Source organism: Vanellus vanellus (genome assembly GCF_965231255.1).
Source record: "Vanellus vanellus genome assembly, chromosome: 12".
Lineage (NCBI taxonomy): Eukaryota > Metazoa > Chordata > Aves > Charadriiformes > Charadriidae > Vanellus > Vanellus vanellus.
The window spans coordinates 19,818,064-19,951,901 of record NC_138917.1 but is presented as its reverse complement, the minus strand read 5'-3'; the positions used below and the strand labels follow the sequence as shown (position 1 = coordinate 19,951,901).

The window sequence follows — 133,838 nt, the reverse complement described above, 5'->3', positions numbered from 1 at the left end:
CACAGGATAGTACCTAAATCATTGGTTTCAAAGGGAATAAGACACTGGAGCTACTCTTGGTATACTTAGAGTAAAACATAAACAGAAAACATGCACAGATAATCACTCAAGGATAAGGCTATTTAACCTTATCCTAGAAATTGTATGCATGTACTCTGTTCACATTGCACAGTTAAGGAGCTCTTAGGGGAAGTTACAAGCTGCAGTAAAATTATTTAATATGATAGAAAGCTTTCAGCTTTATAGAAATACAGTGGAAGAGTGATCCACTCGAAGACTGGCAACCTTTTTAAATTTTGGACCCATTTATTGCATGGACTAGTGGCTTCTCATCTGTAGTTGATTTAACTGCAAATCAGGCCATTTATGTGTCCACAAGCAGAAGCTTACTGTTGATGCATAGGAGTAGGGTAAATCCTTAAAAAGAAAACTGGGGACAATCTGTAGTATAAGTTAAAGAAAATCCTATTTCCAGTTGTTAATATGCATCTTACGTTGTATTAGGTCCTCTGAACTGCTGAGAAATAGCTTCCTTCAACTGTAGACAAACAGATTAATTTAAATGAAGTAAATTGTATTCAAGAAACTCTGAGTAAGAAATTTTAATATTTGCTTGCCTGCTTTGCCTAAGCAATTTCAGGCTGACTCCGTCTCAAGTGTCATATAATTTGACTCTGACATTTTTTCAAAGCTGTAGCACTTCACTCTATTAGCATAAATATTGAGTTTATACCTGATTCGTAGAGTGTCTGTCTTTCCTGAGGCAGCTGGTGATGATGGCCGTGCTTCCCCGTTCAACACACAAAGTTGCCCTTTTAAGTTTCTGAGGCAAAATTGTTGCTTGGGATCTCAGATGTCTGACTGCAAGTATTTGTGTTCTCATACAGCTGTTCTACAGGATTAAATCAATCAGTTGTTCAGGTTAAAATTTCATAACTGTTGCAGATACTGTGTACTGTAGTGCTTTGCTTTATTACCTACAGCTTCCAGCTAAATAATGCAACCAAATTAACCTAAGTTAAATGATGTCACATAAACAATAACTTCTGACACAAGATCCATGGTCAAACTATGAGGCAATGGTTGTTCATAATTAATGCGTCTGCTTAATTTGTATCAGTAACTAAGTTTCATTGGTGATGAGAGTAGTTTTTTTCTTGAGTTAAAATATGTGGAAGGAAAATGGGAGGAAGGTTGACTTCTGATAAATTAACCACATTACAAAAGGCAATGTGAGCATACTTCACACTGAGGTATATTTTAATATACCTGTAATTACTGTATATTTTAATAATCATGTTAAAAATGAATGATTGGTAGTATCACACATTACAGAAATGAGTTGTATGTGTTCTGATGGCTATAAAAAAAGACATTGAAGATGTTCTACAAGGTTATGTTTGGATATTTTTTTAACATTTTTTAGATGTATAATTTGTAGTTTAATTTCTGTAACTCACTTTTTAAAATTCTATGAATTTTAGACTTTTTAAAAGTCTATGAATCTGGAATCATGTTACAATGAATGCCATGACAGGTCAGTCTCGATTGCAGCGCACAAGATTATCAAATTAGACAACATAGTGAAAGTTCTGTCAGCCACATGCTTCTTAATTTTGAAGTAATATGCAACTTTACAAACAGTAACCTTGAACTTGTAACAAATGCTCTAAACTGATTGTTGCTAGGGTACCGTTGATCAAAAAACCCCAAATCAAAAACCTTTTTGACATTTATATACTAAAGTAGCCAATAGAAAGCTTTGGGTAGATATACTCAGAGAACACCACATTTACCAATAAAGCCTTTTGTAAACATTACTTTCAAACAAAACCACAGTTCTTTTAAATATATATTGAGAAATACAACTTTCCTACTGTTGCTCACAAAGACAGAGTTACTGGAGCCAGTGATTAACAGCGGTAATTACATTCAGGAACACACAGACATCCAAACCCTGGGTTGTATAAGCTGATACGGAGCCACCAAATGCAGACATCCACATCACTGACACGTCACGTGAAAGGTTTTATGACCCAATAGGTAAATACTATAGCAAAGCTTTCTAGGAGATTTAGAGACTCTATCACAGCTAGCAAGCTAAAAATAGATGTCGCTTGCACATGGTCAAACTTGTTTAAGAAACAAAGACATATTCAGAGACTTGTTAGTTTGAGCTTTCCCAAACTATTTTCAGTGCTCTCTAAATGTCACATCACTCATGTTCACATCCTTATGACTGTCTACACAGATAATTACCTGGTCTTTTTTCTGTCCGTATTCTACTTTCTGTGTAGCTCTTATTTTAGATTTTATGGGCATAACTACAACTGCATATGAGTTCTATCTTACGGGCACTACAAGGACATTGGGATACTTCTGTTGCACATAGCCCAGTGCCTAGCAAGGTATCCTAGGACAAGCTGTGTCAAGTGTCTTAACAGCCAAATGGACAAATGCCTCCTACCACTCTGGTAACCTGACAAAGTCCACATTTCTGCAGGCTGCACTGCTCCCTGAAATTCTCTTGTATACCTGCTCTCCCCAGACAGCACCCTTTTCCCTCCTCTTCCTCCTGAAATGTATTTACGAGCCAAATTTACATGTTGGTGGTCGAGTGCGTGGTAGAGAAGTTCTCCATGCGTATTCGGACCAATTTCTCCGTGGGAACTGGCCGCAGGAAGAACTTGCAGTTGAAGACTTGGCGGCAGGCCTTGCGGAAGTTTTCCGAGAGGAAAGCATAAATGATGGGGTTGATGCAAGAATTCCCGTAGGCTAAGCAGTGAGAGATGATGCGGAAGGTGAAGGAGATGTTGTTCAGGGGAAACTGCCCGAACTCTGCCCACATTGTGATGATGTGGTGTGGCAGCCAGGAGAGCAGGAACACGGCCACCACGAGAAGCACCGTCTGCGCTGTCTGGAAAAGGCAAGACCACGTATTAAATGGCAGCAGTGATCAAGTGAGTCTGTGGTACGAATGAGTTTGCCTTCCTCTGTCAGAAGTGAAGGCAGCATAACACAGGCAATACTGACAAATGCCAGGTGAGCAAATTATGGCAATATGAAAAAGGATGCTAAAAACCAGCCCTCCTCCCTGGAAGACAAGGATTGCCTGGTTTTGGGTCAAGCAAATAACTCTATAAGTAATGGAGATAGTGCTCATAAAACCTCAAACAATACAGAGGCTGCAACAGTAACGCTAACTATGTTACAGGGAAGAGTGGAAATAATATTGCCTAACCTTTGGAGTCTGAGGAACATTAAGGCTATTGAAAATAACTGTGAAGGAAAATAGCCTGGTTGCAAGGAAACAGGCCACTGACAGGAGCAACAAAGACTGACCCTGCGTGTTTCTGAGGAGAAAGATTTTTCAAGTAGCTTCCCTCATAGGGGAGAAACCAAGAAAAACAATGCACAGAGGATGATTTTTTTTAAATATGCAGTGCTCTTTGGTCAGAAATACTCCTAGCTAGACGATTACCTGAGGGAGGCTCACTGCCTGTGTGCTGGCTGGGTTAGAGGTGTGTCCCTGCAGCGCACTTAGGCTGGCCAGCCACCACCACCAGCTGCCATTTGTAAGCCCCAAAGCTTGAGCTGAGGTAAAGTTTTCCTGAAAACAGTGTTCTTCGAAGTCACCATCCAAAATGAAGGTTAATGTGAGGAGAGCTGCTGACTGCAGCTGTGGCAGCCCCACAGCTGCGGCTGGGGAAGGGGAATGAGGGCTGAGGTGGTGTCTTGGGAGGGCTGAGGAAGATGGCGGAGCAGTGTGAGGGGATGGCTGGGTGTTGCCAGTGTGGGGAGGGTGCAGGGAGAGTCAGCCTTGGACAAAGGTAGGTGGTATGATCTGCTTGAGCTATTTTGGTGTGAAATTTAGTAGGCTGTTTCTCTGGGGTTTGTTCCTTTTGTTGAGGGGAAATAGTAGCTTGAGGAGAGGGACTCTGGCTGAGAGGAACCTGGGCAGGGAGAGGACTGAAGATAAAGACTGGGGTGCCTGCGTTTTGGGGCTGTGAGTTCAGGCTGTCTGCCGACCCTGAAGTGGAGATCCTCACTGATGTCAGCAAAGTCCCTTGCCTTATAAATATTGCTGTGAAGTTAATGTTTAGGGGACATGCAGGATGCATACCAAAAAAGCTCTGTCTTTATTGGAAAGGTGTTTCCCCTCTTGAACAAAAACTCCTCAACCTGGTAGGTGTGTGTCACAACAAAAACACCCTTTCAAAAGTTATTAATCTACTAATTTATTTTCCTGGAAGCCTTTGAAGAGGATGAAAAATGACTTTTATTAAAGTTATTAAAGTAAGCTACAGTAAATAAAATTAAACTATAAGCCACTTCAACTTCCTTTTTGTAAGACCCTGAGGCCTGTGGGAGCAGGACCTTCTTTTCAAGTTTAACAAGGCTGAGGGTGTTGCTTTTCTCTTACTTCTAGCACACTCGGGGAATACCTAGAAAGGCTCAGAGGTTACTGACTTGGGGCCCCTGAGAGCCTTTCCTAATGTTTTTGCAGGACTAATTCCACCTGAATTCAGGAGTTTTCAGAAATACTAATGGTAATGGAAGGTGAGCATTTTTTTTACATATTTAATCACCCCTTTTTGGGGTACTGTAAAAGATGCACAGCTGGTGACTTCCTCATCTCCCCCCACCTGATTCTCAGCAAAATGTATGCTTTTCAACTTTAGTGTTTAGCATTTCTCGCTTGTATTTTGTCATTTTAGTAAATATAATAATGTGCAAATATGCAGATATCCTTCTCCTACGGAGAATTGTTGTACATGTAGCAGAAAAGCAACGGAGAAAAATGAAAACTGAGGCTTCATTTCAGCTTAAGGTTTACATCCTTTAGCCTTTACAGACCTACTAGTCTAGTTCAACGCTTCTGTCAATAATTCCTGTGCATGATTTCAAGTTAATACTGTGTAATTACTTTCCTAGAAGAGGGATAATTTTCTAGTGAACAAAAACTAATTTAATTAGCGGTTATAATGGCTACATCTAACAGTTGTTTTGTCTGCTAGAGAAGACCTGAAGGATTTTGTATCTCGTTTTAAAGCACTTTATAGCATTTTGTCACTGTACCTCTTATGCTAAAATGTATAACTAGAATTTACAAAGACTTGGGCTTACATATATCTAACACCAAAACATTTAAGCTGGAATGATCTTTCAGGAGAAGGGAAAACTTTTTCTCACCCCTGCCAAAATACTGCAAATGCAATAGATGCTGCAAAACCTCTGTATGTTCTCTGACTTTTTTGCAGCACTGCACAGTTGGCTTAACTTGCTAAATTAAGCATGTCTCCTAGGTAGTATTTCAGTGGTGGCTCAGGTGGCTGGGTAGAGCTGGTCCCAGGAAGGAGATTTTTTGGATTCCTGTTAAACTGGGAGGGGATTTAATGGGTTGTTTGCTCCTCTCTTGGTGTTCTCTGTCGCTGTGTGTTTTGGGTGCGATGAAAATGGCAGCATGTTTTAGTAGGTCTGCCCCTCTATGGCATACACTGGCCTGTTGGAAATGTAGTCTGAGTAGAACAAGGAAATTATGAGTACCAGAACTAATGGAGCAAGGTTTCCTTAGGAATTGTGTCTTAGATGGATTCTCTGGTGCCCTGAAAGACAGTAGTGGTGCAACTGCGATACTTCTCAGAGCATTTGCAGTCAGTGGCTCTCCAGGTGCTTGATAAAGTTTCACTCGTCTAGAGTCTACTTTAGTGATGGCTTTTTCTGTCCTCCTGTGTCAATGAGTTAGGTATTGTGTTCATTAATATATACTGGCTAACAGTATATTGCAGACTAACTACCAAGATTACGTTCTGTAGATGATGGCAGCATGGAGAAATGACAGCATGCTCCAGGGAAGAGTGGAATGCCGTTACTTCATAGCAGAGAGAATATATGGTGATTAGATCTGGGTGCATAACATCTGGGATTGTAACAACTGATTGCAGTCCCATACATGATAACAGTGGGAAACAGTGCTAAAATATTTACAAATGTCTTACCTTTGTAACCTGACTTGTTCAAAGGGGTTGGAGACATGGGGTGAAACTGGAGGAAATCTATTTGTTTTCCAGGTTCTTCTGTTTCACTTTAACTGCACTATAATGCTCTTGATGTGCCCTAAGATTATTTAAAACTTTAAAAAACAATTTAAAATTGTTTTGTGGGTTTTTTGGTTGTGTGGGTTTTTTTAAATGTCAAAATACTTCAAAAGGCACTTGCATCTCTAAGAAGGTGCTATGCTTATGTGTTCAGATATAGTTCTTTATTACATATCTGGCTAGGGCTTACTTTATCTAAACAATTGGAGTTGGATCAGGACATTCACATTATGCTGACCTTCCTAAGTAACAGTATTAAAACCTGCAGAAAATAAGGGCACACTAGAATTCTAATTATTGTTTATAACATATATTTAATCTGATCTTATGCCTGAGTGAGTCACACTCAAATGTTTAAAGTATATTCTGTTTGCTAGGACAGTAGTAATGTGGGGGAAGGCTAAAAGGTGCTTTATGTGGCAACTGCCTTTTCTTCTACTTGTTTAACCCTGCAGAAAAGTCAACCATGTGATAAAGAGGGGGTTTGTCTATGTTGGACAGGCAGCATCTGTTTACAGAGGGCCTGCAGCAATCATCTCCTGCAATTAAAACATATGATTATGGAAGTGGAAAAATGTGTTTGGATGTGAGCCAAAAGTACCACCTTCACTTGTCTTAACAGATTTAACTGGACTGTTAATGTAGCTAACCTCTCTAGGAAGATGTTACTGCATCAGATCAAGATTCCTGTGCAAATAAGAGAAAACGTTTGCCTACAAGTTAAAAAAAAAAAAAAAGGGGACTTCTGTCAAATAGGTCTCTCAAGTAAGTTTGTACTGTAGGTTAATCCTGTACCTGGCATACTTTAGGTGCTTCCTTGTTTTGCCTATTAAAGCACTGTCTGACATATGAGGTGGCAAAGTATGTTCCCAGGTGAGTGAACAACCTCAGCTCTCAAATGTCCTCAAACTGGCCACACTGGGAACCAGGTGCTCTCCTTAAAAATAATATACTGGTATGATTAGAAGTTGATGGAACTGAAAAACACAGACATAGTGGTCTTGTGGGGTCCAGATTGCTTACTGTGGTATGATGGATACTGAAGAAATTATTAATAAACAGGTCCCATCCTTAGCTTTCACCAGCAATAATGGTCCTACTTTTTTTACCCTCTATCAGTGTTAAGTAGCTTAGGCTTGTTACCGAGGCAACCTTTCATAGCATCCTTCTACTTAAATTAGGGGGCTACAAGCATTGAAATACTCTTGAATAAGGGATATGTACCTAGATTCTTTTTTCCTTGTATTGTGAAATAACAAACCACGCATTTAACATAGGGCTGGGTATTAAAAATGGGTTTGCAGTTGCTATGTATTAGCACAGAGCTGTTTCTGAGGTCCAGCTATTTGGGATTTTGCAGATGAAGAACACAGACAATACTAGAGAAATAATATACATAATTCATGACTCGAGAAACATGTTTTGGAAATGGAACTTGTGCCTGTTTTTTCAAGTTAGGGAATATCTAGTTAAGATAGAGGAAACTGAAACAAAACATTATGTTGGGTTTTTAATGCGATAACTTTGTTGTAGCTAAAACTAATGTTAATATAGACTGGCATCAGCTGCACAGTAGTGATCCAAATAGCTTGTGTACTGTTGAGTTTGTTTAGTGGACTGTGATAACTTGCACAATTAATGGATTACTGTTGGTCTAGCTGTGCCCACTTAATGCTAGCCTTCTGGTTCATCTCTGAAGGTTCCATGGGACCATAACAGACATGCACAATGGCCACTATTGGATTATCTAACTCTCTCTTAATACTCCCAGAAGTCTTTCAAGCAGCTCTGCAAAAGACAAAGAGTGCTTAAGCACTCTAGTTAATCAACAGCATGGTGGGAAATCGAGGCTAGGAGAGTCGTAAATATTTTTGTTTGTCAAATAAATAAACTTCTCTCATATTTCCACCTTTTATTGTTCCTGCTATGCAGATTGTCTAGAATTTACTTGTTTATTCTTTTGTTATCTTTATAGGTGATTTTACTCTCATTTATGTCTTCCTGCTTTTCTTTGTCTGTTTTCCCTTTGATTTGGTTTTGTGGGTTTTTTTTTTTTAGCCCTTGACAAGCTATTTCTTGCTTTTAGCCTTCCCCTGTCCTTCAAAAAGCAATGAGAAATGTGTTTAAAAACCCTTTTTGGGGGAGATTGAAAACTAGCTGACAGGTAGAGCTCAGAGTGTTGCGATTAGTGGCACAGAGTCTAGTTGGAGGTCTGTAACAAGTGGTGTTCTACTGTGACCCCAAAGACAGACTTATTCTAGGTAGTGCTGCTTTTTCACACCATACTATACTTCCTCAGCCTTTGTGTGTGGGCCAGGACTTTTCTCCTAACTTATGGGATTTACTGATAATTTTTTTTCTCCTGTTTTCCTCATGTCTAACTTGCATCTCCTTTTCCCTAGTTTGAGAGACAGTTGGTGCATGTTTTGATTGCCCCAGACTTGATTTGGGTAAGCTGTGGAATTTCAGACTTGGTTATATATTGTACTATTACTGTAGTGAAGGCCTGGCAGAAAAGTAGTGACCCATGAAGCTCTAAGCTTTTGCTTTTAGATACTGCAGGTACGCTTTGGCGGTGCCCTGGAAGGCCATGTGGCTTAGCACAATCTACTAGTGTATTGCTGGAGGTACTTACCAGCTTCTGAGGAAAACAATTTTTGTGGCTTTAGACTCTGAGATCCTCTGTTTTCTGAAGACAGAAATCAGTCAACAGCATCCCTTTGCTCCGAGTCCCTTTTTAAGCCATTGTGCAAAGTGAAAACTGTCAGTTTGTTCTCTCCTGGTGCCAGGTTCTCTCCTTTGTTCACAAATTCGAGTCCTCCTGATGCATTTGCAAATGTCCTTTTGCTTTCTGCCCTAGAGTTCTAACAGAAAGGTGCCAAAGCACAATATGATCTCCAGAAACATGCTTAGTGATAAACATAGCTTTGTGATAAACACACAATGTTTTCAGACAGCTGATTCAAAAAAAGGCCATACCTATCCTTAACTAACTTAAATGTTGGGTAGCAGCTTCCTCTGCTCCAGTGCAAACGCATCTGTTAATTACTTTCGAAGCACTTCTTACTGCTCTTTGGTCTTATTTATTACACTTGAGTTTAATACTACTCTTCAGTGGTCTGAAAACCACACTGAAAGTGTTCTTTTTCATTGTTCTGTATATTTCTTTCTTGCAATCAGAGGTGGCAGTTGGCTGTCATGAAGAAGAGAAGGGATATACAAATAGATTTTCAGCTGTTGTCAGTTCATTTTGGCAACTTGCGATGCACACTGGTGGACTCTTCATTTCCTAGCAACTTGCTTGCAGTGTTCTAACTGCTCATCTGCACATCTCTCATTCTGTGATTATGTCACTAATCTCTTCTGTTGATGCCCTTGATACTTACTCACTTTGTATTCACAAATGCCAATGAGCATTATGATATTCCTATTATCCACTAATTGGTAATGATGCTTTCAATTCCCACTGCACTAGGCTCTTGTTAGCAAGACAACTTGCAGGATTTCAATTCTGATTAATTTTTTTTTTTTTTTTTGCTGGATGGATGCCAGGATCTCCCATGCTCCTTTGCTGTACTTGGTGTTGTTCAAGTGCCAAGGCCTTGGACATTGCATTCATTAAGTCTATATGAATACCTTTCATTTGTGTGAACAGAAGACAAAGAAATAGTTCAGCATATAGGAAAGCAGTTACAGTGGAACTTTTGTCCGTTTCTCTTGGCCAAGATGTTCAGGAATACCTGTCTACCTTGAAGAAATTCTGTATATTTTGCCTTCAAGCTGTTCTATGACCTTCAAAATGCAGTGCTCCACGGAGTGTTCCACGTCAACTCTATTTGTATTTGCATCTGCTGAGCTCTGGGAGCAATGAACAGCTAATTTGCGTGTAGGTAAATGTAAGGTGGTGGATATATGAGCTGAGGAAGAAAAAATTCAGCTTCATAGAGAGAGATGTAGTTTGAACTGACCATTACAATTTTGGAGCAAGATCTTGGCCTTATGATAGTTTTGTGAACAGCTTGGTTCTCAAGTAGTGGCTAGAAGAGGGATTCTTTTTTTTTTTTTTTTTTTTTTTTTAAAAGTAATAAAGCAAGGCAAAATAAATTTTTGGAATTACTAGGAAAGGAGTAGAGAACAAAAAGGGATACTGCTCTCCCACCAGGTAAGTGTGGTTCACCTTTCTATTGTAGCTAAACAATAGAAAAGTGTAGTACAAATCTGTTAGCTTTAAATGGTTCAATTGGTTTGTTAATTGGAGCTTTTGCCCTCAAGTTTCTACAACTTCTACTCTCCTTTCAAGGGAGCCTGCAAAATAGCTGGGAAATTAATATTCCCAGAAACATGCTTAAACTTGAAAAAGCATTTCCAATTGTTCAGTTTGCAAGTCTTGTTATTGCTCTTTAACCATGTACAGGACGAAACTGAGTAAACATTGAGGAACCCTGGTGTGCTCCAGAGGCCAGTAAAACACCACAGGGTCATTTCATGATCAGAATAGGCCTTGGTTTGCATTAATTTCCATTGTTAAATCATCTTATTTACTGCAAATATACATTCAGAGTTCCTAGGGCTGGGCCTTTTATGAAACACTTTTCAACACTGTCAGACAGGGAATTGTTAACTTTCCTTGGAGTCAAATTATAGACTTGCTGTAGTCTGCGTGGTTCGGGAAGGAAATGACAGAACTGAAATATACTTTATTTGTGATAGAGAGGTGCACAGGACTTCTTAGCACGTGGTTTTGCTGGCTGGCCTCAAGAAATGATTATCCAAAACTGCAAAGGGGAATCCTGCAGCATCACACCATCTCAGTTTTAAGGCTGGCAAACTCATGCAGCTAGTATGGCATTAAATGGGGAAGCAGACAGTTGTGTGTCTCTTCTGCAAGCACTGTCTTAGTTCATCATGCAGAATTTCAGCCTAAGCTTGCAAAAAGTCCTAAACTTCTTCCTTGATCTAATGCACAAATATTACATATAAATGGAAAAGCATATTAAATTGAACATGGCCAACACTAACGTGTAATTGTCAAGCATATATAAAAATTTGCAAAGTAGGAATCTGAAATAAAGGCCAAACTCTTAATAATGGAATATGAAGTCAGGATGCAATAAACTTTGTGCAAAGGAAATTTTTGCAAAGTTTGAAGTATGCATAAATTGAAAAAGTTGCTCTAGTTTGAACATAATCATGCTGTAACTTAAAAGCTTATAAATCACAACCCAAGCATAAAACCCTTTTTTTCTTTTTCTCTGTGTGTGTGTGACGTATGAGCCTGGAAGATTGTATGTCATCTGTAGGATTCTGTTAAAGACAAACTTGTCATTTTCAGTGAGTGTTTGAACACTGACTTGGAGGGGGCAGCTGTCAGATCTCTCTGGGTTATTCATAAACCAGGCCATTCAAACAAAATGTGTTTGTAATTAACTTTACAATCATGTATCTAAATGTTGCCCACAGGTTGGCCTTAGAAAACAGGGCTTCCATATCTGTCCTTCTAGCCCCTACACATCTTCAAATAACAAAAAATTTCAGTAAAATATTGTGGCAAATGGGACAATAATAGCAGAAAGATCACAAATAATGGAAGAAAAGGGAAAGGTGACTTTGCAAACATCATGTGCAGAATGAAATCCACCCTGGAACCCCAGGTATATCTTATGGTAACGTTGTCTGGGAGACAACAGCAGAGTCTTCAGATCCTGCTGAAGTAAATCCTGGCATTTAAGACTTATTTAGTGAAGATGCTTCATTGTACCAGTGTGCACTGGGAACTTTTTGACAAGGCTCCCTTGAGGGGAAATTGGGGGGCAGTGTCACTGTTTCAGATGTGTCAGAGCTCCTCTTAATTGTGCAGACACCTAAAAAAGTGCAATTGTTTTGACTGTTAACTGGGTTTTTGTTTCAATACTCAGATGTAAGCATGTTTGTCTGTGTGTGCAGCTTGGCTCTGTCCCTGGGCAGCTGGTGCTCCTCAGCACACACTAGGTAAGCCTGTACAGAAGGCTGAGGACCGTGCTGTAGGGGCAAGCAAACTACCATGCTGTGTCAGAAAAAGGCAGAAAGAAGTGGTAGAAAAAACAAGAAAGTTCTTAAAATAACAAATTTCTAGTACTGTAGTTCAGTAAGCTTTGTTTCTGCAAGTTTGATTTATTTAAAAAAAAATAAACTTGTTTTTTTTTTTTTTTAAGGCATTGATACATGTTACTGTTACAACAGGATCTTTAAAGAGAGAGGTTGAGCTACATTACCAACTATCTGGGCTACAGTAACATACTTCACATGCTGAGATTCAGTGAAATCCAGTATTATTTTGCTTTCTTTGCTACAACAATGCAACAAGGAAAGTCAGGCATATACTTGCACAACACTGGAACTGTTCATTTGGCCATGCTATCATCATCTTTTTAGAAATTGCCCTAGGTCTGCATCTAGCAGTCTCTCTCGTTCTGTAAATGTTGGCACTATCCAAACTCGCATGTTATTTTGAGATTCACAGGATGTAGTAAAAACAGATAAAATACCAGCTCCTCTATGACCTTTCAGGTGTCTTGAATCTGGGTTTGTCCCTGTAATACTTCCTTACTGCATGCATTTCTGTGTTCTGTGGCTCAAACTATGTGAATTAGGATGATGTCTCTTCTGCCTGTTATCAGTGTTTACAGGATTTAGGGATGGAGGGAATGGAATTATACTAAGACTCCAACAAGGTCAATGAAAGCTATAGATTCAGAAATAAGTCATGACATTTTAAAAACCTTACCTGATATTACTGGAGTTTTTTTAGAAGCAGCCTATAATGGAGAATAATAGCATTGTGTTTTCAGCAAGCATGTGGAATGCTGTTTATGAAAAATCCTGTCCCTAAGCTCTATGGCATTTTCTTTGTTTCTTAACAATGTTTTGTCTTGAAAGTGTTCTATCTTGAGGAGTCTGTGTAGCGCGAAGCAGAAGAGATATTATAGTTTCTGGAATTCTGAATGGCAAAACAAACTGTTTGCAGTGGTAATGCAGGCAATCATTTCACTGGAAAATCTCGTTCAACAAGGACTCCGAGACTGCAGTTTGATTCTTTTGACACCTTTACTCATGTAGGTAGCCCAGATGAATGTAGTGAGATCTGAACAAATAGCTGTTTGCAAAATTTACTACTTATCTGTTTTCAAAAAACAAAAAAACAAAAAACCCTCAAACCCACAAACCAAACACACACACACACACACACAAAAAAATAAAAAGGGGGGGAGAAAAACCCAAACAAACGGAGCAAACCCAAAACCCCTTCTCCTGGGGATGAGAGGAGGATAATAGCTCAAGGGTCCTGCTTTCTTGAAGTTGTAGGAACGAAGTAGGAGCTGAGTGGTCATAGTTGCAGACTGTACTCTCTTGTAGCAGTCTGACACTTTGTTTTCCCTATAAGCGTGGTCAAGATACACACTGTGAATTAACAGATGTGAGTCAAGTAATTCTATCACCTCATGTTGTAAGACTTTGCTGTTATGTTACACTTTCTTTTGATAGATCGAGGCAATTAGGGTTTAGCTACTGAAGTCACACATGTATTTCAGAACAAGCTAGATGTTCTGTATATGCTAAACTAACCTTTCAAACATGGAGCAAGATTCATTTGTCAAACATCTTTGAGCAAAATAAGCAAAAGTTGTTCACTTAATCTCTGATGAAGTTTATGAATTAAAACCAAATGAAACTACTTGTCACTAATAGACGAATTAAGTACATATGAAGGAAGCTAATTTAACAGAACTGACACATACATACGAATTTCCTATTAGACTCTAATGTGAAGTGTTCTTAAGAAGATCTGCTTGAAATTATTGACACTCAATGTGTTTCAAGTATACTTTGAAAGCACATGCAGGAATTAAGTGTGTCTGCAACCTACCCAAGAAAGACTCCTTATAAAATGCTAAGAGAAGTGGTTGAAACAAAAAACATGCTTAAAATAGGTACACTAAAGATACTGTTTGGCCTGCAGAAAGGCTAGATGAGCAATTACTACACAGAAAGTGCTGGAAGGAGACAAATTGTGGACGATATGTGTGTGTATACAGGAATGCATTTGATTTTTTTTTTTTTTTTTTTTTTCTTTCATCTGAAAGGACCATCTATTTAATTAGGCCTAACCATGCCAAGTGGAACAAGCATTGCTACTGGGCATTCCAGAACTATGGCCAGGGGAATGCTTAAGGGGAGGGAGGAAGAAGTGATGTACCATTAACTTGTTTGAACGGACAAAGTCAAAGGTATTTTTTTAAGATTGATCCTCTCAGCCATATCTAATCATGAAACCCAAAGCTGAAGAAACAGTAGAGCTGTTTTTTCATCTAACTCTACAGGTCAAATCTGAAAACAATACAAAGGGATACATTTGAAAAAAATTAGTGTCATAAATGAGATTCTGTAACTTACTGCTTTATGGGAAAATGACAGTAGTAATTTTTGACTGTTGGTAGCATTCTTTACAAATATAGAAAAGAAACGAATAGTGTGCCTTTCATATGACCTTAAGGATCTTTTCCAACCTAAATGATTCTATGATTCTTCTATGAGTCTATATATAGGTAAGGAAAGACAGGAGGGGAATTTAAACCAACAGAACTGTTTAGGGATTTGTTGGTGATTTTTGAGACCTAAAACAACTTTTCAAACTTGTGAAGTCATGAAAGTATTCTGTGTAAAACAACGGTGCTTCTTAGCACTTTATTTGCTGTATTTTACATAAACAAAATCCTCAACAGATCTGGGTTGCCTTTTGTCATGGTACTTGTTAAGCACACAAGATTCTGCTTTCTGCTTCTAGTTTGTACTATCTGCCCAGAAAGTATAGTCTTGGTTCTCAAATTTTAATTCACAGTATATCTGTGGCAGCATCAGTGTTCAACAGAAAGTCACTAGGCAAAATAAGACGTGGTGTTCTTCAACATAGTCAGATTCATCTAGGTCTGCTGGTGTTCCTGTAGCAGGCAATACATAGCAGCTAATTCTTGCATAATTTGTTGCCTTAGAAAAGGTGATTAGAAGAATGTTTATCAGAACCTACTTGAAATTAGATGAGCTGGACTAATAACATTAATCTCGATGAAGTTCAGGAACAAGCAGATAAAAAAATAGTGCTATTTGTGAGGCTTTATGCTTACTTTGTGAATTCAGCAACTGAACACAGAAAAGATGATCAAAAACACTCTAAGGGAAATGGGAAGGTAACTCTCATCAAGTAAATACTGTGTGGTGTATTATAACTTCTATCGTTGCCTTGTATTGTGAGATAATATTGCAAATACCAGTGGAGTTCTATCCTTACAGGCTGTGTAGGTGCAAGACCAATTAGGAATTGATAAGCATAAGTGTATTACCAACAAAACTGAGTGTATGTTAGTGAATGTAATGAAGGAGTAGAAACCAATTATAATCTATAATTAAATTTGATTATCATTCAGAGGCGTAAAGGACTGGGAAAATCTCTAAGAGCTCTAAACCAACTAGAAGCAGCACAGACTAGACCATTAAAATGGTAGCACAATATTGCAGAGGATACACCTGAAAGATAATATTATTTTTGTATTAAAAACCCTTGAGTTTTGTTTCAAATGCTACTATACCTGCTAAATTGCACAGCTAACCTCCTAAAGTACCTCTGCTTTTTCCTGAATAGGTTAATAATGAAAACATCTATGTTGATGAGAACTGTACATTTTTCTGTGATACCTTAGCTGCATACAAAACATTAACTTGCTAAGATTGTTTCTTTCTGAGATGGAACAGATGGCTGTGTCATGTTTAAGGATATACCTTTTTGTTTCCATTACAGGAAGTCTCTTTGGCAAAAGAGAAATAAGTAGAGGTACCAGTTCAGGTTATTATGAGGTATAGCTGCAGCATGCTGAAAATCTAGTATCTTGAATTCCTCAACTTGTGAGTGATCTAGATTTACATTACAGGGAATCCTGTAATGCTAGTGAACAAATCACTGGATGCAACTTGTCATGCCCAGAAGTGATTCTGTGTTTCAAAATATCTGTAGCTTGCTGCAGCTGTGGTACTAGTGTCTGTCTTTTTTTTGCTGGAGTCATGTAAAAGCTCTCATTTCTGTGTCTTGCAGCATTTTCAATCAAATGGCCATGTTTGTTGATACGGCCCTCATTTTTGTCATAGACAGTAACATGGCAACATCTTGTAGGGCTGCTGTAATGTGGCAGGTAACAGATGAAACTGGCCAGTGCATTGGCTGAGAGCAAATCAAAGCATTCCCTAGTTGTCTCCACTGGCTGTTACATCTGCTCGGAGGTGCACACACTGCTCATTTGGGTTGTACAGTTGCTGTGCTGCTGGTACAGACTGTGACCTGACTGTCCTATCAGCAGCTAATGATAGTACTCCATTACTTGCTGCCTTTGACTAGCCAGATAATCTACAGTTTTGCTTATCGCTTCAGAGCCAACAATTATTTCTGCCTGAAATAGCATTTTCCCCTTTCACATCAGGCAAATCTGATGTTGCATCACTGACGTTGGTGAGTTTTGCTACCTGAAAACTTCTATTAGTTATGGCTTATTCACTCTAAGATTCTTAGACAGAAGAAAAGAAATTCTATCCTTAACGTTTTTCTCAGTAAATACTTGCAATTCTGCTTATTTCATACATTTTGAGCCAACGATAACCCTGTTCTTTGGCTTGCAAAGGGATCAAATTGGGATCTGAATCCACCACCTACTTAGATGCAAACCTTAAGAAAGACCTGGGAGGTATACAGAGGAATAGTTTGAGCAGCCAGGGATCGGGTTAGACAAGCTAAAGCCCAGATAGAACTAAATCTGGCCAGGGACATTAAGACAAACAAAAAATCCTTCTTTAAGTATGTCAGTGAGAAAAGAAAGACTAGGGAAACTGTGGGCCCTCTCTGGAAGGAAACTCAAGAACTGGTTACCTGGGACAGAGACAGAGCTGAGGTACTCAATGACTTTTTTGCCTCAGTCTTCACTGGCAAGGACAAAAGATGCAGCCACACTACCCTTGACGCAGAATGCAAAGATGAAGATTGGGAAAATGGAGAACCGCCCACTGTAGATGAAGATCAAGTACGAGACCACCTGAGGAATCTGAAGGTGCACAAGTCCATGGGACCTGATGAGATACATCCACGAGTCCCGAGGGAGCTAGCAGATGAGGTCACTAAGCCACTAGCCATCATATTTGAGAAGTCGTGGTGGTCTGGTGAGGTTCCTGCTGACTGGAAAAAGGGAAACATAATCCCTATTTTCAAAAAGGGAAACAAGGAAGACCCAGGGAACTACAGGCCAGTCAGTCTCACCTCTGTGCCTGGCAAGATCATGGAGCAGATCCTCCTGGAAACTCTGCTGAGGCACGTAGAAAACAAGGAGGTGATTGGTGACAGCCAGCATGGTTTCACCAAGGGCAAGTCATGCCTGACAATTTTGGTGGCCGTCTACGAAGGGGTTACAGGGGCAGTGGACAAGGGAAGACCAACTGATGTCATCTACTTGGATTTGTGCAAAGCGTTTGACACTGTCCCACACTATATCCTGGTCTCTAAACTGAAGAGACATGGATTCGACAAATGAACCGCTCGGTGGATAAAGAACTGGCTGGACGATCGCACTCAAAGAGTTGCAGTCAACAGCTCCATGTCCAAGTGGAGACCAGTGACGAGTGGCGTTCCTCAGGGGTCAGTACTGGGATCTGTACTGTTCAACATCTTTGTCAGTGACATGGACAGTGGGGTCAAGTGCACCCTCAGCAAGTTTGCCGATGATACCAAGCTGTTTGGTGAGGTAGAGACACTGGAGGGGAGGGATGCCATCCAGAGGGACCTGGCCCGGATGGAGAGGTGGGCCCAAGCCAACCTCATGCAGTTCAACAAGGCCAAGTGCAAGGTCTTACATCTGGGTTGGGGCAATCCCAAGCACAAATACAAGCTTGACGGGGAATGACTGGAGAGCAGCCCTGAGGAGAAGGACCTGGGTGTGCTGATTGACGAGAAGCTCAATATGAGCCAGCAATGTGCAATTGCAGCCCAGAAGGCCAACCGTATCCTGGGCTGCATCAAAAGAAGTGTGGCCAGCAGGTCAAAGGAAGTGATTCTGCCCCTCTACCCCACTCTCGTGAGACCCCACCTGGAGTACTGCATCCAGCTCTGGAGTCCCCAACATAAGGAGGACATGGACCTGCTGGAGCGTGTCCAGAGGAGAGCCACGAGAATGATCCAAGGGCTGGAGCACCTCTCCTACAAGGAGAGGCTGAAAGAGTTGGGGCTGTTCAGCCTGGAGAAGAGAAGGCTCTGGGGAGATCTCATTGCGGCCTTCCAGTACCTAAAGGGGGCCTTACAGAAGAGCTGGGGAAGGACTTTTTACTAGAGCATGTAGTGATAGGACAAGGGGGAATGGCTTTAAACTGGAAGAGGGTAGGTTCAGATTGAACATTAGGAAGAAGTTTTTCACTTTGAGGGTGGTAAGTCACTGTCCCAGGTTGCCCAGAGAGGTTGTTGAGGCCCCATCCCTGGAGGTGTTCAAGGCCAGGCTGGACGTGGCCTTAGGCAACCTGGTCTAGTGGGAGGTGTCCCTGCCTATGGCAGGGGGGTTGGAACTCGATGGTCTTCAAGGTTCTTTCCAACCTAAACCATTCTATGATCTTAAATGCAAACTGCAGCAAATCTGAAGTACTTCAGTTTCAGGATTCTACATGTATTTCCCTTTTAGCTTGCTGACGTGTACTCAAAACCCCTAGATATTTTTATAGTCTGAGTATCTTAATATCTTTTTACATCAGCAGCCAGTATTTGTGGGGTTCTATTATAGCACAATAAATCAAAATGCAGTTCAGCAGGCCTGTATATAGAGATCGATATAACATTTCTATAATGGCATCATTATGTACTGCGTCTATAAAGACATAACAAACTATCAACATGAATTCTGAACCTAAGCTGAAAGACTAGTACATGAATGACACTTCAGTATCTGGATGGAGCTTGAAAAGGCTATTGGTTATTTTCAAAACCCGATATATCTATTATATTATAGTCAGCGTACAGAGTAAACCGAAGATATTTACCTTCTTCTTTGATCTCTCTGACTTCTTGGAAATGTTCTTAACTTTTGTATGGAGATGATATAAAACCTTGGGGGGAAAAAAGGAACAATATATTGAATGGGAAATTCAATTGTGTATATTAGTATTTGAAATTCTTATACAAGCACCAAAAATTAATAGAATTGTTTTAGCATGACTTCAACCAAAGCTGAATTTGACACTTTGAGACTTCTAATTCTAAGCTCTCCGCAGTTCTTTCTCCTTCAAGAAACAAGGTTTGGAAAAAGCATTACAACTGCTATGCTTCCAGAAGATGTAGTTCTGCATATATTAAGAGCTCAGCTGGCACTATGCCGATATCCGCAGGAGTCTTTCCATGGATTTTGAATTTTAGGTTGTGCCTCAGATTATTTACATTTATTCTCTAGCTTGATTATATGCAAAAGCAGGGAGCGGGCTGCCAGTGCTGAACCCTGGTATGACTGTCCTGCCACTCCTGAACGCAGCACTAACAAATGGGGCAGTTGGAGTGGGTTCTTCTTTCAGAGGAAGAGTCATAAGGAATATTAGAGCACTGTAGAGAAATTCTCAGTTGACAACATCTAGGTCAAGCTTTTGAAACCCAATTACAGCACAGCAGTAACCTGGCCGTGCTTATACTTTGGCCTTTGGAGCCACCAGACTAAATTTTCTAGAGCAATTAATAAAAAAAAAAAAAAAAAAAACAAAACAAAAAAAACAAACCAAAAACAAACCCAAACTATTAAATGCAGCTCACCTTCCAGTTGCTGCTGTCTCACCTAGGGCAGTGAGGGTACAAACAGCTGGACCTACAGTGACAGGACTTAAGAGCTCTAGAGGCTTTTTCCTCTTGTGACAAGCAAGTCCTGAGGTTTAGAGATTTTTAGCTTACATCTAAGTGCATCATCCTGTCCTTAGCACTGCTGATAGCAGAACAGATTAGTATTGAAAGTTATGTATTTTTGATTAAACAAACATGAACTTAAACTCCAGGAAAACATTTTTTTCCAAGAGCGTAGGCCTGCAACTGACTAGGAAGTCCAGTCCCTGGCAGTCCCTGCACAATAGGGTTTTAATTCAAGATTTGCAGAAAACTTTTCTGCATGCTAGCACAGCTCTTAGACTTACTTTCAGTCTTAAGCGTGCTAAAGATCAGTAAAGGGAACCCAAAAATTTAAGTGTTAGCAATCCATGAGAAAAAAGGAAAAGATTTGCTGAATAAAACTCTGATCCTAAGATCTCTTTTTGCAGTCTTTGCAAGAAACAGTGTCTGAGCTTTTTGTCCAAAAGAAAAAAAAAAAAAAAAAAACAAAGAAAGAAATCGAGGTGATGTCTTTAATACTGTTTCTGTACACTCTCTGCATAGTTCCTCCCTCCATGTGTTTTCCCCTCTTGCCAGAATCAAACATTTATTATCAAGAGAGAATAAACTGAAAAATAGGAAAACCAGCAAGAATCTTTAGGGGATTTGGGTGTCAGGCTAGGTGTCAACTTGGTAGTTGTAATGCTTTTTGTGAGCTGGTGTAATTTCATTCTCAGTTTTCCTTCCCTCCCCCTGCTTCAGAGAAGTATTCTATACCAGGAGAGAATATGCAAAGGATTGGATTTACTATTTGTTCGCTAGGTATCTTGAGTGTACACATCCAAGCCACCAAGAGTCTGTGAGTGATCTTTCCCTCCATTTAAACATTACTCGCGTCCCTCTCACCCACCTTGGCATAGCAGCAGGTGATGAGCACCAGGGGCAGAAGGTATCCCACCATCAGGATGGTAATCTTGTACATCTGCTTGGCTGTTGAACCATCTGCCCAGTGCTCCCAGCAGAAGGAACTGTTGGGTGCTTGCTGGTGACCACTCATGAGGGCCTGGTGCTGGGCTACAGGAATGGCGATGAGTAGAGACAGCAGCCAAATGACAGCCACGCCGAGGGCAGCGTTGCGCTTGCTGCGAATGCAGGGTGAACGCTTGGCATGGACCACAGCAATGTATCTGTCCACAGACATAGCTACCAGAGTAAAGATGCTGACCAGCATTGTTGCCATGGCCAAGTAGTGAACCCACTTGCAAAAGAAGGCACCGAAGATCCACTCTGGCAGGGAGTAGATGGTGGCCTGGAAGGGGACGCAGAAGAGCAGAAAGGAGAAGTCTGCAATGCTCAAGTTGAGGATGAAGATGTTGGTAGCGCTGCGTGATGGGCGTCCCCCAGGGCGGAGGTGCCCCAAAACAACCAACACCAATGTGTTTCCCACCATTCCCAGGAGGAAAATCAACCCAAAAAGCACTGGTACAATCACCACTTCCGGGCCACCTCTGGTTGCTCCTGACCAGCACGTTGGGGCCCGTGTTTGGTTAGTCTCAAGGCTGTACTTGCTGGTGTTGGCTCTGAGAGAACGCACAAAGTTGTCTTCCTGCTCCTCCATGGAGCCAGGCTGCTTGGAAGCCAGGGAGCAGTCGCTGTAGCCCTGACTGCAATCGGACTGGTCTGTGTTTGTTAGTTGGGGCCAGAGGCTGAATGCTTGGGTTTTCCAATGCTCTATGTCTTTCCTTTGGGGAGCAATTTTCTTCAAAAGATTCTTCCAAGCTCTGTCTGTCTCTGGTGCAGATTCTTCTACAAACTGACAAAAAAGGGGGTTGAGGAGCAGTTGCTGCCAGAGAAGCTCTTGTGGCAGAGGAAAAGTCTGTGCCAGAAGGGCTGAGGATGAAGCTGCTCTGGGAGCTTGGAGCAGAGGCAAAGCGGCTGCAGCTCAGCTTCCTCACGCCCCTCCTCTTCTGCTTCCCTCCCACGCTAGTCCCTGGATCTGCGGCTGTCGTACCTGCTCTCCCAGCTCCGCTCAGAGCTGTTGCAGTGAGAACAAATGCTGTCTGTGACCTGAGCCCTTCAGAAAATAACCCCTGATCAGCTCTGTCACCATACATTGCCATTCACGAGGAGGGGAAGAGCAGAGCAAAAGCAAGTTGTCATCCAAAGGGATGGGTCGAGCAGCAGCTGTTGAGCAATAGCGTGCACAGTTCTGTGAGGAGCAGCATTGGAACTGTCTTCACGAGGAGAAAAAAGGCTAAAATATTTTTTTGTATCAACAGAGCGGGATTTTTTGTTTGTTTGTTTCGTAGTCTTGAATGTGCTCACATTAGAGCATAAAGCAATCTGGATAGTTGTGTTTTCAGCAAAAAAAAAAACCTGGGCGAGCCTTAGATTCAGCAGCTGGGTCCTGCCACTTCTTGGAGATCTGCCCAAATTCCTTAGTGCCTGAATATTCATAGATCTTTTTGATCCAGCTGTAAAGAAGTTTCACATTCAGCCCAGTAGTGTCAAGAGCACCTGCACTGGGAAAGGAAAGGTTCAGTCTTGGTAGCTGTAAGCAGCTGTAATATTCCCTGCCAGGGAACAGCAATCTGGATTAAAAAAAAAAAAAAAAAAAGTTTTATTAATGATTAATGGCTTAGTTATTGGGGTTTTGATGCTTACTTACAGAAACAGTATGTATGTTTTAGAAGGCAGTAAGTAACTTGGGTTTAACGGTCTGTTTCCTCATATTTCTTAAGGGATTCTGTGAACCCTACAGGCAGTAAGTGGGGAAACAAAGTTTAGTCAAACATTAACAGTATCTGCACAGTGATTTATGCATGTAGGACAGCTTCTTGCATAGAACAGCACACACCTTGATTTTCAGTTGTTACAAGTCTAGGCACTTGGTCAGAGTGGCCTGCCACTGGCTTCTGTGGATGCGGGGGTTAGACTGGAGGCAGCTCCTTAACTTTTGAAACAAAGTTCAGTGACAGAATTGCCCTGCCTTGGGACTTACCTCTAAGATCTTATTGAGAGAGGTGATAATGCTGCCTTCCTTAGCCTGCTCTGATATGTTCGTTTAAAATCCATTATGAAGCTAGATTCCTTATTTCTGCCCACAGTTTTGAGGCTAGTTATAGGGTGAGGTGGGGAGTAGCCAGGGAGTGAAAGTTGCAGTGGAAAATACATCTGCCTTTGTTGCATGCCAGTGCACAGATCACTGTGGCTGGACCAGCTACCTGGATGCCACCTGCAGCTCTTTTAGTCTTCTGTGGCCTGGCTGCCTCGTGTGCAGTGGCACAGCCCTTCATACACCATTAAGTCTTCCAGTCCCCCAAATCTTCTGTCTGTTTACTGGGATGGCTGCCCTCATCTTGCAGACAGCTGCTTGCAATGCACCACTTCCAGGGACGCTGCAAGCTCTGGAGTTGTGCTGCAGATTTGAGTGCCATCTACTGGAATTTCATCTTCTTTGCTGCTTTCAGACAGCTCCTGTGGTGGTCCTTGGCCTTTCTTTCCCTCAAACATACAGTCCCACCGTTCAGTAATTAACTGTCTGCTGTTGTTTTCCTCTCATCCTTGTGCACGTACATACCCTTAAATTATGACACTTAAATATGCTTGCTTTTCCTTTTGTGATAGTGTGTGATCACTGTAAGGTTACTTCTTATAATGCTGTCCGTTGAACTTCATATAACATTTTAGAGAAGGCTGTTGAAAGTGATTTCAGTAGCTATTTCTGTATTTTAGATCTGTCTGGGTTTGGTTTTTTTTTTTCCCTTTTTCTTTAGTGGGCGGTCATACCAGAAAATATGATTTAAGAAGCACCTGTAGCAATCACAGCAAATGACAGTGTGCATTTTTTTTCTTTTAGTGGGTTTGGGCAAAATAATAAAAACTACAGTAGGCGTGGTTTCTACTGCAGGTTATTTGAGACAATGCGTGCAGGAATTTGAGACTTGCATGCATGTGTCAGCTGCAGAACAAACACAGCTTTGCAGATCTAAAAGATTTCATGGCACACTAAGCAAAAAATGGGCAGAAAACAGCACGGTTCTAGCTGGAGGAGGGACAGATCAGGGACAGATCATAAGATTGTTTAGATTTGTAAAAAAAAAAAATTTCAAATATCTCTGCATTCTTACAGAAGTGGCATTACCAGCTTTCCTGTCTATCTTCAGAATCCTATTCAAATTTAAAAAAAAAAAAAAAAACAACACCAAAACTGGACTACTCCAGGTTTGGTTTTGTTTTGTTTTTTTTTTTTTTTTTCAGATTTCAGTGAGAGTATTATAACTGGGGGAGTGGGAGGAAATGTGAATATTCTGGATGGAAAGTGGCAGTGACTTGCTGAATTAGACATCCAGTAAACTAGGTGCAAAAACTTAGCTTGCTTCCACTAGGGAACTGAGATGTTGCAAATCTGACTTCAAATGGAAGCTCGCTGGTGTGGGAATATTCCTGGCTGGTCTTACTTGGGAGGAAATAATTTCCAGCAGTAATGTACATGCTTTGCTGAAAACTTATTCCGAAACTGTGCTTACCATGGCATTCAAGAGTTCCAAAAAAGGTAAAGATTTCTTCTGTTTCTCTCTTTCTGGCACTTCTCAACTGCTATAAATGGTGTGGTTTTGACAGGGAGAAATCCCCTGTCCTTGAGAATTCACAGCCCAAATGCAGTGGGAAGGGAACTGATAATGCTGAGACAAAGTACTTGCCATAAGTCATATTCATTAGTCCAACTAGAAGATCAAGTCACTTTACTGAGCGCAGGAACACAATGTAGCAAGTGAACCTGTAATACCTGATTTGCTGGGAGCACCCACACTGTGTGTTGCACTTCAAAATACACGGTGTTTCACCTGAAAACTAGAAACAGTTAATGCACTGTGGATTGAGCTGCATGAAATAGCTGAGCTCTGCAAATTCTGCTGTTCTTTAGAAACTCTGTTGCTTCCTGGATGAAGACGACAAACATTTAAACATGAGTAAGAGGGTGTAGGAAAAGGAACCTGAATATCCTCTGTGGGAGGATAAAGGGTAGAAGTCGGACAGACATCAGCTCAGACTGAACTGGAAGCCAGACGCTGTTGCCTTTGTCCAAGTTGATGTTGGGCTAAATGAAAGCATTTGACTCGCATGCTGAGTCCCTGACTAAACAGTCATCAGAGGTGTCATGTTGGGAGAGGACAGCACTTGACCTCTATGGATAAATAGGCAGTCCCACAGTAAGGAGAAAAGAGGGAGAATGTCAGCCCTAGGAACAAGGGTAGAGGTGGAAAAAAACCCAAACATTAGATGATAGTATTTAAATGGTAACATTTTTAGCCTGTGCAGGTACGAACTAATTTGTCCATTTTCTGATTGCTAATGGGTGCTTCAGCTCCTAATTACACTGAATATCAGGTATGTTGCAAATCACTCTTACTTTCTTGATAGTTGTGGTTCAGCTTTTTGATACCTGTGCGTTAGCTCTCGAAGCCTCTTGACTTTTGAGTGGAAGGAGGGCACTCAAGTGTAACAGTGAGCAAGAATCTTACTGTCACACTTCTGTCTCTGGAGGATGTTGGTTACATCTCAGATGCAGATCCATTTAAAGGAAAACAAACAGGCATCCAGCCCCAAAAGTCCAGTTTGTGGCTTTGAGTTTGGCATCTGTCTTTGTATACCGTGCTCTTCAGAAGGCTGACTTGGGCTGAAAAGCCCTTTAGGCTGAGTAACGAGCTACTGATGTGCAGCTACTAGGAAACAAGCAACAGTAGGTCCGAAATATCTGCACTTGGATTGTAACAACCCTCTCCAATTGTGATCTGGAGCTTGGTTACTCCCTGGTGAGAGAAGGTGCAGTGTCCATTCCTCTTGAAGTATGACCTCACGAGGGAGAGGAGGTCCTGCTGCCTGCTCTGCATATATTGGCCCCCAAAATGGGAGCCCAGATTCAATTCCTTCCCAACCCTGCAAAATGCCTTTCCTAAAGGAACCAAAACCTTAATCCTCTAGACACTAAGTTACTTGTCCACCAGGCCACAAGCCAAGCTGTACGGGGTAGTCTTGCTTGTGTAGGATCTATGATGAAGTGCTGCAGAGAGTACAAACATCACAGGGCCAGAAGAAAAAAATAATTGACTGTTCAAGCTGTTGGTGGAGGAAAGAGGGGGTTCTGAAGTGTGACTTCTCTGCTTCATGAATTGTAGGGTTAAAGAGTCAATATAATGAATAAGTGAATCCTTTCAACTTTTGTGACCTGTAAGGTTTGAGTATCTTGGGTGGAAGATTGGAATCTACTGACAATGAAATGTCAAACATTGTATGATATGAAAAGACAGAAACATCTTTTATCAGGAGTCTGAAATTGTTACTGTGATGTGTCATTATGTGAACTAAACTGGAACCTCAGGGGTGATAGAGCCATTCCCTCTCACTCGTGGATCTTGGAGGGCTGGACAGGAGTTTGGTAAATAGCTGCCCATTTGGCACAAGCCTGTGCGTGTGTGTGCACAAGGGAGAGCCTTCAAAGCACAGAAGGGGTTGGTTGAATCAAGCAGCTGGCTGAAAGGGTACTCTGCTGCATATGGGTAACTAAAGTCATAATTACCAAAGATCAATCACTAGGTCTCTTTTGAAGAGTTTCAACTTCATCTGAACAGTTTATTAGGCTGTAAAACTCTTTCCTGGTGAAAGGGGTTTAGGTTGAGCATAACTGAGAAGAGAGTCCTTCCGTTTTAATTGATGCTAGCTTCTAGCACAGCTGCTCTGAGCCCTGTGATGTTACTATTGAGATGGTACAGTCAGGATTTAAAGCAGATAGAGGTTTATAGATTGATTCTTAATCTCTTAGATCAGTTTGTACTATTTTTCTCTTTAATAAGACTTAATCAGGCTACTGTTTGAGTAGGCTATTGGCTGGGTCTGTGGATTTACTTTGTATTGCTTAAGTGTTGGCTGATTTAAGAGCTCATGGAGCATACAGCCATGTAACAATGGCTAAACAAAGCGTATTCTTAAATGTAAATATAGAGTAAGTACTGAAATTGTGACAACCAAGCAGAAGTGTTCTGTGCTCTCCATCCCCAGTAAGGACAGGAAGATCATAAGGGTGTATCTACACAAATCTGCATCAAAAGTGCACTTCTGAACTGAGACTGCTAATTGTCCCTGCTTCTGGTGGCTTGTACCACAGTGACTCTGCAAATGGGCTTCTATTGGCCTACACTACTTCTTGGCAAACACATAACCTAAAATATGACAAGCTAAACTCTGGAAATGTTCTGATCTGACAGAGTGAAATGTAACATGAAGTTCTGAAGTTAATTCTGATCCAAAGTTAATGTTCTTCTCTCAAATGATTAGACCGTTAAACTGTTTCCACAAGTTAAATAATTTTATCTAAAATTCTAACTTATTTTTGACTGTTAATCAAAGAAATGGCTGATTTAGTAGAAGGTACTTTGAACTAAGAAAAGTCCTTTTGGTTCGAAGTGCTTCAGTGCTGTATCTGTACTGCTCTCAGGAGTACGCTCCTTTCAAGGAGTGTCAGCTCTTGCAAATTCCAGCTTTCTTTCATCTGTTTTAATGGGTTGGGAGGGAGAGCTGAAGTATACCATCGGTTTACCTTCTCATAGATTTATGGAGCAGTCTTAGTTTTTCAGAGAAACTATTTTGTTTTTCTCAGTACTTGAGTGAAGGTATTGCTGAATTGTTTTCTGTTCTATATGTTGCAACGTCTTCAGATTATTCACTAGAAATGACCTGCAGGTAGTTTATCTGTTTTGCAGGCCTCTTAGGAGGCTCTATAGGAGATTCAGGCCACAGAACTGAATATGTAGTCTGCATGCTGACTGCCTGACTTGCTTTTATGCAGTCATTGAGCGCAGGCAGTGCATTTCAGAAGAAAACGCAACTCGCTCCTTGAATAATGTAGGCTATGTGCAAATAGTTACCTGTAGTGTTGAGGAGACAAATCCAATGTTACAGGACATTCTTGGATGTGTGAGGAAAAAACTAAGGTAGTAATAAAAATCCCCAAACAACTAAAGAATTACTACTTCAGTGTGTACGTAATTTGGCATCACCTAAACAATAGACGTATGTGGCTCATGTTTAAACAATTGTCTTTAAGAGTGTGTCTGTAGAAAGCTTCAAAACAAGTCAGAGATTTGCCTTTCTCATCCCTGAAGAGCTGTTTTATAACGACGTGTAAAATCAGTCTCCAAGATAGAAGATGATGTTGGTAATAAACAGATCACATTAAACCTGGTGCAGATCAAGGGAGCAGAAACATTTTGTCCAAGTCTTCCTCTGAGCAGTCTACCACATAGTTACTAAAACAACTTTAGGAGCATGGTCGAGAGTGTCCCTTGGGAGGCAGTTTTGAAGAGCAAAGGTGCCCAGGAAGGCTGGGCATACTTCAAGCAGGTGCTCTTAAAAGCTCAGGAGAAGGCCATCCCCTTGTCTCGAAAAACGAGCAGACAGGGAAGACGACCAGCCTGGCTAAATAGAGAACTTTGGCTGGACCTCAGGAAAAAAAGAAAAGTTTACATTCTCTGGAAAAGGGGGTTGGCAACTTATGAGGATTATCAAGATATAACAAAGCTATGTAGGGGGAAAATGAGAAGGGCCAAAGCTCAATCGGAACTCAGCTTGGCCACTGCAGTCAAAGACAATAAGAAAAGGTTCTTTGAATATATCAATAGAAAAAGGAAGACTAGGGAAAATGTAGGCCCGCTGGTGAACGAGACAGGTGCCCTAGTGGTGGAGGATGCAGAGAAGGCAGAGTTACTGAATGCCTTCTTTTCTTCGGTCTTCACTGCTAAAGCTGTCCCTCATGAATCCCACCCTCTGAAGGCAAAGGGGGAGGTCTGGAGGGTGGAAGATTTTCCCTCAGTTGAGGAGGACCGGGTCAGAGACCACTTGGCCAAGCTGGACATTCACAAGTCCATGGGCCCTGATGGCATGCATCCGCGAGTGCTGAGAGAGCTGGCGGATGTTATTGCTAGACCACTCTCCATCGTCTTTGAACGGTCATGGAGAACAGGAGAGGTGCCTGAGGACTGGAGGAAGGCCGACATCACTCCAATCTTCAAAAAAGGCAAGAAGGAGGACCCAGGGAACTACAGACCGGTTAGTCTCACCTCTGTCCCTGGGAAGGTATTGGAGCGACTCATTCTGGATGTCATCTCCAATCACGTTGAGGAACAGGAAGTTATTGGAAGTGGTCAACATGGATTTACCAAGGGTAAATCGTGCTTGACCAATCTGATAGCTTTCTATGATGTTATAACTGGTTGGCTGGATGAGGGGAAAGTCGTGGATGTCATCTACCTTGACTTTAGCAAGGCTTTTGACACTGTCTCCCATGACATCCTCATTAGGAAGCTGAGGAAGTATGGGCTAGATGAGGTGACAGTGAGGTGGATTGAGAGTTGGCTGCGGGACAGGACTCAGAGGGTTGTGATCAGCGGCACAGAGTCTAGTTGGAGGCCTGTAACCAGTGGTGTCCCCCAGGGGTCAATACTTGGTCCTATTTTGTTTAATATATTCATTAATGACCTGGATGAGGGGACAGAGTGTATCCTCAGCAAGTTTGCTGATGATACCAAACTGGGTGGGGTGGCTGACACCCCAGAGGGCCGTGCTGCCATCCAGCGTGACCTGGACAGGCTGGAGAGCTGGGCAGAGAAGAACCTAATGAGGTTCAACAAAACCAAGTGCAAGGTCCTGCACCTGGGGAGGAAGAATGCTAGGCACCAGTACAGGTTAGGGGCTGACCTGCTGGGAGATAGCTTGGAGGAGAAGGATCTGGGGGTTGTGGTAGACAGTAAATTATCCATGGCCCAGCAATGTGCCCTTGTCGCCAAAAAGGCCAATGGAATCCTGGGCTGCATAGGGAAGAGTGTGGCCAGTAGGTCGAGGGAGGTCATTCTCCCCCTCTACTCGGCACTGGTGAGGCCACAACTGGAATACTGTGTCCAGTTTTGGGCTCCCCAGTTCAAGAGGGACAGGGAACTGCTGGAGCGAGTCCAGCGAAGGGCAACTAAGATGATTAAGGGCTTGGAGCACCTCCCTTATGAGGAAAGGCTGAGAGAGCTGGGACTCTTTAGCCTGGAGAAGAGAAGGCTGAGGGGAGACCTTATTATGGCGTACAAGTATCTAAAGGGTGGGTTGAAGAAGGATGGAGCCAGGCTCTTTTCATTGGTTCCAAGTGACAGGACGAGGGGCAATGGGCACAAGTTAGAACACAGGAAGTTCCGTTCAAATACACGGAAACAGTTCTTTACGGTGAGGGTGACAGAGCACTGGCACAGGCTGCCCAGGGAGGTTGTGGAGTCCCCTTCCCTGGAGATTTTCAAGACCCGCCTGGATGCAGTCCTGAGTAATGTGCTCTGGGCAATCCTGCTTTAGCAGGAGAGTTGGACTAGATGATCTCTAGAGGTCCCTTCCAACTCTGATAATTCTGTGATTCTGTGATTCTGTGAACTGATAAGAATCTCTTTTCCAAGCTCTTTTATCTCTTGAAGCATTGTTTCATATTGTATGCTAAGATAAAGACTTTCTTTCTCAATGCCAGAACCTACCTAAAGAAGGAAAGAAGGAAAGAAGGAAACTTAAAAACACATTCTGGTAAAAGGCTTAAGGCTCTCAATAATTCTAACACACTTGATATGCTCTGCTAAAGTAGCTTATCTACTGTTTTTTTAAAAAAATCTTATTTTCTGTATAGTGGGCTGGGACTATTTTTTGAAAAAACAGAATGTCTTTTGCTCCCTGTCTTCTGTGACTTTAATGTTCAGTGTTCAAAATGCTTTTTTACAGTTCAACTTCATGCTGTGTTCAGCTTGTTCTAATTTAACTTCTTCACAAGGAATAGAAAGTAAGTCATGTGAAACTTGCACTAATTTATAGTATAGGTTTTAGATTCAGTATGCAGTATATGCTTAGGTCAGAGAAGGTTGTAATATGCCTAAACTGATTCAGTCTTTCGTTATTAGATACTCTGTAAAGTTACATGGGAGAGCTCATAACCATGAGCTCCATGTTGTTATAGACAAACAATGATGTAATTCAAAACTATCCGTGAATAACAAATAACCTGCATTCATATCTGTGTTGCAGGAACTTTAGGTAACATGAAGGGTAATTTGTCAAAATCCATTTTAATTTGACCTGTATTTGAAATCATTCAACTCCCACAGTGTATGACCCAGTAATCCAAGACCTGATTCTTTTGTTTAACTTTCTTTGAGATTATCTAGGTTAACTATACATACATCACACGAACTCTTGAGTACATTTTTCTGTGAACTCCAGCGAGAGTCTCTTCAAAGTGAGGTGCAGCTCAGCACTAATGGCAGAAATATATTGAAGCTGAATAACTGACTAGGAAGACTGAAGTTGAGCTCTTCAGCCATCTTTGATTTGTTAGGCTCAAACCTTTTAGTGAAACATTTTCCTTTCAGTAAAGAATCAGTAGCAATACTTTCCAATTACTTGAGAATATGCTTAAAATATCCACAGAGATCTTTTGCCATTCTGATGAATTAGACTGCTAAGAAATGAAATTAGTACTTCAGTGGAAGTTTTTCAGCTTTAGCTAGATACTTAGTCAATAGTCTATGTCCCATCAGCTCCACTCTTGAAGCAATAGCAAATTGAAAACTGTAAGAATTCAAAATTCAGACAGTGACTTTTCTCTGTGTAACAGGTATCAGGGTTGCACATATTAATAAAAGCAGCAGTGTAGAAATATTGGACTATCTTTATGTAAACTGAAGTGTGTGATGCCATTGAATTTGCTTTAGGCACTTTGGCAGCCTCTTTTGAAGCAGTTAAGTGAATTAAGAACTGGTGAGTTCCCTGTCTCTCCTAAACTGGCTCTGTCACAGGCATGATGTGGCAGGTCTGGTTAAACACACAGCAGGTTAGATGCTCCTTGGTGTGAGGATAAATCATTCACATGACTTTTTTCATGTCTTTCTTACTGGACAGCTAGATGCATGGCAGCTCTTCCTGATTATAAATACCCTACACATTACTTTTGTCTTACCTAGAATTTATAATAAAAATAAAAGTACTCCATTTGAACAGCCAAAAGCATTGTATCCACACTTTGTTTGCAAACTTTCTTCTGCAGTTTAATTTTTGATAAGGCAGGTAGAGTTGTTTAACAAAGCTTGTTATTCATTTATAACCAACCAACGGAGTAACAAATTATGATCTTGGCTCTAATAGAAATTATATTTGAATAAATATATGGAAAGACAAGACTGGGCATACAGTGTTGGCAGGTATATATAAAACTAGGACAAGAAGATGCCAAAACCGTAATAAACCTCAAAACAGGATGCTTGTTGATTCTTGTTGCTTATTCTATAGAGAATAAGGAACGTGTCCTGGCTTGTACCATCAGATTCAAGACAACGTATCTCTTCCTGTGTGCTCCTGTGGTTTTGTTCACAGCTTGTTTTTGAACTGAGTGTGGTCAAAGAGATGTGAGTGGTGTCTCACATTTTGGCCTTACACAGAAGAACAAGATGTCTTGATTTGGGTCCTTATATGTGATATAATTGGTAAACACATGTATAACTCTATGCAAAGGGTAATCAAATCCCAGTGGAGAGCCCGAGGAGGCATACTTGTGTTGTGAAAGCTAGAAGCAGAACATCACCCTAGAGAAGGGCTACTGCCCTTGTTAAATATCAGACTTGCTGGTGTTTAGATGAAGAAAGGTGAGAAGATATTACAACTTCACTGGAGTTTACGAGCTTGGTCCATCCTGATTTGAAAAACAGATCATTTTATGACAGCATGAAAACAGTTAGCATGGCAATAAACTAGTTTAAGGCCAGTTTTTTTCCTGCGTGTTTATCAACTTGATTTTCCCTTGCTGGTTGGGTAAGATCACTTGTTTGGTTCATTTCCTAATACTCCTCTTTCTGTAATAATATATGTTGTCAACTAGCTAGCTCTGGAGCATAACAAAATTCTGCAATAATTCTCCTGAGTAAGTACTGGTCTCTAACTGTGCAAATAACCCTTTTACTCAGTCAGTCCAGACTGTATTACAAAATGCTTCTTATTATAAAAGGAGAGAAGTGTACATGCTGCTCTTTAATATCATCTTAGCAAAAAGTTTCCATGGTGATTTTCTCTCATAGCTGGAAGGGAACTCTCCAGTAGAACCACGGCAATTTTCTATCTACTGCCTTAATCAGATCACTGCCAAATTCCTCAATTAAAGGAAAGCTATTCTTAAACATCACAATATGTTGTATAGATGATAAAGTACCTCAGAAACAATGGATCCTACATTGGCAAATTTTCTGATCTAACAAAGACATCCCAAGACAACAGTATGTTGGAGTCTCTTAACAACACTTCTGTAAATAAAAAAATAAAAATGAATATTTTATGTAGGAACTCTTATTTGCTCACAGCTCTGGATGTTTAAGAGCACGTACTTGTGCTGCATGTCAGATTCTGAGGCAGCTAACTTAAAAAAACCTTGCAGCAAATTTAATTTTTTTTTAGATTTGAGTTAATAATGTCTCTGAAAGCCTTTGCCAGACTTTGAATGAGCAATTTTACTTAGTTTCCAGTTTGTTCAGTGTGATCTGGACAAGACGGCACAACTTGTCAATTTATTTCCATGCTACATTTAGGTTCATAATACTTCCGAAGTAGGAAAATAACCTCTACTCATGTGTGTGCCCAGTACATTTGGTTGCAAATACATAGCAAAGAAAAACCATTGCATAAGACTTTAGGAATTGCTAATGAAGTGACAAGCACACAATTGATTCTTTATAAACTTAGTATAAGAATATGAATGTGTTTCAGTGTAAATACAGTGGAAATCTACCATATAATGGATGTCTGTTGTATTTGTAGCTCTGTTGTGGGTATAGTAAGGTATAAAAGTCAATATTAGACCTTCAGTAGCCCTTCTCATACTTAGCTTGCTGTTCTGCTCCTTAGTCCTGTAACCCGTGCTTAGGTATGTGACTTGGTACATACATTACTATGGTAGAATCCAAAGGTCTTGTTTTGGATTGGGACCACTTCAAAAAGCATAGGTTAGTAATAATCCCTGGACCATTGCAGGGGCTTGAAACAGACTCTGTGCAGGAGAGGAGGAGGTAAAACACATCTGCTTTCACCGTCTGTCAGGGGTGAAAACCAGTTGTGAAATTCAGAATATTGGTAAGGAATTGTCTCCTGAAAATGAAAGAAAACAGCTTATTACTTTTCGTCTATATCCCTTGCTGATATTTTGCTCACATTAATCCTGAGTCTTGTTAAGAAAGACATATGTGAGGCCTCTTTAATGGCTCTCAAAAGTTTGAGGTCTTTCTGGTAAATCCAGAAATTGAGACCCCCCAAGTCATTTGAAGGCAGTTCTTGCTTTTCCAATACACATGTGTGACCACAGTCTGAGAGATGCTCTGTGGGATCCCCTGGGAGGAAGAGGAGAGAAGGAGGCAGGGCAGGAAGGCTGATGTCTGAGCTAATGCATTTTTGCGTCTACCAAAAAGGCAAGCCAGAGCTGACTTGAAGTGGTTTGGCATGGCTGGAATGAAGAGAAGGAGCAGTGGGACAGAGTATGATTCCTCCTAAGAAGTCTGGGAAGGTGGATGTGGATTCACTTAATGAGAATTTTCCTCCAAATGATTACTTCTAGTCTTTACTTTGTGTATCTGTGTGTATAAATGCAAAAGCTATTGTTTTGTTGGGAATATTAATTTTAGGACTGACACGTGAAACGGGAAAGATTTTTAGAAAACCTTGGCTGCCTCAATATATTTTGTTAAATTGGAGGGGAAAAAAGCCCAACCCTAAGTTTCTTGATTTACTGTCCAGCTCACTAGCATATTACAGAATTACTGACACTGCTTCTTCCATGGAATTGCATTTTACATTGACATTTAAAAAAAAAATGTGTGCATGTGTGCTTAAGTGTTATACAGAGGACACTAAAATTAAAATTAGTAGAGCCTAGACTCTTCCAATATCCTAGAGAGTGCTGGCAATCTTGCAGTTAAAGGTGGTTGGGAGCTTCTACTTGTAATGATTTTCTGGTGGAAGCACCTGTTTCCCAAAACTGAAAAATTTTGTCAAAAATAGCAGGCTCGCTGCTTGGGACGAAAGGGGAAAGAGAAGGGCAATATCCTCAGCTCTAACTTAAAATGGAATTTGTCAAGAACTAAATATAATCATTCTTGTTAAGAAAATGTTGTAATCTACATATAATACTATGGAAAACGTCAATGATGTTTATACAGAAACATCTTCGAGATTTTGTTATGTCTTGAGAGCACAATTTATAATAATTATATTTTAGCAGAATAAGTAGCAAACAATAAAAACTCTAAAGCAAAGATATGTAGGAAAAAAGTTTAATGTTAGTGGAAGACAGAATACTTGAAACTTTTCTCATACTCTTCTACTATATTAGAAAAAAATTACAAACAATTCAGAAGATCCATCCTCTTTGCCACCATAATCTGGCTGTTATGTGACAATAGATTTGAAGCATTCTGTGGAGACAGCCTTAAGCGCCAGTGAACACTGTAACCTGAAGTAACTGTCTTGCTGCTGATAGCCCAGTGTGGGTGACTTCAGTGAATGAAAGTGGATGTCCTTCCTGAGCTGTATGATCTTCCATTTTCCAAGAATAATCCTGAGAGTAAACACAAGTGGGGGAAAAAAAATCAGTAAAAATGCAAATATTACTTGGGCCAAGGCAAAAAAGTGTAATTTGCAATGCTGCTTTCATGAGCGTTGGTCAGTTTATATCACTGAAAGATTTAGGCTAGGTCTATACTTAAATTTATACCAGCAGACCTGTCAGCAGTGAGTGCCAGGGTAAAACGTCTCCAAAACTAGCTACTACACTTCAGGGCATGAGCTCCAGTGAAGGAAGAAAGGAAGGAATAAGGAGGACTTAGGCCTGAGTCGAGGATTATCTGGACATCATCCGTAGATCAGAGACGATGATGACTTTTAAGCATCCCCTCAAAACTCAAAGCAAGGTCTTTGAAACTCAAAGGAAAAAAACAACCTATTATTAGGTGGTAGAAATGAAGCTGACTAAGTAGACTTGCTCTAAATTGGGTTTTTCTCATTGATACCAAAAGGATTGTCTTTTCTCAGAAATCTGTGCTGAGCGGAAAACACATCATACAGTGGACCTTGCTGTCCTGCATGGCTGTGGGTGCCTAATATCACAAGGGCAACTGCTACTTTAAATAGGTATGAATGGCTTTGTTCTTGCTGAAAAATTGGAGTGGTAGAAATAGAGCTTTAAGAATTCTGCTTTTAAACAGGAAAGACTGCTTATATAGGAATCAATCCAGAGTGGGCAAACAATTTTTCTAAGTACTTTTTTTTTTTTTTTTTTTTAACCTGTTTCTGGAAGCCTTTTTAGTTATAATGCCTGAACTGAGTAGGCAACAACTGCTGCTGTCCACAAGGCTTTTGGGATCTCTTCTATTGCTTTTTTAAAAGATTTTTCTTTATATTTTTTTGGTTTGGGGGTGGGGGGGTGGGGGGGTTGGGGGCAACAACCAAAATCCTACCTGTGTGAAGCAAGCTAGTTTGCATCCTGGTTCATAGAAATGGTCTATAGTGCTGACAATTAGTAATCTGTCATTACATCACAAACTAAGTATGATTTTAATTGGCAAGCTTCTGCCACCTTGTGGCAAGAACTTTCACCTTGAATTGAAAGAATTAAAATGGATATCTAATACTTTTGTAGAAGAAATGTATAGCTAAACAAACAGAAAGCAGGGAGACCAGATGCTTTGTTTGGTTTGCTTCCTTATTTGGGCGTTATCACTTGTAAATATTGGTAGTATTTTAAAATAAGCATAATTTAAATGAATTAGATAACTTTATTGCAACTTTTTTCCTGCAGCTGCTTCCTCCCTCTTTCTTTCCAACGCACTATGGAAATTAATTCTGTGGAAGTAGAGTATTGAGCCAGGAGAACCCACAACAACTTTGGTATTTGTATAAAAAGTTGTTGACAAGAGTCATTGATGGTGCCAGCGTAGTATTCGTTTGCGTTCACCCTGCAAGGTATCTGCTTTCATTATGGCACTATTTGCTTTCAACTGTAGGAAACATTCAGCTATAGCTTCCTTCCTGGTGACTACAAAGCTTTTGTGACATCTTGATGTGCTTCATGAAGCCTTTTCTCTGTTCAGAACATGGGAAAATAAAACTGGCATCTGTGAAGAGTAACATTCATCTTTGTATTCCTTCCTGTTTCTTTTGCATTTGGTAATCATGTCAACTGATGTGGTTCTGTATGTACATATCCTGAGAGTATATGGAATCACCTGGACTGTTTTCACAGCTGCTGGTCAAACTAGGGTTGTGAAACTGTGGCAGCTTTAACACCCCCAAGAAAGAGTAACATAGGAAAAAGTAGTTTTTTACTGACTTGTTCATATCTTGATTTCCCAAGCTTAGATTAATATTTCTTACAAGGTCTTATCTGAGGAAATATGTTACAAACATGCTGATTTAAATAGATTAAGACAGCCAATGAACTTCCCATCACTACCACCCCCCAAGTGCGAACTCGCTCCATTTTAGGACCTGAAACTAATACTGAGATCAGTAGAAGAAACAGATGGCATTTAATTTGCAATAGTTAAGACTGACTGCATTGCTATTTTTATGCAAACAGAAATCTTGATACATGGGATTTCCTCTTCCTAACGTGTTGTAACAGTTTCTAATTAGAAACACTGAGGCCTCTGCTTGGGAAATGCTCAACTGACAGTCTTGGAGATTGCAATCTTTACATGGAAATAAGATACCAAGTTTGGATACTTGATAAGCAGCATTTATAATACTATGTTAATGTGGCTTGTCCCTAAGCCGTTTCACTGTATGTGGTTTTAAAACATATTCCCACACAGAACTATATCCATGCCAAATGCTGGAGTGCTATTACATAGGGTAGATCATGCCACAAGCTGGTAGAGTTATAAAGATTTTATGGAGAAACCAAGTTGTAGTTACAAATGGCTGCCACAGCAGGCATCTGCATTTGCAAAGCCCTACTTTCCCAGCTGTAGTAGTCTACAGCTTAATCTGTGCTGGTAGTAAATACACTAGCACTTCGGACGTGTAAGTATTGAAATTAGTGAACCTGCTCTGTGCCTGGAACAAGCCTTCCTAGTTCCAACACATAATGTTAACCCTCTGTGTCCTGACAGCAGCTGGTATGACTGAGTGCTGCAGTTGTTTTATAGCTTCTCAGCTTGCTCCAAAATATATCTGAGGTGAATACAAGATGATATAATCATATAGGGATAGCTATTATCAGGGAGAGACAGCTGTGTAACAACATTCTGCACAATAAAGATAGCTCTCAGGATATTTATTAAGAGAACAGCCCAGCTAGATGGACTCTGCAGGAAGGACATAGATCACAAATGCCATATTATAAGAATTATTATACACAAACAGCTAAGGCTCATCCAGGGCTATTGGAATAAAAAGACAGAAGAAACCTGACTGTGAACCAAAGGAAGAATTTGGCTTTTTGCAGCTTTAAAATTCAGTTACATTCTGAATCTGCAAAGAGGTTAGCTGTTAAAACTCCAAGCAGGAGCTTAGTGGCTCAGCAAAAATTGTTCTTGAACAAGGAGTTGGAGGTATGTGGTAGAAATCAGATTCCAGATGAAACTTCACTTTACAAGGACAGAAAACTGAGAAAATAGGAAAAACAAAATGCAAGCAATGATAGTTATGCGATATTGCTTACCTTGGAAGAAGAGGATGAAAATTTGAAAAGTTGAAAATTAACGAGGAAACATGAGCTAGAACTAGACCACAAGAGGGAAAATGAATCTGAGCTTGTTATTTGTTGCTTTAAATTAAATTTGGGAGATAGTTTCCTGTCATAGGCATAAAAATGGACCTGGCCTGGATCAAACATCAGATTAGGTAGAGGATAACTAAAGAAAATATTTGGGTTTTCTCTTGATACTGAATTCATATGTTTAGGTTCTTTAGTCCACTTGAGTTGATGGTAAATGTTTATAAGTGAAGGTCACCAAATTAGAAATGTGCATCAGAATTCCAGGTGATGTGGGGGTTTCTGTTTAAGTTTTCCAATTACTGGGAACTTGAAGATTGATGACATGTGTTCCAGATAAGACGTGACTTGCACAACAGCTCTGTAGGAGTTTTGATTGTGAGACTTGGTTATTTCTCTGCAATGGAATCATAAACAAAAGCATGATGCCCTTTTGGCTTTCTGTACAAAGTATAAAGTAAAATAAAAATTATGATAAGTAAACCTTACTTCTTGTGAAACTGCAGAATCATGTTTTTGCACATATTTCTTTGCTCCCCACAAAGGGAGTGAAAAGTCCCTGTAGGTTCAGAGGCATAAGTATCTTTGAAAAGGTTATCTGTAACTTGTGAGCATTTTGAACTTTATAAATATCACACAATGGCACTGTAAGTCGTGATTAAAATCGAGCAGGTAGAGTAACAGGGGGCAGATGTTTACTGGCATAGGTGTAGTCAATGTCGTAAAATTAGGTCAGCAGTCAGGTGCGTACCTCTACCTGTGTTTAATGTAATTTCAAATCTAACAGACTCTTCTCGGAGCAGGTCAGCAGGAGGATGACTGCAGAAGGGGAGATTTCAGTTGAATATAAGGAAAAAAAATAATAATCACAATACGATTAAGCAAGCACTGGAACAGGAGCCTGGAAAGGTTATATAATCCTTTTCCTTGAAGACATCAAAACCTCCACAGGATGAGGGCCTGGGCAATCTGATCTGACATTGAAATTATGTTAGCTGGGATCAGGTGACTGGACTAAATGGCATTCCACTAGAAATCCCTTCCAACATAAATTATTCTGTGATGAGGGGCACCTATTTCTAAAACAATATAAACAGAGCAGTGTTAAACCCATCACACGTTAGCTAGCAGATGAGTGATGGACTGCACAACCAGACTGCCACAAGAGGGAGAAAATGCCGGATTTTGAACACGGCACTGCACAAGGCTTGTGGGTTCCCGGGTGGGCGGTAGCTGAACTGAAAGCTCTCTCACAGACCTTATATCTCTGAAAGGGGCAATCTTCAAATGCCTGTTGAGTGTGAAGCCCGTGACATGTGAGCTAAAGAAACAGAGGACTTTTCTTGGTTGCTGCTCTGATGCCAGGAGGACCTGGTGCCAAGCTTTAGCTGTTGTATCTAACACTGTGGAATGTGGATTTCAACTCCGCTGCATTTTCCTAAGAAGGTAAACTGCTCCAAGGATCCTTTAGACAAACAAGAAAAAGCTATAAATCTCATGTCAACTTCCACTTTTCAACTCTGCTCAATCAGCATGGAAAAAAGCTGTATGTTTTGTATTTTAAATGTTGTTTGCATAGGGGTGTCTAATATACCATGTTCTTAATTTTGTGTAGTGCTTGCAATACTTCGGTTTTCAAGAACTGATTTCTGAATGATGATATACTTATGTGTCTTTTCTTACCTAAACAGTTTCAAAAGCAAATGAGTCTTACTGCTTAACTCTAAAGAATATTTTGCATGAAACCCAGAAGGTATTTTTATGTAGCAAATCTATAGGAAATGTATTCTTTGTAGCTACAAAGAATAGCCTTTCTGTACAAATACACAGAATGGAGATTCGGTAATGTATGAATAAATATAATTTCTGTTAGCAGTCCACCCGCTTGAAGAACATGTAGGTACAATTTCTGCTTAAAAATCTTCTGGAAAACCTCTATGGACTTAATAGTAAATGTTGGTACCAAAATTTACAATGTGTAGCCGTTTTTATAGCATCAGAATGGTGTTATTGTGAGAACAAGGCTTTCTACTTTCTCATTAAGCATTTTGAACTGACAAATTATGTGGCTTTCTGAAATGGCAGTTATACTGTACTATGCCACAGAGTACCTAAGCAGCTATAAAATCTTAGCATTACTTTTGGAGTCATTTTGTCAGGATCTGGCAGAGTTCTAGAGATACAGGTTGCAGATCTGATCTATATTTTGGTTTGAGGAATTTGACACCAAAGAATGCCTGCACAAACTAATTTGCCTTTTTGATGCCACCTTGCCAGAATTCTGATGCTTGGGCAATTTTTTTGACCTTTCCTTTTTAACCTTTTTGCGTGCTGAGCTGCCACAAACAAATTTAACATTTTCTAAAATTTAACGTTTTCTAGATTAGAGATACAAGGATTTTTTTTCACTGTGGTAACAAAGTCTGCATTTGTGGTAAAAAAGGTAAGCCTGTATTTGTGCTTTGACATTTAAGAGATATCACTACAGTTGCCACAAAGCAGAAAAGAAACATCCTTTACAGTTCTGTTGAACTGTAGAAGAGTTGTTTCACTAGAGTTTTTGGGTCTCAGAATACATGTGTATTTCTGACGCATGCTTATGGGAGGAAAAACTTCTTCTCTGAGACTGCACTCCCATCTGAGAAAGGATTTCGAGGATAATTGTGTTTCCTATAATTGCTGTTCCTCAAAACCTTTCATTTGCATGCCATGACTGGAAGAAAACAAAGTGCTCTTTCTTTTAGATTGGGAAAATGTGGGCAGCACAAAAAAAAAAAAAAAAAGAGTCCATAATGTGTTTGAAAATGCTCTTTTTGATAGCTGTGATGGAGAGGCAGGTAAATTCCACTGTGGCACGAGTACTCAAATAGGCTTTCTTGTGCTGAAGCAAAGTTCGTAACGTTCTGAGAGAGCAATCTTTCCACAGGCTGCATCCATTACAGTTAAACTCAGTTGTTAATACTTAGTAACGCTTATCCTTGTGGCCTCTGTCTGTCTCGCACACTATTTTGTAGCATTTTTTTTTTTTTTTAAAGCAGTATCCAAATGTTTCCAGAATATTAGAAATATTTTGGAACTGTCAAAAATAATTAGTCTGTCAGGAGTAGGGTCTGGAGGGGGCATGGCTTGCACTGGCCCTGGCATGGAGAAGAGCAGATGTTAAACAAGGAGCATGGGGCAGGGTGCCCAAAGGGGGTGACAGGGAGGAAGAGTGTTCCTGTCATATAATCTGCTGTCTATAGCTTTGAAACCTGTTGTGATCCATACAGTAGAGGGTACATTCGCAGAGGGCAACCCTGCAGTAGTTTGCTCAAGACTCCACGTGCCATTCAATGGGTTCTGGTTTGCATTCCAGGAAAGCAGTATCGTCAGATACGAGAAGGAGGAGACTGCGCATTAACAAAGAAGCCAGCAGACTGCCTGCATCAAACACTCCCGGCCAGCCCTTACACTGAGGTCAGCACTCCTAAGCTGGACACAGTTTTGCTTGATAACAGGTGGTATGCTACAGTGCTATAAAAGTAGTTGTCAAGCTGTTCTGGCTTGTTCTGCCTTTAGGAAATTATGCCGTAAAGCGTATCTGTTTTGAAGTTAAAAGAATTTCAGTAACCTAGGATTTTTGAGAAAACAGTCCTCATCATTAGTAATTAGATATAAAGAAGCATAGCATTAGCAGAGCTCCTGTTTACTTCAAAATTACTGGATTCAGCAATTTGAATTTCTCAGAAAGTCTTAAAAACTGTGGACAAGAAAAAACAATGGTGAAGTAAAGGATGAGATCCTAATGGGAAAGAAATTAGGTAGTTGTCCTTTTCTTAAGGGAAATTATGCAAAATATTTCTGGAGTTAAACCATCACTTTTATCTGTAATAATATTTTTTAAAAATTGTTTTAAAGGAGAAAGCAATGTATCTCCTACGCTTCAGCTCCAAAGAAGTCTTGCCAACTGAGGTTATATTGCATCTGAAAAACTTGAATGTACATGCGCGGTGGATAGCATGTGTAATATCCAAGGATGCACTTAAATTCAAGGCTGAAAGCTAAGAGTTACTATCTCATATATATGGAAGTACTGTAATTGACCCTAGTGGGCTTCTCTTTTCAGGAAGTCTGGGACAAGCTCTCCTGCTTGTTCCTTTTTCTTACCTGGAGATCCTGAAATACCTTCTAACCATTACTGTATTTATTCCATTTTATGCCTGTTTTAAGCAATAAATTTAACAGCACTGTTTTTTCATTACTTGGTGGCACTTTGTTGCACCTTTGCACAGGCAGGGAAGGAATAGCAGGTTGGAAATTATAATTTGTAATACCTGTATTGGGAAAGCACTAAGGAAGTTTTTGAGCAAGGGGAGCGGATAAACCTGATGTGATTCAGGGCTGGTGATGGCAGAAGGAATTCCAAGCAAAAATTGAGAAAAATTTGTAAGACTGTTGATGACAAGGTGAATTTCAAAGGGATAAGTGTCTTTTCTTAAAAACATACTTCATAGTATGGTGCATGTGTTCTGCTCCTAGAAGTATGTTTAATATTTATGTATTACTAATTATGTTTAGTTATTATTTAAGGAATAGGGAGAATCCATGCTTTTGCCAGCAATCAGCAAATAAGTTTTTATCTAGGGTCCTGGTCACCTTGTGTTTTCTGTGCTGCTGCAACTAAGCTGCTGCCGTGATCTGAGTCAGTTAATTCAGAGCTACACTAGAATTATCTACATGAGCTCTCAGCATAACTGGATTGGGAGTGGAGTGGGGTGAAACTTCTTCATTTTTCAGGATATGTTACTAGCTTGAGCTGTGAGCTCTATTTTATTGGACTTTATATATTTTATTTGGCAAAGTAATTCAACAAATTCAAGTCTTAATGTAATGGCTGTCATGAAGTGTTTTAATAAAGAATAAGATGGAAAATAAGGCCTTCAAATGGGATGAAAGGAATGCCATTCCTAACTGAGATTTGCTGCATTTAAATAGCAGCTGTTTACTGAACCTTCTGCACTGAGGTCTGGCCTGCCTTCTGGAAAGGAGAAGAGGGGCCAGGCAGCTTGCCCATACTTCCGAAGATGGTAAATGACAGAAGCGCACAGAAAACCTTTCCTTCTTTTACTGTGAAACTTTCCGTTAAAACATATCTATTTTAAAAGAGCAAACCCCCCTCGTTGCATCCTTATATGGCAGATATGGCCATCCTGCTTCATTATAGCTCTGCCCTGCCTGATGTGGGAACACACAGTGTAACGTACGCTTTCTCAGCATTCGTGTTTTATTGATAGTAACTTCCTAACTGTTCATGAAGAGCTTGGAGAATGTAAACCAACGGTAAAAGCTAATCACTGTGAAGTAGTAAAGCTTAATTTCTGTAGCGTGTGTCTGCAAAGGCTCACTCTGTGCCTCGTGCAGCTCTCTAGGGACTGTCATTGTTTATTTTGGGCTGTGGGCTGATGGCTTTTCGAAGCTCGATGCCCCAAAATGTCCGTGCCTATCCTGTGAGCAGAGGTATGGTGGGGATGAAAAGCAGTTATGCTCTCCAATGAGACATGCAAAGGTAGATATGGAAAGAGACATTTTGGCTCTGAAGTGTAATGTGGAAGAAGAGATAGAGCTGCGCTTTGCGCCTCCCTCCTTATCTCTTTCCCACTGTGTGTGTCTGTATGTTGCAAGCCTGGGATGTTTTGTGTAGCTGGAGTGGAGCTGAAAGTCAGAAGAAAGTTTTCTCTTTGTGCTCATTGTCCCTTGCAGTGTTACACATATTTCTTTGGGACAGACTTTTGGTCTGTGGGAGACTCAGCTGTGGTGCCTAACTTGGAACTGAAGAGGTGAATTTCAGTTCCTGGAGCAGCGTCATGAGACTGCCTGTGGATTTGTCCCATGAGGAATAATGGTGTGCTTTGCTATATGTATCCCAGGGCTGGGAGAGAGGAGCTTGGCAGAGAGGTAGCAGACTGTTGGGCCTCGTTCACTTTATATCCCTGCTGCCTAGTGCCTTCCAATTTTCTGTATAAGGTTAATTAAAGTAAATCAATTGTAAGCAAACTGCTACAGTAGAAGGAAATCAAACACCACGTCATAGTAGCACAACAGGGTTCATATTTTGAACAGGGATTTTGCTGTACCTAGATGTAATGTGTAAGCCCATGTATCTGTGACCTGCCTCATTTCTTCCCAAATACATAATCTATAAATATTTGAGTAAAAGTAATAACAGAGCTCAACTTGTTCAGCATTGATGCATCTCAGTTGCTTCCAATAACAATTCAAATATTTTTCTGCAAAAGGCAGTATTACAAAAAAAATGATAGAAAATGACCCTCCCAATAAATTATTCCCTGTATACAAATATAAAGCTGTGGCAATGAATAAAAGCAGAAAAATCAGTCAATGTAAGAAGAACACATAAGGTTCCCTTGGTTATCATGTAGACATGAGAGGAATAAGGGCTTCTTCCATCAGCTATGGTATGAATCCTGGAAAAATTAAAGTGTTGCCAGGGAGTCAGCTGTGCTCTGGTGAAGGACAGTCTGAGATTATCATTCCAGTCGTGGAAGGTCCGGTCCTTATTCGGACCCCAGGGGAAGTAGTCGTGCCGGCAGGAAACCAGTCTCATGAGAAAACCCAGATGCATAGATTTATGATGTAAATAGCTTCCCATATTGTCCTAAGGGCCTAGCCAAAACCTCTTAAGTTTTGTACACATCAGAAGAAACTTGAAGTCAATCACTTCTGTTATGTTTGTTAATGAATGAGAACACACACAGTTAAGCATCTTTGAAGGACGAATCTTTTTCTAGAATGCTTTCCTCTATGTAGCATTTGACCTCTGTACTTCACAAATACTCTTTATGCTATTCCTTACATTATGGTTTTCTTGTAGGAAACATTAAGGGGTGAGGGTTATTAATTTTCTTTAGTTAGTGCCACAACTCCCTGGATATCATATTTATATTGGATCTTCATTTGTGCCTGCATACTACTGTGTTTATTCAGCTGTCCTAGAGCTTCTTTCTGAGACCACTTCGGGGCTGATTTTAAACCAGCTTCTCCATCCACACCCCCTTTTGTATAAGCTTGCATGTTCCCACTGTTCAAAAGTACTTCCTGCCAGATGGTCCCACAATTTAAATCTTGTGAATCAGAAAAGTCCTGAGCAATTTCTCAGAAGAGGAACCTTAGGAATTTTTGTCAAAGGATTTTTTTTAGAGTATCAGTTTGCACCTTTCTAAACACAAGATGTAAAGTCATTTCTTAATCTTTCCTTTTTAGATTTTACATTATTTTGATTTAGAGAGAAAATACATGCAAAATTGGTTAATTTTTTTATTTTAAAACATATTAATTGCCCAGTTTAAACTTATACTGGCTTATTAAATATAATTCCATTACGAACATATTTACATTTTATAAGGCATAGGCAGGGCAAATAAGTCAGTTAAATTTTCTTTTGGTTTATGCTCTGCATATTGCAGATGACAGAAAAATAGTTTAATATATAGGCTGGAAATATAAGAATCTTAATAATATGATTTTCACTGTGCTGCTTTTCAATATCCTGGTTACAGTCCTGGTTACAGGCCTACTCTTATTTTGGCTTTGATTTTTTATAATCAAAATATTCAAGTAAGAGGAAGAAAGAAATGGGTTTAGAACAGGATGCCATCAATATGTAATCTGCTTAGTGTGACTTGAATTTGCTTCCAATGCCACCGTTCATCTATGGATCTCCCTTGAAGTATCTGTGACTTTACTGATGAATACATGGCTTTTTATCAGGAAACCATTTCCTGGTTTATGTCCATCTCCTGTTGCTTTAGAAATTTTGCTTAAAGACAAGAGAGGCAAAGCCTGCAGGCAAGGTGAATTGCCTTGTAATTTTATCATATCTTGGATATTTGCTATAAGTTTTTACCTCTGCAGACAAGGAATACATAAAAACAACTTCCTTTACTAGTAAAAACAAACTTTTGTGCTGCCAGAAGAAAGTTTATAAATGTAAATTTTACTGACTCATAGTGGAAAACAAATGAAAAGTCAACATTATTTTTCCTCTTTTTTTTTTTTTTTTTTCTACCTTTTGGAGAAATTTGATTATTGGCTCTGCAATATTAGGATTCTAGCCAAACTTCTTTGATTTGGAAGAATTCACAGGGTGCGTGCATCTAATTAGGATGTCGTTCCAATGAATGAAGGAGGTGACTGCTCCTCAGTTTACAGGTAATGCTGCCAGTAACTCTGAATGCGGGGGGGGGAAAACAACCAACCAACCATCCTCTTCCATGGCAAAGGCATTTTCACCTCCTAGCAGATCAGAACAGGTTCTAACCTGTTTCTAAAAATGCTTTTTGTCCCAGTGTTTGAGTACTATATTTTAAAAAAGAGCTGAGGGTGCTTGGATTACTCTTGAAGTTGTTGTCATACCCATTTCCTAATGGAAATAAAGTGACCTTTTCAAGTCTGGCACATATTGTCTTTGCTAAGGTATGGAAAATTGTTGGATTTCAATAGCTTTGCTTTGAAAAATACTCTGACATGCTGTGTGTTTCAATACCGTTTACTCAGAAGAAGCTGATTTTTGGAATTTCTCAAAAAGAGTTTCAGTGTGAAGTTTCCCAAATAATGAGAACAAACCAGTTAATGTAATGAGAAAACCATCTTGTTATGCTGTTTTGGGAGGTGTGAGTCCAGGGTCCATCAGGCTCACCCTGCCAGCTCTGACTGAGGAGTTGGTTCCCTTCAGCACTCAGCTGGTGGCAGCAGCAGAGTTTAAGGAGTGGTTATGTATGGAAAAACACAATAGCCAGAGATCTTAAAATCTTTGGGAGAAGGTAGCTGTTTTACAGTTTCTGACACTACCTTCCCTTTTGTTTATTATTCTCTTTCTTTCCTTTTCTTTCTTCCTTTCTTTTTCTTTCTTTCTTTCCCCCTGCAGAATTCACCCCAACCTTAACAGAAGGAGAGGCATTTGGCCCTGCCTATATTATTCAGCCTACAAGTTCTGCAGACTGGTAATTTTGCTGTTTCATTGTCATAAGCAAATAATTGCGGTATCTCTTTGCTGTAGCAAACTGGGAAATGGAAATGAAGAGAAATACAACAAAGTTGTTGCTGTGGCTGCTGACGTTCTTCTCTGATCCTGTGCCATTCAGCTATGAGAAATCGATGAAAGAGAGAGCTATCGAGTTGATGCAACATACACGTTTAATCGATGGGTATATAAAATATGTTCAACTAAACTCTGTGAATCTTGACAAGTGAGGAGGAAATGCTAAAGTGTGTTTAGATGAGTAGAGACATAGGCTGTTACTAGCACATAGCAGTTAGTTATTGTTGCAGTGATTTATCTGGAAGGAGTTATGGTTCAGAAGGCGCTTACTATAGGATCAGGTTATTCTAAATGCATTTGTGATTTTCTGGTCAGGTTTCACCACTTAATTATTGTTTCCCTTTATACAATATCCTTGTCTCCTTCCTGTAATTTAATGGCATCTTTCATTAGCAATGATTTCTGTGCAAAGCTAGAAAGCAGGCATCATACCTTGAAAGGGTAGCCTTACAATTTGAAGGAATGATGTCTGTGGTGAGTGTATTTTGACCTGGGAATACGAACACTGGTTATTTTAGCACAGGCATCACTTAGAAGCAAGTACTTGCTTCTAAGGAGTGTGGTGGTTGATTTCAGTTCTTCCGTTCCTTCAGAAACAATAGGGAGAAAAATAGATACAGAAACACAACAGCTATAAAAATGGGAGAAGCAAAAAAAAAGTTTCTTGCTGTCTAATTGAGAAATAAGGCTTGTTTGCAAAAGAGTGGAGACTTTTAAGCATACGTTACTGCAAGAATTATTGGCAATTAATGCTCTAAGGGACTATGAACAGTGGAAGAAATTACATTTGGGTTAGAAGGGGAAGAGCTCATTTCTATCACAAGCTCTATTTGTTTTCAATTCTAGCCACAATGACTTTGCACTGCAGCTGAGAATATTTTACCAAAATAGACTCAGTAGAGTCAACTTAAGAGAACTCAACAAGACACACACAAACCTTGCAAAACTTCAGGCTGGTTATGTGGGAGCTCAGGTACGTACTGCCATGGTTCATGGTTCTGAGTCTCAGAACTCATTTTTAAATTTGCCTCCATCTCTTCCCAATCACAAAAGTAATCCTGGCCTTGGTTTTGGCTCTTTCTGTTGAAATAGAAAAAACAATCAAACTGAAAAGTTACACTTTTCCATAACATTTATGTTTCAAAAGTTTGTGTTTTAAAATACAGGTACCCTTAACCAAAACATTTGTTTTTTGATAAATAAATTAAAGTAAACATACGTCTGCTTTCCTGCGTGTACTGTGGAGCAGCCAAGTGTGTCAGGAGGCTTTAATCATGTCTGGAGTGGATGCTCTTGCTTTGCATTGTAACTCTTCCTTTTGGGGGAAAAACTATCATGGCAACTCTCTTGTAAACTGTAGGAAATTATTTTGGTCTGTTCTCATGAACTTCACAATTAGCAAATGAAAATTTCCAAGTTGAAACACAAGTTATCTAGTTTACTTGTCAATGTCTCTTTCAGTTTTGGTCAGTGTATGTTCTTTGCAGCGCTCAGAACAAGGATGCTGTGCGTCTGACCTTAGAGCAAATTGATGTTGTCAAGAGGATGTGTAACAGCTATGAAGAGCTTGAATTTGTGACAACTTCCCAAGGTGATCCTCTTTCTTGTAACAGAAATTTTTTAAATGGGATTGCAGGAGGTATGTGCAAAAGACAGACAGCTGCAAGTGGGCAAGTTATCCTGGTTTAAAGAGTAACTTTAACTTCAGGTCTTCCACTGAACCACAATAACTAACTCTGTGCAGAGTCCTGGCCCACTGCAATTTTGAGAAAATTTGCCATTTAGATATGTTATACATAACATGTTCTACAAAAATGTCAGTATTACTGCTTGCCATTTACAATAACAATTGTTGCTCAGTACTGCTGGCTTCTTATCTGCCATGAAATTACTTTGGAATTATCTTGCTTTGTTGTTTCCAGGTATCTCTGACAGTACAAGGATTGCGTGTTTGATTGGAATAGAAGGTGGTCACTCCATTGACAGCAGTTTGGCAACACTGAGGATGTATTATGACCTGGGTGTTCGTTACATGACTTTGACACATTCCTGCAATACACCTTGGTAACTAATGCGTATATATATGGTTGTGTGACCATCTAATGCAGAGTGATGGCACCTCCAAGACAGGACTGAACCAAGGATGATAGGTTTTTGGGGTAAATCACTTGCCATGTGTCAAGTGGGAGACTGAAGGATCTGTTATGTAGTGCTTGTTATGCTGACAATTTAGGAAGTTTTAAACCTTGTTAACATGAAGACAGTAAAATTACTATCCCTTTTGCTTTATTATGAAAGTTACATAGGGAAAAATAGGCCAAAAAAAAAAAAATACTGAAAATGCATATGATGTAGATAAAAGAGGGTAAAAGCTATGTAAGAACTCAGCAGTCAGCAGCCTTTAACACTGTCCTGTCTGGACAGCTCAAAAGTGCAGGTCTCATATGCAGCTACGGAGATGGGTACTTAGTTCTTGTATCAGAATATTAGCACCTATTCTTTTCTGGATTGACAAAATTCCTTCTTGCACTGACTCAGGGAAAGGGGAATTGTATGCAAAGAGGAATGAAAAGCAAGCTTTCTGGCTGACAGGTAACTGACATTTCAGAGTATCTTTGTTCTCTGATGAAGGTTTGTTTAATCAGAAAATTTCTGACAAGCATCTCTTTGCTTGTCTTGCATTGCTTCACAAACATACAACAGTCCTGAACCTGAAGGCATAACATCCAGAAAACAGTTATGAACTTAAAAAGCACTGTGTGAACAAGATACGTATTATGTAGCTCATTATCTCTATATTTGGCTATGTGATGATATGGTAATGATTTTTATTTTGTGTAGCATAAGAAGTTTCAGTTGCTGATATTGTAGTCTCCAGAATAATATGATGTTTCTTCTCCCTCACTCCCCTTTTTAAGGTCTGAATCATCATCTAAAGGAATACACAACTTTTATCCTAGCATTATTGGTCTGACTGCATTTGGCCAAGTAAGGATCTCTTTTGAATTACAATCTAAGTAATCTCCCATGCAACTAGTAACTTCTGGCCATATATTTTCAAAAGCAATTGTCGTTAAAAATTAACTACTGGAAGCTCTTGACAGCTAGAAGGGAATCAGGGTTCAGTCAACCCAAGTTCCCTGTGATGTTCCTTAGGGTAAAAGAACTTCTGGATTTAATTATAACAATTGTTATAATATAGATCAGAAGTGTGAATTAACGTGTGGAAGTAGTGGGATGTGAATAACTGTTCAAATTATTTCAGATTGACTAAGCTTTATAAGTTTTGAGCATGTGGTGGCATGCTAGTTAATTGTGAGTGAATAAATTACTGTTAAATTAATAGGTAAATAGAAACCCATACAAGCAAAGCATGTTAATGACTAGCTGACAGCTGCAGAATTTATTTATCTGTTTGCATATATCAGCTAAATGGTTTCCTTTAAGGAAATTTAATACTAACACTGTTGTCCGTAAATCTGTTTTAGGAAGTGGTAAAGGAGATGAATCGCCTGGGTATGCTGATAGATTTATCTCATACATCGTACTCCACAGCAAAAGCTGCACTGAGTATCTCAAAAGCACCAGTAATTTTCAGCCATTCCTCGGCATTTTCTATTTGTAATCACTCAAGAAATGTTCCTGATGATATCCTCCAGCAACTGGTGAGCGATATGGTTTTTGGTTTGGGGTTTTTCTTTGTTTCTTTGAGGTTTTCTTTGCTTTTGTTGGGTTTGGGTTTTGATTTCTTTAATAAGCAATGTTTGGCTAGTGTGAGACAAACTTGCGCATTCAAGTTGTTTATTTATTTTTAACCCTCTCATCTTTTAATTGGATTTATAAGCAGATCCCTGAGCAGCAAGTTACACATTCACTTTTGAGACATTTTCTTTGCTTGTGTTTTGCCTTTGGCTACAAAAATGAAGTGTTTGCAAGTACTCTGAAATTCTGGTTGAGTTTGATGTAGTCACTGGACTTCTGCTGATTCAGGCTACATGAGTATATAATGAACCCAGGGTGAAGGACAGAGAGGCAAAGCCTTGTGTTGCCATCTGAGCTTTGACTTATAGAGTGTTCTTATGCTTGTGGATGGATGGATGTAGAAGGATCTATATGAGATGCCTATGAGGTCTGCAGGACACATAAGTGTCAACTCATCACCTGTCTCTTTGTATCTTTCAGAAAAAGAACAAGGGAATTATCATGGTGACTTTCAATGCAAATGTACTGGCCTGTGGCAGAAAAGTTGTTAATGTTTCTACCCTTGCAGGTTTGAAGTTAATATACTGCAGTTTTTGTGGGTGGCTTTTATGAATTTCCTGGTGTCTGCATCATTTTTGAGATTATGTTAATTATACTGCTTGTTTATTCCCTTCCACACCTTACCCCAGCTCTAGGTAGTTTTGGAGCTAATATTCATTAAACAATAACAAGAGGTGCAAGGTGTGTAGCTGGAGGACATGATGGTCCCAGATAGAGCCAAGAACCATTAATTCCAAAGTAGTTGTTACTTTCTGAAAAACATGTAAATGTAAAATCTGTTGGTATGTGTGGGCTATTTGTTGCGGAATTAATGTTCTGTGATGATCATATGCGCTCACAGCCCAGAAGGCCAACTGCATCCTGGACTGCATCAAAAGAAGTGTGACCAGCAGGGTGAGGGAGGTGATTTTGCTCCTCTGCTCTGCTCTGGTGAGACCCCACCTGGAGTAATGCATCCAGCTGTGGATTCAGCACATGAAAGACATGGACCTGTTCGAGTAGGTCCAGAGGAGGGACACAAAAATGATCAGAGGGGTGGAACTATGAGGCCTGCTGTGAGGACAGGCTGAGAGAGTTGGGGTTGTTCAGTCTGGAGAAGAGAAGACTCTGGGGAGACTTTATTGTGGCCTTTCAGTACTTAAAGGGGGCTTATGAGAAAGATGGGGACAAACTTTTTAGCAGGGCCTGTTGTGATAGGACAAAGGGTAACAGTTTTAAACTAAAAGAGGGAAGATTTAGACTAGATATAAGGAAGAAATTTTTTACAATGAGGGTGGTCAAAGACTGGAACAGGTTGCCTGGAGAGGTGGTAGATGCCCATCCCTGGAAACATTCAAGGTCAGGTTGTATGGGGCTGTGAACAACCTGATCTAGTTGAAGATGTCCCAGCTTATTGCAAGGGGGTTGGACTGGATGGCCTTTAAAGGTCCCTTCCAAACCAAACTATTCTATGATTCTATGATCATGTCTTTTTCCTCATTTGCATCTCATCAGGGTAGCTGTTGTTTTGAAGACTGCTGCCTGATGTGCTTAATAACAGATAACATCTACTTAAGCATCAGTAAATATCCAGAATATGTCAACTGCATTATTAAATTTTAACCTGTGTTATCAGGATGTCTTTAGACTTTTTTTAAAAAAGGATTTGATTAAGAATCCATGATTAAGGAGAACAGTTGCCTAGTGCCAGTATGTCTGAGCTGTATTATTTCTTCTTGCCATATGCTTAGATATTGTTTTCTTTGATATTTTCCTTCAGATCATTTTGACCACATAAAGAAAATTGCAGGTTCAGAATCTATAGGAATTGGTGGTGACTACGATGGAGTCGAACGGTTAGTAACATTGTACATACAATGACATCGGCCCCTTAAATCATGAAGGCTTTGACTTCTTTGGGGGAAAAAAGGCAGCAGACTAAAAGAGTTGTAGCAAGTTGTAGCTGTCTTGTGATGAGTACTGAAACAGGTTTTATGAAGGAGAGGCACAATGATTCCTTTTTAGAACAGTATGAAGCAGTGCTACAAATGTGGAAACGGACCCTAATGCCCTACAAACTCTGCAATTGTGTGTTCTAGGCAGGGTTTTACACATACAAAAAAATGATAGAGGTTGCTTTCCTCCAGAAGCCAAAGACAAATGACAGAAAAGCTGTCTCAGCCTTTAGACGGTAAATGGGTTAGCTCAGGAAGATGCTGTAAAACTCTCTCCTCCGCTATTACTTTCTAGTAGGGAAAGCCCTTAGTGTTTTGGGGCTGTGAAACCAGTCCTGCTTTTGGGGCCTGGGAATTGTTTGAGGCAAGTAGAACATGTTGAACAGCCTACAACATAACCTGTCCTACTCACTCTTGGGCTAGTGTAACAGTACAGGAAATAAATGCAGATTGGGTGGCATTTGCGGGCATAACCGTAAACTTTTTTTTCTTTCTGTTGAATCATCATCTCCTCCTTTTTTTTTTTTTTTTCTGGGGCCAGACACAGTTGGGTACGAAAGTCACAGTCAGACTCACATCTGTAAAGTAGAACCACAAAAACAGTGTGTCAGCTCCTATGAGAGTTAGCTAATCATAGCTCTGAAACTATAACCTCCAAAATAAAAACACAGTTTGCAACAAAAGGACACATTTTATTGCACACATTTTTACAAAGACCATCAGTTGGCTGTGGAGTTGTTAAGGTCCTAAGTCCTGGTAGAAAGTAATGGCACAGATTTCTTGAGTTATGTGTGTTACCACACCTCCACAGAAAAGAAAAATAACAGAAAATATTAGTTATCTCAAAACAAAGTCCAAGGCTCATGGAAATGCAATTTAAAACAGCTGTTTAATGCAGGTTTTGCAGCTTTTTATTTCTAATTCCTTTTTATTCTGGTAAGAATTAGCACAAGACTTAGGCCAATTTTGCTTATTGTAATTTCTTCAGTGGACAGTTCTGAATAGCTTTCTTTTCACTGCCTGAACTGCTGAATTCAAAACAATATTATTATTATAATTGTATTTTCTTTGGAAAAATTACTTTGTAAACAACAGAGTACACAAAATTGCCCGGAACTCCTTAGCTCAGCATGTGTTTGCAGGTTCCCTTTTGTTCTCAGTTACACAAGTGGATTGCACCAACTCCATCTGTGATGCAGCTGTTTCCTCTTACTCTAAAGGCCAGATATAAAGAGTGGATTAATGTATACATGAGTTTTGTTTTGTTTTGATATCCTCCGTGCTTCTGTTCTACCTATACACAAGTGCATCTTCATTCCAGAATACACAGTTTTGTTCTGCTAATGGGATCCTCTGTGCAGAAAAAACCTTTATTTGTGTCCCAGTCCTGCTTCTGTTTGTTAGTTGAATTCTTAATTTTTTTTTTGACTTCTCAGAGAGAGAATTGTGTCCAAAGTAAGGTCATTCCAAAAGTGAAGATGTGCAAAAGACTTATTAAAAATCTTTTTCTACATTTTTTTCAGTGATGTGTGTTGAATATTCTTGTGTTACTCTTGCCAACAGTTTCCCTGAAGGATTGGAAGATGTTTCTAAATACCCTTCTTTGATTGAGGAACTTCTAAGAAGAGGATGGAATGAAACTGAACTGAAAGGGGTCTTAAGGGACAACTTTCTTCGTGTCTTCAGGGAAGTGGAAAACGTAAGATTAAAAACTAAACTGAATCTTGAGTCTTACTAAGAGGGAGAGAGGAACTGTTGGTGCTTTTATTTTATTTTTTTTTTCTGCTCAATGAGAGAGCTATGAGGGAACATAAGCACTTAATGCAGTAATTCCAAATGCTGGGAAAGAAACCAAGATGGCAAGAGAGTGTAGTGTTAGCAGAATAAAAGAAAGTGAGAGAGAGTGGACAGAGCTCTTTGGAGCCTTTTCTGTCTGTGGTAATCTGATAAGTACACATCACTGACTTCTAAATAGAATCACTTCATGGTTTGGAGAAATTGTGGGTGTACCAGCATCATAGTCTGGCTGTGCTCGCTGGTGCAGTAAGGAATGCTGACTCCTGCAAATCAATTTAATTCTTGTCATGGGATTGGACTGCTATCCAAAAGGCTCCTGCCATGACCAGATCACTAACAAGCCATAAATACAACAACTAGATCATAATGAGCTTTAAGTGTAAATGGTAGAAGATAATCCGGGAGGATGAGGGAAGGAGAGAGACTGTATGAAAGTATGAATGGTAACTTTTTCAAAAGCCTCTGTTGAAACTTGCAAGCTGCTTGCCTTCTACTGTTTTTATTTACAGGGATAAGTAAGTAGATACTATACACAAAGCCTTATAGACAACATATATTTCCCAGTGATCTTTTTTCCTGTTGCCTTTTTGGGGTATGTTAGATGACAAGAAATCAGGGAATTTGGTACTGTTCCAGTTAATCTGTCAAAATACCTAATGCCAAGTTGCACGTGTGGCACACTGACATTACGAAGAGGTTGAAATTCATCACATCTAACCAACCGATCTGTGAAATTTAGTAATTTTTTCCTTCTAAATTAGAGATGTTTGAAGCTCTGTCTTGCGACTGTGAGCTGACTTCAGGGAAGAAAGTTCAGGAGTTTGTTTGCCTAAAGTTTTCCAGATCATGCATCCATGTGTGGAGGGAGCCAAGACAAAGAACAGCCAGACCTGTGACTTTTGCCTGTAATGTACCTGTGCTGGTAACACTTCTGGGAAGTGTTTCATAGGAATGCAAACATCAGGATAATTATGTTGATTTCCTCACATTCAGATGTGTTTTGGCAATACAAAACGTTGGTTCACTTAATAGCTTTGAGTTTGCTAGCTGCATAAAGCTTTTTGCTGTTGTGTCACTCTAGCTTTCAGGGGTGTTCTTTTGAATTTTTGTAGGTGCGGAACATTAGTGGACTAGCGGATGTAGGTGAAAGTGAAATTCCACAAGAAGAAGTACAAAATTCCTGTCGCCTAGACCTACATAATCGACAGCTTCAGACAGCCAGGTCCTTTGGATTTCCTTCTGTGTCAAAATCTTTTAGTCTGACAGTAGTTGTATCATATTTAATAATGTATTATGAATCATAAAACCTATGGAGTCTAGTGAGAAATATGTGGAATAATCTGTAATGCAACTAGTTATCTTTTTTGTTTTTTTTATGTAAAGCTATGCTATTTTTTTATGTAATTTCTATAAATTCACCTGCATACTTGAAAGTTAACACAGATTTTAAATGTTGTAGCAAAAGCATTTAGAATTTGAAGTCATAAATTCTGTGTCATTTTGACTAAACCAGGACCACCATTGTTAATGGAAAGTATTCACATCTAACAAATAAATACTGTAATATGACACCTGGTTTTGGTACCCATATTGTGGCACTTTTATATAAGTACTGGAGTCCAGAATCAGCAGTTCCACACGGGAACTAGAGAATATGATTAAGACAGCTGTGCTGAGATGTTTTCAGATATTACTTCTTGTTAAATCATACAACTTTCATCATCGGTCAATGGCTTAGTCAGAGAAGACCACCCCCCTGGGTATATGTAGAAGAATGGTGTTTGGTTTTATTTTGTTTTTAAGACAGCATGGATGATATAGCTATTTCAGTTTGGATTTCATGCCTACCACTAGCTTTAGGGATCCATCCTGCAGTGCTAAACTCTTATTTTTGAACCCTGACCAGGACAGTGGGCAACTGGAGAGTTCCTGAAGGGTGGAGGTAGGTGTCCTGTGTTCAGGTACCAGTGACCAGGCAATATTGTAGATACTTTTCTATAATTTGGGACTGCTGTTTGCTACATGTTCATGAGGCTGGGAGCAAGAATAAGCCAGGACAAAGCAGGAATTCTGGTGACTCGGAGAGTGAGATCTTTTTCTGTTATTTTCATTGCAGTCTGAGAAGTGTAAAATGAATATTTAAATAGAAATTGTGTTAGAATGTTTCACAGGTTTGTGGAAATCTATTTCACATTTAAACAATGATCATTATCAATAATAGGTTTTATTATTTTATTTTTATTCTAGCTGGCTAAAATCAGACCACTGTCAAAGGATTCATAGGCATGAGATTAGAAAGAAATCTTTTTATTATAAATCTTCTGCTGTTTCAGCCTTTGGAACACGTTTTCAAATACATAAGGTATGTGAGGTTAGAAGCTATTGTTATACAGAACAGCATATATTGTGATAGGCCCATTCTTGGTAGGCTAATATGGCTTAACCCTGGAATTTTAATTAAATATCCAGAGATTCATGATGAAATTGTACGATGGGAGCATGACACCTTTTAGGGTCATTTCCCAGTGATTGCTGGTAAATGCCTTCTCATGATACTTGCTGTTAATTGTGATTTTTATCTCATGATGTGTGCTTTCATTTACTGATAATGACATCTGCAGAATTTAGCCTTAGTATAGAATAAAAGAAACGTCCTGTAATTGATCTAAGGACAGCAGATGGGCCACAAAGATGATCAAAGGACTGGGAAACCTGCCATATGAGGAAAGGCTGAGAGAACTGGGTTTGTTCAGCCTTGAGAAAAGAAGGCTTAAGGGAGACCTTATCACCATATTCCAGTATTTAAAGGGTGGCAACAAAGAAGACGGAGACTCCCTTTTTACAAGGAGTCACATGGAAAAGATGAGGGGTAATGGGTATAAGTTACGTTTGGGGAGGTTCCAATTGGACACAAGAGGAAAATTTTTCACAATGAGAATAACCTTCCCAGGGAAGTGGTGGATTCCCCAACATTGGGCACTTTTAAGATTCAGTTGGAGAGGGTGCTGGGCCATCTTGTCTAGACTGTGCTTTTGCCAGGAAAGGTTGCACCAGATGATCCTTAATGTCCCATGTAACCTGGTATTCTATGATCCTGTGATTTTTTAAACACACAAAGTATTTAACAACTGAAAAACAAAGCTAAGCATGAACAGAATGGAAACAGCAAGTCAGTTGTTTTCTAGAGTCACTTGAGACTGTTCCTGTCATCCATTTCTGCATTCCATATAAAAGTAGGGTTTCTGGAAGAAGACTGTTCTTTTATTGCTTCAAAATGAAGCTTCATTAATTCTCCTGATAAGGTGGTCTCCTTGATAAGTATATTCTGAATATACTACTGCCACTTACTGAATTCTTTACAAATCACGTTGAATAATCTAGTTGCATACAAGCCAAGTTTTTGAGAAAAGTTTCTCAGTAAATATTCATCCTGGTTATGCATCTACAATGGGGAATTACTGCACTGAGTCAGAAGTCTTGCCTTCCTGATACTGCTTGACTGGCATCAGAACTTGTTTTACTGGTAAAATAATGAATTCAATAGGGCAAATAATTTCTTCCCATCAGTACTTCTGCTAACAGCTTCATAAGCCATTGGAAAACTGTCATCCATTGTCTCTTTTCACAGAATTAGTACTGTGATAGTAACTTCATTACATATTTGAAATGTAAGAGGCTTCCTTATTCCTTCCAGCCTTTTCCTTTCTACTGTGTTGTCACTTTCCTGCCTGCTAATTTCTACATTTTTTTTTCCATGCTATAGCATGGATTAAAAGTATATTCCTTTTCTTAAAGATATGAAGAATACTTTTATATGACTGATTCCACCATACCATAGATATTTGTAGTTTATTTCCTTGTTTTACCTATAGTGTATTGCACTTGTGTTTGACTGCTTTGTGCAATGAATAATTTGTAACCTTGTGGCAAAACATATACATGAAATTTAAATAAAATGTTGTTTAAAATTGTGTATAGACACTGGTGTAATTTCACAAAACAACGTAAATGTTCAGAACTCCAGGAAACCCTGAAAGAAGCATGCAACTGCTGCAGAAGGAAGGCCCAGGATATCACTCCAGCTTTGGGGCTGTTCTTGACAGGGAAAGTAGCCTCCTCCATGGCAGGCAGGAGAAAGTCAGGTAGGTTTAACCCAAGAGCGTCCTGGATGTAGGCAGTCAGCCTCATCTTCACTCAGATACCACCTAACCTGTAGAGAAGTCTGAGCAAGTGCCTATGGAAAGAACATGGATGACCCAGTCATTGCAGTTGAGTCCATGATGACAGTGTTACCTGCAGCAAATCACTTGGTCAAGCAAGTCAAGTCATAGAGAACAAGGCTTATGGGGAACTAGGCAGGTTGCCTGCACCAAGGTTAGGATAATGTCTACTTCACAGCATTTATCACAGATGTGTGATGATGTAAAAGTCCCTTTTTCAATTACTAGTTACAACGTTCATTCAGAACACTTCAAATGAAAAGTTGCTTGTGTGAAACCAACATCAGAGCTCAAAATCATGCAAGAAATGAAACCTTGTGCATCATGCAATAATTGTGTATGCGGTACGTAGGTTATCTAATAGACGCGGTTAGTTTATTTTTCTTAAATGATCAAAATCTCACAGCTTGCAACACGGTAGAAAGGCATCTCATTAGAATTCCATTTCAAAAGTAAAATCCTGTGAGAAATGGCTGTGACTGCTGTCAGAAAAACTAGAATGACCCTTCAGGCTGAGTGCTAGCATCTCCATTCCTACTGACAGCAGCTTGTAGTAGCAGTAGTCACAACACTGCATTTCCAACAGCTCAAGCATAAAATGATTGCACTCTGATTTCTGCCTCCCAATGGAGAGAATGATTCATCCTGAAATTGAATGTCTTTGCCCTGCACCAATTAATAAGAGCAATTTGCATTGGTAATTTGAAATGCAAGCTAGCTCAACTGACAGATTCTATTATGACTAGTGGTATTAGTGAAGTATCAGATATAATTGAAATACCAACTTTGTTGGCTGCCAAATGGAAGAATGCAAGTTATTATTTACCTCTTCTAAATAACGAGTTGTGCTAAAATGAATTCTGGAAATAGTTATTACTATTTCTGTAAATCTCAAAATCGATGTACTATGAACTACTTTAGGCTGATTTTCTAAATAAGACCCAAACTTCAAGGCATTTTTAACAATCCAAGGCTCATGCTTTCACATGTGTGATATAAACAGCCAAAAACTGCAAACATAATATTGATGCAGACTATCGATTTGATTCTAAAAGATTGACGCCAGCGCCCTTCCCCCAGTACTATCCTTTTCCAGACTAATGGGATGTAGCATCCACAGCAATAAACAGCTTCAATTCTCAGTTGTCTCATCTAGGTAAGTGGTGATGCTAGAAACCAAGCCTAAAAGTCTATTGCTGGTCTAACATATACAGCTGATCTGTTGTGTAAAACCTGAGTAGTTCAGTTCATATATCTAACTTCTACCCAGTAGATGACTTGTTTGGGCCATGGAAGGATTTTTGCTTGCTTTACATTGGATGTGGACTACTGAACTGTGCCTGTGCTTCTTCCTGCATATCATTGAGCTGCTCAAACAATATACCAGCATATTTCTATGTTTCAAGGTGTCCTGGTTTGAGGTAAAACAGAACCAATTTTGTTCAGTAACTTCGCTTCTTAGCTGGGCCTCTTCTAACAACTGAAATTAACTGCATATTGTGCAGACAGTGTTCACTCTCTCAGAGTGATAAGACCTATGTTTATAGCTGATGCCCAGGCAGTTAATTTCAGTTAGAAGAGGCCCAGCTAAGAAGCGAAGTTACTGAACAAAATTGGTTCTGTTTTACCTCAAACCAGGACACAAGGTCAGTAAACATCATGCATTAAGTCTAACCACCTATATAAATGTAAGTTTTTTAACTTCTGTTTGATCTTAAACATAAGGTTCAGTGGGCATCTGCACCACAGAATGAACTTTGAAAAGCTGGGTACCATTGCATCTCTATCACTTTCTGGAGTAAGGTGCAGTGCCACAGCAGCTTACACGGCAGCGTCAACTTTGGCTGCTGCAGTCCTACCCCGTTTCTTGGCTGCATGTTGTCTCCCCTGGCCCTTGTGCCAGCACTGGTGTTTGTGTAACTATATGTAAGCTAGTTGAGTGAGCTGATCTAGCTGAAAACTGTTTTCCTCCTTCAAGTGATGGGTTTCCTGCTGATCGTGTCAGTGATTGGGTTAACCATGTTCAGTGTTAGTGGAGGGGAGGAGTAGAAAAGCAGACAACTTGTATTTCCTCAATTTGCTATTGAAAGCAGCAGCTCCTCTGTTCACTCTTCTCTGGATTTATACATATGGAAATGATCAGATTGCTTCGAAATCTGAAAATGTAACGTGTCTAAACTACAAAAAATTGAGTAAGTGGAAGATTCTTCCCACTAACAGTGGCTTTCATTTGCTCTTAAGATTTGTTGGATTTAACTTGCAGCCCCAGAGCAGTATGTTAGTGGATCTGCTGAACTGTTTTGAGGACAGACTGCTATGCTGGATAACTCTTCTTGAAGTGTTTTGGAAGGCTTGAGGCAGTGTTGCAAGAACTATTCTTTTTCTTATTTGGTCTTGATTATTGCCTTGATATCTTACCTACAAACCTTACATCTACATAGAACAACTTCAGATGGTGGTGGGTGTTTGGTGCTCCTCTAATTTTCCTTTATCTTTTGAAACCAGAGAAATGGAAAAGCTTTTACTAATCTTCATTTTTAAGTTCATAATGTAATTTCTGTCAGAGGAAAAACAAAATTTGTGGAAACGGGAAGCATTTTTATCCCATTTCTATATTTAACAGATGTCCAGGATCTTCAGTGACTGAACTAGAACCTCTGTCACTTGGTCCAGTATTACCAGATGAGCCATTCATAGCCTGTTTCACTTCCTGGCAGTCACATTGCAAACCTGGCAATTCTTTCCCCAATGTCTACACTATTTGAGAAATTATTACAACCTGTGACGTTTTCTTTTTCTCACAAAGCAAAAGCAACTATGTCTGTTCCCTAAAGCTGTGACCTCAGGGAGATATTAGACTTGGTTCAGCTGCTTCTGTCATGAGTCCACAAATTGGAAAAAAAAAACCCAAAACCAGAAATGCTGCTGCTGCGAATCAAGGCTCTAGCCTTAACAATCAGAACTTGAATGAGAGGGCACTTAATTTTGCTCTGTTTCTGTTGCTTCTCTCCAAATTGTTTTGTAAATTTCACTAGAATGATTCTTTCACCTATATAATGGTTAAGTATTTTTCTCTGAAGCCCTTTCTCAGCACCTGGTCTCACTGTTTTCATAAAGCATTTATTTTGCCAGCTCTGCAATGAAAGGAAACTATAGAGCTCAGGAAGCAAGAATTCGAGTTCCCCTGTGGGTTGTTGCTGAAAAAACAAAACAAAGATTAAAATAGCGAAGATTAAAACTGAAGCTAATACAAATTTTGTCAGACAAATCAAAAAAGGGTCCCTTTAGTCTAGAACACAAACATTTGAAAAAAAGTTTCATGCAGCTTTGAAAAGTCCGTTTGGATTAACTTTCCTGAGTATTGTCCTGTAGTTAAACTCAACATCGAAAGAATCTTGTCTACGTCTGTGTGCAGTTTCTTCTCTGAGCTGTTTACTAAAAACTAAATAGCCCATGACAAATCTATCCATGCTAAAAATGTAACTGAACTGAAAATTGATCCCTTAAAAAAAGGAAAAAAGAAAAAAACACAATAAACCACTGAGTAGTCTTTTCCAGCATCTTAATCCTACCCTGAAAATTACTGCAATGTTTAACATGGGGAAATTTTTGATCCAGTTCTTATTTGTATTTACGGCATCTGATTAAGGGGGAAAAAAATCTCTAAGACTTAGTAATTTTTCAGTCTCTGAAGATGAGATTAAGGTATCTTTGTAGAAATGGCTATTCCACGTATCAAATACAGTGGAATTACATGAGTAATTTTGCAAGTTATGCAGAAGTTCCTTGAAGTAAATAAATTTTGAAGATAAGTGGCACCATAGTGTCCTCTTGTGGTCTTTTAATGTCTAAGCTGCGACGTGTTTTCTAGGAGAAAAGCAGTAAAATTTTAAGTTGCAGTTAGCATATGAGCTCCTGTAAAAGTATACTGTGACCTTTCCTTGCCTTACTTTTCTCCTGGAAATGGCATATGGAGGACTGCACAGTGCATCTCCCATAAGCACTCCGTTCCCACTTCTTTACGTGTGGATGTACATATTATGGTCCTCTCCAAAGGACCTCTCTCAGCAACTGCTTATCTTTGTCACGGATGAAATAGATCCTGGTCTTTATTAGCGAGAAACCTTTGCAGTCAGATTGCCAATTTCTGGGCTGCTTTGTCTGCAAGGCTGGTGTGATCCTCAGATGTGGAGAAGCAGGAATGTGCTGAAAACAGAAGTTCACTATGGTGAAATGTTCACCATGAACGTGCAGAATTTCTGCCAAGCTCATGTCCAGAGAAGCTGTACCTTGGCAGTGGCAATTTTTGTTTTGTTATTTTTTCTGATGGTCAGCTCTGAGCTATTTGTCACCCAGGTTCCACTCTAGTGGAAAAAAATCTTTAAAAACAATAAATAATAGTTACGGATCCACTGCTGTGTGTATCCTAGGGTTGGCTCTAAAAATTGCAAGTATTTAATTCTTCCAGGTATCAGGGCTTTGTGCCTAACTATGGGACATAACAGAGCAGAGTTTCAGTTTCCCAGAGATTTTTTAACTTAGATCTATGCTGTCTATAAATCTGCAAACGTTTCTTCTAACCAACAAGTCTATTTCTGTTCTAAATGGAATATATTTTTTTTTTTTCTGGGCCGCTACCCTGCTACTAACTCAATGATCCAGGGTATCTCAGAAATACTTTCGCGTCATATGGTTGAGAAATTCCCCATGGTTTCAAAGCATAGTTTATAGATTGTCCCATTGACAAAGAGAGAAACATTATACTGGCTTGCATTAACAGAGATGCAATATGATAATTATCTAAAACATCAGAATGCAGGTATTCCACTCAAGAAGGTTTATGTATTTTGGATAAACACAGTTATTATGTTAACTCTCAGGCTCCTAGGCCAATGCACCTCTAAGCAGGACATGTATTCTGCCTGGGGATGTAAACATCACAGTCAGCAACAAGAGCAATAACTGGGCAGGTTACTCCACCAATAAGGCATTTCAAAGCTTGATTTACAGAAAGTTAAACTTTCTACAAAGCTTTTGGAGGTATCATGTTATTATAAAGTACTCCAAACAATGTTAAGGGCAGCACAATTTTACAGATGGATTAAAAAAAAAATCATCTGAATTGTAATTTTATGACATTTATTTCTAAGGATGGTGCTTTTTGCTTGGCCTTGATTTTCCCAGTTAGAAAAAATAAACTAGTTTATTTAAAATTAGGCATCTCCCAGGAAATTCAGGAAGAAGGGAAGATAAGAAAAGCTGTCCTCAAATGCCGTTGATGAGTCTTCCTATCCTTAAACAAACAGCAAATCACTTTCATTGAGGAGTTGAAACGATGTTGCTTTTTGTTGTTTGGTTGACGTTATCATCATATATCGCAAGTCTGTAAGCTAACAATACTCCCGAGCTCACTTGCAAGGGCCTTCCAATGCGTGTACTACATCCCTTTGTGACGGCTGAGGCAGGCTGTTCCCTCTACTATACCCATAAAAGCAATCACTAATGTTGATATTAATTCTATGTTCACTTTCTCCTAGGATGGCTGTTTGAGCACCACATGAAAACCTGTGAGTTGCTGTCTGTCGGGGCAGGGCTGAAACACCTTGCACGCGTAAGTCAACTCTGTTTCTGTAAGAGCTGATGCGGTGTGCAGTCACTATCTCATGCTGCAAAAGCCAAGCTGCTTGTCTTAATGCTTGAGTGGTGTCACCTGTAATAAGAAGTGTCCAAGGCAAACTTGACCTTGCTTGCCTGCCCTGAGGATTTATATCAGGCTCTTCAGCAGTTCACCAAACTACCCTTCCAGGAGACTCAGAGTTTCTCATACAACCTTTTTATTTGAGTCGAATGGCATAGTTTACTGTGGAAGTGTGCTGACCTTTCAGCTGGAAGCTAATACCTACTTAAGGTAGTTCACAAATACCCAGTGGCTTACTAAATAAGAACCAAACTCTTTGCTTATATGATTTGTAGGTAATAGACAAACAATTTAAAAAGTAGTTCCTGGTAGTGTATCAGAGAGGAGATCATGGATTTGCTGATCTTTAAACTGCTGATTTTACCAATGCTGTTAATGTACACTAGAGTACTGAAACTCAGGCCTTATCTAGTAAGCCTTGATTCTGCTAAGTTGGTCTCAGTGTTTTTCACAGTGAAACCACCAGACTTTTTCTTAGAAGTGCAGTTTTTATCTGTTGTGGGCGGGGTGTGTGCTGTGTAGAGAGAGGAGAAAAAAAGAAAAAACAAAAGGAAATTAGTTTTATTCTCTCTGCTCTTTCTTTTGTTTTCATTGACTGGTCTGTACCCATATTAAACCATAATCCCAAATTCCATTTAGCTTTGTAGAAAACAGGTAATTTTCATCCCCATTATTTAATGAGAGATAGCAATGTTGTCTCAGGTAAATGCTGTAGCATTATAGATCATCTAGTATTGTAGATCATCTAGTTTCATTCCAGCCTCATATTCATATCAGACAACTTTTAAGCTTTTGATGGTCACTCACACTATTCAGAGGTCACAATCAGTATTCATAATCAGGGGAAAAAAAATAGGTAATCACCCAGGTTGACATTTCAGTTCTCTTACAAACCAGATGCTAAACAACAAAGTTGATATGCGTAGATAAATTCTTATCTTTGAATATGGGCTGTCTACAAGTCAGTAAAGAACCATTGTCTTTAGACAAAAGAAATATTTTTGCTTCAATACACTTGAATAGTTTCCTGGGGCTAAATTTTCTCATAAGACATTTGGATACAGTTTCCATTCCAGAGAGGGCAGTTGCTGGTGTATGTGCATGAGTTTGATTTTATGTATTTTTTCCCCTCATGGGGTACAATTTCAGTGCCATTGATTTCATGATACTCAAAATGCTTTGTGGTGGCCTAGATGCATTTTTTGATGCCTAAAGAAAGACAGCTCCTTGCCACATCTGCTTTCAAAAGCAAGATGAGAGGGAAGTGCCCAGTTTAATTCTTCTTCCTGAATAAGCATGACTCTAAAAACATTAATTCTGGAGACTTATTTCTTATCATCCCTGTCTCCTTTTTCTAGGACAGCTTACATAGACCAGACACTTTCACTCAAAAGCTTTATAAAGTGGAAAACAGGAAAGAAGAAGACAGAAGACTAAATATGAACTAACTTGCTTAATGGTGAGTTACCATCCTGACCTTTTTCTAGATAAAATCCGTTGCCCCCTATCAATTAATACTTAATTTTCCTGTTTTCTTGGTGGACTTTAGTTTATTAGGTCATACTTATTATGAACACTAATGAAACATAATTCAACCAAAGAAGGTTAAACAGAAAATGCTACTTTCTGGACAACTGTTCCACTTTCCTCTGGGGGGAAAAAAGTACTGCTGGAGATAAAACAGTGGACTTAGCGGTGCACAGGATGTTTCCAGACTGTCCAAATTAATGCTTCTAAAATCGAGATAAATGCTTTCTAAATTACCAAAATTGGCTTACTTTGCCCACAGAAATTACTGGTAAAACTTTACGGACTTCAGTGGGATCGTATTTACAAATATGCTCATATTAGGGTTACTGGGAAAAAAAAAAAATCTCCCCCTAGGTCTTCAAGATACCATGAGTTTTGAATAGAGGAAAAAAACGTGTTTTTTTTTTTAATCTCCAAAACTGATGAGGCTATTATTGAGATACACGTGGTCACATGAAGACTATTGTTGTTTTCCTCAACAGAGCAAAGAGACAAAAGTAAAATGTAGGTTATATGAAAGCACAGGAGTCTTAGAAGTCTTTCCACCTGTCTGATCAATCCTAAGAGGTGTAATTGCTCTGGCTTTCCCCAGAGGTGGTCTGCCAGCAAGTTTGTGTTAAATGAACTGAGAGACCTGTACCCCCTTGGCAGCAGTCACTCCACAGCATGGATCCTTCTTGTTTATTTCAAAACCCAACTAATTAAAAGTAGACTTATTACTCAGTTCTGGTGAACAAAGCATTCCCCCTCTTGTTTGTCTGCCTTCTGCTCATTACGGGTTTTTCTTTCTCCCAGTGACCCAGGGGTTGCTTTGTCAAAAAGGCAGGACAAATTCAGAAAGCTAGGGGGAAGGTTCTTCTGAACACAGGACATGTCAAAATAGTCTTATCTTCTTCCTCTCCTCTGAGGTTTATATCCTTCCATAGAGTCCTATGCAATCTGAAGACAAAACTTACATCAGTACTGGATTGGCTTGTCACTGTACACAGATTTTTTGATTAAGTATTTTAGCCAAAAATCTACAGTTAGAGTTGATATTCCATAGTGAAATGCACAAACTGTTCACTAGAGCTTTTTTCCTGACTATTGCATAATGCATTAAAAATGGATCCTTTTACTTTCAAGGCTAGCTTTCAAACGCAGACAATAAATAGCATTATCAACTACTAATTCACGTTTAAACTCCACGTGAAGGCTACCGTATACAAAATGAAGGCCAAGATACCCATCGCTGGCGCCAGCTTTTTCAAACGCGAAGGCAAAATTGAATTTTGCTCCCTTGGGCACAAGAGGCTGAGGCAGGCATGCCCCGGCCTTTATGGGCCCTGCCGCCACTGAGGCATCCCTCCGGGCTGCTGGGAGGGGGTGGCACACCCCACTGCCTCCATTAGCGCGACAAAACAATGGCGCAACCCGGGCTCCCAGGCCCCTGCCTGAGCAGCGGGGCCACAGTTCATCTGCCCTGGCAGTCTGCTGCCTTAGCAACTGTCTGCTTTGCATATAGCGAGCAATACCCTTGGCTCCAGCCGGCATTCAAATTTCCCCGGCGTACCATTTTACCCTGCGCTCCCCCCACGCCTTTTGTGCGGCCATGGCTGCCGTTCCCCTTGGGTTCGCTCCGCTCGCCGCCCGATTTCGGAGGGTTTCATGCAGCCAGAGAAGAGAGCGAGCGTGAGAGAAACCACCCCCGCTGCCACCACAGACGCAGGAAGCGGGGACAGCTGCCCCGTCTGAAGTTAACGATAACTTGCACAAAAATAAACCCGCTCTCCGGGCGACAGCATGCCTTTAACCGGTCTGCTGGTGACCAGCCGAAGGCCAGGGCTTACTTAACGGTCTGCGGGGAGCCCTGACAATCTTTAATCGCCGCGCTCTGCTCCTTCAAAGCCTCGCAGGGCTCCCGCTTTATTTGCCAGACATCTGCTTGATTATGTTTCGCCCCCGCCACCCCTCCTGGGGTTCCGCCACCACCGGGCCCGAGGCAAGAAGCGCACGGGACACCCCCCGCACACACCCCCGGCCCCAGCACTGGGAATCGCCCCCCTCCAGCCCCGCAGCCGCCCCCCTTCCCGGAGCCTGGGCGAGGCGCGCCAACGCCCTCTTCGCATCGCTCCTGCCCAGCAAATGGCGGCAGCGGGGGGGGGGGGGGGGGGAGGTCGGTCGGAGGCGGCCCGGGGCACGGCGGAGGGAAATTTCCTCCCTGAGGCGGCCCGGCAGCGCCGGCAAGGAAGGACCACGGGCGGAGGGGGCCCGCCCCTCCCCGCCCCGCGGCTCCCGCCGCCCCCGGGCCCGGCTCCTGTCACGATGACTGCGGGAGGACGGCTCCCCCTTCCCCGCGCCGCCTCGCCGCCTCCGGCCCCTCCTTCGCGCCCCCGCTGCTGAGCGCGCCCGCCCGGCGGAGCGACCCCCTCCCCCGCGACCGGTCCTCGCTGCGGGGCGGCCCCGGCCTGCCCGCCCGCCGGCCCCGGGGGCGGCGGCTGCCGCGCCGCCTCGCCGCCCCGGCGCTCGGAGGGGAATGGGTGGAGTTGAGGAGCGCGGTTTCCTGAGAGGAAGTGACCGCACGGGGCAGGAATGCGCCGCCGGCTCCGCGCCGCGTCCCGCCTGCCTCGCCGCGGTGCCGCGGGGAGCCCTCGCCGCCCCGCCAGCCATGCCGCACTTCACCGTGGTGCCGGTGGAGGACAAGCACCGCGCCGAGTACGACAGCGTAGAAGGGCTCAGCTGGGTGGACTACCGGGAGCCGGCCGCGGCGCCCGCCGCCGGTGACTCCTACGACACCGTCAGCTCCGACGGTGAGCGGGCACGGCCGGGGCGGGGGGAGCGGCGGTGCCGGCCGCTCCCGGGGTGAGGGGGGGGAGCCGGGGCGAGCCTGGCTCCCCCGCTCCGCTTCGCTACCGCCGGCCGCGGCAGACAAAGGCGGGGGCGCGGCGGTAGCGGCTCCCGGGGGCGGCGAGAGGCGCCGCGCGCGGAGGAGGAGCCCCCGCGGGGTCCGCCGGGGCGGACGGCGGCTCCGCCGTTGCCGGGGCCGGGCCGCGGCCGGGCCCGCGGGGAGCCCGGCCCGGTGGGTGAGTGTTGTCGCCGACTGTCAGCGCTGGCGGCTCGGGCCGAGCGGTGGCGGCGCAGCCCGCCCGGCCGCGGCGGGTGCCCTCGGGATGCGGGTGGCCGGGGAGCCCTCCCGCTGCGGCGGGGAGCCGCCCCGGGGATTCCCTCCGCTCCGCAGCCACTTGTTGATAGCCCAGGGTGCCGCGGGGACGGGTGTTATCGGTGCTCCCACAGACCGCGGTCTCCGGAGGTGATAAGAGTACGCGGAGATAGCTCTGATATTTTCAGTGCTCCACTGCCAAAATAAACGGGTGATAAAAAATTCAGTTAATTAGGCGAATCTCAGGTGACTGCTTTTCTTGTATACGTCGTCTTAAAAAACGTGCCCAGCTATCTAGGACCCTCTCCCTCAAACCGGGCCTTTGAATACTACAGCAATGTGTATTGTGTCTGTGGGGCGTTCACAACTGCTCCTGGTAGGCAGAGCTGCCTTTTGCTAGCGGTTAATTTATTCCAATTGCAGAAGAGGATCACGTAAGTAGGAGGGGATTTTGGGTGGTGGTAAGTACATTCTTTAATTGGGCAGCTAATATCAGCGCTCAGCCTGTCTTGGTGTTTTGCTGTGACTTTAAGGTATAAATCGATTTAAATACAGTGAGCGTTCCTAGTGAGAAAATGAAGGATGCATAGATTTGGAGAGTAGAGTAGTTCTGGTAAAAGGTTGTTTTAGCTCTTTGTAGGATCTGTTTCTTTTTTTCTGCCTTGGTTATGTTTAGTTCTGTAACCTTTAAGAGGAGGATCTTCCCATGGGCTCTTCTGGTGAATCTTACTTGTCCTCTGTGAATCATGCGTGACTCTAGGCAACAAAAGAAAAATAAGTAAACACCTGACCTGTTCTTCCTTGCCCGTGCAGTCAAACTTTTCAGAATGCAAATGTTATTGGATGCACAATAATCCCTGAAGGGAGCCTGCGCTGCTTAGGCCTGTGCTCAAGGAAGAAAAGGGTTATTTTGCTGAGTGGTACTCAACTGTCATGAGATCAAGGTCCAGTTCCTGCCTTGTCATCATGTTCAGTTCTCTGTTAATCTGTGCTTCAGTCTCCAATATCTACCATTCTTTTGTTTGTTTCTTTGCATATTTTTCAAAATAATTTTAGATTTCATATACCGAGTAGCTTACATAGGCCTAATATCCATTATGTCAGTTCTTTCCAGTTCTAATGTGGACATTTTGGAATGATGAAAGGTAGGTGCTTTTTCCAACTTGTCTGTTATCACAGACAATTTGAGGCTCTAGCCCTGAAGGCTGTACAGAGCCTTGACTTCATTTCGTAAAAAAGATCTGTTTTACTCTCAGCTTACTTAACATATAGTTTGCATGTATGAAAGTAACAGGTGTTTTTCACCCGTCTCAGCAGGTTGAGACCTCGCGGAGTACTTTTTCCACTAGCTAGCTTTGGCCATGGGTTCGTAAGTGAGATTTGTGCAAGCCACTGCCATGGTAGATAAAGGAAGGTCAACTCAAACTGCTTGTCATTTAGATATGAGACTGCCTGTAGGATGTGTGCAAACAACATACTTCAAGACATTCAGCTCCCCCGTCACAGTCTATCAGTAGCTGGCAAGCTGTGATCTCTTAAGTACTGCTATTCCAACTGCAGAATGGGACCATGCTGCTGGAAGTGAGCTGAGTCTCTTTATTTTAAAACTGATAATTATCTAGTAACATCTCTATTAATATATGGTAGTTAGTTCTGTTTCTGTTTGAACTATAAGTGCCTTCTATTTTTTAATTTACTTTCACAGTAATTAAGTGTTGTTTCATATCCTTAGGGTGTATGTATAAAGATACGCTGTCTTGCCTACCTGTATGGACAAGCATGCTCTTCCCCATTAGCCTTTTCTGTCTCTTCCTAGCTTTTTTGGGTTTATGGCTCTGCAGAGAGGAATCTGAACTCCCTTGTGTTATCCCTTCGGTTCTTGGTGCTTCTTTTTACATCCTGTGCAGAGTACTATAGCCTCTTGGACTGGGGGAGCGTTGATAATATGATGTGGTGGAGATGGGAAGCTGCTATTGAAGACAGAGTATCGCACAGGTGTTTAGCGCTGGCTGGAGTCTGCAGGGTGAAGGGAAGAGAGTGACCCTCCGGAGCCTTCTGTGGCAGCTGATTATGGGGCTCATGGGGGGATTTGTTGGTGTTAGTGATGCCTCTGATTCCAGACGAGGTAAACTGTGTTTGATTTGAGTGCACAGTTTCAGAGTTTTAGGTTGTGGCGCTATCCAAGTGCATACGATTCGTATTGGCACTGCATGAATGCACACAGAGCTGCCTGAGCAATGCCAATTGTCCAGTGTTTCCGTGCGATCCAGTAGCGCCACCATAGTCAGTATGAGGAATTGGTTATAGTTGTTCTTGTGAATTTTCTCTAGGGAAGATTTTATTTTATCAGCTTGCCATTCAGAACCTTATTTAAAGACTTCTTTGGATTGCTCAGTTTGGTGGGAGATGGGTTGAAGTGACTCAGTCATGATAAGGCCCTTCAAACCTATGGTCTGTCATGGTAATGTAAGTGTTTATAGCTGGTCTGTAACACTGTGCAGTTGCACAATCTCTTAGGCTGTTCCTTACGACTCTGACAGATTCTTATTTCACTCTGACCTTTTCACTCCAACTTTTATTTGTCATAGCCTTGGTTTTGAATCTTTTTTTCTGAATTTTGCTTTATTTGGGACATCAAACGATATGGTGTCATCTAAACACCGCAGACGTGAAGCCATTCTGCCATAAAATTTCTTGTCACCTGTTTCCGTAAGAAGACATTAGTCAGTGTGCCATAATTTAGCCTTCCCAGATAGCTCCAGTGCTTGCTTGTGAATAAAATCAGCCTTATTTTTTTCTAAGCAGGTTCCACCGACTGCCACTGCTTGTAATAGATTTTGACATCTTCCATTTGGAAAAAGAAGTACAAAGAATTTTCCTGTGATCCTATGATAAACATGTGAGCCTTGCTTTATGGATCGGCAGGGATGAGAAATGTGAATTTGGCATCTCTTCAGTCTTTGAAATAATGCCAGCATGTTAGGTTGGGTACACAGAGTGAGAAGAGGGAGAATGGGGTCTGAATAGTGTTTAAAAAAACCAAGTAAGCTTTGCTCTAATAGGAGTCTCAGCTCCACAGTGATTGTGCACCCTGTTAACCAAAGTGTGGTACTGTCATGTGTCCTGTGGGAAGTTATTTATCTTCCTGTGACTTTTGTTTGTTGAAATGAGACACTAATCAGCTTGGTGTCACTAACCAGCTTTGGTCAGCTGCCACCCTTGGTTTTTGCCAATGAATTGCTCTGCTTATGTTCCTGTTATCACATGTCTTCCTTTCAGCCCAGAGTTTTCTAACTAGACTTGAGACCTTTTCCTCATGCTTATAGTCTGCATCAGTATGTACAGTGCCCTTGTGCAGCAACAGATTATGCTGGTCATTCGCAATAAGCTATTTTCGAGAAGACAGATAAAAAAAGTCCTAGTGTGATAGCAGTGCGTTTTTACTTTAAGCTTCTTCCTGGTTCATTGCTCTTTAATATGTGGTAACTTACTAGTAAAGGTTTTAGGTCTTTTACAAGACTTAAAATAAAGCTCATGTAAAATATGTCTGAAGATACTTTCAATGGGGATACGGAAATCATTCAAAAATTCCTTTTCAAAGTGCTTAATTCTTATATGTAGGTGTTTTGGCAAAGTCCAGAGATAAGATAAAATTAGTCATATAATGAATTAGATACTCAGCTAAATAGCAGTGACAGAAGCATGTATCCAAATATATTTTAGGTTATCTTAAATTCAAGAACTTCTGCTAGCAGCAATGTGGGAAATAGCACTGCTACAGTAGTCATAGCAGGATATTTTTGCATAACCTCTGTAGCACACACATCTTTGGCATTTTTCATGTTGCCTCAAAACTACAGAAAGAAGTCCTGGAGGAGGGAGCCTGGGGAGGAGTTGAGGCAGCTGGTCTGAATTGTTTGGGAGGAGAGAAAGTAACCTGAGCATAGAAATACACTGATGTCAGTGAACTGTCTCTTCTGGTGATTTGTAAATAGTATGGAGACAGCATCTTCTTCAATTTGGTTGTGTTTTGATGAGGGAGAGTTTTTTCTGTTCTGCTGAGATTGGCATCTGTTTTCCCTCACTGGAAAGTTTAATGTGTAAATTTGGAGATATTAAAGGTGTCTTGTCAGTGCTAAATATGTCAATGTTTGTTCCTGTTCCACAAATGGAGCTTGCGAGATACTTGTAGGATACACAGCAATGGTTATAACTTGAAATGCAGATCCTGAAAGGGTTCTTAGGGGCAGGGTCATTCTCATGAAGTACTGTAAGTTTTTTTCTGTCTGTGTAATTGGTGATTAGCAGAGCACTGATAGCGGTGCCAAACTCCAGAATACTTTTTTCAGCAATACAGGTCCATAGATAAGTGGACTTTTGCTTCAGATGAGGAAAGATAAGAGTGTGGTATGTGAAAAATGAGAGTGGAGAAGTGCTTTGTGACATGATTAGCTGTTTAGAACACTTGGGTGGGTGAAGGAGATGATATATACTTTCTTTGTAGCCTGTAAGCAAAGGAATTTCTCCAAGAAAGCTCATTTTAGTGGAGTCCATGGTTCATACCTCCAGTTTCTTTTAGCAGCATGCAGTTTTGTAAGGTTTAATTAATCTATAAAAATGCATGTCTAGGAAAGAAAAAAGTTCATGTTACTGCATAAACTGTTACGTTTGCTAAGCATGTCTCTCATACCTCTTGGGTGATTAAGATGGAGCTGGAGAGGCGGCAGCTGTCCGGTACCGAGGGGGTCTTGGTGCCAGCTGCTGGCGGCCAGGAGACTTAGCTAAATATAGAAAAACATAGGCCTTTTTGTGGGTTCTCTGGTATTTCAGTTATTTGGAAAAGCTCTGGGAAGGATCTTTGTGATATGTCGAAGTGATTTGAAAGCAACTCCCATAACTGTGTATGTGTGATTCTGTATGTTACAAAAAACTAAGAGAAGATAAAAAACACAAATAATCCTCTGCTGGTCTTTTGTAGGTGCTGTTTTTTTGTGTTTTGGAGAACACCTGTATTGGAAGGCTAAGCAATTGCACATGAAAAGACATGGATTTTCTATTTAATTCTGCCTGCAAATGCTTGCTCCTTTTGCCTTGCTAAGTGCCCATTTCAAACTTGAGTTGAGACTAAGTTTGGGGATTTTTTTACATGCTGAAGCTATATTGTTTTAAGAAATTCCAATGAATTGTTGGGTTTTTTATATTGTGTTCGTAGTGCATCTCTCTTGTATAAAATTGATCTGTGTGTAGTTTACTCAATTTGTCCTTGCAAATTTCTTCAGTGTTTCACTTCCATAAATAAAATACTGACATCTCCTTTCTTTACCGCACTGCAGCAAAATTAAGGATCACATTTTTGCATGATCTTCTATATAAAGTTTCAGTTTGGCTTTTGCTCTGAAGTCCTATGTGCAATGGAGATTAAGGTATTTTGCAGCCTCATTGACTAGGAAATGTAGCCAAACATAATAAATGCAGTTTGATGAAGTTAAAGAACAACAACATTGGGGAAGATCAAACTTAGTCATCACCACTTTCTTTTTAAGAGCATGCAACAGAATGGGGGACACCCAGTGCCACCAGGAGAGAAAAGCTGCATTTGATTAGTTTCCCCTTCCAAGACCAAGTCGAAGATTGACACCTGTTCTTGACTATGATGTAGCAAGTAATTTAATGTTCAGACTGATTTATATCACAGAAAAATTGCTATTATCACCAATATGGGGGAGCAAGATTTATTCCATCAAAGCGTATGTGTCTTCAACCTGTTGGTTCAAGGGTTTTTCTTTACGTACTTCGATCTGTGACCTACAGAGAAAAAAATGCACCACCTTAAGACATGATCTATAATCTATTGGAATTATGTTTTAGGAATGTTTCCATTGTCTTCAGTAACCTTTGAATCAGAAATTTTGAATCTCTTCATTGTACTAAGCTGACTTTTATTCTCACAGATAAGACTGTTTCAGTATTTTTTTGTTGTTTGATTTAGTGAAATCTCTTTCTTAATTATTAGTTTTCAATAGGCATCTGTTTAAATGATGCCAAGTGATCCCTTAGCAATGAGTAGTACTGTTCTTGTTCTTTCAGTTGAGCTGCTTTGGATGATTTATTTCAGTATACTTGGATTTTGTCATGCATGGAGAACTGTGCATCTTTCACTGTGGCTGCTGTGGTGAACACTAAGCAAACAATATCTTCTTTTTAAGCAAGCAAAATAACAAAATACCATACACAAAAAGTATTAGTCTTTTAGCAAAATCAAATACGTTTAATATGTTCTGTCTTTAAATATAAAACGTCTACATGACCAGGAAGAATACAGCTCTTATAATGCAGGTAGGGCAAACTTCTCTGGATTTTGGATATGATAGCATTTTGTATACTGTTATGTGGTACAGGTCCCCTTTCTTCTGCCATCCTCTGCGTACCTATCCGGAGGTTATTTTGTAGGCTGTCTGCTGCCTATTTGTCCCGAGTGACTCTTATTTTAAACATTGTTTCCTGAGTCCCAAACTGTCACTTCTGAACCATAAAAATAAATTACTGGAGTTACAGGAGTAGCATTTTTTCCTAATAGGTCATGTAATAGGGCTTTAGATTTTGTGGTAGGTATTAGGTTTGGCCTGGAAAAGATGACTGTTTACTTTCCGGCAGTCTTAATTCATGTCTGAGCAACAGAGGTATAAGTTAGAACAGTTCTGGGAATACATCTTTTTCAAAATTTTTGTTGCTATTAAAGGTACTTGGTGGAATTTTTTCTTAATCATCTTTTGATCTTCATTCTGCTCTGTAGGACAGAGAGGTGGAGTTCAACGTGCAGAATAAAGAGCTAATTGCCCAAAAAGAGTTTTGACTCAATTAGCTTATGGATGAATGGGAAAGGTTGATAACTTGGCAGTTTCGCCAAGTTAGCTATGCTTTGCTGGCTAGAGGCAGCCTAAGACTTGTTGGAAATGTAAATGAAATGGCATTTTGCTGAGCAGAAGATGAGAGGCCAGTGCCAGGCTGGGCTGGACAGCTGAGGCAAGGGGTGAAGGAGGAGGTTGCTGGTACTGGTGGGGGGACAGTCATCATCCCATCTTTGTATTGGTGGTCACAGTGCTCTGACAGGAAACCGGAAAGCTCGTTTGCGTAGGGCATGATTTAGCAGCGTTTCCAAAGGTATCCGGATTCTGGGTTTGCCTAATGTTCCCTGGAAGGTTGTCCCACAGGTCCATCCCCTTAAGTCCAGAATGCTTAATTTGCCCCTTTCTCCCTGCTCCACCCGAGTGACCTGCATTGTCCTAGAAGCCCAAGTCTTTCATTGATTGACTTGTGGCCTATAATATAGTTAGGATGCAATCCATTGATTACTTTGAAAATTAGAATCAAAACCGTAAGCTGATGTTGGAAGCTGGCTTGCAGGGAACCGTAGCAGATATTGTATAACAAGATCCTGGGAGAGGAGAGATGACGCAGAGCTCCATGTTTAGGGCAGGGGCATGATGTGCTATGTATAGGTTCAAGCTAATTATGCGAGAACAAAACTGTATGTGGTTTTGTTTTGTTTGTTTGTTTGTTTTTTTTTTTTACAGTCTAATTGCCAACCTTCATTTTTGTCTCCTAGTAGCCAGCAACTTCTTGTGTTTATCTGAGGGATTTAGAACATCATTCAATCATTGTAGATACCTTCTTATCATGAAGCCGGTTAGACCATCCAAACTTTTGCCTTTCACTTCCAGGTCAAAGGGGAAAAAAAAAAAAGATTTTATGATCTGCCATTAGAAACTACCCATTTGCTGAGTTAGGGTAACTCCTAAGAGGGTGGACTTGCTGAGACTTGCTCTTGCATACTTTAAATTGCTGATGGCTGCAGTCAAACACATTTTTTATGCCCTGGAGTATAATTGTTTTTCATAAAATTATCTATGGCAATGCTACTTTGTGGTATGACCCTGTCTGTGCTTGCAAGCTGAGCAGCCCTTAGCTTAGTTATTGTGTGCAAAGTCCACCTCTGGATTTCCATGTAGGAGGTCAGATCTGAGTCAGGACTTGGAGCAATTCAAGAAGACAGTGTAGTTGCTGCTGTCTCTGATGGAGGACAGCACATTGCTGTTTCTCCTCTGCCTTCTACCTTTGCATTCCGGAGCTTTGCCTTCCTGATCCACTTCTAAATAATATAACTGTCATCACTTTTACTACTACTTGCCACAATATATATTTGTATCCAGAGTTGATGTAAAGGACAAAGGTGGAGGTTCTTTAATAGTCTTACAGGTCTGATTTAAGAACCTACTGCTCCTGAATATTTTCAGCTTTCTTCTGCTAAGGTTTTCACTGTCCAGTCTGTGATTTTACAATATGAAGTGTTCAGCAGCAATAGCACTTGCCTGTCTCCCCCTAACAGGATCCTTTCCTTTCCCTTGATTCATATTTGTGTTCTGCACCCTGTACTGGGACGTGATCTCCAGGGCAGAGCTGTTTCTAAAGCATCACAAGCCAACCCTTGCCGACCTTATCCAGATTAAATTCCACGCTAACATCTTGGCTACTTTGCCTAAGCAGACACAAACTATTCACTTTTGATGTGGCTGTATGTTCCAGAGAATGGGGTAGTAATGTCAGGGATTAATTTCAGGGACATTGCAGCCAAACATGGAGGGAGGTATAGTTAAGCTGAGTTTGGTAGATCCCAATACTATGTAGCCAGATAGTGTGATCATTCTCTGCCTTGTGTTAAGATGTCTTTTAACATATGTGCAGGGAGCTTTAAAGCTGTAGCTCAAGGCAACACACAGAATAATTTAGTTGCAATATCTGCCTTTGCTCTTTTAAGACATTGTATTTTGGACTTTGAGGTAGAAGCATACATTTAGCAGGAGTAAGATCACCGTGTCTCTGAGTGTCTTCTGACATAGATTCTGTTGCATGTGCTTGATTTAATTCCTGACTGGTGGAGCAGAAGACAAGTGGTCTGATGTTGCCCATTGGTCCTCAAAGAGTTTCTGTAAGCTTCTGTGCTGTACTCATTTTGCTCTGATGCTATTACAAACGGATGAACTTTTTGTAAAATGATGATAAAAGCCCCGGTGGCTTCACCAGATATCTGACTTGGTCTGTGCTGTGTTGCACAGTGTGAAATATTTTGTTCTATTTTGGAAGACCTGTGAGCTCTTTATAAATGTCTCTTTGAATGTATGTATTTTGCAAGTACCGTGTTTTGTTGCTTATCATGTGCAATGTCAGAGCGCTCTCCACCCTCGAAAATATTCGATGGGATGGAGTGACTTCCCTTTGCTTGGAGAAGTCTCATGCTGACTTGTACTTTCTTTAAGTATTATGACCGGAGTTACAGTGGCTTTTGGCTGTTTGTAGTACTTTACACGGAAATGTCAGCTCTTCATCCTTGGAGCATATACAAGCTTAGGGTTTTTTTGTCTTTCTCTGTGTTTTTTTTTTTTTTTTCTTTTCTTTTCTTTTTTCCTTAGTTAAAAAAAAAACCCTCTCACACACTTTGTTTTCACATGGAACAATATACTTCTCAAATGTAAGAAAAATGTAGTATTCAGCACTTTCTATATGAGTTAAAAGAAAACTTTAATAAAACATTCAGGGCTTCACAATAAGCTGTAACTGATTATACTTGCCTTTCTACTGTCTTCCAGGAATCAATAGTAGATGTCTGTTAATGTACATTGTATGTAATGCATAGAATGTACATACATTGAAATGTGCAAAATAATTAAACCTCCTTTTTTTGGTATTTTCAGTATGCCTGGAGATACTTAGCACCCTGGCTCATTTCTCCTCTATTTCCACTTGTTTCCTGCAGGAAGTTTTTTGAGCTGGTGGTATTATTTTCTTAATGGTCACCATTCCCATCTGCTTGTTCTCACTCCATGGTTTGTGCCTGTACAATTGTTTTTTAGCACATATTGAGCTGGAGAAGGGAGCAAATATGTCTGCAATTGTGTGTGGTGTGTTTTTTGTTTTTTGGGTTTTTTTTGAGTTTGGATTTTTTGTTGTTGTTGTTCTCATCTTTCTTACTGTGCAGCCATATTTGGTATCAGAGAGAAAGGTAAATTGAGTATTGCATGGAATCTGCATGCTGGTGTGGTAGATGTATGTTGCTGTCTCACAGAGAAAGTGAGAACATTTTACAGCGAGGTAGGAGGCTTTTCCTGAGGCAGGGAAAATGCTACAATGCTTCTCCCTATATTTTGATACAGGATGTGCTGTATCTGAGGTGCCTTCATGCATGTGAAGGGACAGAGTTTCAGGGAGGATAGTCGTGAGAAATGATTTGGAGTCGTTCCACATGAAAGAACCTCTGAAGTGGATTACAGTGAAGCACAAAGGTTGTTTTTATAGTGTTTTTTTCAGCTGGCAATGACAAATTATATTATGAAAGCTCCTAAGTGATGTGAATTCCTAAATCCGATTTCTCAAAAGTGACTTGGCATCTTTAATTACATAGGCATTCTTGGTGATTGCACCTACTGTATAACATAGATAAGTCTCAGTGTGGTGTGTGCTGGTATCCAGAGGAGCTCCTTATGAATGAGCAGAATGGAGTGAGTTCTGGTAATGACGAAGTGCTTAGAATCATTAAGTTAGTATTTACTTATATATCTTATATAAACCTCCATTTCATCATGCTGATGCTTTTTTTTTTTTTTTGTGATCTTGCATATGATTCATCCATTAGGGGGTAATCATATTAAAAAGTATTGAAGATGGAAAGAAATACATCACTGTTTTCACTTGAAAGCTGAAATGCCTGGAGGGCTAACGTCACAGAGCCATACTTTCGTGCCATTAGCAGGTTTAAAACACTCTCTGATTACACACTCAGCAAGCAACAGATCTGTGGCACGCACTTTTCTAAATCAGTGTGCAAACAGCTGGCAACGTGCCTCTTAAATGTGGCTGGGTTTGGATTTCACAAATTGCATTTTCAGTAAAATCCTGACACTTGTGTATTTTCTCAGTGTTGAAAGGATTATAATGCCGGGATTATATCAGCGTCGGCTTAGCTTTCTGTAAGAAACTCTTTTGCTTCCTGAAAGAGATCAGTCCCATTCAGCATTGCATCCAGCAGTCAGTTTGTCAGAGAAGGTGGAAAAGAGTTCTTTTGGGAATACAATATTATTAAACTTGTCCAATCCTCAGGAATTCACAGAGAAGGCATTTACTAAAGCAGGTACTAAGACCAGAAAGAAGAATAATGGTAAACCAAATTACTGAAAATGGCAAAGAGCTATTGCTAAAGGGTAAGTACTTCATGTTGATATTAATATCTACAAAGGATTATAGTGTTCCGAAATTGTCAGTTCATCTTAACTGAAGAATAAAATCATTGCACTTTCTGAAACACGGGATTATTAAATTGCTCAATCCTTTGAGTTGTGTAGTATCAGTCAACTTGATTGGTAAAGCTGTTCTCTAGTTTTGCAAAGTACAGTAGAAGTCTGATAGTAACTTCACCCATGTTTACCTAGGGATAAATCAAAGATCTGTGCTTAATTGTACATTTAATCCTGTACTCTGGTGCAGCCTAACTGTTGCACAGGTTGTTTTCTGGGAAAGCTTTGGCTGGTTCTTTCATGCAGAGCACAAACAAAGGCAGTCTTTAGAACTCGGAACTGTTACAGAGGAACTAACATATTATCAACAATACAGCTTTGTAATTTACTTTTTGGTAAAACTATGCTTTGTTTTTGTCACTTCTGTAGAGGCCAAAGTTGTCGCTGGTTATAAATATGTACATGGTATCTGTTGTGTAGTGTTTAATGAATTTAAGAAGCACAGCTTTACTTGTTGGGTAAAGTTCAGTAAACTCAAAACTTTAATGACAGTGTCAATTTAACAGTGCAGTAAATAATGTATGTATCTCAAAATAGGGAATGAACACGTTCTATTCTTGAAATACCCATGCGTGTCAATAGTTTGGCCGTAAGCTGCAGTTTCTGATGGAAGCGTGTGTCTGGGTCTGGCATGTGAGAGTTCAGTTTCGTCAGCGTAACTGATAGTGTAAGCCTATGTTTAAAGTACAGAGGGTCTCTTTGCTGCCTAAAAGCTATCCAGGTAAAGATCCGTCCTTTCATTCTGCTATTCTTTCCTCTCATACAGCCTTAGTGTTGTATGAGTTGTTATCTGCTGCAACTTTGGCCTTTATTTTCATAAAATACTGGGTCAGCCTGGAATTTACAGCTCATGCTTTCTGCCACCTTCAGTGAAAAAGACCTGGTAGCCCAAGGTCTTAAGTCAACTGGCACGAACAGATTTCAGTTAGTTATTTCATTACCAATCCGTAGCTTTCAGTGTGAGTGAGTTTTATCTAACTAGATGCAATGCTGTTTTTCTTCCTGTTTCTTCCTGTTTCTGCCATTTCTGATGTAAATATAATACTCCTAATAAAAAAAATAAATCCACCCTTGGAATGTCACTATTAGTCTTTTGCTAAGCTAACAAAATTCTTGTTCTCAGTTTTGAAAGAACTGAAAGTTATATCTTAAATCTTGACTTTCTATTTTTGCATGAAAGAAGTACTTTGGATAATATTGCCTACTTTGTAGCTAAAGTGAAAAAAGTATTGTGCGTTCTCAGATTTGTGATGTCAGCTGCCTGTTCTGCTGCCACAAATGAATTTGTAATCAGAATTTTCATTTTAGAAATGCTTCATGTTTCTTGCTAGCTGTGTGTTGTCCATGAACGGAGAAACATTTCTAATAGGCTGTCCTTTTTTTATATTATTATTTTTAAATAAGATCTCTACTTTGGACCATTACTGATCCTGGCTTAGGATTTTTGGTAAGCAGTTGAAAGTGAATAATTTAAGAAAAGAAACCGTATCTGATTTCTGTTTATTAAATTTATAGATCGTGATGTCTGCAAAAATACAATTGTAAATTGAATAATTTGTTATAGTCTCCTGAATGAACCAAGAAAGAGATTTCCTAACAGTTCTGAGTGTGAATAAGAGTTTTGTTTGTCCCAGCCACATGTGAGAAACCACATAAATAGAGTACATTTAGAATGTATTTGAAATCAAATTGTCGTCTCCGTGTTTCTTAGTTTATCTTCTTAATATGACAGTCTCTTGAAATATTTCAGTGATACTCTTGAATGCTTAGCCGCTGAAATGCGGAGATATCTGGGTTCTTGAAATACTAGCAAAGGCCAAGAAACTTGCTTAGCGTTTTCTGTTCTTCAGCACTACTGAGTTCTGCAAAACTGTTGCTGGTGGCCGATGAGAAGAATGCTATCTGAACATACCACAGTTTTTGCAGGGAACCAAGTTTTATCTCACAATACAGATATTTGGGGAAAGTAGTATCATTGTTAACATCTGGCAAGTGCTTTCTCAAGAACTGTGTTAAAACAGTTTCTTTTGTAGAAATAAACACACCAAAACCCCAAAGTGTAATAAAAATGGACGTGGACAGCGTTTTAAATTAAAACTTTATCCTTAAGGCTGTGAATAAATGTCTTCAGAACTAATGTTGTGACTAATAAAATTACCTGATTATGCAAGGAAGAAATATTCTACCTGAAAATAATTTCTGTTTGCCGTAATCCCATTGTTGCGCTAACATTTTTTTCTTGTAGAGTACCTATCTTAAGTGTATTCATTTGCTTCTAGGTCTTGTGAGAACTGTAAGTGTAGCAAACCTATTTTGGTTTTGTGGTCAAAAAGTCAAACTGAATTCGGGCGTAATTAAGAGTTGTGTAGAAATTTTCAGAACATCTTGACACCTCAAAATCTGGAAAAGCATGAATAAATTGGAACAGAACTAACTGGCTTTCCCAAGTGGGATAAATTCTGCATACCTTAAACCTTCTATAAATTAGTTTTTTATTTAAGTTAGGTTCTCTTTAGAGGTAATTTGCAACATGCCAAGATGCAGTACAGGAGAGGCGCTCCAGGGATCAGCTAATTGAGCCATCTCTTTCTGAGTAAAAAGCAAGCCTAGATGATTAGTTGAATGTAACTGCCTGCTGTTTAGATAGCTGAAATTAGGTTAAAGGAATCCCGTGCCGACTGCTTGGGTATCAACTCTGATTTCTAATCTTAGATTCCAGTGTTATTTGTAGATGGAATATTAAAAATAAATGATTGTTTTTTGTTTTGTTTTGTTTTTTTTTTAATTAACAAAAAAATGAAGATTAAATAATGTTTTCTGTGTGTGAAAATGGCTCGGTTTTGTCCCTAGCTATTACAGGCTTTGTGGCCAGTGATGCAAAATAACATCTGAATGACAGAAACAAGTGGTGTTAGCTGCTATTTCATTACGTTTGTTTTTTTTTACTGTGGTGTACACAAAGGAGCCTGTACACGCATAGTACAATTACAAGTGACGTATTAGCTCTTATGATGCTTCAGAAATTAGATTATATTGAGGGGAGGAGTGTTGGGCTTTCCTTTGAGCTCGTTTTCTAGTAAATACCTGCTGTTTGTCAGTTACAAAAAGGTAAATAAACCAATGGATTTCTTTCTTTGTCAAGCCTAGCATTTCAGTTCTAACTCTGATTTGTACTCTGATTCGTGTGGAAGTTCTTTGAAGACGTTTAGCCCCTCAGTTAAGATTTAGCTCTTGATATTTCAGGCAGGGAGGATTATGGAAACTGTGCCATCATCACAGGCTGTAGCCATGCCCCAGAGCTTTGTTCAGCTTGCCTGCATTGCGAAGCGTGTCTGAGAGTCTCTGCATTCCTCTGGAAGTGGAGATGTCATGGGAGCGTGGTGTATGTGCCTCTACCTACTTGCATTTAATTAGCTCAGATAAGTGCCTGTAAAAGCAAAGTGGCATAAGTTTGTAATCACTGTACCATCTTGGGAATTTTATTTTTTTTTTAAATGTTTTAAGCTTTATTGCAGCTTAATTAGCATTAGTGTATTTTCATTGCTCCCGTTACCTGTGCTGGCTAGACTAAAGCTAGTCAGACCATGTCCATCTGCGCCTTCAGCATGCCTTAACTTGTCAGGTAGATAGAGCCTCCCTAAGAACTAGGTGGGCGTCTCTGAGTTAATCATGTGCAAATGGAGAGATCTGAAGTAGTTTTAAGAGGTACTAAGTTCCACTTACTTAACTGAACATGATGAACTAGAGGAGTGGTAGTTTTCTCTAAGGGAGTTCAGAAACTGACGATAGAGGAGAATAAAACTTTGACAGGTCGAGTCATGCAGACACTTCTGCCACCTTCTTGCAAGGATGATTGGTTTTCTTTTAGTAGTCTGTCTGAGTAGACTTTTATCACTGTGAAGCTTCATGGTCTTTCTTTACGATAGTCTCACTGTGCCTAATTGTTCAGCTTTCATTTATCCTCACTAATCTTTCTTTCTTATAGTTACTTTCATATATGTTTGTCTGTCGTTCTCACTGAATTCTGGTTTTCATCCCTCAGTTACTAAAGAAAACACATTGGCTTGCACAGAAGACTTGTGCTCGGCATGCTCAAGTCTCTCTGGCCTCACTGCCTGCCAGAAGGAAAGCAGTAATGTGAATGCTGTCATCTGTGTTTTTCATCTTTTTTTTTTTTTTTAATTAAGACAACATAAACCTTTTGGAGAAGAACAAAATAAAAACAGTCAGTAGACTATCCGGTATGGTTTTGTCACAGTGTTTTTTCGTGGCAATGAGATAAAAGTTTGGACAGCCATTTATTGCTTTTATCCTGTCTCTTGGGATTGTGTGTTTGCATGTATGGGAGTATGCATACTTAGAATTTTTAGGTTTTGTTCCATGGACCTTCTTTGTTGTTTTATGGAACTCAGGTGACCCACACAATGAGGAACGTTGTTGTACAGACTTCTGTCCGTACCTGAGTAGGGGAGCTCTAAAAGTTCAGGGAACTGCGGTGGAAATGTTTAGATAAACTGTATAATTGTAGTGGTGGCTGCAAGTAGAATTATTTGGTTTGGAAAAGAACCGGTAGCATTCAGAAATAAAATGCCTTCATTATCAAAAGATAACAAAGACTGAGAAGCAATGAAACAAGTGAAGAGGAAACATTAACCTACTTGGAATATAGCTTGCCTGCCTCAAAAATGGAGATTAATTAGGGACTAAGGTAAATAAATTATTCTCTGTTGCAGAGTATTTAGCTCCCTCTTTAAGAAATGTTCCTTGCAAAATAATCTTGCTTGATGAAAACTAACGCCACATAGCTACTATCCAAGACCAAAGACTTGATAACTAAGAATGTGGAAAACCGTACGCATGTCACAAGATGGTGCTTGCCCAGGAGACTTCATGCCTCAGAATGTAAACTGTCCTCGTGTGAAGCTGGGGCAAGAATTCCCTGGAGTAGCTTTCCGAGGTCACCTCCGCTCTCTTCCAAAACTGATGGAGATAACAAGCTCTTCCCATGCAAGTAAGTCTCTTTAAAGCTGCTGGTATTGCTCATTGGCAGACGGAATATATTAGACAAATTCTTTTATTGCAGTACATATTATATACTGTGCTGCAGTCCATTCTGTTCTATTTTGTCAAAGTACATTTGTGATTCCTGGTGAGGAAATGGTCATCTGCCATAGCTTTGTCTCATGAAATTGGAAATAGACTGTGCAAAGAGAAAAAATGAGATGAACACTTCAATGTTGTGATTTAGGATGTGTCTGAAAAGTAAAGATTGTACCGAATGGGAAACTGGTGAAGGTGATTTTGGCTATCCTTTAATTAGCTGTATTTAACTTAGCAATGAAGCAGTCCTCTTGAATCGGCACACACTACACAGCACCCAGTTCTACATATTGGCGAAGTTAAAATAGCATGTCATTGTAAAGAACTTGACTATAAACTTACACTCCTTTGCTTCCCCTTGAAAGCGTACAGTGTTTGAGAGGGTGATTCATGTGGCACTTCATTGGATCAGAAGAATCGTGTAGTTTGACCATTCACTTTTATTTTTGCATTGTCATTAGTAATTCATAATCTGTATATAGTTTCAGGATAGTGGAGCTAATGCTATAAATGTGGTAGAAAGCTAGCTGTATTTCTCTATCATCTGAACTTTTCCATCGAGGGAAAAGCGCACCCTAGCAATTGCAAAAACAATACTCTATTTCCAGTCACTAGTTCTACTGACTTTTGTATTGCAGTTTGCTTTGGTTGGGCTTCCTGTGTGCCAGAAGATGTATAAAGCAAGCATACTGAGGAGTCGAATTCAGAGGGAAAGTCTAATGGGAAGGAATTGGGTGATGCTTGAAAATGCAAATAGAGAATGAGAAAGGAGCTGGAAGCTCTTTCTGAGGGCTTCTGAAGAGACCAATTGTGAAAAATTTACTGGGGGTAAAATGAAAATGCATCTAAAAAGTAATGCCAATTAACTGGTCTTTGTCAGGCTCAGAAAGATGATATGAAGTAACCTTTCTTCACTAAGGATAGGGCATACCGATGACGGTAATGAGGGGCTTGACATTTTGAAAGAGCAAAATACTTGTCATCTTATGTAAAAATCTGTGATTGAATGTGTGAGTTATCTTGACAAGTGTGATTTTATACATAAAAAGGGTAAGAGTTTCTGTAAGCATTAAGATTAAAGGAACGCCCGTTATACTTTTTTGAGACAGTGGTAATCTGCGTCTGTAGATGGAAGAACAAGGAAAACTAAGGCAGCAAAGAACTGATTTAAAAATCACTGAGTGATTTAAAAAAAACACCTTTGATATTTTTCAAACATTCAGCTAGTGTATAGGAAATGAGAAAACAAAACAAAGTTACTCATGACCTTGTTGTCTTTGGTAAGTGTAATAACGAGAAGATACTGTACAGATGAAAGTCTTGAAAAATCAAGTAGATGTTATTTCTGTTGAAGTTGTCACTATCATTTGCACTTGTGTCCAATTTACCAAGTGAAACCTGTATGGCGGATAACTATTTCCTCAGCAAAAATCACAAATGTACTTCAACCACAATAGGCTAGAATGGACTGCAGCACAGCTTACAGTACATACTGCAACAAAATTGATCTTGTATACTCCTTCTGACAATATAGGCATAACAAATACAGCAAGCAAGTAGCTTTTGCAGATTTTTTTTTAGTAACCTTTGCTGAAGTCGATAAACATTTTATTTTGATGCTGTGTTGCTAAGCTTACTGATATTTTTCAAGTTGTGCAAAAAATTCTACAATGTACAACAATGTGAGTGTATCTTACATGTAGGTGGGGGGTCAGCAAATAAGCTGAGGCCCCTTGTGCAAGGCAGCTGCTAATTACCATTTTGGTATTAGTTGCAGAGCTGTGGGAAAAGCAATAGGCACAAAAAAACAGCAGACTGCTATCTACAAGTATTTTTGGTCAGCTAAGTGTTTACTTCCAGAAACTTAAAAAAACCTCTGCTGTTTGTGAATATTGTTTTTTCCAACAGTTTTGTTCAAAGCACCTGACATCAATTTCTAGCAAATTGTGCCTCTTTCCATGCATCCCTTCCCCTCAGTAAGAATAGGACTGAACTTTCTCATCATTTTCTCCCTTGTAGCAATTACTTTTGTAACAATGTGGTACATGCTGATCACTGTGTGTAGGGGAGGAGTCTTCTGTTTGCCTGTTACATTCATTTTGTAAGTTGATTGAGATTTCAAAATACAGAGATACTTTCACTTCAATTATATTAAAATAATGTAGTGTAGCCTTGTTGAATTGATTACCTTAATCATTGACAATATGCACCAAAAATCCAGCTGTTTAATCTTTTGCTTTTTGTGTATTCAGCATACAATACTTCTTTAACTTGCAGTATTTTCATTTGAGATAATAATTTTTTTCTTTCATTTTAAACTTCTTTAGTGGTTACTTTTTTTGTAAATTAAGCGAAAAGTATTCCTTGGATTGATCCTTTCTTAAGGAGATACTCTTGGAAATCTCTTTAGTTTTTGTTGGCTGAAAGAGCAGGGAGTGAAGAGTTACAGGGAAAAGAAAGGAATTTTTCTTTGTCAAGCGTGGTATAATGGGAGTCTGAGAACTTCTGAATATTGGAATCAATTTCATCTTTTTTTTTTTTTTTTTCCCTCCAGAGATGATTTTATACTATAGTGCCCTCACTTTTGTTTAAAAAAAGATACTGTTACAAAAAAGCTCTACTGATTTTCCATGTTATATTTTTTTTTAACTTTGTTCATTGCAGATGTGAATGCTTTGTTTTTACTGTACCTGATATTAGGTTTTAACTTAAAAGCTTAAGAGGGATCTGAGGAGTGCCCCCTCTAAATGTTCAAAATGCAGTCAGGGTAAAGACATCATGAAGTGAGCACATTTGATGCCTAGGATTAGTGGGCATAGTAAGAAACCGACAACAACAACAAAAAGGGGGGGCTTTGGTTGATATTCACCTGTACTGTAATAACAGAATCTAGTCATTGAATTGTTCAGTCTTACTAATTCTACCTGATCCATTTGGACAGAGTGCTCAGAAGTTGCTCTTAGCATTAGTAATGATTTCTAAGTGCATGAGAACTCTCTCTTCATTGTCACTGTTCTATATAAGAAAAAGTTATAAAAGAGAACGCTGGAGAATAAAGGCACAGATAGTGCTGTAGCTCTTACTGACCCTACTTGTAAATTTTACTTTGAGGTGGCTTTTTATTCTTTTTTTTCATGAAAACGGAGGAGTAGAAATAGAAGTAACTCTATCTTGAGAGTAACACCTGATATTGATAACGTTGCATAACTTCAGATACTAACAACAAGCAGATTTAGTTGACCAAACAAGTTTATTCCCTATGGTTTTTGTCAAGGTTACAAACTCTGTCTTTCTCTTATCAAAACCTGCTGCTTTTTTTCTTTGCAGGTCATGGCAACCATAAAGAAAACAGTCCTTTCTTGAACGCTTCAGAAGCTGGCAAGGGAGGTGATTACTATGACAGAAATCTGGCCTTGTTTGAGGTAATTTCTAACTGTTTTTCATACTTCTAATGTGATTTGGGATCTTCCAAGATGGGAGGGATTGAGCACGTTGCGTTAAGTGGAAGACAAAACATTGCAAAGGTCCAGGCAGTGGGTCAGTACCTAACTCTCACTGCATGGCAAATCTAAGAGCCATTGGTGTATTTGGGAGCATGTGCACAAAGTAGCAAAATTCAGTGGTACTAGAGGTGACCTGAGTAATTCAAATGGTGAAACTGGTGCACTGTGGGCTAGTCAGTGTGAAAAATTAGCATAGGCTGATTTACCGTGCTAAGAAGGACAATGTTATTCTGTAGGAGAGTGCCTAAATTAAGGTTCTCTGATTAGCCTGCGTATCCTTTATTACTGATATAGTGCAATTGTAATACTGATCTCGCCCCCACCTGCTTTTTTGTGGGTGTATGTCTGTCGTCTGAGATACCAGTAGGCAGAGATATCCCGTGTGATGAAAAAGCTCAGGTATTATGAACACTTGGGGCTGCGAGGCAGAGAGGTATGGCTGTGTCTGTGTGGAAGTAAGGAGGACCAGACTGTCATGCGGGAGGCCAGCTGCAGCCACACCAAGTCCAGCAGAATCCTCCTCCACATCCTCACCTCACTGGCACTGGATTAGCTGCAAATATGTCATGGTGTGCTAAGACCAAGTTTCTAAAAAATGTTTTTAGAAGCTCAGGTGCTGGGGAGTGGTGGAGAGGGTCTCTGTATGGCTCTGCAGCTGCTTTCCAGCCGGGCTTCTGAGTTACAGCTGTACAGCAATACTGGCAACATGTACCCAGTATTTCCCGTTCTGGGAACTCGGTGTGGGGCAGCCTGAGCTGGCTCTACACCCCGCCAGGTTGGCGCCTGCAAAGTTCAGCTGCATGGCATGAAGCCTGGACAAGTCTAACTAACCTGCTGCTAGATAGGAACTCACCGTGGAAATGCTACAACTGTGTTTGCAGGCAGCGTGCTTGAGCTAAGACGTTGAAGCATGCTGCCAGCTGTAGTGTCTCCTCCCTCCAAGTCATGGTAAATCTGTCATCAGCATAAACTCACTTGCAGATCATGAAGAGTTGGCCACTTGTGGCATGGCTGCTGTTAGTCACACACACACCTTTTTCATAAGCAATAACACAATAGCACACCAGGGCTGCACGCTCTTTCTGTACTAAAGAGGAGGAGGAGAAGCAGGTAGCATCCCTAAGCCCATGTTGCTTAATTGAACAGGAAGTATCTATTGCCTCAACCTCTTTCTGGAAGGAATCATAATCAGGCTTTGAAAGATGTGAACTGCAGATGAGATCAGAGGAAGGAATAAAAAAAGGGACATTTGGGGTCAGTTTGTGACATCAGGTACAAAGCACATGGTGCTACTGATCCTCCCAGAAACTGTTTGTGATGATACATGAGAATGCGATAGAACTTCAGAGAGTGAAATCTATCTTAATCGGGTTTTATTTCCTGTGTAGAAAGTTGTTTCTCTTTACCATGCATTATTTACTGTGCAATTAGACATGTAAGACATTTTAATTTCAAAGAGAAAGGGGAATGGAATGGTTTTCTTCTGATTTTTTTCTTTTTTCACCTTGAACTTTCTTTCAGAAACGTAAGTTGGATGGGATGAATGTAAAGGTGTGAGGCCTCCATACATGTGGTGTTTGGGATTTTTATGTAGATCCACATAAATTATATTACATAGTTTGAAAAATGTAATAAAATTATCAGAGTGCATGCATGCAGAGTTTAATCACTAAATCTCTGATTTATTTGGCAACTTGACCTTTTTAAAAGTATATTTGTTGATGTAAGCTGACATTAGAGATACATGCAAGGTGTACAAGTCCATTTTCTTACAGTCCTAAGGCTTCGGACGACTTCCTTATTGCTGTAATTCATGCTTTTCAGCACCTAAGGAGAAGAGTGCAGACCTGTTGGCACAGCCTTGTCCTGTCAGATTTGCCCTTCTTTCAGAAAATGAAATCCTCTCATCAGTGGTTCAGGCACAAAATATTCCCTGGATGATTTTCCTGGTGTGTTCCCTGGCAGCCTCAGGCATGCCAAGGAAGGCATGACCCCAGCCACTCTTTGTAAATGCTGTGAATTGCAGAAGTTGACTGGTTGTCTTCTTCCACAGGAAGAACTTGATATACGACCAAAAGTGTCGTCTCTGCTTGGCAAGTTGGTCAACTACACAAATCTTACGCAAGGTGTTAAGGAACATGAAGAAGCAGAAAGTACTGATGGCTCGAAGAAGAAAGTATCAAAAGTAAGTAAAGATTCTCTCCAGTGCCAGCTGATGGACGGGATGATTCCCTCTGTGGTTTTTGGGGAGCTGGGCTCCGTTCTGCTTTACCTTAACCTCTGTTGGGAGCCATGACGGTGTTGGAAAAAATAACATAGAACTCTGTAGGTAACCAAATGTTACTGATGAATTGGGGCAGATGTAGTGGTTTAGCACTGTGCATTACAGTGCAGTTACATACACTTGATATGGATTTAGATAAGGAGGATAGGTTTTTAGTGGTGAATCGAATAAACAACAAAACAAACCCCCAGCTTTTTCCTAGTGCTGTTTTAGCTACCCAGCAGTATCCGACACATCTCTACAAGCCCGGTAGGTATGAGACACGACTTGCAGGAGACAACACCCTTCTAGAGTGGTGGGTGGAGGTCAGATTGGACGCCCTGGGGCAGCTCAAGTGTCATTCTGGTGTTAGGCACTTAGGCAACTGAATTCTACCCCAAAGGTTCTGCAGTTAGATGGTTAGCCATGTGGGCTGGCCTTGTAATAAGGTAGAAGGTGGGGTTTGATTGTTGGGAGTTAGATTTCTATCAGGAGGGCTGTGTTCTAACTGCTCTTCTTAGTGCTCCTGCAGTCAGGGAAGTGTTTCGGTTAGTGCTAAACCCTCAAGTGGTACGATTGCATTTTATGGCAGTTCCAGGCCTGTCAGTTTGCTTGCAAATTTTGTCAAAAGAAAGTTTTCAAAAAAACTAAGATAGCACTTGAATTCTACAGATTTTGTAGTACTGCCCTGTCAAAGTTTAAGCTGTTTCAGAAAGAGATGGCAGTGATAATGTTGAAAAACAGCACATTGTCCTCAGAAAGAATGCATGTTACCCCATGCTGAAAGCCGGATTCCAGCTCACTTACATTCCTATTCCTTACTCTGCATGGTTTTACACTGGGGTTAACAAAGTTGTTCAGTCAACATTAAGCTTAACATTCAATTTTATCTGAGACCACATGCACTAAAGTGGTGGAACGGTGTGGTTAATATGACATCATTGTAAGACTGACTGACGGTTGCCTAGATGCAGTAATGTGTTCTAGTCCTATAAACTTACATTAAAAAAGTAATATAAACACTTTGTGAATTTCTTTTGTGTGGTACTTGGTGTTACGCTAATTGCTGAGTCTGTGCAAAGTTTTTACCTTCGCATTACTAATACAAAATGTCAGCTGCATCTTTGGTTTAGCACACTTTTGCTGGGAGTGTCAGACATGAGCTGTTAATATGGTGTTATTTCATAACCTAAAATAATTTTCAGCCTCTTCCCATCAAAAGCAGATTGAACAAAGGTAGAATGGAGGGATATACAATAGGTGCAGTCCTTACTATTTTGAGAAAGTTCTGATCACTTTTGCTGTTTATTTCCTTATTAATTGCCTGGCCAGAATACCAGGGTAAGATGCAGTCTAATCTGAAAGCTAGTCACTTACTTCTCTGTTGGAAAAGAATTTGGTGATGGGTCTGTAGTGTAAAGTTGGTTAAAGCAAATGCAGTATAGCTTCATAAGGTAAAAAAGGGGGCAAATAACAGGAAACCATGAAGTTCTTTTAAATCCCTGGTAGAATAACATGTAAGGTTTGGTGTTAATATTTCTACATCTAGATATGATTTATGTAAACACTTGCATATTTTCAAACGGTTTACTGCCACAAAAAAAGGACTATTGTCCATATTAAACCTGTGCTTCTATGGTGTTTGGGCTTAATACCCACGTTGTCCTGAATTATGCTTTCCTGTGTCCCAAAAATGTGCGTTTGCAGACTTCAGATGTTTTTTGTAGAATGGGTTGGGTAACCATTCCAAAAGTGACAATATCATCCTGTGTTAATATCTCAGTATTTTCTGTGTAAACACTGCAGTTTCCTTTAGTGAATCTCTGCCTAGTATGTCTGTCTCTGGCATAAATTATATCAGCTGCAATATCATAACTGTAGCTTGAATTTCTTCTCCCTCTCTTGTCATAAGAAATATGAAATTTTAAACATCTTGTCGAATGTAAGAAGATTAAATCGTAATGTGGCCAATAATTATAACCACTAAAACCAGGAAATTCAAAAGCTGTAGCTGTACAATGCTGTGGATTGAAGGTATCCAGAAACTATGCAAATGGGATTCTTCTACACATTTGTTCTAATCATCTTTGAAGTATAAATCAATGCACTGCTGTTACCATATACTTCCCATTTAGGCATTAGTACAGAAGCATGAAGATCTACCCCAGCATGATAGCAGGTTCTGTTTTTAAGTGCCGGCATTGTTAACTGACTCGTTGCTGAATACTATACTGGGTACACTCAGCAAATACGTACCCAGCCAGTGTGGCAAAAGGTAAGCTGCCTGTCCTGATGCATCACTTACTGGAATTGGCAACCTAAAGACAAGAACTGGAGCAAGGAGAGTGAGCAGACTCTAGATCTGGTATTCAAAAACTGAATGAAGAAAGCAGTCCTTTCACTAAGTGAATATATAATTCTCTATCTGAGCAGGTGAGACAGGTCTGTCAGTGAATACCTTTTTGTGACCTAGCACACCCCTGCCTGCCAAATCATGTCCATTCAAAACAAACAAACAAGAAAAGAAACAAAAAGAAACCACAAAAAAACCCAAACCAACAAAAAACCACAGACAAGAAAAAGAAAGAGGCAAGGCAGTTGTGTGCACATGAAAGGGCCTAATCTCCAAGGGGCAGTATCGAAAAATGACATCTCTCTTCCAAAATTTAATCTTAAAGGACTAGAGAACGATGTGCATTAGCTTGTGAAGATCACTGTTGTCAGCACCTGCTTTCTACAGTGGTCTCAAAAGAGACCTGAATGTTTCAATAAGCATTGAAAAATATATTATGTGAGTATCCCCCTTCTAATCTCTTGGAATAATTGCTGCAGAGTTTGTGGAAGATGCAAATGAAGATCAGGACAATTTCAGTGCAAAACTGCTTAATACAAACATATTACCCTGTTTCAGCATTCACATTAAGTATTTTTGATAGTAGTGTTCTGTGTTACATACACATCAGATGGAATTGATGCTACTCCATGTACTAGGGTAGAAATTGGGTTGCTTTTTATCTTTTCTAAATACAGTCTTGTATCAAAGCACTTAATAGACGCAGTGCTATAAAAATATCCCTTCCTCACAATGGAAAAAAAAAACTATTTTAGTTTATGTATCTTTAATAAGGCAGTTAATTTCTGTGCTGTTGTCTGTCCTCATTCTGCAGAGCAACCAGAGCTGTCATTACTGATCAATGTCCCTGAGCCCCGCAGCCAAGTGCTTTGATAACCCATCCCACAGGCACAATGGAAATGGTGTCCTTCAGACTCAGATCAATATTTGTATCAATTATGTGTCTGCAGCTGATTAGAGTGAACCGAAACATGATCTGCATCACTGAAATTGAGACTGTTTTCGAGATTTTTCTGGCCATTCTTTGTTGATCTAAAAGAGCGTTCTTCAAAATGGCTTTGTGTTTTACTTCCTTTATGCAGCATGGGGTGTTTAATTTTTTTCGTTTGTTGAGACTTGAACATAATTCCCTTCTTATTTCAGCTTGCATTCTCTTTAGACTTCAGCACTATCACTAACTGGTTATGAGATGCTATAAAAAAAAGGTCAAGTCACTGCAGACTACTGGTGTTAAATATTGCTGTGAACAAGCTGGTTCAGGTAGTATTTGTGGATCATTCTTTCCTGCTGGTATTTTTTTTATTCCACAGGGTAAGAAAATCCAGAGTAAACTCTTATGCCTGAGGTACACTTAGTAATACTGTGGCTTGGGTTTTGTCTGCGGGCGGACACTTATGCATTTCCTAGGCTGCTCTGCGCTGCGGGAGTCTCAGAACTATACAATTAATGCCCAATTTCTCTTCCTGTGTGGCTGAAGTTAGCTTGGAACTTGATATGCATAAGAGGCCACTTAAGAGGGAGGGGGAGGAGATGATGAACAGTAAAAAGCTGCAGGGGCCACTGAGGGCAGAAAATAGGAACGAGCAGAGCTAAGGTGAATTCTTACGCAAAGGAAGCAGGTGTCGGGAGATGTGTAAAGAGCAGGCTGAAAACTCACCTGCTTTGATAGTGCTTGGAAAACTGGCATATAGCATGTATAGTAACTGTGCTCCACTTGTTTCTCCTGTGTAGGAGCAATGGCTTGGTCTTCTTTCCTTTTCCCACATGCTGGTTTTGACAAACTCTTAGAAACTCCTTTACCTCTGAGATAGCCACACATCTGATAAATTCACTTGATACTGGCTGCTCTCTTCAGAGACACTGTGAGGGAGGTGACTGATGGCTGAGTGGTCAGATAGATGATAAAATTATGTGGAATGTCTCTTTAGAGAGGCAGAGAGGACATTAATGTGACAATAGGCAAAATCCGCCCAGTGCTTGCCAACAGTATTTAGTCCTTTCTCAGTTAATCCTTATGCAGTTGAAGACACAATGTGAATCAGATGAAGGTGTTTGAAACCAAACTGTCTAAACCTCCCCTTCTTGAGGAAACAGGTAGACTATAAAGAATACTCTGAGAAGATTCCCCTCCGGTGTAGCATTGGGATAACTTGTTTAAAAATGTATACCTTACCCTGATCAGGATATTTATGTACAAGTGTCCTTTCTGTTAGTATCAGAAGACAATTCCTTTTGTCCTTGTACACGATTTTGACAAAGCTGATCAGCTTTGTTCTGTAGGATGGTAATTTTGGTACAAATGGCAGGTGAACTTTTAGGGATTTTTTTTTTTTGTACTGTGGCATTGGAGCAGCCAAGTGCCTGCTCTCTGGCGCCATGCTGGTAGGTCTCATAGGGTAAGTCCATCGCAAACCGTCAGCACGTGGTTTTGTTGTCCAGTTTACTTCAGGAGGTTCACCCAGGTTGAAGTGTGCATGGGGAAAGTCTGGTTGATCTGGTTTAGCTTTAGTCACACAAGGAATTCAAAGCTGACTTAAAAAAAATCAGTCAGCAGTTCCTGGTATTTCTAAGAACTGTTCAGGTCATGTTCTTGGGCACAGTTTTCTTTCACCTCCAGCAGGGCAGATTTTGAATTGTAACATGTAATTGCAAATTGACGCACTAAATTCTGAGGTTGTTTATTTTGACCTGGTGATATTATAACCATTTGATTTTTCTAAGATTTTGCTTTGTATAATAAAATACACTCTTGACTTACATTAGGTAACTGCATTTTTCCATAGTGAAGACAAGGCAAGAACAAAGTTTTTGACAATAATTTCATTGCTTTGAGTAATATAGTTGTCTTAAGTACCGTTGCTTTTGGTTCATGACTAATTTGTTTATAGGGTGCATGTTACCTATTTATTTTTGCATTTAGTTAATGCTACGTGGAGTCAAATTTGAACAAGTGTTGTCAATTCCCTTTAATAGCCTTTTTTTAGATGGTTGTTTGTGAGGTTCTTTAAATGCTGTCTGTCTGCAATATGTTTTGGAATTCAGGTTTATTTATAGAAAGAAGTATGAAAAGGGATGAGCCTCCGGGAAGTTACACTATTTATTCCCTCTATGTTTCAGCATTCTGTATAATTTTAAATGCAAAAGAAAACCTCAGAAAGCAGAAGCAATGAAATGTCTTGCCAGGAAACCACAGATTTAGGACTCCGAACTGCTGCTAGTGCCAGGTGTGCCAGTGCAGGGAACACATTTCTATTCCTTGAAATAAAACCCTTATCAGTGGCACTTTGATATCATTGTTTTGGACCTGACTATTCTCTGACAATAACTATTTGGGCAAAGGAGAATCCTACAAGATATTATGTTGAATGCCAGTCATGTGCAGTTCCTGTGAAGTCACGTAACTAACTTGTATTTTCTCTATCGGTGTCAAAAGTAGTTCAGAATAAGAAAGGTAGAATCATTGGTTTTATGTGGAATATATAAAATGGCAGAAAATAGATTATGCGTGTCTCCAGATTGCTTCCAGATCTTTTCTAGTTGCAATGTCACGACAGTGTGTTTTTCATGAAACTGATTCGTAAACTCTGGGGAGCAGGGTAGGATCTGCTTTACTCAGGGTCTACAACACTCAACAGATTTCATACTAGAAACTCTGTGGTTTTACAATTAAACAAATACATGTATGTTCATGTATGTTTCTGTATTCTGTTCGGAAATTCAGAGGTTTGGTGTTAGGAGTTTGCTTCATGTTTTGTGGAAGTCCAGAACAATAGCATTTGTTTATGTCTACCTTATTTCCTAGATTTCCACCATTTGAAAAACTCAAGTTGTAGGTGGTTTTGGTTATCTATGCTTTGAATAATTCCAGTTAATGAATGTCAATGAATTTTTTTTTTTTTTCAGTCACCCAGCATGGGCACCTTGATGGGGGTGTATTTACCATGCATGCAGAATATCTTTGGGGTTATTCTCTTCCTTCGGCTGACTTGGATGGTAGGAATGGCTGGAGTTCTTCAGTCCTTCCTGATTGTATTACTTTGCTGCTGTTGTGTAAGTATATAGGTAAAATAATGCATGTGACGTAACCTCTGTGAAACCATTGAGAAACTTGGAAAGGTTGCATTGTAGATGCACATGTAAAGCAAGCCCAGATTTATGCAGACACTTCTGCTATATTTGTAGCCGTGTGATTTCTTTTTTCTTTTTACTAATATTTCTAAACTGGCAAACTGTATCTAGTGTAGTCTTAAAACTGGTGTTTGTTCAGCAAACAACTATTTTCTGTGCCTGCTTTGCTGGACTAGCCTTTGTTGGAATTTTATCTCTGCAGATGGAGGGACACCTGCGTTCTTTTATCTTTTGTCTGCTTTGTCTGCAGACACCCATTATTTGACCTGATAAAGCAGTGCTCGTCTCTCAAGCAGAAGTCTCAACAGATTAAGATTAAATTCCTGCTGCCTTTGTTTTCTTTCAGATAATGACGTGTCAAGGCAGAATAAATAGAAATATTGTATCCTATATGCAGTGGCATCTCTGCTCTATCAAGAAATAAGTTATGTTTTAAAAAATGTTGTTGACGCAATTGCTTCCTTTTCCTTTTTTTCCCCAGACTATGCTGACAACCATATCAATGAGTGCTATTGCCACAAATGGTGTTGTTCCAGGTAAGTGTTAGCAAACTTCTTGTTTGTGTTTTAAAAAAAAAAGTTGCTATAAGCTCTTAATGGCGTTTTATTCTAGAGAAATTTGCTTAAGCCAGGATACAAAGCCTGACTTTATAGCTAGTATTTCTTCTTAGTATCAATTAGGCTAAATATTAACTTATTTGGTTTTTAGTTACCCCTGTGCTAACAGAAAGATACTTCAATTGAATCCCCACAAAAGCAGAAACACAGTGTATAATTTTTTTCTTGTTGTGAATATTTTACAATTTATAACGACAGATGAATGATAATTTTACTCTCATTTTCTTGTTTTATAGCTGGTGGCTCCTATTTCATGATATCCAGGTCATTAGGCCCAGAGTTTGGTGGAGCTGTAGGGCTGTGCTTTTATTTGGGAACAACATTTGCAGGAGCAATGTATATCCTTGGTGCCATTGAGATTTTATTGGTGAGTGGTCCTGCTTTTAAGACAAATAGCACATAGAAAATACCGCAGTATTCGTGTCCAGTATTTGTATACACATTTACAGGTAGAGACCAGAAGGTCTCCGGTTTCTCGGTGTCCAATTCTGTACTGCTAGTGCTTCCCTTTGGAAGTTGTATGCTCTGTGTGTAACCAGAATGGAAGCTCTCCTGAAAACGTAGATGGAAGTATGACTTAATCAAAGACACATGCTCATCATTGATAAAGTTGGCTCTGTTGTGCTACTAAATAGAATGGGCGTTATCCCTTGACTTTTCCTATAAACTGAAGATTCCTGGTGAAGAGCATGTTGCAAATGGGAAAATGATTTACATTTCTAGTATAGATACAAGATCATGACAGTAATATAGGCAGAGTTCTGTTCCTGTGTTCTTTCAGCTTGCTTTCTTTTTGTTTCAGACATATATTGTGCCACAAGCAGCAATTTTTCATCCATCCGGTGCCCATGATGCATCCAGCGCTATGCTAAACAACATGAGGGTGTATGGAACTCTGTTCCTCATCCTAATGGCAGTGGTGGTCTTTGTAGGTGTGAAATATGTTAACAAATTTGCTTCCCTCTTCTTGGCCTGCGTAGTAATATCCATACTGTCCATTTATGCTGGAGCTATCAAGTCCATCTTTGATCCACCTGAATTTCCGTGAGTAATATTTCTGGATGGGGGTATAGCTCTGCCTACAGGTCTGGAAGGTGGAGTTCAATGGAAGCCACTTAAAACTTGTGCCTAATACATTGTCAAAGCTACCTTTTTTTTGTGCATTACTTCAGGTTTTTTTAGCTGTACATAGTGACAGTCTTCCACACGCAGAGCTCACGGAATAGAAGTTTCTTAGGCTAAAAGGAATGCATTATTACATTCTTGAACTATTTCGGTAGAACGAAGTCTCGTAGTGAGTATACAGATTGATGGAGACTGACATTTCTCTGCTTCCTACAAAGACAATCCAGTATCTTAGCCTATGGCTGTTGAGTTAAATTTCAGCAAGAATCTTGCTGGGTTATTTATGACAGTCCTTCTCAGCAGGAAGCAGTTTGGCAGGTCCATTTTCTCCAGGCCAGTCAGACATGAGGTGCTGCTTTCGTGGTTGGAAACTGGTGGTGTGGTGCAGCTGCTTGCTGAGAAACAGGGCATCTCTTAGGAATGTGGGAGCTGTGATGGTGGGGCCACTCTGAGGCTCCAGTGAAGCTTCCCCTTGGTCTGAAAGCAGGTTAGTCTGCCATATGAGCAGCTCTGCTCTGAACACAATATGTATTCCTTGGCATGTTGGCAGTTGAACATGTAATATGGTTTCTTAAACTCAGAGCTGGAGCAGCAATAATGTGGATGCATGTTTTACCAGAAATGCAAGCGGTATTTCCTGATACTGCTGACAAGAGATGAATGGAATGGAAATAGAGGAGTTGAGTCTGCGTAATTATTCACATCTTAAAATGTTGTGACCATAACTAAGTACTTGCAACCCTCAAGTGTTCCCTTTGGATATTTAGGGCCCAATGATTATAATGTTTTACAACAGTGGCAGGTTTACAGCGGTAAAAATAAAACAATGTCTCTACCTCCCCCTTATTATCTCTTGGATTGTTCTTGAACGTTCTCCCTATCTCTCTTCCTTGGGCTGTATTCCTTTTTCTTTTGCTGAAGTAACCAGATATTGTATTTATTTTTAATTCTGGACTGGAAGGCGTCTCTGAAGTTACAGTTCACAGACCTGCAAACCCTACAAAAATGGCCCTGTCTCTTCCATTTTCCTGGCTTTAGTGCTTGATGAGACCTGTGAAACACTTAAACTTGTTAAAATGGAAGGAACAATACTTTTTTTGTTTCCCTGTGGATTTTTTTTGGCACTGGGAAGAGAAGCTGAATGAACTTTTAGTGGCAGCAGGCTGTTATGTTGTATCACCATGTCTTGTGCAACCACGTTTGGAGAAGTGGATTAAAAATTTTCAGTGCTGGAATAAACTGTATTTGTGGTTAGGTGAAACGCAACAGGCGCAAGAGGATTCTAGCAATTATGCATAGTACCTTCTGACAAGAAGAATCTTTGCTTATTGTGATTGAAATCTATGTTCCTGATTCAGAAACCAAAATGTCAGGGGTCATTTGAGTGCTACTGTGCAGAAACTGGGACAATGCAATTCCAAATATCTTTAGATATTATAAATGTCTAGTAATTTGAATGCTGGTATTCTTCAGATCTCTTCCACTCCAGTAGTTCTGTTTAACTGAAAACAAAAATATTGCTTAATTTTCCCCTTTCATTGTTTAAGGTAAACTTAGCAAATTCAGTAAATCACACTTCTGTAGCTTTTTACATCCCTCCCAAAATTGTTGGAAAAGTAGCTTTATACTTCTGACCCTTAAAGGAAACAGATACAGTCTTTGTCCTGCTATCGCCATCTTTTTGAAGCTGAGAAATGATGTAGCAGACTAGAGCCGCTTCAAGTTTCCATGATAGGAAAGAAGAATTATGGGGAAGGGTGGATTTAATTTTCCTGGTACCATATAATAATACTGGTTTTCATGTTTCCCTTCCAGGATTTGCATGTTGGGCAACAGGACTTTGTCAAGAGAATATTTTGACATTTGTGCCAAAACTATAGTTAAGGATAACATTACTGTGGCCTCTAAGCTTTGGGAGCTCTTCTGCCACAGTACAAACTTAACCACGGAGAACTGTGATGAATATTTCCTAATGAACAATGTCTCTGAGATAGCAGGAATTCCAGGAGCTGCTAGTGGCCTTTTAAAAGGTATGATAGAGTGTCTTTTTTTCCCTTAAAGAGGAGGCATGCTGAGCAGTTGAAATGGGTTGAACTGTTCCCTGCTGGTTAAGAAAGAGGGACTGAAGAAATGTAATTACAGTGAAGAAAACTATCTTCAATAAAGCAAACCTAGTCTTTTAATCTTTAAAAAGAGTAGATGGCCCTTTTCTCTTGATACAGTATTTTTCTGCTGTAAAATTGATTAAATTTGCCTTGTATGTCTCTTAATTTCAGCAGAAAGTTAGCTATAATTATGAGCTGTACTAACACGAGTGTGTTGTTAAAATTTTTCGGAACTCTGTATGGCTATGACTCCATTTTAGACAGGTTAAAATTATGTCCTGAAAGATAGGAGTACTTGTATAAAAATAGTGTACCTCGTTCTTTGCCCACTGCTGAATATAATATCATTGAAAAGTGTTCATTATTGAAATGAACTCCAGAGAACAGTTGCTTTGTGCAGGTGCTGAGTGCCTAAAGTTTCCATTTTCACAGGAACTTGTAGTCTAGTTTCTAAAACGGACTCAGCATTTATTAGTGAAATTTCGAATGCCAGCCATATAATTCCGTAATCCTTCTGCTGTCTAAAGAACAAATCGGTTCATATCTAGAAAGCTGGTCAGTGTTGCTGCTGTGGATTCTCTGAGTTACTATGTGTGGGTATGGTGGTTCATTAAAAGTATGCAGTGTATTTCTTGGGGTGAAAATAGATATGAAGTTAAAAGAATGTTACATTTAGTGATATCAAAGGATAAAAAGTGGTTAGACTTCTGTAGGCTATTCATACATATTTATTGGTTTTGTTACAGATTCCCTTGAAAGCATGCGACATACGTTTTCTTTCATGTAACTTGTATATGTCTTGATTGGAATTGATCGTTGAATTGCATGAACTGCATTTGTAATCTTCAGTTGTAGACCCATTATAATGAGAACAGGTTTGAACTGAAATGTGCTTTTCTTTTTTGTGGTGTGATAATAACATGGAAGACAACTTGTGGAGCAATTATTTGGAGAAAGGAGAGATACTGGAGAAAGCACACCACCCATCTGTTGATGTAGCAGGCCAGAAGAACAACCTTCATCTATATGTGCTTTCAGATATAGCAACTTCATTCATGGTGCTGGTTGGCATCTTCTTCCCTTCAGTGACTGGTGAGAATCCTGGGATGAGAGGGCATCCTGGGTCTCTGAGCTTTCTTCTCTCCCTTGGTCTTACGTCCAAAATGTATTTTCAGGTATCATGGCTGGTTCAAACAGATCAGGGGACCTCAAAGATGCACAAAAATCCATTCCTGTTGGAACAATACTTGCTATTGTCACCACATCACTAGTCTGTATCCTTTTAAAATTAGTAGAGTCCTAGCACATTGTAAGTGCTCAGATGAATGATTGTGGAACGGCTTTCAGGTGACTAAATTATCTGTCTGAGTATGATTGGTCAGTGGAAAAAAAAAACAAACAGTCCTGGAGCTGAAAGCATCAGAATTATTATCCTGTTGATTTCCATCTCCCTTTTTGTGTTGGGTGTTTTGTTTTGTTCTTTTGTGTTTCTCCTGCTTTTCTTTGCTGTGCAGTGGTCTGTAGTTTTTCAGGTTGGTGGAATGCAGCTATATATATATATATATATATTTTTTTTTTTTTTTTTAGGATGCAGTGGACCATTAAGATGGGGGAAGGCTTTAAATGGGAAAGATCATACATTTCAGTTTCTTAACAGCAACAAAACCGCACCTTTTTGTTTGAGTGACATTAAGGAGTATATGCGTTCTTGAACACTTTAGGGCAAGATAGACTGGAGTTAGAAATTAAACTAGATGTTCCCCAAGTGTGTTTTTCTGGGGGGAAAGTTCACATGTAGAGTTAGCTTCTCACTGGTACCAATTAATTTACGTATTTATTTTGAAGTCAGTGAAACAAGATCATCAGCTTACAGGACTGTTTTTTTTTTTCCCTTGATTTTTAACACATTCATCTGATTTAATGTTATTCCGTGATTCTTAGACACGTTCCCATCTGGCATGTGTGGAAGTGTTACAAACACTGTGCTGAGTAGGGAGTTCCAGGTAGCTGTGAATGACTCGTCGTTTCCTGCCTGTTTCCACTGAGACGGGAGCACTTCATTTGCAGAATATGAGGATGTTCCTCATACCAGATTTTGAGGTGCTGAGTGTGTGTTCAGAGGAACAACCTTTGTCCCAGCTGAAGTTGCTGGGTTTTGTATGTGGCTAAACTCTCCAGGGCTTAGGAAAACGGAGCTTTACTTAGGAAAGACTGTCTTAATCTCTTCTCTCCGGCTAGAGAAGAGATGAAGCCGAGGTCTTTCAACTTCATCTAGCTGTTGTCCTAAACTACCGTTTATCAACATAGGAGATTTAAAACAAACAAACAAACAAACAAAAAAAGGCAAAAGGCAATTAATATGAGCAAGGACTTCAAAACTACTTGTAAGAACTTTCTGAATAAATTCCACCCAAAGTGCAGGTGGCCAAGATGATGACTCTCCTGGAAATCCTGCTGGTTTGAACCTGTTTTTTGCCAAACCTTGCCAAGCTGTAAATCAGCATCCCAGCTCGCTTGTTCCACCTTCGCAGGAGCACAGCCTTTTCCAGGTGTTACTTTGGGAACTGACCCTGTACCAAAAAGTCTGTGTTTCCTGTGAATGTATTTAATATTAAAACAGGTCACAGACGTAACCTCCAGCTCTAGTGTTTAAGTATTTGCTGTTCAAAAATTATTTCCTGGGGGGGAGCTTTATACATAGATGTTAAAACGCCACCCAGTGGAAGGCTTGCACCATAATTTTTAGGAGTGATCAATGTTTCCCCCTTTATTACTCGTTGTATTTTACAGTTGCATTTCAGGGCTAGAGGGTAGATTTTAGGTTTTAACCAGTCATATAAACTTAAATCACAAGATCAGAAACTTTACTGGAATGCCAGATCCAAAAAACCTGAAGTATTTTATACTCCCCAATGCAGAAGTAGTACAGTTTAATAATAAAGCCAATATTCAAAGACTTATTGGTGATGTGAATGCCATCAGAGACCACAAAATGAGAAAGTGCAAGGTAATGGTTTGCTATATGTCTAAAATATCTTCAAACACAAGAGAAGGAGAGAGAAAAGGAAGATATTTTAATATCAGATTCTGTTCTGTAGTAGCAGATTAAATTGATGTTAACTTCAAAGGAAATAATTTTATATGTAGTCTCCTTTATCATAACATTTAAAACTATCTTTTTTTAAAAGTAGAAACTTTAGAATAGTAACGTTGTGACTTTAATATTAGAAGGTAAATCTGAGCAGTGAGAGATTCATGTACTCACCAGCTGTAGCAGGTACTTACAGAGATGCTGCAGTGCAGATGCCATAGGATGGAGGCACATATTGAACTTTCCGCAGTATTTTCTATGGTTGTTTTTATCTGCCGTGTCTAAATAAATCCTACTTCCTTAGCACACTCTCTACTCAAGACTTCAGTTGTGTATTATTATTTGGAGCCTGCATAGAAGGTGTAGTCCTGAGAGATAAGTAAGTTTTTCTGCTCTCCTTTCTTTTCTTTCTTTTTTTTTTATTTCCAGGGAAGGTGTGTTCTTTCCCATCTTGCTCTACCCTGCCCCCCTGCCCTGTCCCACACCCACTTTTTTTTTTTTTCTTCTGGGTGGCTTTTAAACCATATCTGAATGAAAATTGTAAACAATGATTTGGGAATCTTCTTGTATTTGGTTTGATATTTTCTTGCATGGCTCCTCAGATTTTCCATCCTGTGTCTTAATTCCCCCAGCCACCCTGCTCCAAACCTATTTTGTCTTGTGTTGACGTACCCTTTTCAGTTTCCAGGGGTACTCGTTCAAAGATCAGATCCCTGACAGTAAACTACAGATGTCTACTTTTTCCTTCTCTTCCCTAGAGAAGCAAGATACAAACCAACAAGCGTTTTTTGTTGGTTTTTGTTTTCTTCTTTTCTTCTCCAGTTGAACCTTAATTTGTTTCCTAATTCATTGTCGTCTTTGTTAATTACTGAGGTTGGCAAAATTACTTTTTGCAAACTGTTTTCTGGCTTCATTGCTACCTGAAGTGCTATTACTGATTTTTGTAAAAGTACTGCTGACATCAGTAGTGTGTGCCAAGTAGCTGAAATGATTTCAGCCTGCGGTATGTTAGTAAATAGTTTGCAAAGTTGCTGTAATCTTTCTTGCACTTGCTGACCATGGTCCCCTAAGCCAAAGACCAATATAATGCACATTCCCTGACCTATGCCAAAGAAGAATCCTAAAAGACAGGCAGATAGCACACATCTGTATCTGTATAAATTGGATTGCTCACAGTGGTGTTTGTAGGAAGAAGTATTTCTTCATAGTATTTGTGATTATTTTCTTGCACGGAAACCCAATCAGACATCCATATCTGGACAAAGTTTGGTATTTGGTGATCTCTGCCCTTGGATTATTAGTTATCAAACATTTCTCTCTGTAAACTCAGTAACAGTGTTCCCAGTAGTACAGTCTATGAGTGCTTTTTCTGAAAACTTCCCTCATGTTGACGGTCTCTTTCCAGTGGGCAAACAGTGAAGTGAATATAATTGTCTGGAAAAAAAACCCAACCCAACAAACCAAACCAACCAACAAACAAAAAACCCCAAAGTCTTCTGTAAGGATGTCTGATACTGGATTGTGTTGGGTGTTTTAAACGTCAAACTTAGTTTTGTGTTAAGAACTGCATCTTTCTAGGTGAAAATAGAAAAAAATGTTGAACTAATAACATGAAGAGTTTTATAATATATAATCAAAAGAAAGTTTTCAAATTGTTGAAATCAGGCTGCAGATGCTTCTTATTTGTGTATTAAAAGTAACTCAGATTGTTTATTATTTCCTGTATTTCCTAATCAAGAAAATATATAATATTTAAATGACATCTTAAAACAGACTGAGAAAACCAAGCATGAGTGTCAAAATACTCCTTTGAATATGAATGTCTCCCTGTTCCTCTCTGCAGGTATGGCGACGCAGTGAACAAGAACTTAGTGGTGGGCACCCTTTCGTGGCCCTCGCCATGGGTCATTGTGATAGGATCCTTCTTCTCTACCTGCGGAGCAGGTTTACAGAGCCTTACTGGAGCCCCCCGGCTGCTGCAAGCCATAGCAAAGGACAACATCATTCCTTTCCTCTGGGTTCGTACATGTTTTTTTTTTAAAAAAAAAATAAAAAAATCTGTACATAGTAACTGATCATGTGTTTGACTTATATGCTCTTGGAAATCAGGTTTATTTTCCCTAGTTTGCCCAGCATTGAAGTGAAGGTCAATATTTTTTATTTTAATGCTTTATTTTCTTTTGTTAAAAACTAGAAATATTTTTAAAGCAGTTTGAATAGACATATTTGGTAATTTTACGAAGAAGTCTAACATAATTCAGAGAAGCACAGAAAGCCATTAGAATGATTTGACTCCTTGCTCTAGACAAAAAAGTATGTAGGAAAATTACTATTGCTTTCAAAAGTGTAAGTCCTTTTTTTTTATTTTTTTCATTATAACCTTATGAAATAATTGCAAGATATGCTTAGTATTTTTATTTCTTCAGGTTTTTGGTCATGGAAAAGCAAATGGTGAACCGACATGGGCTCTACTATTAACAGCACTAATTGCTGAGCTGGGAATCCTTATTGCTTCGCTTGACATGGTGGCTCCCATTCTCTCAATGTAAGAAACCGGGTGGTTGCTATTTGGGGGGGTGGCAGAGAAAAGAGTGATACTCTTTTGAGTTTTGCTAATTTGATTGTCTTTCAGAAGCGTGTCTTAAATCAGTAAAGCAAATTACTGGAGCCTGAGTTCCACTTTTTTTATTTCTATGAATTCAGGCTCTACATAAAAATCTTGAGTATTTTGCGAATAAACATGTTTTTAGTATATGGTGGTTTTGTTTGGGAAAATGTTATTGTTATCAAAGAACAAAGATAGTGTTGATGTTGTGGATAGATCTAACTTGATGCAATTAAAAAATGTTCTTACTACTTTATACTGATAGTTCAGGCTAATAAAAATCAGAGGGATAGGCACACGTGACAGGGCAGCTGTATTTTGACTTGTGCTGGTTTGAGGTAGAACGGAACCAATTTTCTTTTCAGTAATTTTACTGTTCTCTTCTACCTCAAACCAGGACATGGCTGTGAATTCATGAAAATTCATGTGATTATAATATGTGCCAGAATCTAAAAGGTGCATGCTAAAAGTTTTTGTGCTTTTTTTGCTTCTGCAGGTTTTTCTTGATGTGTTACCTCTTTGTTAATCTAGCCTGTGCAGTACAAACGCTTCTTAGAACTCCAAACTGGCGTCCCCGATTTAAATACTATCACTGGTAAGCGAAAGCCAGCATAACATGCTCATCGCCTTGTCTGTAATCTACGGTGTGGGTTTCGGAAGAACCCTCTCCATGAGAGTTGTGGGCATCTTTTATTTCTCTGGATATCAGCTGTAGATAAGAGTACATCGATGTAATATTCATAGTGAACCAGACCCTGATATTTAATAGTATGAGAGTTTCATTCCAGCAACAGGATACTAAAACTGTTGAGGACTGGGGAGATTCATTGGAAGCTTTACTTTAACTGCCAGTTCAGAATAGACAAGCCAAAGAAAAAAGAGCAAGAGAATAATTGACTTGTTTTTAAGTTTTTCTACCCCACTACTCACTAATATCTTTGCTTTTTGTTTCAGGGCCCTCTCGTTTTTAGGCATGAGTATTTGCCTTGCACTGATGTTCATTTCATCTTGGTATTACGCATTGGTAGCTATGCTTATTGCAGGCATGATTTACAAGTACATTGAATACCAAGGGTAAGTATAGACTGGATAGACAAGGGTAGGGAGGAGATTGGGTCTATTTTTTATGAATTGTCTCTAGCCTTCAGATTTGAAGAAGGAACTGACTTAGAGGGCTTCCCTTACTAGTTCATTTTTTTCATAGTGTTACTTTGTCAGTGCTAAACAAAAGTCGGTGGAGTGCTTTGTTGTTCAGCCTGTAAAGGTGTTTGGTGAAACTTGAGAGTTGTAGGAAGCAGAAACCCTGGTTGGGATCCATCCTTGTGCTGTCTGTCACGCATAATCACTTCAGGCCCACAGCACGTGAAGGCAGCCACCTTATTCCAATTTCTCTGCTGCAGAGGGCTGTCTCGGACAGTCCTGGAAAAGCTGAATCTGCAGGTTAGCTTGCCTGAGATTGTTAATGTCTGATGGAGTCAGGCTCTACTATTACTCTGTATCTTAATTTTAACAAATCAGGTATTGAAATGCCTGATACTTGTTTATGCTTGGGAAGCATTCTCTGTAGTGGAGTGTTGATTACAAATTAAAAACAGAACGGTGGTGTTGTGGTTTACATTTGACTGAAATGTGCATTTCACTCATGATACATGTCACATACATACCTGTACTAATGATAAATATACGTGTGATGCATGCTATGTATCACATTATTAAACTTAGATAATGATTTCTTATAGCATGACTGTAAGTGTGCAATTAAATGCTCGTGAAACCATATGTTGGCTAAATTGTGTGTTCTTCACAGTGCAGAGAAGGAATGGGGCGATGGTATCCGAGGTCTTTCACTCAGCGCAGCAAGATATGCCTTACTCAGACTGGAGGAGGGCCCTCCACACACAAAGAACTGGAGGTACTAGTTTTACACTAATAAAATGCACTGTCATGATTTTCTACTTGCGCTTAAGGAATTAAACTGGACTCCAAACAAGACGCTTTTTGCCTGTGTGAGTGAATTTCAATGCCCAGAATATTAAAAAAAGAAAAGAAGTGTTGAGTGTGCAGGCAGGTGCACTGTCGCTGCCCAAGCCCCACTGTGTGGCCCATGTATGCACAGACCTTTTGTGTCCTTTGGATCTTTAACTGACCTCTGAATTGGTGAATTCAGAAGTGGAACTTGGAGAAACTGTGGAGATCTCCAAGTACAGACGTCCAGAGGCCCACGGTAATTTGCACTGGAGGGACAAAGGAGTCACTATCATTCTAGGATTAAAAATGGCAACAATGGCAAACATTTCTCCCTCTGGCTTTTGTGTGTTGAAGACACGTTAAATGGGAAAGAGCCCTCCTCGGTTACACATTGCACAACTCGGGCTCTGAACAAGAGGACTAGGAATCTACCGAAGAACAGACTTTTATAAATCTTTTCATACCTGCTCAACCACAGCTTAAGAGAGAAAATAACTTAATTGATGTGTAGCAATACCTTAAGGGACAGAAAGCAGGTGGGATCTGTGTTTACATGAAAATATTCATGTTTCCCAACTGTTTGGCACAAGTATAAATAAAACAGTAATGTAAGCCTCTTCAGCTAAGTATGTGAACAGGTTTCACGACTGTCAAAACAATGCGGCGGCAGAATTCCCTCAATGCTTCAAATCTGCTTTGAATCAAGAGAAATAAAATCTTAATTAAAACCCCTCTAATGTGTGAGATACAGAAAAAGACAATATTGAACCACAATTAAAGTGGTGAGAGAGGCAGTTTCTAGAATTGTTTTTGTTAAAGCATTAGTAAAAAATACATTAACTGTTTTTTTTCTCCAGACCTCAGTTGCTGGTGCTTCTGAAACTTGATGAAGATTTACATGTCAAATACCCTAGGTTGTTAACGTTTGCATCCCAGCTGAAAGCTGGCAAAGGCTTGACTATCATAGGATCAGTGATCCAAGGGAATTTCTTGGAAACTTATGGAGAAGCCCAGGCTGCTGAACAGGTCAGTGTCTTAAACAAATTCCTAAAGTAAAAAGGGGTGAGTGGGCAGATAACTTAGAGGTTTCATAATCATATGTGGAAAACAAGCATATCAGTAAGGCTTCTGGGAAAGACAGAGCTACAGCTGTTCAGTAAAGGGCTTGCAAACAAGTTTCAGCTGCCAGTTGTGGCTTTGGGAATATAATAAGATCGATGCTTGCAACATGTGTAAACAGCCTTTCTGCATAAAACTGTCTTCATTTACAAGAAATAATTACTATGGAAGTTTATGTATGCTGATTAATGGAGGGAAGAGGACTATTTAGTTTTCTGAACATACCAAGAAACGTTTCAGTAACTGTCAGTTATTACAAACTTAGCAAATGTGCTGTGTCTCTTTCAGCGTGGTGATAAATTTATTACAAAAAACATTGAAGGATGGTCCTGAAAATTCGTTAACAAATCATTTCATCTTCCTCACTGTGTAAACATGACATCATAGCCCTATTTACATCTGTATAGTACCAGCACATCACTGTACTCTTCCCCAGAGGCTTTTTATACAGGAAAACTGTTATAAAGGCAAAACTCATTCATAGGCTTATGTGGTGACCAAGTTTGTTTGGTTTTTAAACAAAAAAGGGTATGGTATTCTTGATAGGTGGGGGGGAGGTTGGTGCTTATATTTGTAAACTGAATATGGTAACACAGCATGTTGCATAGAAATCTCAAACTGGAAATTCAAGTGAAGTTAGTTAACCTTGGGTTTAAAACGGTGAGTGTTTCAGGATTCAAAAATGGAAAGTAAGATAGTAACACAGATAATCACTACTATGATAGCAGATAACTACTACTGTGAATAAGACATTATAGCACAAACAAAACCCCTTTATCTTAATCTGTTAAAAAAAAATGTGTTTGGACGGGAACTATGCGTATTTTAAACAAGTATTAGACACAGTTAGTGGGTATTTTCTCTTCTGTTCTATTAAGGAAAGCGGATGAGCAGAACTTTGCTTTGAAATGGGTTTTACCTGTGGACGTTTGAACCAGGAATTAACGTTTTAGTCACATGATAAAGAAATACTAAAGAGTTCCTTTTGGTTGTGAGGTTTTTCCTTGTCTGTCTTGCAGACGATTAAGAATATGATGGACATTGAGAAGGTGAAAGGATTTTGTCAAGTAGTTGTAGCCAATAAAGTTCGCGAAGGAATCGCCCACTTGATCCAGTCCTGTGGGCTAGGTGGCATGAAACATAACACTGTGGTTTTGGGATGGCCCTATGGCTGGAGACAAAGTGAAGATCCAAGGTCATGGAAGACATTTATAGGTGAGCTTTACAGGTTCTGTGTGATCAAGCATTGTGAACAGAGATGTTTATTACACACATGGTACACACAGGGGATTTTAACAGAAACCTCGTGCAATTGGTTTTGGATTTTCACCTGTTTTTTCAAGTATTGATTGTGAAGTACATAGTTTCTGATAAAACTGCTCTATGTTTGAAATACCACTTCTTGTAGGTGAAAGATCTTCAAAGATTAATCTAGCAGCTAAAATTAATCCGTCTAATGAATCGTTAAAAAATTAGAGCCTTGAGAGATACTGTTTTTATGGCAAACTATAATTTGTTTGCTAGAAAATATCTGTCTTTTCCCTCGTCCTAACTATCCCTCTCTCTTCACTGCTGGAGCTAACACTCTCCTTGCCCGTACCCCTCTCCTTCCCCCTGTGGTCCAGTTACCTAACACAGTCAAATTAGAGCAGAGGCGATGCTTTCTCTTCATACTTAGCTTTGAAAATTGCTGCTTTTATTCCAAAGATGAAATAGGGCTTGTGTTCCTGTAAGTCTGCTTTATCCTCGCTTTGTCATTTGGTCCGACCTGTCTGTGCAAGCCTTGCTGTGCGTGCTTTATGTAAGCCATGACTTTTATGGTTTGCTGACATTCACTCAGTGAGTAACTTTTTTTTTTTAATGTCTTTTTTTTTTTTTTTAAACCATAGCTTACTCTTGCAGAATTGGAAGTAACTGTCTGTTCTTCCCCTTTTGGGCAGGTACTGTTCGCTGCACAACTGCAGCCCATCTGGCTCTCCTGGTTCCCAAAAATGTGTCTTTCTACCCCAGCAACCATGAGCGTTACAATGAAGGCAACATTGATGTGTGGTGGATTGTGCATGATGGAGGCATGTTGATGTTGCTTCCTTTTCTTCTCAAACAACACAAAGTAAGGAGCTAGCCAAAGAATGACTGTCACACCACTACTTTAAACTAACACACACAGAAACGAGATCCAGTAGTGGAGCCTGTATTGATGAACGAGGATGGATATATTGATAAGTTTCTGTTTCGTAGAGGAAAATATTATTCATTCAAATACTGAGAGTTTGCGTTCCCTCACCAGGTTTGGAGAAAATGCAAAATGAGAATTTTTACTGTAGCTCAGATGGATGATAACAGCATCCAGATGAAGAAGGACTTGGCTACTTTCCTCTATCAACTCCGAATAGAGGCAGAGGTAGAAGTGGTAGAAATGGTAAGGGATTTGAGCCCGTTTTTCACTTTATGATGCAAATGGTGGTATTTGGTTATGACTTGATTACAAGCATGAATTTTTTTTCTTATTTCTGCAGCACAATAGTGATATCTCAGCATATACTTACGAGAGAACTCTTATGATGGAGCAGAGATCTCAGATGCTGAGGCAAATGAGGCTGACAAAAACAGAGAGGGAAAGGGAGGTATGTCATTTGTGGTTGATTTGCTATGGGCTGCTGAGGTGGATGACACAAAGTGCCTTCCTAGTAGTGTTTTAAATAGCTGCCGCTTAAATTTAACTCCTGTGTTCTAGAGATATAAGGAAATGCTTCAGTGTAGCTTTTTTGTTTCCCGAAATGGCATGTAGTCATTGAACAGCCTGGCTGTACTTCCAAAACCATGCTAGAAATTACTTTTGGGGGGGAAACAGTGGCAGTACATAAGCTGTAGAAATGATTTGTGTGTTCCCCTATGCGATGTAAATGATACTGGATGACTTGAGGATGTAAGTCTCAACCCTTTCTTGACCTTGTTTTTGCTTTAAATGGGATGTCCCGGGTTTGTCTCAATTTATAGTATATCCTGTTTTCTTACTGAAGATTTCATTCCGTTCGGACTGTTAGGACACGTAGCTATGAAAGGTGCAGATGATCTAAATTTTTCTGCATGTGTTTGTCCAATTGTTTTTTTGTTGTCAATTTTGAGTCAGATTGTGCATTGTTTCAGACCGTGTCATGATGTGAGCTAGACTGTCTTTTTGTCTTGTGTGGATACAGGCCTCTGTTAGTCCAAATTCTGCACGGCTTACACCCATCAAAACTGTTTAAAGTCAGTTTGGTATGTATTGGCTTGGGCAGATGCCTGGTATCAGAGCTGTCCTAAATGCTAAATTGACTGTACAAAAGAAAGGATACAATGGAACAAAAAGTTTTCCATTGCTTAAACAGAACCAGAGAATGTAAAATAAAGTCTCTGAGTTCACCATGTCATTCATGTACCCTCTAGGCTCAGCTGGTGAAGGACAGACATTCAGTAGCACGTCTGGAGAGCCTCTACTCAGATGAAGAAGATGAGGGGGACCCAGTTCCTGAGAACATCCAGATGACCTGGACAAAAGAGAAATGTGACGCTGAGAAGCGGAACCGAGGCAGTGCTGTGGGAAGCTTTAGAGATCTCATCAGCATTAAGCCGTGAGTCTTGTCAGAGTCAACAGTTTGCACCTCCTGAAACGCTAAATGTGCTGTGCTTTTGTTATCTTTTGTCTCCTAATCCTTGGTTTAGACTTGCGCAATAAACATTGACACCTGACTACTGAAAAGACAGCAGTTAAACTCCTGAGAAATCTCTGACCAGTTAAATGTGGCACAGATCCCTCGGTATTTTACCTGGTATAGGCAAATCCTAAATTGGAGCTGTTAAATCCTATTATAACTTTCTTCCTGTCTCCCAAATACCTCAACAAAACACACAATTAAAAACCAGACTGATCTAAGCAGAATTTAAAAAAAGACTGATAATTTCACTGTCTATTATGTAGTGCGGTTGTTTAACGCAGCAAGGAAGAAGCTGTGAAGATGGTGAAGAATGACTGAATAGACTGTGTGTGTGATAAAACCCTCAAAGACAGAGTTGCTGTTGAAGGAGCACTGACATGGAACAACAGCCGTAGTGTTACCACATGTGTGCCCCTTGAATAGCTAGAAGTAAGAGCTGTATTTGTGGCTTTGTATACAAACGTGTGAATCTCCTGTGACCTCTTTGATGTACTACATCTCACACAAAGCGCTCACTCAGCTTTGCGTACTTGGCAAAGTTCCAGGTTTTTCATCCTAATAAATCAGTGAGAATTCAAATCTAGTTTAGGATGAATCATACAGAGTTTATATACTGTAGAAATTCTGCTGAATTTGGTATTAACTACCTGTACTTTTTCCTCTTCCATGCTTTCAGAGAGTGGGAAAACTTGTAAGTTTGTTGTTTAACTTAGAAGTACGTTTAGATGATTAAGAAGGAAGACGTCGTTTTCTCAACTAAAAGCAGGAAAACTATACATAATTGTGGAAGAAAAGAAAAGGAGTTAAGAGTTGAGCAGTCTTAGCAGTGTTTTTAAAGGGAGTAGGATTAGCCACTTAAGCTAAGCATCATTATAAATAGCATGTAACAAACTACAAGAGTTGTCCTGACAAGAACTAAGTCAGGATAGAAAGCAATTACAGGTCTGAACCTATTTTCTTAAGCAGAGTATGACACAAGAAGTGGGAAACATTACTCATTTAGAGAAGCTCTTGTTCCACAACACTGCTATGATGTTATATCTGGCAGTTTCTGGACGCTAAACAAACCTTTTCTTATAGCCTACAACTTCAAATCCCTGGGGAGGTGCCAATTTTAAATGTCACTTTAGAGAATACCAAACCTTTAGTTTTCAGTTACTTTTCCAAAACTATACATAGTTAATAACAGTATATTGTTTCTGGTGCTGGTTTCTTCCTCACTTCCTGTAAACATAATCTGGCCTCTCTGTTGTCCCTGGCTTTCTGAAGATGACGTGGTAAAGACGGAGGTTGTCCCTGCTCTAAATTAAATAAGAAATGAAATAACAGCGAGGTAGTTCAAAGGGGGTAAACTGTGCTGTTACTACAATAAACATTACTCTTACCATTGCATCTTCTATTTTCTGTTGATATAAAACATTTCTTTGCAAACCTAAATATTCAGAAGAACAGCAAGGTTACTAAAGACTTCACTCATAATATGTAAAGCCGAATTAACAAAACTATGGACTCGTATTTGATTCGTTTCTACTAATACTTTTTTTTAATACATTAAAGTGAAGAAAAAAACCAAGTGGAAATCCTCAAAGCTGCAAATATATTCCCCTTTCGATAAGTCTATTTCAGTATTGTTTTTCCTTTTACATTACCAAAATAATGGTTGATTTCCTGTAGGAAGGAAATATTCTCTGACTCAAAATCCCCGAAGGATACTCTCCAGTTCTATTCCTGCATGAATTGGTGGTGTTTTATGATGATATACTCTGAATAATTAATTCCGTTATCTCTCTTAGCCTGGATTCTTAAGGAGCAGAGGCTTATGACATCATACTGCATCTATTCCCTTGTCTCCCATAACTTTGAAATCAGGTGGCTACTCAGATTTGAAAGCATGATTGAGATTTTAAAGATACTTGGGTCATAATTGTTTCTTGTAAATAGCCAGGCAGAGAGATTGATTAGTGTCCGACTGAAGGAAAGGTTAAAATCCTTATTATACACCAGAAACGCCCCATAAGCAGGCACACATCCAGCCCTTTGCAGGGCATTCCAGCCTACAAATCTGCAGGAAAGCAGGCTTTCTCTGGAGATGTCAACTGCTGTTCAACACAGAAAGACAAGTGCACTCGTGGGAAGTGTGGTCTGAGCGCAATGCTGCCAGTCTCCTACTCGGTTCCAACGGGTCTCTGAGAAAGAGTTTTCCGGTACTGAGTCCAGAGAGGTGTGTGGTATGTGCTGCCACGGGAGTGAGGGGATCTGGAGAGGGCTGCCAGAAGGGAAGGCTCTGCAGTCACAAGTGTCCATGGTCAAAGAGCACGTTCCCGTTGTGCAAATGCGTTTTAACTTCTTATGTAAGACTGTAAATCATCTTTGCAAAATATGCTTCTTGAAGAGCAATGTAACTTCGTAAACTGGAGACTTGACTCCAGGGATCTTAAAACCGATGGACTGGCAGTACCTGAAGAACTCTGTGAAATCTCTTTTGTATCTTTATCACTAAGTTTGAAAAATTTTACTGTGTTGAGCTGATGTTTAACAGGGCATTTAGGAGATGTAAGGTGTGCTTTTAAGGGCCTCTTTAATCATTCTGTTTTCAGAGGTATGTTTCTAACAGTAAGTCTAAATGTGCTTCTTCTACAGGAACCAGTCTAATGTCCGAAGAATGCACACAGCAGTGAAGCTAAATGAAGTTATTGTAAATAGATCCCATGATGCCAGACTTGTTCTCCTCAACATGCCTGGTCCTCCAAAGAATACGGATGGTGATGAAAACTGTATCCTTTCAGGCAAGGCCTGGGTCACATAGAAGATCTTCCTTTAATTTGTGCTCTTAAATTCATTTGGCACAAGCGCTGTCAAGCTGTGAAGTGTCCACTGAGCGGAGGGTACGCGCTTGTGGCCATTATATAGTAATTGCTTCAAGTAAAAGTTGCCACTGGTGGCTCTGGAAGCCTTATAGGTTTGAAATCAGTCTTGTCTAAATTCTTGCTTGATTGAATTTATTTATTTATTAAATTTAATTAAATGAATTAATTCTCAATAGTGGACATAGCAGACGTTTAAGAAGGCATTCACAACAGCCAGCACTCTGGGCAGGGCAGTGTATGGGCTCGAGTGAACAGGAAGTCCTGATGGAGAAAGCGTATCTCAGGCATAGCTCACACGTCAGAATTTGGGAGCTTAGCTCTAAGCACAATGCTCTGGTAAGACTACAGTTCAAACCCACGTGGAGGGATACCTGCACTGTGCCTCTAAGCAGGGCCAGAGCTAAGGGTTGTGACCTGGTGAGCTGGCTGGCACCGCCGTTCTCTGTACACAGCTGCTCTTCAGCCTTGGTTTGTGCCGTTAAAATTAGCAAGCCTGTCACTGGCCTGTGCCAAAAAAATACACGTCACAAATCTCAGACCAAATGATTATTTTCTCCTGAATCTAGCTAGTAGTAGTAGTAATGGCTGTTTCACACCAGCATGCTGGCCAGAGAAAGGATAAAAACACTCCATTTAGCATTAAGGAGGTTTCAACCACAGCTACTACAGCCCAGCAGAGATTTTAAACTTGAGATTATGGGTGAGGATGTTTATTCTTCCACCCTTCCCTGGAGAGGCTGAGCCACTGTGACTGAAAACACACAATATTCACAGAGAGCAGCTGGGAGGGAGTGCGACTGTGTAACCTGGTGCCACCAGCATTGCTGCCGGGCTCAGCTTTGGGCAGCAGCAGGTTCGTTTTGGAGCAGACTGAAACTGGCTCTGTCCGACATGGGGGCAGCCGCTGGCCTCCTCTCACGGAGCATGGCCCTGCAGCTTCCCTGCTACCAAAGCCTTGCCACATAAACCCAACACAGAGGTGAATCACTGTGTATTTTGGTTTTGATACTTCTTTTGTCCTTGACTTCACCGAAACAGACATGGAGTTCCTTGAAGTCTTGACTGAGGGTCTGGAGAGAGTATTACTTGTTAGAGGCGGTGGCCGAGAAGTCATCACAATTTACTCCTGACTTAGTACACGCTTCTAACGCTGGGCTACATTTACCTTCTTGGCGATAACGGACATTCCAGTTTTAAATGGAGAAGAAAAAAAAAAGGTTTTTTGCCTAACTTTCTCCTCATCCAGTCCTATTCATTGTCTTTCCATTTGCAACATACATATCTTTTGGGATTGCAGTATTGTTACACCATCCAATTAGCAACATAAGTTAATTGTGAAGCTGCCACATTATTCAGTTTCTGCTTTGGTACTCCAGCATTTGTGCATGTAGTTTAACACTAAACCTATTCTTAGTCAGCACTGCTACGTGCAGTATTTTTAGTAACTGTATGTAAAGTTAGGACATGAAAGCCAGTTACTGTAAAAAGATTTTAAAAGCTTTTTATATTAGGTTTGAGGGATAGAATTACATTATATAGCAGCTAGTTTCTGCTGAAGTTCAGCTATAAAGCATTTTCTAAGAGCACACTAAATTGTAAGAGAGGACTGGAAAAGCTTTGTTTTTCTGGGTTTATTTCCAGAACTAAACTCTCAGTATTGGATAAGAATTTATACTTTTAATACATTTATTGATAGAGATTTAAATAAATTATGTTGATATAGTTAAAACTATGTATGTAGCTTGCTACAGATTGTGTTGCTTCTGAGACTTGAGGTTCTGTGAGGCCAGATCCCTATTTATTTTTGTATTTATTTGTCAGAAATATTGGATACGCAGATGCAGACTGTTTAGGATGACAAAGATCTCACAATAAATTTTGAATCATCAGTGGATTGAAGGACCAGTCCTGTGCAGTATTTCCATGCTTTAAATTTCTTGCAGACCATCCATCAAAGTACATTGAGCATGTTGGAGTCCCGTCTGTAGAGCCAGGCGCTATGCTGCACGCACAGCGATGGGATTGCACTTGCACAAGTACAGGGGACCTGCTGCTTCATTGTATGCTTTATGCCCTTAGAGGAAAAAGAAGAAAAGAAGACCTATATAAACCAATAAGTCTCTGGAGATTTTATCAAGCCCACTGAGTTGTACTTTATGTACAGAACATTCGTATTTTTTCAATAAAATGTTGCATACACTTTAAACCTATTCTCTGTTCTGTGTGCTCTGATGAATTACCTAGGAAAACCCTGTCTCTCCTTCCCTGCGCAGCACTGCTGTGACCTGACTTCAGCGCAGCGGCACAGCTGGATCCGCCGTGTGAGGAGAAGGTGGTGGAGAGGTGGTGGTGCTCCCCCAAATAGCACGCGTACTGTACTGCGGAGGTGCCAGCTTAGCCTTTAAAGCAACCTGGTGGAGTGCCTCAGTGAATAAAGGCTCCCGCATCTACCATAGGCAATAGCCAGGTAGAACTCCATACCTGTAGACTTTGAAACACACTCAAGCGGGTACCCCCTCAAGATTTCCAGCTCTCTGGGAAAGCCATAAACCCATACAATGAACGTGTGTGAGCTCACCTCTATGGGATGCATCAGTAGTATGGGAAGAAAGGTGGGCATCAACACGTTTCTCTGACCCGCGTGCTCGTGCTAGTTGGTATATAGTTCTGTCAGCCCTGTTGGGATAGTGCTCCTGGTTGTTTCGCTGGCAACAGCATGACAAACTTGTCTGTGAGACTGAAATCTGAGAAACTATCCAGGCTTTTATCTTGAATAAGAATGACATAATAAAAAAAGGCTTGTTATATGAGTTTTATACATGAAGCCTAAGTTCTGTCTGTGAAATAGGACACACCTGATGGGAGCTGGATGGTGTTAGTGCGTGCAAGACCCCTGCAAGACAAACAGCCAGGAAACAACTCTAGGGTGCGCTCTCTACTGGGTATTTATTTTTTTAACAAGTCTTTGCTTTTTTGGTTTTGAAAACCAAAATTCATTTCACCCACATTTTAAAACCAATGGCAAGAATAAAGCTTGCTTATTTGTAAATAGTGTGCTCTTTGTAGAGAGATTATTTTTACATCTTCAGAGGACTGAGTAGTAGTATGCAAGTGTACAGCAATCAGTGCAGTTTACACCTATTTACAACCATTCTTCTATAGGAGCAATAAAAAAAGTTTATGAAATTTTTTATTCCTCAGACTTTTGTAGGCCTAACTGTCTTTTACCAAATGTAAACTTCTAATATAAACATGCTGAGAAATACATACACTTACTCCTTATGAAACTTTATGCATTTAGGTGACATAATTCCACCTCACAAAAGTATTTCAGTGCCATCTATTACCTGACCCAAGTAACCTGTTTGTGGCTTCACTGTGTTTTTAACATCAAACCAACAAACCGACTACCCTTACAGATATATTACATTAGGTTTTCAGAGGTGATTCTATGCGATGTGGATTAAAAAACCCTAATTCAGCATTGTGTGGACCCCTAGGCTCCAATTATTTAAGACATCTCTATATATACGAGGTTAAAAATAAGTTCCTCTAAGACTTTGCGTACGTTAAAGTGCAGAGTCTGGGGGTGCATGTCAGTGAGACCTGGAAGTAGCATGGAAAAGGTCATATAAGAAAAACACCAGTGAAAAAGGTAATTTCCAGTTGAGTCAGTTTCTGTGAGGGTAACTGAAGGGTCATCTGCCACTCCTGTCCCTACTCTAAAACGTTTTTTTTTTTCGTAAGGAGATGAGAACATTGCAATTAAAGCATAAAATGATAAAGTTGATTTAAGCTCTGTGTATATAGGTATACAGAATTACACTTAAAACCTCTATGGTATCATTTTAATAATTAGTTATTTAAAAAATCCTCCTGTAGCACAAAGATGCCGCTTTGCTTTAGCTTTCACTTCCAGAAACCTCGCCATCAAACAAACCCTGCAATCAAAAAGCTGTTTCACTTTCTGTGAGGAGCAGTGCGTGTTTCCCCCTCGGTTTCCCAGCCCTGGCCCGGTCAGCACGGCAGGCTGCCTTGGCCGCGGACACCCACCAGAGGGCACCGGGCTGCCTCCTGCGCTGGGTCCCCAGGCGTGAGGAACGCCACGGCGACGCCCGGATTATTTGGAAATTAATGTTGAGTAGTAATTTTTCATGCTGTTCATCTAAACAGTACTTCTTTGAATGCTAGATGCTCTGGTAGGAAATGAAACGTGATAAATTAAAAAATTTCCATTTAAACAATACACCCTCCTCCCCTGTCCCCATTTCTCATTTTCTCATCTGCGTCATCCATAATAATGTTTGCTTCTTCAGTAGTTCCCTTGGGAAGGGAAAAACTGCCTCGTGCTGTGCTCTGGAAGTCAAAAGTTCTCATTCCATTCTGGAGTAATTATCCCCCGGCATAAGTCACTGGCCCAGGTCTGTAGGCAGATGCTGCCAAGACAAAGTGCCGCTTTCCCCTGGGGAGAGGTACCCCTCCGCTCTGGGTTTGCCACGTCAGCCAGCAGCAGTCAGAACTGCAGCGCAGTCCAGCAGGTTATGGGGTTTTGAGGAAAAGTTCCCATCATAGTCACACTCTATATTCCAAGATCAGGCAGCTCTTTGAACAGAATGAGCCCTGCCAGTGGACAATCGACTGAAACGGTGTCTACGGTTGGCAATTTCTGTCCAAAATTATCTCTCAACCCTTAAAATAATGCAGGCAGGCCTCTGGCCATTGGGAAAATGGCCCTAAGGGCATGTCTGTTCCTCTAGCTGGGCAAGGCCCCTGCCAGCTGGGCAGATACTGCTCACTCCTGGCAGGCCCGATGTTCATTTCATCGGTCGGCTCCTGAAGCAAGCCTGTCCTAGTGCCACATGAAGTGCTAGACAGCCAGGGCACTTACTGTGAGTGGCGGGCTAAATCTGAGCTGAGAAATGGGTGAAAAGCTGAGGAAACAGGACAATTTCAAAAGGAAAGGGGTACCTGGCTAGTGCTGAGTGGCAATGGGTGGTGTCCCTGACTCATCTCTGCGCAGGGCTTTAGCTGAGGCCCTTTCACTTCTCTGCACCACCTGGTGGGACTCCTAAAGCAGCTGTCAGTACCTGACACCATGAGGTCTGAGGTTCTCCAGCTGGCAATAACTTCTGCTGTTCCCTGGCAATGTCAATAATATAGATGTCACTACTGAAACAGAAATGTGGCAAGATGTGTCCACAGCCCAGAGAGATGGCACTGCTAACGGGTTACTGACAAAGTTAGAGACCTCAGGTGGAGGTCTCAACCTTTTAGAGGTCTGTGTCGTGCAAGTGGGCCAGTGACTGTGGTGTTAAAACAAATGTAAGAGGATGGGCCTGTATGCTGCATAAATTTCAGCCAGTATTAAATAAGTAAATCAAAAATCGATCTATCTCACCAAGGAGTGTTTTTACAGAATTGCTAGAAGAGGAAAGCACCAGCTGGGCCATTAATTCTCTAAGTGAAGGCAGCCAGATCTGTGACAGGATATTCTGGGCTAGCTTCAACAGGGAGATGAAAGCATCAAAACGATGCAAGCTACCATTTTGGTGCATAAATAGCCAATGCTCGGCTACTATTCATCTGTTTCCTTTCATCCAACCTTATATTGCCGACGTTTCTGCTGTCAGATATGCATATAACCATTTAATTCTTGCTCAACGTTCCTCTCAGCCCAAATCTAGGGAATTTCATAAAAGAAATTGAATTGCCATAGCTTGCTACTGCTTCTGGAGGCAGTCCTGCCTGCCTGCTCCTGCTTCTTCTTGTGTCTTCTACCTCTGCCCATTTTGTGCTGGCTCAAGCAGTCATACAGCCATATAGCAATGGGATGGGACCATGCCTTTTGGCAGCAGTGACAAGTTATGCCCATTTAAACTCCTCTTTAAACTGCAGCATTGGCTGTGAGAGAAAAGTTAAATGGCCTGCAAAGTCACTCCTCAGAAAATGATGCTTTTAAGAAGAACCACATATTTTCCTTGCCAGCTCCAAGATGGGAGATGTCCTCTTCATGTAGTTTTTTCTCTTTCCAATAAAATACCGCTGCCAGGAGCACAAAATATTGTCCGTACACCTCCAGACATAAGGCAATCTCCAAGGTTCAAATACAGTTATGTGTTGGAGGGATGTGAAGCATAGCTGCCATAGTGTAGAGAACACACCACATACACTCTTGTTTGTAGGGTTCAGGAGGAACACCAGCTTCGTATTTTTGTAAGATGGGGTTGGCCTGTCTTTGGCACTGGTGCAGGAAGTCAGGGCAGTCAGTCTGAGTGAAGGTAAGTTCTTCATTCCAACCCGACCCAGATGTTTAAGTTTCAAAAAATTATACCTTTGTAAAGCTCTTCAGCAAAAACTGAAACACAAGAGCTGAGGTGAGCCGCTCTCAAAAAATGCTGTTTTCCATGTGACTTAATACAAGAGTGTCCGTATCTATGGTACAGCCTGTGACTTACATTGAGCAGTTGTGTATGATGTTGTATATGATGTCATCAATGCTAAGATGTATGACCGCTCTCTGACAACTTAGTCCTTTGCATTGTGCATCAACAAGAGGCAAAACCAGCAGCCAGCAGAACATGGGAATGAAAAAATAGCTTGTAGAAATAGAACAAGAAATAAAGTACCCAAAGTCAAGAAGCTTATGAATTGATCCTGATTATTGTTCATTTTTGGTTGGGTCTTTCAAATGTCAGGCAGTTACTACTTCTACAGAAGACTCACTCTCAACCTGCAAGCAACAATAAGGATTTTAAGAATTACATCTTAAAATCCAAAGGCATAAATTCTAAATTCAATACTTAATGTAGGTAACAAGGTAGTAAGTCATATGACTGCAGTACTTTGCCAAAGCTGCCTGCTTTTTGTAGCCAAATACATAGGTTTTCCTGTTACATATCTGAAAGTGTAGCAATTAGTTTCACTCTGCTTTTACATTTACAGCTATGATTAAATACCTTGATTCCCTTTCCATTAGATTAAAAAAAAAAAACCAACAGTTAATAAAGAATCAATTGCTGAGGCTTTAAAAAAAAAAGAAATTCACCAGCGAAACATTAAAGATCTAAATGGAATATGTAAATAGTACCCATCAAAATAAGCTGGCTACAATCAGGACTGAATGTATTTTTAGTTGGCCCCTTTCATGTCCTTCACCAGAGTCCACACAAGCTGTTCCCACAATATAACTCTTTGGGGCTTATCTGCTCTTTTCTCTTTCAAGGACAAGTACAATCACGTTCCCCAGAGGCCAGCTGTGCTAGGGGTGAAGTATGGCCCTGTTTATTGTTTATGGACTTTAAACTAGCACAACTCTTCTCTTGTCAGAGTGGCTTCAGCTCTGTTTTTCTTAAAAGTGTGTTTGGTTGGGCTCCATTCATTACCATTTTCAACAACTCGCTTGCATTTACGGAGATATTTCTCACCTCAAAAGAACTTGTTGAAGTGGCCAGCCAGGCCAGCCAACTAAGATGAACATACTGAAAATAAAAAGCAGATGAGCTTTACTCCAGGCTGTCTCCTAGGTGGATTCAATTTGACTCCCGTGCCCTGTTTTTCACACACTAAAGCTAAAGCTGTGTAAGATTCTGCTGTGAGCAAAGCTTAGCAGTTAGATTGTTCCCAGAGTGGTGCATGGTTTCTACAATGTATTTTTTCCCTCAGATTTTAAAACCAACTCCTTTCAAACAGGCATGATTTACTCCTTGTGTTTGGGGACAGAACACTCCGTCTACTTTCTTCTTTCTGACAGCTGTTATGTCAGTAATGAATGGAAACTGGCATAAAATCCCCATAACCGGGTAAAACAGAAATGGTTTACCTTAGCATCTGCACAATCAGGCCGTACACCTTAAGAATGCATACTGAGCGTAGATAATATTGCCCTGAAAGTCAGTATGGCTACATCCGAATATGGCTAAATCCGATTCTGGCGTTTGCATCTCCTGCCATCTCCTGTCATCTCCTGCACAGAATTCCTCCTGGCTTCCTGGATAGACTGTTCCTTGGGTACAAGGCAGCCCAGGATGGCGGCTTTGGAGAAAGTAGGTTATTCTCTCTGTAACACTTAGAGACCTTTCACTCTGAAGGCTCCTTGACCCCCATGGAGGTAAACATATACAAAATCGGGGATATGATTAATTCAAAGTACAGCCTCTGATCTAAAGCACATGTCAATTTTTAGTATACATAAATAAACACTATTGCTGTTGAAAATTGCATAAGACAGATCTAGTTACTTGAAATGTGTCTCATGGCTGTAAAGACTAGCACTTATTGGAGAGGAGGTGGAGGAAGAATAGGTATGTGAGACAAGAATGCCAAGTCATAAGGTTTAGACCACATGCCCTCTAAGACCATGGATTTACATCCCTGCACTTTCCCCTCCCTTTTAGCTTTCCTCTGATACCAGGACTGGTGTTAATTTTCCTGAAACCCGCATCTTGCATGAAGTTAGAACAAAAATGACAGTAGAAGTGACAGAGATGCTCTTTACTATTATTTCTGATCTACACAGAAGTAGCAAGTCAGAGAAAACTTCCTGGGAGACTGAAGTTAGAGGCAGGGTTTTTTTTCTGTGTTAATTTGCCTCTGTTGGTGAAGCCTGCAGAGAGAACAAATCCTGTTAGAATTCACAGTGCTTGTTTAATTGGACATTTGTGATTATGCCAAGAGTTTGTTCTAGTAGGAGTATGCGGGGGGTGCCCTTTCTCATATCGCAATTCAGTGCTGTGGGGTTACAAACTGAATAAATTTGTGTGTGTGATTTTATAGTTAATACATCAAAACGCGCCAACATGTATCAAGTTACATTTAGTGTCGCAATCTAGTTAAAGAGAGGCAGCTCTTAGTGCAGAGTCTGTAAGGAGGAAAAAGTCACTCCTGTAATCTCTTCAAAGTCTAACACGATTAAGAGACTGACCCTTCTCACACCAGGCTTAAGTATCAAAACCTAATTAGAATCTCATTACTAACCATATGTCCACAATCAAATCCAGGGTACTACAACTTGCCTGTCAGTTTTTTTAGGGAAACTCAATAATGCCTTTAAATTGGGCATAGAGTGGCAAATTTTCTAAGAAGCGGAGAAGGCAACTTAGAAAAAAAATGAGAAGTCAATAGTCCTACAGACAAAATGTTTAGAGGAAAAAGTCTACATATTTTAGCAAAGTTGACCTTCTCTTGATGCTGACATTTCTTTTGCTTTAAGGTGTATCACACAGATACCAAAATTGGCCAAAAAATCGTTCTCACCTTTGCAACTAATGAATTAGACATGCTTCAAGCCCGATGTCCAAGTCATTTTATATACTGGATTCATCAAAGAAACCCATGTCAAACACTCATAAAGAGACTCCAAACCTGCTGCATTAGGGTACCTAGCTTGTGACACCTATAAATTTCTTGGAGATAGTAGAGCTTACAGAAGCTGTTGAACTCCTCAGGAAACAAGATTCAGTTGTCATCATGCCAGTTCAGGCCAATTTTTCATTTAAATTTTGGAGTTTAAAATGAACAATCAATGCTCAGTTTAAAAATCAGAAATTACTCCAAATGCAATACTCTGAGTTACTGGATTGAAATGAAATTTGGATGAAAAATTTGCAGGCTGAGGGCATCTCCACAGGTTACTCATACCACAAATAAAACAAAAAAAACAACCATCCTTAAAGAGGTCCAGGTACCTCTGCTAAGCCACAAGAAGCAGCTAGAGTTTTTCTTGTGTTGAACTCCTCATCAAAATTACATTTGAAAACCTTATTTACTAGCACAAATACATGATTCTTCATACCTCTTGGTTTACCACTGAAAACCAGACAGTACCAACATAAAAATCCAGCTTTTATTTCAGTCAGTGGGTCCCACAGTTCTGTGTTCAAATAGCCATCCTTTTCAAAAGGACGGTTAAAATATGCTAGGTTTAATGTCTTCTTTGTTGCCACGGCAGGAATGCGAAATAAAACTTGTCTCCATTATTGCTGATGGACCAAGTACATCCTCAGGGAGAAGTCGAGTTTTCTCATCGCTGCTCTCAGCAAAAAGAGTCTCTGGCTCCAACACAGATGGTGTCATGGCCGTTCTCAGTACATGAACGGAACAAAGTAAAAGAGCCTTTCTGCAGCCAGGCTCAGCAGCAAGGAAAACCCCCATGCTTTTTATTCGTTGGGGTTTTTTGGTAATAAATGTCAAACATGTTAGGAACGGACACAACTTCCATTAATGTCACTGGGAAAGTGACATTATGTATGTCATATCTCTAGCAGTCTCTATAGCCACTTCTAAAAGCATTCTGAACTCTGAAAGACAATAAGGATGTGCTCAATATATTGATGTCATGTTTTTCAGGACATGCCATAGAAACAGGAGCCTTGGGAATTTATGTAATCTCTTGTTCACAACTGGAATTGTACAATTAAATATTGTTTATTCTTCCACATTTCAAAATGTGTTATTTATGTGTTCACTGGTAACTCCATGAAATTTCATACTTGAACACCTGCTTTTAGGAAGAAGTTTTTTTCCCCCCAAATAGATACATTTCAACAAAAGGTCTCCTAAATAGAACTTGGCAGATACTCAGCATACTGCTATGACCAAATGTGAATAGAGATAGCCCATAGTGCCACTCCATATGGCTTATTTGCCTGGATACCACTCTTAGACCTATCACATTATTGAGTTCATTTCTGTTCCAGCACCTCCTCTTGATAATGTTAAGAAAAGGGCTCTCTTTCCTCAGTGAAAGGCTGATCCTTCTCTACACTGCATTTTCCCTTGTTGGGCCTCCAGCATTTCCTCTCCAGTACCTTCTCCATATTGTATGTGTGCACTCTTTCTGAGATACCAAGGCTTACAATCCAGCCTCCAGGTTGGCCTCTGCATGCTACTTGGCTGTAGCCCCTAGCTACTTTGGACATTTTGGATCACGAGAGCAATGAAACCCACCACTGGGTTACTACTGGTGATCTGAAAAAGAGCCCTGAATACCCAGAGAGGGCACCTGGGATCACCACAGGTGAGGCAGAATTAATTAACTACTTGGGGTTTCTATTGGCTAGCAGTGACTGCCACTCAGGTCTGCAGCTGTGCTGATGAGTATTAATACCACCTGTGTAAGGAAGAATGCTCTTTTCTCAAGGCTGTGGCTGTATTCTTGAAGTTTCTGACTAGTGCAGCTTCTGACTCGGTTACAATAGAGTCTCGCATATTCCAGAGCATCCTCCCTGACAATGAAGTCCTTGGGAACAGCATGGCGCTGTATGCCAGCGGTGTCTGTGGTTAGTTGTTTATCTTCCACTGCTTTATCTCTTTGGAAGCACTGGTTGTTATCTGAAGCTTGTAAAGAACTATTTGCCTTACTGTTCCTCTGCTTCTCACTGTGTTAGCTTCTCTGGTCCTTGGAGGGCTTATGATTAGCATGATTTGGGATTTTCGTTATTTTTTGATAGCCAGAACCCCTACTGGTCTTTTGCAGATATCTGTTATTAAGCATTGTAAGCTATTTATGGTGTAGTATTCTAAATGTCTATATGGGAATTCTGCAAGACTGTATCCCTCACTCAACAAATTTGTGAGAGGTATTTTATGCAATACATGTGGTGTCTGATTGAAGCTGTTCCTGATTCCTAGCTTATCTTGAACTCTTAAGTACTTTGGTCTTTTGGAGGGTGGAATAGCAAGCTGTTGTCAAAGATGCAATGGGATCCTTGGAGCAGCTATACTGTCTCTATGAATGTCTGTTAGTTCTTCTGTCTTTTTAGAATTAACTCGGTAAGAACCATTGTGGGGACTGTTTGTGCCACTTCATGGGCAGGTACCCATAGAAAGGAGTTTGAGCTTAGGGACTCTGGAGTCAGTTAACAAGCATGTCTACTAAGGACTAGTAACTAGGGAGGAGGCAAACACATTAAACACCAATAACTCAGAAAAATCCAGCTCCTCTACTGACTAGTCTATCAGCAGCAAATATGGAAATGGGCTCCTTGGTGTCCTTGCTCTTTAGTCAAATTGCTTTTAAATATGATTACATGGTCCTGAAAGACATGACTAAGCTCCTGAAAGAGCAGCCCTATAAGGAGAGGAAATGTATGAAGGTGTCTTAAATGAGAACGGATGTCCTCAGGTAGCAGGAAAGAGAAGGGCAAGACATATACAAGGTATCTTCTAGGTTGATGAGGTAAATCACTGCTTTTAAAACCTGATATCTACATGGCAGTTTCACAGGAGAACTAACCAAGCAAGGTGTAAAGAGGAAAAACTCAAAGCCTCTAAAGTAATCTTCCTATTGAGAGAGAGATGTGAGAAACAGTTTGGCTACTAAATTCCATTGTTTTGTCTGCATTGGCCTAGAGTTTCTTGCAGTGAAAAGCTTAGAATTACCCTTCATACAAAGGATAAACTGGAGACAGAGTAAACAAGCTGCCTTACTTATCTTCCCTGCCCTGTTTACGTGCATACTTGCATTACTGACTGTTGATAGCTCCTGCAGAGCTAACCAAACATTAGAACATTGCTTTCAGTGTGAGGACATGGGTAGCATCTCAAAACACTGTGCCTTGGGAAAAGGAGGCTCAAGGAGTAATAGAAATGCTGCTGGTGCCACTTACTTGTTTTCCTGGTTATCAGAAGCAAGAACAGGATTATTGAGGGAACAGCCTAGAGGCTTCACAAGGTGCCCTGCAGCTAGAGAAAACCAACCAGGCCCTGCTAGACAGATAAACTAGTGACAGAAATCTGACTTTCCTGTGAGGCCTCACAGCTACAGGAGAAATGAGGCACTACAGTGACATACCTTTGCCTTTCTACTGTCAGACTAAGCAAGACATGAAGAACTCTTCAAGAAAAAGCTGCAGCTCAAGAAATAGGATTCCACAGCTTGTCATTCTAGCTTTGAGGTAATCCCAGAGTTTCCTCCTCTGTGTCTCCAAGAATTCCTGGTGCCCCAGTATTGAGCAAAGCTGCCATTGATTTGTGTAGGATCTGGCACAAACATAAGGCTTTTGCTTGCTTAAACTTGTGCTCCCACAGTCACTGGAGAGCTCAATCCTTTAAGAAGCAGGCATGTGAAAGAGTGAGGAGGCTAAAGTAGCACAAAACCTAGTAAAGAGAACCAAAGACAACTGATCTGCGAGTAATTAGAATAAAAGCAAGCTGTTGGTACTACATGCAGTTTGGGGTTACTGAAAGTACTAACACTAAATCTTGCTTTGGGTGCAAAACCTGGCTAGTCTATGGGGAAAACTGCTGTGACTTATCTTGGGAAATGGTCAGAAGGGTGTGGTGGACAAATATTACTTTGTCTAAGTTGTGGGATGGAAAAGAAGAAATTGTGGTACCCAGCAGCAAGCAGTTGATTTGGCTTTTCAATTATGAAATTCATTCTGAAATCAGTATTACTGAGTATTGACCTTGAAGTTTCTCAGGTTGGGAAGGGGAGCGGAGAGAAAGAGTTGTAATTGTGATTTGTAAGAGTTTGTAGCACTACACTCTTACATGGGTTGCAAACAGTGTACTGTGTTCACAAAGCATGTGTCACAGAACAGGTCAAACTGTCAGTTCAGGGAAGTCTCATGTTATATTCAATCCTCCATGTGCTGTTGTACAGTAAGCCCTTATTTTTGAGCTTTTTAATGTGTAAAATGGAACTGGTTTCTTTATTACAATCTCAGTAGCCTATATACAGCCCATTGCAAGAGATGTTAAGTCTTAAAAGCTCCAAGATAGATACTGAGTCTTGAAAGCTCCAGTGAGATTTGCTAGTTATTGTAAACAAAACACCTCTCCTGTTTACCCTTCCCTAGTTTAACATTTGCAAACTTCTATTAAGATCGCTTTCAAGCAAGTAGAGAGTACACCACTGACTTGCCCTTTTTGGCAACTTCTCCCTAGAAGTTCCAGAAAGTGCACTCATTTATGAGCCTTTCAGGATAAATGAGATTTGTATCAATGTGTGAAGGGATTATCTAAGGGAGAACTGACTAAATGTCAGAAGGACTTCTCTGATGTGGTGACAATATCTCAAATAGCCTAGTTCCCACATCTGTGGTTACGAGAGCAAAAGTCTGTAAAAATAGTTACTATCAACAGTCTACTAGTAGAAACACCCTTGACTGTGGACAAATTCTCCTTTTTGAAGTTCACATTGACTCTGAATAGTCACAACCCCACATGCTACAGCAGAAATAAGGCATAGCAATTTTGCAGAAACTCTAGCCTGCAGTACTGGTCTTGAAATGGTGCTAAAGATAACTAATCTAAGGTTTGTCTGCACTGTTGTAAAAAGTTCAGATAAGTGAAGAAAGGAGCTAATGTCTTCCCTCCCACTGAGAGATGTTCTAGATGGCCTTGTATAAAGTTATTCTAAAATGCTGTTTCTAGGATTGGACCCTTTTCGATAACTTCCAGATTGTCACCTCCTAACGACTGCAAACTGATCTAGAGTCTGCCTTGCTTTCCACTTTTTTTCTAAGCTGATGCTAGTACTACTTGTGTGGGAAGTAGCGGTATGATTTCTTTTGCTGTCACTTGCTTTTCTAGTGCTGCTAGAGCTTGTCTTTTTGTTTCTACAAGATGAAGTCAGTAAGGCACGGACAGTATTGCTGCTCTGGAAAAAAGCACTTCAGCTAGAATTGCCTTTGTTTAGTCTCCTGCTTTCCTGTGCCCTCCAGATATGACCTATTGCAGTAGTTCTTTATGTGGCTAGAATGAAACAGCAAGGGTTGCAAATGCACTAGGAAGGGCTCCTGTGCAGCTCCTTTTCCATGACGGAGCATGGAAAATACACTTTTTCCCTCAGTGTGGCATGATGATTTGAGAGCTGTAGTTCTTCTGCCCTGCAGTGCAGGAAAAGTATATGCAGAGACAAATGTCTTGCATGTAGAGCTTTTATTATAGCATTTTTGGTTGGCCTGCATGAAAGATGTGGCAATCAAATAGGTACCTGGTTGTTATGACTTAGAGCAGTTCCTCTGTTGAGAATACGTATTACTACTAAACAAGTTAATTCAGAGTGGTATGAAGGTTGTCACAGAGCTGTGAGATATCAGCAGTTGTGCCCTCTGTCACTGCTTCTGCAATACTTAAAAAAAAAAAAAAATCTGGGTATCCTTAGCATAGACTTCTGTTTGAAAGATTTAATTTTTCAGGATACTTTAAGTATATATTTTTTCTAGATGGACAGCTGCAGGAAAAAGTGGTGTGCACAATTCAAGTATACCTACATTTTTTTCTGCAATTGAAGCAATAGAAAAAAATCTTCCAGTTGAAAAATAAGGACAATGAATTGAAGGTGCAGCTGAGATAACTCAAACCAGCAGGATTCTGGTTTCTTTATACTTGGAAGACAGTAATTTTGCCCCTGCCAAAATATGTGTTTATGATATATTTAGTGTGAGAACCATAATCAGAGCTGGCTGAGAGACAAAATTTCCACATTACGCAAAAACCTTTTGTTTATAAAAACATCTCCCAAATGGAGACAAAGTAAAAAAAATAAGACCTTTTGTGTGATGAAACTTGATGATTAACAACCTGAAGTGAAGTAAATTTGACAGCATCCTTGTGTATCTGATTTGTGTTGCCCGGTTCCAGATGTATACATGGTACACATGTGAGTTGTCAGAGAACAAAGTAGATCTTTGCCAAATGTTTTTATGTGGAGTTTTTGTTCCACAGAATCATCACTTTGACAGCCATTATATCAGAATAAGTGATTCTGTCTACATCCCTTCTTCAAGAAAGATGTCAAAGCACTTGCTGGAGCTCTATGGTAGAAGTGTAGCAATGTTTCTGGAATTCTGGTACCCATGTGATGGATGGCACCAGTCTCTACTCCCGCTGCACTGAAAGTTTGTTATAAAACTGGGACCAGTTGTATTTTCTTCCTTGAAAGCTGCACAGCAAATACATAGATGTCAAGTAATCAATGTTAAAGGTGTCCTGTGAGGTGGTAGTAAGTCTGATTTGGGAAG

The 133,838-nt window shown here is 40.1% G+C and overlaps 3 protein-coding genes across 7 annotated transcripts; 2 read left to right on the top strand and 1 right to left on the bottom strand.

Moving 5' to 3' along the window:
• Positions 1-2,599: 2,599 nt before the first annotated feature.
• LOC309676973 (galanin receptor type 1-like) lies at positions 2,600-21,607 on the bottom strand (the record flags this gene model as incomplete). The annotated part of the gene is made up of 3 exons (XM_082489639.1): positions 2,600-2,917; positions 19,188-19,253; positions 20,900-21,607. 3 exons carry the CDS (start codon positions 21,605-21,607, stop codon positions 2,600-2,602), a joined length of 1,092 nt encoding a protein of 363 aa, XP_082345765.1.
• Positions 21,608-48,865: 27,258 nt separating this feature from the next.
• LOC309676941 (dipeptidase 2-like) lies at positions 48,866-56,781 on the top strand (the record flags this gene model as incomplete). Its single annotated transcript, XM_082489606.1, has 9 exons — positions 48,866-48,879; positions 49,394-49,497; positions 49,829-49,970; positions 50,825-50,894; positions 51,395-51,571; positions 52,089-52,176; positions 53,428-53,503; positions 55,166-55,301; positions 56,512-56,781. 9 exons carry the CDS (start codon positions 48,866-48,868, stop codon positions 56,701-56,703), a joined length of 999 nt encoding a protein of 332 aa, XP_082345732.1. The 3' UTR covers positions 56,704-56,781.
• A 12,581-nt stretch (positions 56,782-69,362) lies between these two features.
• SLC12A4 (solute carrier family 12 member 4) lies at positions 69,363-120,080 on the top strand (the record flags this gene model as incomplete). Of its 5 annotated transcripts, none has more annotated exons than XR_014269643.1 (25): positions 69,363-69,636; positions 89,759-89,853; positions 91,988-92,119; positions 98,454-98,600; positions 99,160-99,214; positions 99,532-99,662; positions 100,098-100,339; positions 102,236-102,450; positions 103,453-103,617; positions 103,701-103,799; positions 105,938-105,995; positions 107,460-107,634; positions 108,043-108,161; positions 108,718-108,816; positions 109,176-109,295; positions 110,029-110,133; positions 111,047-111,215; positions 112,328-112,523; positions 113,249-113,418; positions 113,596-113,727; positions 113,825-113,932; positions 114,735-114,919; positions 117,644-117,777; positions 118,909-119,087; positions 119,814-120,080. XR_014269643.1 is itself a non-coding variant. In XM_082489657.1 (24 exons), the coding sequence occupies 24 exons, from the start codon at positions 69,363-69,365 to the stop codon at positions 118,998-119,000; spliced, it is 3,417 nt and encodes a 1,138-aa protein (XP_082345783.1). In that variant the 3' UTR covers positions 119,001-120,080. The 5 variants fall into 5 exon arrangements, 3 of the variants coding, with proteins under 3 accessions (XP_082345783.1, XP_082345785.1, XP_082345784.1); XR_014269644.1 differs by having other exon boundaries at positions 119,692-120,080; XM_082489657.1 differs by having other exon boundaries at positions 118,909-120,080.
• Between the last annotated feature and the right edge of the window lie 13,758 nt (positions 120,081-133,838).